This window comes from Oryctolagus cuniculus (genome assembly GCF_964237555.1).
Source record: "Oryctolagus cuniculus chromosome 16 unlocalized genomic scaffold, mOryCun1.1 SUPER_16_unloc_1, whole genome shotgun sequence".
Lineage (NCBI taxonomy): Eukaryota > Metazoa > Chordata > Mammalia > Lagomorpha > Leporidae > Oryctolagus > Oryctolagus cuniculus.
In genome coordinates this window covers 6,876,100-7,011,049 of record NW_027208201.1, presented here as the reverse complement: position 1 = coordinate 7,011,049, position 134,950 = coordinate 6,876,100, and the positions used below count along the sequence as shown (strand labels likewise).

At 40.9% G+C, this 134,950-nt stretch overlaps 2 protein-coding genes and 1 pseudogene across 2 annotated transcripts; all 3 read left to right on the top strand.

Annotated features, from left to right (window-relative positions):
• Positions 1 to 47,651: 47,651 nt before the first annotated feature.
• LOC100352743 (methyl-CpG-binding domain protein 3-like 2B) lies at positions 47,652 to 53,295 on the top strand. The gene is made up of 2 exons (XM_051841567.2): positions 47,652 to 48,200; positions 53,131 to 53,295. The coding sequence occupies exons 1-2, from the start codon at positions 47,652 to 47,654 to the stop codon at positions 53,293 to 53,295; spliced, it is 714 nt and encodes a 237-aa protein (XP_051697527.2).
• Positions 53,296 to 53,633: 338 nt separating this feature from the next.
• Positions 53,634 to 110,624, top strand: LOC138847813 (vomeronasal type-2 receptor 116-like). Its single transcript, XM_070067627.1, has 7 exons — positions 53,634 to 54,096; positions 63,307 to 63,388; positions 78,348 to 78,422; positions 99,321 to 99,612; positions 100,835 to 101,641; positions 106,607 to 106,730; positions 109,711 to 110,624. Exons 1-7 carry the CDS (start codon positions 53,634 to 53,636, stop codon positions 110,622 to 110,624), a joined length of 2,757 nt encoding a protein of 918 aa, XP_069923728.1.
• A 6,154-nt stretch (positions 110,625 to 116,778) lies between these two features.
• Positions 116,779 to 117,372, top strand: LOC138847761 (protein LSM12 pseudogene; annotated as a pseudogene).
• Positions 117,373 to 134,950: the final 17,578 nt, after the last annotated feature.

Genomic DNA, 134,950 nt, shown 5'->3' with positions numbered 1-134,950 from the left:
GCCAGGGCAAACAGAACGTGAAGCATGTTAATTAGATGTCTTAGCAAATAAGAACACTTACATTGTCTGCACATTGATAAATAGAAATTAATTCAGTCTCCAGAATTTTAGGAATAGCAATTTAATATAAAATAACATTGCTGTTATAGCCTTGATGCACATCCGAGGTTTGATTTACACCATGATTTACTTTACTCAATTTAAAGTTTTTCCCTAAACTCCATTACTAACTCTGAGAGGGAGAGAAAAAGAAGTTTAGTGATAGAGACAAAGAGAAATCCTATTCAATGCCTCACACCTCCTCAACCCCAGTGCTTGTTCCTGGGTCGAGGCTACAACCAACAACAGGGAGTCAGACCCAAGAATTTTACATGGATGGCCAGGACAAAGTTACATGAAGATTCACCACTTTATCCAGGGCCCTAGGAATCAGTAGCCCAGGTCAGGAGCAAAAACCAGAGCCAGAAACTGATGCCATTCTCTCAGATCACTAGGCTAAACACCCAACCCACCAGTTATATTTAAAGGAAAAATCAATTTCATTTCCTTCATATAGCTTAAATGCCACTTCAGTCTGGATTATCGGTCCTAAACTCTGAATATGTGACAGCTAAACAAGTGGAAATCTTTAGAATCCCTTAGAACTTGCTCTTTAAGTCTTTCAAAGAATTCTTTTCAGGCCTTATGAGAATAATGTAGCACTTGGGGAGGAAGATGCAGCCCAGGAGCCCTGCACTGGAGGCCAAGATGGAGAAGACCTCCACGGCCACCATGACCTTCCCCTTGGTGCTGTGGTAGACAGGCAGGAAGGTCACCCAGACACTGCAGAACACCAGCATGCTGAACGTCAGGAACTTGGCTTCATTGAATGTGTCTGGTAGGTTCCTGGCTAGGAAAGCCAAGGTGAAGCTTGCCAGGGCCAAGGAACCCAGGTAGCCTGGGACACAGTAGAAGGCAGTGGCCGAGCCCTTGTTGCACACCAGGATGATGTGGCCATGCTCAGAGTGTGTATCTAACTCAGTGAAGGGAGGAGAGATTCCCAACCAGATGCTACAGAGAGCCAGTTGGATCAGGAAGCAGATGGGAATGAGGGAGTTAGAAACTCCTGATACCAGCAATCGCCTGATAGTTCTTCCAGGTTTTGTAAGCTTGAAGGCCAGAAGCACAGTGATGGTTTGGCCAGCACAGTAGAAACAGCCACTGTGAACACAAGGCCAATGCTATTTGCTGGAGGAGGCAGGTGGCTGTGTTGGGACGGCCAAGGAAGAGTAAGGAGCAGAGGAAGCACAGGAGGAGGGCGATGAGCAGGATGTAGCTGAGGGTCCTGTTATTGGCCTTGATGATGGGAGTGTCTCGGTGCTTCACAAAGACCCAGAGGACTGCAGCTGTGAGGACAGAGAAGCACAGAGCCATGCAGGCCAGAGCCATCCCCAGGGATTCCTCAAAGGCTAAGAAGATCACCAGCTTGGGGAGGCAGTGGTTTCTCTCCATGTTTGGGTACTCGTGATCTGCACATGGGATGCACTGCTCTGCATCTGAGGAAAAAGAGAGACTCAGGATTGATACTTAATTGCTGCCTTTTTCTGTCCAGGAAAGGCGTCACTTTTTCACTGCCACTTTGAGAACAGACTGCCTCTATCATATACCAAGATGCACTAGGGTAACTCTGCATTCCCAATCCAGGGAGAATGCTCTCTTCCTAGAATCAGTGGGTGCTCCTAGCTTTTGTCTCAGAGACAATCTGGACACACACAAGCACCTATGTGATGAGCTACGAATTCCCATATGATGGTAATTTTTTTTTGTTTCTTGTTTCATATACTTAGCGGGTGTTGCACATCACTCTGATAAATTATTTGTTATAATCTTTACACCTGATAAATGTATTCTTTCTCTGAAGTGTGAAAAATTAAGTGCTTTCTACTGCTGCATTAATGGTCATTGAATTATTATTTTTGAGCAATAAAAACTATTTTTGGGCCGGTGATGTGGCTCAGCAAGTTAATGCCCTGGCCAGCACTCCATACAGGTGCCGGTTCCATTCCCAGCTGCCCCTTGATCCAGTTCTCTGCTATGGTCTGGGGTAGCAGTAGAAGATGACCCAAGTCCTTGGGCCCCTGCACCTGCCATGGGAGATCTGGTAGAAACTCCTGGCCCCTGGCTTCTGGTCAGTGCAGCTCTGGCCATTGCAGCCATCTGGGGAGTGAACCAGCAGATGTAAGACTTCTTTCTCTGTCTCTACTTGACCCTGTAACTCTGTCTTTCAAATAAATAAAATAAATCTTTTAAAAAGTATTATCTGCTCGGTATTTTGAATAATGGAAGCATTTTCTAATTAGTGTATGTCTACTTTACATAATTTGATATATTTGGCTTTCATAGGTAATTCCTTAAATGTTTATCTTGTGCAAAGACCCTTTTTAATGATGCCAATCTGCATCCTTTATGATTATATATTGTCTTCATATTTCACACTGCATAATGCTAAATATGGTACAAGAATAATAAAACATTTCTGTATCAACTTGCACCGTCCCTGTACATTGCATTTATGCATGAAAATACATGGATTTGCTCATCTAAGGAAGCATAACTAAGCTTGGTGGCGATGCTTTTTACATGTATTGCCTAGATTTAAGCACAGCCCATTGGAAGAGCTCAGATTAGGACTGCCTCTCTCAGAATTGGAGGGTAAAATAAGATGTCTTGTCAAATCAATAGCACAATTAAGCCCAAAAGGATGAGCGCCACCAGAAACCAGTCTACACATAATGTGGTAGACATAGCGATCATAAAATGGATGTATGGAGATAACAAGTGAATGTTTGTATTCATAGCAATGGTTCACTACAATCTCATTACAAAAATTCTTGGTTTTTTTCATTTTTGTTTTTTTTTTGTTTTTTTTTTAACTTTTAATTAATAAATATAAATTTCCAAAGTACAACTTTTGGATTACAGTGGCTTTTCCCCCCTATAACCTCCCTCTCACCTGCAACCCTCCCATCCCCCACCTCCCACTCTATCTCCCATCACATTCCCAATCACAATTCACTTTGGGTTATTTATTCTTATTTTAAATTTTTATCAATGTAAAGAGAACAGATTTCATATATTTTATAGAAACAACTCTAAGATGGTAGCCATACTTCCCTCCTCCCTTCCCTCCCAGAATACTCCTCCTTCCTTCCTTCCTTCCTTTCTTGTTTTAACTTTTACAATAATACAAATTCAATTGCTTTATAACCACAGACTTAATGCACCATTAGCCATAATATTCAAGAAGTAAAATGTAGAAACAGCACACTGTTCCACAGGGGTATAGAAAAGAGCTAAAAACATAATGAAATCCTAAGATGTCAGTTTCATTCTTAAGCAATGCTTTTTTGTAGTCTATATTAACTACTAAATATCAGAGAAAACATATGATGATATTTATCTTTTGGGGACTGGATTATTTCACTGAGCATAATGGCTTCCAGTTGCATCACTGTTGTTGCAAATGGCAGGATTTCATTCCTTTTTTTGGCTGAGTAGTATAATTATGACAGTGGAGATATCAGTAGAAATGGATACGGTTTCTACCTGTCTGATTTGAAATGTCTCTGTCTGTGCAAAAAGTGCAAGTATAGCAGCAGACAGGTCTTCCTTCCTGTGGCACTTTCCTGAATCCTGGGCCACAGCTCTGGCTACACACAGATTGAGGAGTCTGAAAGGAAAAAGTAGAAACATTCATCTTGATTATTGGCCACATTGATAGAATTTCAATGCTTAACCCCTCACAACAGAAAATGTGACCTTCAGTTTAAGGTCATCTCTGTGTCTCCTCCGACCCCTGCCATGTCATCATTAGCTAAGTGGCTAACTTGGAGCTTCTGTGGTCATCAGTGTACTTTGTCAACATGTACCAAATATTACAAATGTACTTAATCACTTTTATTTCACACATCACCAACTAACATCCCCTGCCATTTATCTCTTATTGAACCACTATGTGGCAATGATTCTGAAAACTAGAATGTCTGAGAAAAAATTGACCATGAACTCATACTTAGTTGATTAGAATATTTTATATCACAGATAAAAGAAACAAAAGACATGATATGGAGGCACACCACTGAGAGTAACTATGAAAAATTCAGGTCAACATAGAAATGTTTAGAATGTGTTACGAAACAATAATTGTGTTTAGTACATTTCTGATATTTTCCATTCAGGCAGGCCATTAATTTTAGAGATAAACACATCACTTGGGTGCAATGCATTGTTGTTATATTTGGTCATGCAGAAAATATCATATTTTGGAAACATGACAAATTATTGTCAATATCAAGATGTGATGTAGAATAAATTGTGGAAGACTGAGTAGCATGTGAAATGAAAAAAGGAAATGCTATCTACAAAGAGGTGAATGATAAGTCAACCCATAATCCACTGTGTTCATCATGCATCACAACATAAAGACCCTCACCATATGTGATTAAGGTCTTCAGAATATATAGATATATTTAGTATTTATGTGTCTATACACTAATCTCTCTATTTCTTTTCATTTATAGCCTTCATTCTATTCACTAAACATCTACAAAATATATGTGTTCAAATTAAAAAAATAAATCAGGGGCTGGTGCTGTGGCACATTAGGTTAATCCTCCACCTTTGGCACCGGCATCCCCTATGGTCACTAGTTCTAGTCCTGGCTGTTCTTCTTCCAATACAGCTCTCTGATGTGGCCTGGGAAAGCAGTAGAAGATGGCCCAAGTCCTTGGACCCCTTTACCCATATGGGAGACTAGATGGAAGCACCTGGCTCCTGGCTTCAGATCAGCACAGCACGGCCATTGCAGCCATTTGGGGAGTGAACCACTGGATGGAGGACATTTCTCTCTGTCTCTCCCTCTCACTGCTATAACTCTACCTCTCAAATAAATAAAATTAAAAAAAAATTAAAAATAAATCAGTAGATTATTCCAAGTTGCACATTCATTCAACATGCATTACCTAAGACTATATAAGGATTACCTCTCTCTATATATAAGAATACATAATATATATTACCTATATACAGGATAACCTACATATATTTTATATATATATATATATATATATATATAGGATTACCTATATATATATATATATATAGTATGTAAGGATTATATATATATTATAAGGATTGTAATATATATATTATAAGGATTATAATATATATATAATAAGGATTTTATATATATATATATATATAAGAATATGTAAGGATTAGCTACATATATAAGTATTACCATGTATTTGGAAACCATGATGTGAACTGAGACTCTGATGCTTACATAAAGGCTTCGTAATTAATCTACTCCCAAGATTCTACTCAGACCTCTATGTAGGCCTGTGGTATTGAAAGGGATCCATACCTCTTTGAATGCAATAGGCCATTCTATCATCTCTTCATTGATGACCAAGGCTTGATCATGTGAACTCTTAGAGAAAAACTTTCCAATGTTGACCATCAACCCAAGGCCCACAGGAAAATTCACAATATTCTGGATATCATATTGTACCACATCGTGCCTTGTTTCATGGAAAGATATGTCACTTCCAGCACTGTTCCTAAACTGGATTTTCTTCAGGAGTGGGTGAAGCTAGAGGACAAACATAATTGTAAGATGTACAGCATTCAAGTTTAGGTGCTAGAGATGGGATTAAAATGGTGGAGAAAGGAGGGTGATGGCTGCTGTAGTCTAGGAGAACATAGTTTAAGAAAAAGTAGAAGGACTGCAGGCTCAGGGAAGTGTTAGGAAGAAAACAGCAGAGGAAATTCTACACAAATTGGAGGGACACAGTGGACCTATGTGGAGGGTAAGGACATGCACAACTCAGGACCCCAGCAACTGAGAGCCTCTGCACCAGTGTTGGAGAGTGAGGTGAGACCAATCCGCAGGAGCCAAGCAACTGGCAAAAAGCTGCAGGAAGAGCTTAGAGGGAATCCAGCTTGGAGTCCCATGGGGGATAGTGTACCTGCCAAACTACAGGAAAATAAACAAAGTAGGGGGCATGTTTTCTCTCTCTCCAATTACTCTGCAACTGTGTCCTGTAACAAGCTGATAGAGAACAGGCATAACCTTGGACATACATAACAGCTGCACCAGCAAACAGCCAAGCAGAGATTCCTGAGTCTGGTGAGGAGGACTGGGGGCCGAGTGCTTGTGACTGTGGGAGGCTTGTGTGCAGGATTGTGTTGTGTTCTTACCTGAGCTTCTTCTAGAGTTCAACAAAGTAATCTTAAAAGTCACATTATTAATGCTTTTAAAATTTGACATAAGCCTATTTTTTAGATACACATTTTTCTAAAACTGAAGATTTCCAGCAGTCCCTGTTGATCCAAAACAAGACAAACATATAAGAGGACTCAGCCTGTGGCTGACACTTTGGGCACTCACTGCTGGAGGTGCCATATGATCAGGGCTCCCTGGTGAGCTGGCCAGGGACATTGTTGGAGAATCTGAGCTTACACCGAGGACTGCACAGATCCTCTGTGTGGTCCTTATGGCAGAGCAAACAAATAATATACACACTGGAGCTAGCACCCAGTAACTGGTCTCCTTTGAGTAGAGGAGCTCAGCTGAGTCTACACCAACAGACAAAAACAAACCTATCTGATCAAAAAAAAAAAAGAGAAAGAGATAGAGATAGAGATTTACTATGCCAAACCTGGGTGTGTCACCTCAGATACAAACCTCACCCTGGAGCACTGAAAAGAGCTTCCTGGACATATCTACCACAAAGCTCTAGGGATTCCCTGGAAGCAGACATTCCATTAATCCACACATAGTCCAAAGATGAAAGCCACCACAGTGATAAAACACAGAAACCAACTAGTATCTCCACAAATGACGATCAACAAATGCACCAGTTCAAGAAACAGAATAAGGAAGACACTATGATGGCCACAAAAGTACACAACACTTCAATACTAGATTGTGAAGACAATGAGATTGAAGAAATCCCAGAAATGGAATTCAAGTTACAGGTTATTGAGTGGTGTACATGCACTAAGCAGTCACTTCCCAGGCTCATAATCCTCAGGGATTCTTCTTAGGAGAGACTTAGTTGGGTTTGGGTGGTCACCATGTCATGGGTTCATGTGAGGGGAAATATTCTATCATTGCCTGAAGAAATGATGGGAAGTGATTTAATACAAATAGTAAATTATATTAGCTGGCTTAGGCATGCACTCTGCTGTATCCATGACCAGGAAGGAGGTTTAGTTGGGGCTTTAGGGAAGGCAAGCTTTGCACTTAAACATGGGTCTGTCATGGATGGGTGTGCTAAAGGATAATTTTAATGATGGTAACCAGTTGTGTTCTTACCTGAGCTTCTTCTAGGGTTCAACAAAGTAAACTTAAAAGTCAGAATATTAATGCTTTTAAAATTTGACATAAGTCTAGTTTTTAAAAGATATGCATTTCTCTAAAATTGAAGATGTCTAGCAGTCCTTGTAGATCCAAAATAAGACAAACACATGAGTTATATGTGTTAAATTATCTATACTTAGAATTTTATATCTCACTAATGCTTAAAATTGATACCGTGTGGGTTTCTCTCTGCTCTCCTATAGAAACTTAGTTGAGAATTTGATTAACTTTTTAAACCTTATCTGGCAGTATATGACAAAAACCATGGAGTTCTACTTCAGTAAAAAAAAAAAAGTGCAAGCCGGCGCCGCGGCTCACTAGGCTAATCCTCCGCCTAGCGGCGCCGGCACACCGGGTTCTAGTCCCGGTCAGGGCGCCGGATTCTGTCCCGGTTGCCCCTCTTCCAGGCCAGCCCTCTGCTGTGGCCAGGGAGTGCAGTGGAGGATGGCCCAGGTGCTTGGGCCCTGCACCCCATGGGAGACCAGGAAAAGCACCTGGCTCCTGGCTCCTGCCATCGGATCAGCGCGGTGCGCCAGCTGCAGCGCGCTGGCCGCGGCGGCCATTGGAGGGTGAACCAACGGCAAAGGAAGACCTTTCTCTCTGTCTCTCTCTCTCACTGTCCACTCTGCCTGTCAAAAAAAAAAAAAGTGCAAATATATTAGGGCTTCATGCCTGTCCTGTTCTGGAGGAGGTTTACCTGCCAAGGGAGAAGCTTAGGTTGAGCTGCATCTCCTGGAGATCCCATTTCTACTTTCTCTAGAAACATCTTATGGAGGGCATGGGCCACTGCATACACAGCATTGTAGATGAAATAGCTAGAGTCAGATAGAGTTATTATGTCGATGTCTCCTGGGGAAAACTCTAAGGAAGTGTTTGGTGGGCAGTCTCCTATTTCTCCACATAGCGACCCAGAAGGTAGGCAGGTGAAAATGTGAAACCATAGTTTAGTGAAGTAAAAGTCTTCTGGGTAGTGGGAAGGGTCCACTGTCTTGAGAAAATGTTTGAGGCCTGGGATTTCCCCCTTGTGTGGTGAAAATGAGAAGCCTCCATGGAAAGAGTGCAGTGCGTGGTATGTCTCATGCACAACAATGTTCCACTTTGCTACCATGATCCACACCTTGCCCACGGTTAAAAAGTATCCTCCTGCAAAGTCCACATTGATGAGGCTCCTTACTTCACCATAGAGTATGTGCACATTTGCAGAAGAAAGGCTGATCCCAGTCATGAAAGTGATATCAGTGGAGGCATACAGTCTCTTAGTGGCAGGGAGTTTTTGTGTGAAGGCCACACAGAGACCTTTCTTTACCATCTCTGTCTCGAAGTTCCGAAGGAACTGCTCTCCTTTCATATCATCAGATACAAAGAGCGCCACCCAAGTCCAGCCAAAATGCAGCAACAAGGAGATCATTCCATGGACCACAGAGCTGTCACTTGTGGCCATCTGATAGAGTGAGGGAAACTGGTCTCTATCATTTAGCAGAGGATCGAAAGGGCCATGGGTGATCTGAAAGCCAAAGTAGTCATGACTGTGAATTATCTTTGTTGGGGTAAGGCTGAGATATTCTCTCCAAGGGAGGCCTTTGAGGAGAATGTTACTGGGTAAAAAGAAAGATTGCTCTAGAGATAGCTGAATTCTGTTATTCTGCAAACAGAGAACACCATGCTTCTCATGCCCTTAGCCTTTGGAAGAAAGGTGATAGCATGAAAATGTGTCATATCCCTATTTTCTCTTCACATCCTGCAGTGCAAACTGGGAAGGCATCCATTCTGAATGCAATACCACCAAGATAATATCCTGCTCTCTCTCACCCAAATGTGGGATAGAACCCATGTGGCATGTAAACCATGACAAAGTCTGTATGGATCTCCTGATACACTGGATTTCATTTCTTTTCACAACATCACATAACTTGTCATGAAAATCACAATTACTCACTCTGATTTTTGGTGAAATATTTTTTCCAGCTTAGAATCCTCTTATGCGACTGAAGTCTTTTTTTTGGCAGTAATGGGCCTATATTGCTGATGGTGTGTACTGGGTCTTACATAAATCACTGATTTGCTAATGCAGATCCTGGGAGGCAGCTGTAATGTCTTGATTAATTGAAATAGTTAACCCTCATGGAAGACCTGAACAGAATTCCTATACCCAGGGCCTACAATTGCCAGACTCCCAGCACATTAGTGAGTGTACCAATGAATGGAAGACCTCTGTTATGTCTCTTTCTGCCTCTCAAACCAAAATGTTAGGAAAAACAATCTGTGATGTCAGGAATTGTAAATAGAACACTCAGTGAGATTCTTCTGAAGGAATCTTTCAGTGAAGGTGAGTGAGGGAGGTTTGGATGATGGAGTCCAGGAACACCCATTTCACTGGAACTGAGCCTCGAACACTCTTAGCAAACTTAGGGAAGGCATGGTCCTCTGTGATGTCCAAAAGGAAAAGCAAATGTCCAGGTTTTTAAATCCCCACATCTACATTATCACCTGTGGATGCCACCTTGGACAGTACACTTCTTGGTGCTGTGGAAATTTCCTTTGAGATACTGAGCTGTGAATACAATGAAGTCAATAAATCCAATGGTAGGGATGGATATATTGGCCCTAGGTAGGAATCTGAGTGGAGACCCTCAGCATTCACTGCCCCTTCCCTTTCTTCCTACCTCCTTCCTTCTGTTAATAATTTCACAGGCCAGGGTTTTCCCACTTAAAATCATGGTGGGATATATAGTCTTGGTTTCTTTTTTTTTAGTATTGGATTTCTTTTTTTAAATTTTATTTAATGAATATAAATTTCCAAAGTACAGCTTATGGATTACAATGGCTTCCCCCCATAACGTCCCTCCCACCTGCAACCCTCCCCTTTCCCACTCCCTCTCCCCTTTCATTCACATCAAGATTCATTTTCGATTCTCTTTATATACAGAAAATCAGTTTAGCATACATTAAGTAAAGATTTCAACAGTTTGCTCCCACACAGAAACATAAAGTGAAAAATACTGTTTGAGTACTAGTTATAGCATTAGATCTCAATGTACAGCACACTAAGGACAAAGATCCTACATGAGGAGTAAGTGCACAGTGACTCCTGTTGTTGACTTAACAAATTGACACTCTTGTTTATGGCATCAGTAATCACCCTAGGCTCTTGTCATGAATTGCCAAGGCTATGGAAGCCTTTTGAGTTCACCGACTCTGATCATATTTAGACAAGGCCATGGTCAAAGTGGAAGTTCTCTCCTCCCTTCAGAGAAAGGTACCTCCTTCTGTCATGACCTGTTCTTTCCACTGGGATCTCACTCGCAGAGATCTTTCATTTAAGTTTTTTTTTTTTTTCCCCCAGAGTGTCTTGGCTTTCCATGCCTGAAATACTCTCATGGGCTTTTCAGCTGGATCCGCATGCCTTAAGGGCTGATTCTGAGGCCAGAGTGCTGTTTAGGACATCTGCCATTCTATGGGTCTGCTGTGTATCTCACTTCCCATGTTGGATCATTCTCTCCCTTTTTTATTCTATCAGCTAGTATTTGCAGACACTATTCTTGTTTATGTGATCCCTTTGGTTCTTAGTCCTATCATTATGATCAATTGTGAACAGAAATTGATCACTGGGACTAGTGAGATGGCATTAGTACATGCCACCTTGATGGGATTGAATTGGAATCCCCTGGTATGTTTCTAACTCTACCATTTGAGGTAAGTCCCGAATTGCACATCTCTTCCCTCTCTGTTTCTAATTCTACCATTTGAGGTAAGTCAGCTTGAGCATGTCCCAAATTGCACATCTCTTCCCTCTCTTATTCTTGGTTTCTACATTGCCTTTTCAACACAGATGAGAGAATGGTGTTAGGAAAAACTTAAACATTCTTCTCTGAAATTCAGAACACACATACCTGTGGGGTTTTGTAGAGCTCCAAAAGGGTTCCAATTTCAGCAGAAAATGTTGCTGTGGTTCCTGCAATGATGGCGACTGATTTGTCTTGTTTTTTGCAGTTGTAGTTAGGGACAAATATACCCTGTCCTGAGAGCCAGTGCAGAGTGCTCCACAAGGTGAGCTGATCACTGGGAAAACCATTGTAGAATTGGTAACCCAGGGACATGTTTGGTAATAAGTAGGGATTCTTATTGATCTCCTGGATGGCAAAGTGAAAGGCCAGGGAATGTTGGTAGTTCTTCCACAACCACCTATGAAGAGGGTCAGATTCATGGAAAGGAATGAGTTCTTCAGTGCAGATGTGGGAAAGAAGCAAACTGCCTATGCACACACTTCTCTTCATGAACTTTTTAGACAAGCCTTGATGTACCTCAATATGGAATCTGAATCTTACTCAGAGACAGAAATCAAGATGTAATTTTTGTTTTCTGTTAGTTCTGAAAGAGTTTAAATGGCAACTGATTTGCCAATTGTTTAAATATTATCCCCTCTAAATGCATTCACCTGAATTAATTTTTCATGTTCCATTTCTGCAATTTTCTGCTCTGATGTATCAAATCTTGTAAAAGAAGCCTAATTAAATTATATTTACTTTGAAGCCGGCACCGCGGCTCACTAGGCTAATCCTCCCCCTTGCGGCACCGGCACACCGGGTTCTAGTCCCGGTCGGGGCGCCAGATTCTGTCCCGGTTGCCCCTCTTCCAGGCCAGCTCTCAGCTGTGACCAGGGACTGCAGTGGAGGATGGCCCAAGTACTTGGGCCCTGCACCCCATGGGAGACCAGGATAAGTACCTGGTTCCTGCCATCAGATCAGTGCGGTGCGCCAGCCGCAGTGCACAGGCTGCGGTGGCCATTGGAGGGTGAACCAATGGCAAAGGAAGACCTTTCTCTCTGTCTCTCGCTCTCACTGTCCACTCTGTCTGTCAAAAAAATTAAAATAAATAAAAATAAAAAATAAAAAATTATATTTACTTTGGAGGCCGGCACTGTGGTGTAGTGAGTGGAGCCGCTGCCTCTAGTGCTGACATTCCATATGGGTGCCAGTTCAAGTCCCAGCTGCTCCTCTTCCAACTCAGCTCTCTGCTATGGCCTGCGAAGGCAGTGGAGGATGACCCAAGTCTTGGGCCCTGGCACCCATGTGGGAGACCCAGAGGAATCTCCTGTTTCCTGAATTCAGCTGAGCACAGCTCTGGCCTTTGCAGCCAGTTGAGGAGTGAACCAGCAGTTGGAAGACCTCTCTCACTCTCTCTCTGCCTCTCCTTTTCTCTCTGTGTAACTCTGGTTTTCAAATAAATAAATTAATATTTAATTTTTAACAACAAACTTTCAATTCACTTTATAATCACTAAATATAGTGATTATTTATATTTAAAATTCAACAAGTAAAAATAATAGATTTAGGGCTTCTAAATAATATGAACTCAAATTATATCACTTTGTTGTCCTCTCTCCTCTTCACTGAACTTTCTTAACATTTCACATTGAACATTCTTTTCCTTTTTTGTGAAAAAATATGAATTCCTGAAAATTGCTCTGAACTTTCTCTAATTTATACATTTCATCCATAATTTGATTCATATGAAAAATCTCACTTCTTAATAAGGTATATGTGACTGGAGGTTTGCATTGATTCTTATGTTTCAATGTGGGGATTAATACTAATATATAATTTCACTTTATTTTAAATATTTTTGAAGCATTTTTATACAGTTCCCCAAAGGCATAGTTTTACATTTAGGAAAAATGAGTTTACGTGTTGTGTCACAAAATATTGTGTGCATTATTCTTATATATGAAACTCAGGGTTTTCTTCTATTGTCTAAACAAAAGTTCCCTTTATGGAAACATTTAATCAAACACATTTTAGCTCATATACATAACTTATTTGTTATACCTGAAGTAGATCCAACACAAAAATTAGGCTTTGAAGATCTGCCCAATGCTTACATTATTTTAAACGATAAATTAAGAGCATTAATGAAACTTTTTTTTTTTTTTACTTTTCATCATTTTACCTTATTGCTATGATTTTCCTTTTTGAAGTGAATTTTTATTCACCCTGGAGCTATTTGTAGTACTTGCTATCAGGGGAAATATGATTAGCTGAATTCTTTGTTTCCTGATGTAAACATGGGGAGTATTAAGTTCCAGATACTGCTATAACCTGGTAGAAAACCTTCAGAGATCATAAGCATCAAAGCTACATGTATTGGGGCCAGCGCTTTGGCATAGTGGGTAAAGTGCTGCCTGAAGTGCCGGCCTCCCATATGGGTGCCAGTTTGAGTCCCAGCTGCTCCACTTCTGATCCAGCTCTCTGCTATGGCCTGTGAAAGCAGTGGAGGATGGTGCAAGTCCTTGGGGCCCTGCACTCATGTGGGAGACATAGAATAAGCTCCTGGCTCATGGCTTTGGGTTGGTGCAGCTCTGGCCATTGCAGCCATCTGGGGAGTGAACCTGCAGATGGAAGGCTTTCTCTCTCTCTCTCTCTCTCTCTCTCTCTCTCTCCCTCTCCTCTCTGCCTCTGCCTCTCTGTAACTCTGCCTTTCAAAAAAATAAATAAATATTTAAATAAAAAAAGAAAGAAATCATGTTTTAAAAAAAAGTGATGGGGGCTATGCTGTGGTGCAGCAGGTTAATGCCCTGGCCTGAAGCTCCTGCATCCCATATGGGAGCCAGTTTCAGACCCAGCTCTCCACTTCCAATTCCACTCTCTGCTATGGTTTAGGAAAGCAGTAGAGTATATCCCAGGTCCTTGGGTCCCTGCACCTGCATGGGAGACCTGGAGGAAGCTCTTGTCTCCTGGCTTTGGATCCCTGCAGCTCTGGCCATTGTGGCCAATTGGGGAGTGAACCATCGGATGGAAGTCCTCTCCTCCCTCCCTCCTTTTCTCTTTCTCTCCCTTTACTCTCTCTGTGTAATTCTGACTTTCAAATAAATGAATACATCTTCAAAAAAAAAGTGACATGTGTAGATATAATTTCCTACATGGCACCAAGGCCCATAAAGTGGTTGCTTCACCAGGACTAATCTTTCCAATACTAGATAATAAAGTGAAGAATTCTCTAATTAATAACCCTGGCATATACGCAGAGGTATTCAGAATATAAGAAATAATGTTCAAGATGGCTAGAGAGGGCCAACATTTGCTCCATGACAGGAAAAAAAAAAAAACAAAAACAGAACAACAAAGGGAGGACCACATTTCCAAGAGATTGAGTGAAAACTCAGGGCATCAGGCCTGGAGTTATGCTCCCTCACATACAATCTCAGGAAATTCTCTTTTGCTTTTGTGTATTGGAGCCAACTGGCAGTAGCCAATACAGAATCCCAGAAAACCAGAATTTAGGAAGTCCCCTTCTGCAGCTCTTACCACTTGGTGCTTGATGGCCAAGCCACAAGATCCGGGTCTCAGTTGCACCTAATAGCACCAGAACTGTAACTATTCTCTCTAAGTCCTGGGAGTACCTTGCTTTCCCTGTGGGACCTGGGAAATGCTCTATTTCCATTGCACTGATGGAAGTCCTTGGCTGACAATGTGTAAGCCTCACCACAACCTACACTTTTACTCCAGAACCTATGAAAGATATCCTTCCTGCTCAGCAGCTCTAGTACTGAGACTACTGGCACTATAGTTCTTAGATCACCTCTAAACAGCCTGCAGGACCAGGCTAAATTCTGCCTGCATTTAACTGCATGGTTCCCTTCAAATTTCCCAGTGCTAGAAGTGGAGCTTTTGGTGCTATAAGCCCCACTATTACCCACACACTGCCAGAAAATATAGGAAAGGTCTACTCACATCACCCAGTTACAGGGACAAAGCTACTGGTGCCAAGTTCCAGCATGCCTGGGACAAAGGAGAGACATATGTGTCTCTCCCAATCTAAAAATGTACCTACTGACATCACAAACCCTACTGCAGTTCACAACTAGCTCTGGGGCCTGAAGGCAGACACATTTGGAAGCTCACACCCACCACAAAGTCTTACCAGTATCCCCATGAACTGCTGCAGACTGGACAACTATGGGATTCATAGACACTGCTGACATTGGTCATAGCTGAAGAGACCACTTAGAGATTACAATCCTGGGCTCATGAAGAACCAAAGTCAGAGTAACCACACAGGTGACATTCCACATTCCATCTAAACAAAAAAGCCTTTTGCAATGAAAGTTACTCCACAAAGAAGAAGGAATGGTTCTATCACATGCACAGATGTTAATGTGGGGACCCAATGGAAATGAAGAAGTAAAGAAGCATGATAGCTCCAAAAGAATATAATAGTTCTACAGAAATAGGTACTGCCTTGAAGGAAACCTATGAAGGCCTCAAAAAGAATTCAAAGTAATGATCCTAACCAAACTCAATGAGATACTAGGGAACACAGATGATCAGTTCAGCACAGAAATCAATGAATGGTATGAATGAGAACTCCAACAGAGAGAGAGAGAAATCATTAAAAATAATTAATCAAAATCTTTGGAGCTGAAAAAATTAAACCAATGAATTAAATACAGTTTATATCTTCAACAACAGATAAACCAAGACAGAGGGGAAAAAACTGCTGTTCTTGAGAGTAGATATTTGAAATAATACAGTCTGGTAAAAATAATGAAAAGGCCAGTGTGATATGTAGGATATCAATAAGTAAACAAACACATGTTGTTACAGGAATAACTGAAGGAAAAGGCCATGGAGAACTTCCTGAATGACAAAATAACTGGAAGATCCCTAGGTCTTGAAAGAGATATAAACATCCAGATAAAGGACGTTCAACCTTGAACAAACTCAACTAACAAAGATGTTCCACAAGGAATGTTGCAATCAAATTGTCAAAAGCTAATATTAGGGGGCCGGTGCTGTGGCCCAGTGGGTTAAATCCCTGACCTGATGCACTGGAATTCCAAATAGGTGCTGGTTCTAGTCTTAGCTGCTCCTCTTCTGATCCATCTCTCTGCAATGGCTTGGGAAAGAAGTGGAAGATGGCCCAAGTGCTTGGGCCCCTGCACCCACGTGGGAGACCCCGAAGAAGCTCCTGGCTCCTGGCTTCAGATAGGCCCAGCTCTGGCCATTGCAGCGATCTGGAGAGTGAACCAGTGGATGGAAGACCTCTCTCTCTGTCTCTACCTCTCTATGTAACTCTGTCTTTCAAAAAAATTAAATAAATCTTTTTTAAAAGTTAGTAATAGATGATTCATCATTTAAAAAATCATCTATCATTTTTCACTTTATGTTTCTTTGTGGGAGCAAACTGTTGAAATCCTTACTTAATGTATACTAAGCTGATCTTCTGTATAGTAAGATAATCTAAAATGAATCTTGATGTGAATGGAAGGGGAGAGGGAGTGGGAAAGGGGAGGTTTGTGGGTAGGAGGGACGGTATGGGGGGGAAGCCATTGTAATCCATAATTCGTACTTTGGAAATTTATATTCATTAAATAAAAGTTAAAAAAAATGTCCTACATGAAGGACCTCAGTGGTTGAGACCCCAGTGGAAAGAAGTGGTCATCAAACAGGGATGTACTTTTCTCTGAAGGGAGGTGAAAACTCCCACTTTGCTTATGGCCTTGTCTAAATACTGATGGAGTTTGTGGATTCAAAAGGCTTCTGTAGCTTAGGCAGCTTATGTCAAGAGCCTAGGGTGATCACTGACATCACACCTAAGAGTGTTAAATGTTAAAATAACAATAAGAATCACTGTACGCTAACTTCCCACGCAGGACCTCTGTCCTCAAAGAGTTATATTATAATTATATCTTAAGTGCTCACAAAAGATGTATCATTATTGGGTGCGTCTTTAAAGTTAATTAAGTTTCTAAAAAAAAAGTGAAATTAACTTCAAGATGCAATGACTTTGAATAGCCCTTTTCTTGATTGTTGAGGAACAATTTTTTTGTTTTATTTTTTGTTTGTTTTTTTAATGCAAATTGTTGAACATTACTTGGTATAGCATTGATCTTCAGTGTATAAAGTTAATTGAAAATAGATCTTAGTGGAGAATGGCACTGGGAATGGGAGATAGAGGAGGAGGAAGGGTGGGAGAGTGGATGGGAAGGCGGGTATGGTGAGAAGAATCACTATATTCCTAAAGTTGTACTTATGAAATGCATGAAGTTTGTATTCCTTAGATAAAAGGTTTCTTTGAGGAGAAAATAAACAAATGTATATGATTGTGTCACAATAAAATTTTATTTATAAAAAAAAGTTAGTAATAATGAGAGGATCCAAAAGAGTGAAACAAAAGCATTAAGGTTCACTTAGGTTATTAGCAAACTTCTCAGCAAAAACTCCAGAAGAGAATGGGATGCTATATTCAAGGTCTGGGGAAACAAAATTTCACCCAAAAATACTATATCCAGTGAGCTACCCCTTCAAAGTGAATCAGAAATAAAATCTTTCCCAGACAAGTGAAACTGAGACAACTCATCATCACTACATAAGCATCACAAGTAATTCTGAAGGGAGTCCTGTATTAGAACTAACGGATCATAATAATCATCATGAAAACACATTATAATGCAAAATTCAGTAATATAGCAAATTCATAAGAGAAAGAGCAAATCCAAACTTATCATGACAGAAAGCTACCAAAACACAAAGCTAAATAATGAGAGGCACAAACAGAGATTTTATAAAACAGGAAGTAAGACATCAACCAAACCACATCAGTTAGTTCTCACCTTTCAATATTAACTTTGAATGTAAGCGGATTTATTCTCCAGTCAAAAAATACAGACTAACTGAATGGATAAGAAACTACACTCAGGGCTGGCACTGTGGTGCAATAAGTTAATCCTCCACCTGTGGTTCCGGCATCCCCTACAGGTGCCGGTTCTAGTCCCAGCTGCTCCTCTGCCAATCCACCTCTCTGCTATGGCCTGGGAAAGCCATACAAGATGGCCCAAGTCCTTGGGCCTCCACACCCACAGGAAAAAGCTCGTGGCTTTGGATCAATGCAGCTATGGCTGTTATGGCCATTTAGGAAGTGAAACAATGGAAGGAAGACCTTTCTCTCTGTCTCTTTTTCTGTCTGTAACTCTACCTTCCAAATAAATAAATAAAATATTTAAAAAAGAAACTATACTCAACCCTACATTACTCATTAGAAACTCATTTCACATTTAAAGATACACATTCACTGAGAGTAAAGGATTGAAAAACATAATGGATACAAATAGAAAGAAAAAAGGATCATGAGTACATGTACTCATATCAGGTAAAAACAGATTTCAATCCAGAAATTAAAAAAGAGATAAAGAAGATTATATATTAATAACAGGATTCATTCATCTAGAAGACATAACAATACATATATATGCATATATACAATAAAAACCCAAATATGTAAGGCAAATATTATTATAAATAAATGGATAATTGCAATACAATAATAGTGATGCACTTCAATATCTCACTGTCATCAATGGACACATCATTTAGCCAGAAACTCCGCAAAGGTATTTAAGAGAGGCAGACCATGGAGCAAATGAACAACACAGGCATTGACAGAACATTTTAATTAAATACCACAAGAATACACATTCTCCTCATTAGCACACCAAACACTATCCAGGATAAACCACACATTGGGTGACAATCGGTTCTCAGAGTTTACATATACAACACTTTCTTCATCTACTCTTCGTTACTATTATGGATTGAGCTTCAATAAACATTAGAATTCATGTATCACTTTCATAGGCCGACTAAGCCAGACACAGAAAGACAAATAACACATTTTCTCTCATATGTGAAAGTTAAGATATGCAGAGTATAAAAAATGTATGTATGTCATATTGTTTGGAGTATAAAATTATAAATATTGACTTCTCTGAATTACACCATCTATATCATATAGCCTTATTTCTACAGTTTATGATCATTGTAATGAGTCCCACATTATGTCATATTAATATACTGGCTTTAATAAATATAGTATGTGTGTATATGTAATATATATATATATATATATATATATACATAAAATAAATTTGGCAAACTCTAAAAACTATTAAATCTAAAAAATGAACTGTAGTTTTTAAAAATATCTTGAAGCAAAAAATGAAAACACAGCTTGTCAAATATATTTATTCTACCAAAAGCAGAATTAAGAAATTTCAGAAATAAATGCATACATTAAAATATAGAAAGATTTCAGATAAAACAATATAACAATGTATTTTCAAGGACTTAAAAAGCAAGAACAAACCAAACTCCAAATTAGAAGGAGGTGAAAAATCTGAACAAAAATAAGTAAAATTGAAACAACAAAATGCAAAAGATCAAGAAAACAAAAAACTGGTACTATGTACAGATAAACGAAACAGACAAAACTTTACTCAGGACAACAAAGGAAAAAGAGGAAAAACTCAAATAAAATTAGGGATGAAAGGGGAAACATCATAACTGATACCACAGAAACACAGAGAACCATGAGAAACTATTACAAACCACTCTATGTAAGCAAAATAGAAACCTTTATGGAAATGGAGAGGATCCTCGGTACATACAACTTGTCAAAATTACATCAAGAAGATATATAGGGGGCTGGCACTGTGGTGTAGCGGGTAAGGCCATCACCTGCAGTGCCAGCATCCCATATGAGCAGTGAATTGAGTCCTGGCTGCTCCACTTCCAATCAAGCTCTCTGTTATGGCCTGGGAAAGCAGTGGAAGATGGCCCAAGTGCTTGGGCCCCTGCACCGGAATAGAAGACCTGGAAGAAGCTCCTGGTCCCTGGCTTCAGATTGGCACAGCTCCAGCCATTGCGGCCATCTGTGGAGTGAGCCAAGAGATGGAAGACCTCTCTGTCTCTCTCTGCCCCTCTGTAACTCTGCCTTTCAAACAAATGAATAAATAAATGGTTTTTTTTGAAAAGAAGATATATAAAACCTAAGATTGTTAAGCAAGTAATAACAATAAAGCAGTAATGAAAAATCCTATCAAAGAAAAACCCAGGGCTCAATGTCTTCAAAACTGAATTCTATAGGACAGTTAAAGAAGAAATAACTCTGATTCTTCTCAACTGTTCCAAAATATTGAAAAGGATGGAACTCTACCGGCATCACTCTGATACCAAAATGAAACACAGATATAACAGAAGAAAAAAAAAAAAACACTACTGATCAATATACTTAAAAAACACAAGTGCAAAAATTTCCAACAAAATGTTAGCAAGCTGAATCCAACACTACAACAAAATACCATAAATTGTGATCAAGTGAGATTTAACCCAAGAATGCCAACTGGATTTAACATTCACAAATCACATATTGTTGTAAATCACATCAACAGAATGAAAAAAATCTCAATGATCATTTAAATAGATGCAGAAAAATATCTGATAATATTCAACATTCATTCACAGTTTTTTTTTAACAAACTAGATACAGGAAGAACATACATCAAAATTGCAATGGCTCTACATTTAAAAAATAGCTAATATCATATTGAATGGGGAAAATCTGAAATCATTTTCCCTCAAACCTGGAAGAAGAAAATGACATTCAGTTTCAGCACTCTTAATCAATACAGTATCAGAAACAGCAGCAAGAGAATAGCAGAATGAAAAAGAAATAAAGAACATCAGAATTGGAAAGAAAAAAGTCAGATGTCCATGTTAGCAGATATCACGAGAAAAAAAAAAAAAAAACTACTCCACCAATAATCTATTAGAATTGATAAATCAATTCAGTACATTCACAAGGCACAGAATCAACAAACAAAAACCAGCATTTCAATATACTAATAATTATCTTGCTAAATGGAAATCAAGAAATAAATCTCTTCTGTGTATAAAGTTAATTGAAAATGGATCTTAGTGGAGAATGTAACTGGGAATGGGAAAGTGAAGAAGAGGAGGGGTGGGAGTATGGGTGGGAGGGCGTGTATGGTGGGCAGAATCACTACATTCCTAAAGTTGAAATTTATAAAATGCATAAAGTTTGTAATCCATAAATAAAAAGTTTCTTTGAAAAAAAATAAAATAATGGTTCTCACTTAGGGAAAAAAAAAAAAAAAACACTACTTGGGCTTCCTGCAACCTATAGCAGAGTGCCAGTGTTTGAGCTATGGTCTGCTTCTGATTCCAGCTACCTGCTAATGCACACGCTGGGACACAGCAGTGATAGCTCAAACACTTGGGTCTCTGCCATCCTGGATTGAATTCTGAGCTGCTTCTGTGGCCTGGCCCAGCCCGGCTATTGCTGGCATTTGAGAAGTAAACCAGTAGATGGAAGAGATCACTTTCCTGTCTCTGTTTCTCTGCCTTTCAAAGAAAATGAAAATAAATAAAAATAATAAATAATAATTTTAAAAAGAAAGTAATCTCACTCACAGTAGCTTCAAAAATTAAATATTTAGGAATAAATTAACCTGAAAAGGTAAAGTTATCTAGATGCAAATAATAGTGAAATTTATTAAACATTTATGAGAGGCATCATTACAGACACACAAAAAAATGGAAGGATGTCTCTTGTTCATGGATTAGAACAATTAGCTGTGTTAAAATGCTATCTAAAGATTCATCGAAATCCCCATTAAAATTCTAGTGACTGAAAAAAGTAAAAGAGGAACAATAAAGAAAGGAAGAAAAAAAAGAAACAAAGAGAAAGAATTCTAGTGACATTATTTATAGATTTAGAAAAACAGGGGCTGGCACTGAGGCTCTGGCATCCCATATGGGCGCCGGTTCTAGTCCTGAACGCTTCTCTCCCAATCCAGCTCTCTGTTGTGGTCTGGGAAAGCAGTGCAAGATGGCCCAGGTCCTTGGGCTCCTGCACCCATGTGGGAGACCTGGAGGAAGCTCCTGCCTCCTGGCTTTGGATTGGCACAGCTCCTGCCATTGTGGCCATCTGAGGAGTGAACCATCGGATGGAAGACCTCTCTCTCTCTCTCTCTCTCTCTCTCTCTCTCTCTCTGCCTCTCCTCTTTCTGTATAACTCTGACTTTCAAATAAAGAAAAAAAAGAAAAGAAAAACAGTCTTAAAGTTCATATGAAAGCACAAAAGACTGAGAATAGAACAGGAATTTTAAGAAGAAAAATGGCTTCCATTTGTGTACGGAGTCAACAGCTCTGAGACTGGGCAGAGACAGAAAGACCTTCCCACCTGCTGGCTCACTGCCCAGGGGCCTGCAGCAGCTGTGACTAGGCTAGGCTAGAGCCAGCACCCAAAAGCTGTATTTGCATCTACACAGATAGTCATGGGAGTCAGTACTTGGATCATCATCTCTCAGGATGAACATCAGCAGGAAGATGGACCAGGTGGAATAACCAGGCTCTAACAAGGTGTCCTGAAGAAAGGGCCTCTGCTGTGGCCAGGGATTGCAGTGGAGGATGGCCCAAGTGCTTGGGCCCTGCACCCCATGGGAGACCAGGATAAGTACCTGGCTCCTGCCATCGGATCAGCGCGGTGCACCGGCTGCAGCACGCTGGCCGCAGCAGACATTGGAGGGTGAACCAATGGCAAAGGAAGACCTTTCTCTCTGTCTCTCTCTCTCTATCACTGTCCACTCTGCTGAAAAGCTCATGACAGTATTTCAGGCATGGAAAGCCAAGACACTCTGGCAAAAGATCTCTGCGAGTGAGATGCCAGTGGAAAGAACAGGTCATCAAAGAAGGAGGTACCTTTCTCTGAAGGGAGGAGAGAACCTCCACTTTGACTATGACCTTGTCTAAACAAGATAAGAGTCGGAGAACTCAGAGGGCTTCCATAGCCTTAGAAACTCATGACTGGAGCATAGGGAGATTACTGATGCCATAGACAGGAGTGTCAATTGGTAAAGTCAACAACAGGAGTCACTGTGCACTTACTCCTCATGTAGGATCTCTATCCTTAATGTGCTGTACATTGAGATTTAATGCTATAACGAGTACTCAAACAATATATTTCACTTTGTGTTTCTATGGGGGTGCAAACTGTTGAAATCCTTACTTAATGCATACTAAACTGATCCTCTGTAAAAAAAAAAAAAAAAAGAAAAAAAAAGAAATTATCAATTCCCAACTTGACTCTCACTGGGATTAAACATGACAATAGGTCTGCTCTGATTTCATCATCATTTAAAAAAATCATCTATTATTTTTCACTTTATGTTTCTGTGTGGGAGCAAACTGTTGAAATCCATACTTAATGTATACTAAGCTGATCTTCTGTATATTAAGATAATCGAAAATGAATCTGGATGTGAATGGAAGGGGAGAGGGAGTGGGAAAGGGGAGGGTTGTGGGTGGGAGGGACGGTATGGGGGGGAAGCCATTGTAATCCATAAGTCGTACTTTGGAAATTTATATGCATTAAATAAAAGTTTAAAAAAAATAAATAAATAAATAAAAAGAAAGAAAGGGGACGTGCTCCCGAGATTTTGCACGAGGAAGCTCTCCTGGATCGAGTGGCTGTGAATCGAAGGACCTACTGGGAGAACAAGGTCGCCCACCGTGTGGAAGCCGAGCCGCGGGAGCTGCGGTAGCCGCAGGGTCTGCACACCAGTGCAGGAAGGGGAGTGCTTGTCACACAGATGCCAGCGGGGAGAGTTGGGACATCCAGGGCTCCCAGTCCACACATCGGCGCTGGAAGGGGAGGTGAGCTCAATAACCCGAGACATTGGTGGGGAAACGGGGGTCAGAATCTACAGGGGAGCCGGAAAGTGCAGCAGACTCACTACCAGAAAGAAGGAAAAAAAAAAAAAAAAGGTGGGGGGTTTCTCTCTCTGCCAACCTTGCAAAGGTTGAAAGGCTGCAAGGCTTGAGTTTGCAAGAGACAAAGAACAGGCCCCCTCTCTGGATTTACATAACAACAGGGGAGAGCTAAGGAACTGAGTCACTACAATTCAGTAGCCTAGGCAACCCAGTGGGAGTCCAGAGGAGAAATGGAGCCTACACAGACTCTTTGGGTAGAAGCCAGAGACTGGAAGCTAAATACCACCAATTCTGCACAGCCGTGCTGTGCGGTATTACTTACCCCTGAATAAATAAAATAAATAAATAAATAAATAAATAAATAGAGATTTACCACGCATAACCTGAGGGTGTCACCTTTGCAAACCCGTAACCCAGAAGAACCAAGCAGAGCTCTCAGGCCACACCCATCTCAAGCCTCCAAGGCTCCTCCAACAGCAGGCAGTACACTTAACACAGACATAGTATAAAATAAAAAAAAATTAAAAAAAACGCACAGTGACGAAAGAAGAATTAACTATGCCAAGGAACAAACACAGAAATCGAGGGAACAAGATCAACGATGGCACTATGATGCCTCCAAATAAACAAAACACCCCAAGCCAAGATTATGAAGACGATGAGATAGAAGAAATGCAAGATACAGATTTCAAAAAATTTATGATAAGATCATTTAGAAGTTTTCAAAAGCAAATCCTTGAACTACAGAAATCCTTATTGGACAGGATTGAAAATCTCTCATGAAAATGAAATTTTAAGGAAGAATCAAAATGAAACTCAGAAACTAGTAGAACAGGAAAGTGTGATAGTGAAGAGAAATCAAAATGAAATGAAGAGCTCAATAGATCAAATGACAAACACACTAGAAAGCCTTAAAAACAGAATGGGTGAGGCAGAAGAGAGAATATCGGACTTAGAAGATAGAGCACAGGAAAACATACAGTCAAACCAAAGAAAAGAAGAGGAAATTAGAAATTTAAAAAATATTGTTGGGAATCTACAGGATACTATTAAAAAAAACCAACATTCGAGTTCTAGGAGTTCCTGAAGGCATGGAGAGAGAGAAAGGATTAGAAGGCCTTTTTAGTGAGATACTAGCAGAAAACTTTCCAGGTTTGGAGAAGGACAGAGACATCCTAGTACAGGAAGCTCACAGAACCCCCAATAAACATGACCAAAAGAGATCCTCACCACGACACGTTGTAATTAAACCCACCACAGTGAAACATAAAGAAAAGATCCTAAAATGTGCAAGAGAGAAACGTCAGATTACTCTCAGAGGATCTCCAATCAGACTCACAGCAGACTTCTCATCAGAAACGCTACAGGCTAGGAGGGAATGGCGAGACATAGCACAGGTGCTAAGAGAGAAAAATTGCCAGCCCAGAATATTATATCCTGCCAAGCTCTCATTTGTGAATGAAGGTAAAATAAAGACCTTTCATAGCAAACAGAAATTGAAAGACATTGTGGCCACTCGTCCGGCCCTGCAAAAGATACTTAAAGATGTGCTACACTCAGAAACACAGAAACACGGCCATCAATATGAAAGAAGGGAAAGGAAGAACACCTACCAGTAAAAGAGCATAGGAAGCTCAAAGCATATACTAGAAAATACCTCCGGGAAAATGGCAGGGCAAAGTCACTATGTATCAATAGACACATTAAACATTAATGTCTGAATTCTTCAGTTAAAAGACACCAATTGGCTGATTGACTCAAAGAACACAACCCATCTATTTGTTGCCTACAAGAAACACATCTCTCTAACAAAGATGCATGCAGACTGAAAGTGAAAGCTTGGAAAAAGATATTCCATGCCAACAGCAACCCAAAAAAAAGCAGGTGTAGCCATATTAATATCAGACAAAATAAACTTTAATACAAAAACTGTTAAGAGACACAAAGAGGAACACTATATAATGATTAAGGGTTCAATTCAACAGGAAGATGGAACTATTATAAATGTATATGCACCTAATTACAGGGCACCGGTTTATTTAAAAGATATGTTAAGGGACTTAAAGGGAGACTTAGACTCCAATACAATAGTACTGGGGGACTTCAATACTCCACTCTCAGAAATAGATCATCCGGACAGAAGATCAACAAGGAAACAGCAGATTTAATCGACACTATAGCCCAAATGGATCTAACAGATATCTACAGAACTTTCAATCCTACATTTAAAGACTTCACATTCTTCTCAGCAGTGCATGGAACGTTCTCTAGGATTGATCACATACTAGGCCGTAAAGCAAGTCTCAGCAAATTTAAAAGAATTAGAATCATACCATGCAGCTTCTCAGACCACAGCGGAATGAAGCTGGAAATTAGCAACTCAGGAAACCCTAGAAAGTAAGCAAACACATGGAGACTGAACAACATGCTCCTGAATGAACACTGGGTCATTCAAGAAATCAAAAATAAATCAAAAACTTTCTGGAAGTAAAAGAGGATAACAACACAACATATCAAAATTCATGGGATACAGCAAAAGCAGTATTGAAAGCAAGTTTATAGCAATAGGTGCCTATATCAAGAAATTAGAAGGCACCAAATAAATGAGCTTTCAGCACATCTCAAGGACCTAGAAAAACCGCAGCAAACCAGACCCAAATCTAGTAGGAGAAGAGAAATATTAAAATCAGAGAAGAAATTAACAGGATTGAATAAAAAAAAAAACTACAAAAAATCAGCCAAGCAAGAAGCTGGTTTTTTGAAAAAAATAAGGAAAACTGAAAACCCATTGGCCCAACTAACTAAAAAAAGAAGAGAAAAGACCCAAATCAATAAAATCAGAGATGAAAAAGGAAACGTAACAACAGACACCACAGAAATAAAAAGAATCATCAGAAATTACTACAAGGACCTGTATGCCAGCAAACAGGAAAACCTATCAGCAATGGATAGATTCCTGGACACATGCAATTTACCAAAATTGAACCATGAAGACATAGAAAACCTAAATAGACCCATAACTGAAAAAGTAATTAAAATAGTAATAAAGGCCCTCCCAACAAAGAAAAGCCCAGGACAAGATGGATTCACTGCTGAATTCTACCAGACATTTAAAGAACTCACTCCAATTCTTCTCAAACTATTCAGAACAATCGAAAAAGAGGGAATCCTCCCAAATTCTTTCTATGAAGCCAGCATCACCTTAATCCCTAAGCCAGAGAAAGATGTAGCACTGAAAGAAAATTATAGACCAATATCCCTGATGAACATAGAAGCAAAAATCCTCAATAAAATTCTCACCAATAGAATACAACAACACATCAGGAAAATCATCCACCCAGACCAAGTGGGATTCATCCCTGGTATGCAGGGATGGTTCAATATTCGCAAATCAATCAATGTGATTCACCACATTAACAGACTGCAAAAGAAAAACTTTATGATTATCTCAATTGATGCAGAGAAAGCATTCGATAAAATTCAACACCCTTTTATGATGAAAATTCTAAGCAAATTGGGTATAGAAGGAACATTCCTCAATATAATCAAAGCAATTTATAAAAAACCCACGGCCAGCATCCTATTGAATGGGGAAAAGTTGGAAACATTTCCACTAAATCTGGCACCAGACAGGGATGCCCACTCTCACCATTGCTATTTAACATAGTTCTGGAAGTTTTAGCCAGAGCCATCAGACAAGAAAAAGAAATTAAAGGAATACAAATTGAAAAGGAAGAAGTCAAACTATCCCTCTTTGCAGATGATATGATTCTTTACTTAGAGGATCCAAAGAACTCTACTAAGAGACTATTGGAACTCATAGAGGAGTTTGGCAAAGTGGCAGGATATAAAATCAATGCACAAAAATCAACAGCCTTTGTATATACAGGCAATGCCACGGCTGAGAAAGAACTGCTAAGATCAATGCCATTCACAATAGCTACAAAAACAATCAAATACCTTCCAATAAATTTAACCAAGGACATTAAAGATCTCTACGATGAAAATTACAAAACCTTAAAGAAAGACATAGAAGAGGATACCAAAAAATGGAAAAATATTCCATGCTCATGGATTGGAAGAATCAACATCATCAAAATGTCCATTCTCCCAAAAGGAATTTATACATTCAATGCAATTCCAATCAGCATACCAAAGACATTCTTCTCAGATCTAGAAAAAATGATGCTGAAATTCATATGGAGGCACAAGAGACCTCGAATAGCTAAAGCAATCTTGTACAACAAAAACAAAACCGGAGGCATCTCAATACCAGGTTTCAGGACATACTACAGGGCAGTTGTAATCAAAACAGCATGGTACTGGTACAGAAACAGATGGATAGACCAATGGAACAGAATTGAAACACCAAATCAACCCAAACATCTACAGCCAACTTATATTTGATCAAGGATCTAAAACCAATTCCTGGAGCAAGGACAGTCTATTCAATAAATGGTGCTGGGAAAACTGGATTTCCACGTACAGAAGCATGAAACAAGACCCCTACCTTACACCTTACACAAAAATCCACTCAACGTGGATTAAATACCTAAATCTACGACCTGACACCATCAAGTTATTAGAGAACATTGGAGAAACCCTTCAAGATATTGGCACAGGCAAAGAATTTCTGGAAAAGACCCGGGAGGCACAGGCAGTCAAAGCCAAAATCAACTATAGGGATTGCATCAAATTGAGAAGTTTCTGTACTGCAAAAGAAACAGGAGAGTGAAGAGACAACCGGCAGAATGGGAAAAATATTTGCAAACTATGCAACAGATAAAGGGTTAATAACCAGAATCTACAAAGACATCAAGAAACTCCACAAAAACAAAACCAACAACCCACTTAAGAGATGGGCCAAGGACCTCAATAGACATTTTTCAAAAGAGAAAATCCAAAGGGCCAACAGGCACATGAAAAAATGTTCAAGATCACTAGCAATCAGGGAAATGCAAATCAAAACCACAATGAGGTTTCACCTCACCCCGGTTAGAATGGCTCACATACACAAATCTACCAACAACAGATGCTGGTGAGGATGTGGGGAAAAAGGGACACTAACCCACTGTTGGTGGGAATGCAAACTGGTCAAGCCACTATGGAAGTCAGTCTGGAGATTCCTCAGAAACCTGAATATAACCCTACCATTCAACCCAGCCATCCCACTCCTTGGAATTTATCCAAAGGAATTTAAATTGGCAAACAAAAAAGCTGTCTGCACCCTAATGTTTATCGCAGCACAATTCACAATAGCCAAGACCTGGAACCAACCTAAATGCCCATCAACGGTAAACTCAATAAAGAAATTATGGGATATGTATTCTTTAGAATACTATACTGCTGTAAGAAACAACAAAATCCAGTCATTTGCAACAAAATGGAGGAATCTGGAACACATCATGCTGAGTGAAATAAGCCAGTCCCAAAGGGACAAATACCATATGTTCTCCGTGATCGGTGACAACTGACTGAACACTAAAAAGGAAACCTCCTGAAGTGAAATGGACACTATGAGAAATGGTGACTTGATCAGCATAGCCCTGACTGTTAATGAACAACTTAATACATTATCCCTCTTAGTAGTTTTTTTTTTTTGCCTGTTCTACTTAATATGACTGGCTTAATTCTGTAATTATCACACAGTTATTCTTAAGTGTTGAAAATTAACTGAAATGTGAACCCTGTTAAACATAAGAGTGGGAATAAGAGAGGGAAGAGATGTATAATTTGGGACATGCTCAAGCTGACTTGCCCCAAATGGTAGAGTTAGAAACATACCAGGGGATTCCAATTCAATCCCATCAAGGTGGCATGTACCAATGCCATCTCACTAGTCCAAGTGATCAATTTCAGTTCACAATTGATCATAATGAAAGGACTAAGAGTCAAAGGGAGCACATAAACAAGTCTAGTACCTGCTAACACTAACCGACAGAATAAATAAAGGGGAGAGTGATCCAACATGGGAAGTGAGATACTCAGCAGACTTATAGAATGGCAGATGTCCTAAATAGCACTCTGGCCTCAGAATGAGCCCTAAAGGCATTCGGATCTGGCTGAAAAGCCCATGAGAGTATTTCAGGCATGGAAAGCCAAGACACTGGCAAAAGATCTCTGTGAGTGAGATCCCAGTGGAAAGAACAGGTCTTCAAAAAGGAGGTAACTTTCTCTGAAGGGAAGAGAGAACCTCCACTTTGACTATGACCTTGTCTAAACAAGATGAGTCGGAGAACTCAGAGGGCTTCCATAGCCTTGGAAACTCATGACTGGAGCATAGGGAGAATACTGATGCCATAGACAGGAGTGTCAATTTGTAAAGTCAACAACAGGAGTCACTGTGCACTTACTCCTCATGTAGGATCTCTGTCCTTAGTGTGCTGTTCATTGAGATTTAATGCTATAACGAGTACTCAAACAGTATATTTCACTTTGTGTTTCTATGGGGGTGCAAACTGTTGAAATCTTTACTTAAAGCATACTAAACTGATCTTCTGTAAAAAAAAAAAAAAGATTGTAAATTCCCAACTTGACTCTCACTGGGATTAAACATGACAAAAGTCTGATCTGATTTCATCATCATTTAAAAAATCATCTATCATTTTTCACTTTATGTTTCTATTTGGGAGCAAACTGTTGAAATCTTTACTTAATGTATACTAAGCTGATCTTCTGTATATTAAGATAATCGAAAATGAATCTGGATGTGAATGGAAGGGGAGAGGGAGTGGGAAAGGGGAGGGTTGTGGTTGGGAGGGACATTATGTGGGGGAAGCCATTGTAATCCATAAGTCGTACTTTGGGAATTTATATTCATTAAATGAAAGTTAAAAAAAAAAACTCAAATTGGAGGCATTACTATTCTTAAAGGAATTATTTTCTTCTGATTCCACTTACAAATCTTGATGCAACCATTTCACATAATAACGAATGCAATATAGTATAGTGTCAGTTTATGATATATACATGTTTTAGAATATTCATTTGGTGCAACTAAAGTGAATAACAGTTCATGTTTATCAAACATTTTAGAAACAAAGGACAACTTTTAAAAACCAATGATAAAGTAAGATTGAATCTGGAAACTAATTTCTGGAGGCAAAAGAATATTTATTGTTGCTCCACTTGGGAATTTTTTTCTGATTGTTTAAATTATAGAAAATGCCAATGGTACAAATAATACCCAGAACATTGAGGAACAAATAATACTCCTTGCCTGCTATGAGCCACCAGAAAGATATTCATTTCAAAAGCAGACTTAGATATTAAGATATTATGATGATAACAGTATACTATGCACTGCTATAAGCTCTTCCATGGATAAAATGTGAAAATAATATGCAGCCAAAAACCCAGTCAAAAAGATCACAAAGACATGAATCAGTTTACAGAAAATGTCCAGAATAGACAGCTCCACAGAGACCAAGGATGGATTAGTGTTATCCAGAGCAGGAGGGAAGGTCAGAGGGATGGGGATGCACTGAAAACAGGTATTTAGATTTTGAAGGGGAGATGAACGTCTCCTAGTTAACAAGCAAGTATTTGGCAATAAGCACTGAAAGTTTTATGAAACGGCATACCTCGTGTCCTATTAATTAGCCCAATTATCTGAGTAAGAAAAATATGCAAGCTTTATTAACTAAAAATGATCATTATATATTACTCAAAATCACACACAATTAATGATTTCCTAAATATGCACATTGAGTAAACAGGTGTGTATTATTAACATAAAATAAAACTTGGTTGGCATGGAAACAGTAACACTATCCATCAGTTATAGGGAAATACATTCATGATATATTGTTAGGTATGGAAGTGTAATTGAGGAGAAACTGAGTCTGTCTGCCTATAACAGGGCTTACCTTGGTTGAGGCCTAGAACATTCTAGGACACAACAAGCACATGATGGTTGACACTCTTCAGCACACAGGGAGGGTGGCCAGACATGTTTTGGGCTGGAGGACATAAGGCAGAGTACAGAGTTTGGCCTCTAAACTTGTGGCATAAACAGAACTCTCCTCTGGGACTCATGAACAAGGCAGGTCCTCACTATCCCTACACAGAGCCCCACCACTGGCAGAATGCAAACAGAAATCAGCTGCCACCTAAGCAGAGAATCCACAAGCATGAAACATTTTCCATCACATGTGCCATTTCACATTGGGACTAGCAATGAAGAAAATACAAAGAGGTAAGGAAACTCAAAGTGAAACAGTGAAAAAGAACGGAAGTATTTAACAGTACACGTTAGAAGTAATTACAAGGCGTGATTCTGACCCAAAGATCAGCACCCCCACTTTCTCACTAGCACAACACTACCTGCAGAGGTAGTAGGTGCTATACACGAGAAAGAACTGACAAGGACAGACTCACATCATTTAAACAAATTGCACACTGCAAAACTCTCCTATCACATGAGCATGTGGATCTCTGGGGCAATTGAGAAGCAAACTCCTCTGCTGGCACCAACAAGGTGTGTAGACACAGGCCTTTTATTAAACCCCTCCTTAAGCACCAATGCAGTGACTGAGTTACCAGACACACCACTAATGCAAAGCTCAGAATTCGTACAGTTTCTGCATTGTTTCTGGAGAAGAAAATATCAGATTTTGAGAAGAAGCCATTAACTATGTATGGGAAATTATTTCCCTTGCTTCTGATGTTCAGGATCATGGTTCAAATGCCTCCAGTGTAGTAGGACTTAATTATTGATCTGTGAGGGTACCGGGTCTGCCTCATGGCTTCAAGTCACAAGCAAAATGAGTATTGTCCTTGTCGGCAGTGGCTACCTAGACTAACGCCCTCCCAACATTGACCTCAGGACATAGTCTTAGGACTCCTGTGTGCTTTCTTCACAGGTGCTAGCAATAGGGGACCTGAGGTCCCAACCATCTCACTGACTCCAAGAACAGAACCCTAGGGCTTAATTACAGAGACCTGGCCAATGGAGTAGGCACAAAAATCGTGATGCCTCTCCTATGTCTCTGAAGGAGTCAGAAAGCAAATGGAAATGAAAGGTAGTGAAATGCTAAAGAAAGGAGAGGACCTTAGCTTTCATGGAACTGTGTTTCTGCCATTCTTAGAAGAATTATCAGAACTCGCAAGAGGTGTTGAACACACGCAGACATGAACATATACTCAAATGCAGGCATAACAACACTTAACAGCTAGAGAATATCTAAAATATAGTGGATAAGATTGAAATTGACATTTTGAAATTTGATGGCTATTTACAGCCCTTGGATTACTGTTGAGGAACAGTGTTTTTTCCCTCATCTTATTTGCTTACTGTAGGGTTAATCTTATAAGGGAAAAGTAAATTGAAAATAGATTTGTAAAATTAGGAGTAGGAATAGGAAAGGAAGAAGGGTGAGGGCAGAGGAGGGAGGGAAGGATTATTATTCCTGATTCTGTATATATGAAAGCAATGAAATATGTGTACCTTAAATAAAACTTAAAAAACACATATACACACACCTTGAACTTACCAAGATGCCACCATGTTATACTCAGGCTTGAGTAAAAAGGATAACCGGATCATGTCTCTTTCTGGTTCCATGTAGTACAGGGGAAAAAACACTCCCAGCACTAGGTCTCCATCTCTGAAGACACTTGGCTTCAGATACTCATGGCAGTTCTCAACAATTCTGTCCTGTGAATTAGATAAAGCCTGCAGGAGTAGGTAGAGAAAAATCAGAGGCAATGACATGTCACTGTCTCCCCAAACTATAGTGAGAGCCTTAAGTCTCAGCTGAGAGGAGGAGACACAGAGCTGGATCAGGTCTGAGGGCTCATCAATCAGCAGTGACAGTGGAGCTCTGTGTAGAGCACAGCTGACTCCAGGTATTGATGTGTGCCCTCTGCCTGTAGGAACCTGTGTGCCAGTCTGGTGAGCTAGACCAGAGCACAGCTAGAAGCAGAATGCAGAGTTCAAAGCAAGACACAGTGCTGAGACCTGGCTCTGAGTGTCCTGTAATCAGAGCTGCTCTGGGTTCCCTGTATTTTCAATGCTTCCCATTTGTCTCATCCAGAAACTCAGGGGATCCACCTGCCTGAGGCTCTGCACCTGTTGTCCTCCATTATGGGGGAAAACCCTTTGGAAAAACATGTTTTGCACTTGTCTACCTCCTTTGCCTTTAGGGTTACATCATAGTCCAACAAGGCTATGGCAATCATAGCATCTTGGTACAGAAGCTCTGTTAAATAGTATGCACAGTGGCCAAGGGTTTTGTGAATAGACAGCTTTGAGGAATTTGGCAGGGTTAGAAAAAGTTGGTGTTGGAATAACCAAAACACCCAGCTGCATCTTCCCACATGATGCTGTAGACATTAAGTGAAGGGCTGACATCAGTCACAGATGACTTCGGACACCACAGGAATGTTCATCATTATCGTGCCTAATGTCACTCCCAGGGCCACGGTATCCTGCTGCCAAAAAAATGGGCTTCCTTATTAATAAGTGAATAAGCCCTGTGCTCGTGGCTCACTAGGCTAATCCTCCACCTTGTGGCGCTGGCACACAGGGTTCTAGTCCCAGTCAGGATGCTGGATTCTGTCCCGGTTGCCCCTCTTCCAGGCCAGCTCTCTGCTGTGGCCAGGGAATGCAGTGGAGGATGGCCCAAGTGCTTGGGCCCTGCACCCCATGGGAGACCAGGATAAGTACCTGGCTCCTGCCATCGGATCAGCGTGGTGCACTGGCCACAGCACGCTGGCTGCGGCGGCCATTGGAGGGTGAACCAACGGCAAAGGAAGACCTTTCTCTCTGTCTCTCTCTCTCACTGTCCACTCTGCCTGTCAAAAAAAAAAATTAAAAATTAATAAGTTAATAAGCCATATTCTAGAGAGAGGAAGTACTCTGTCCTCCACACCTACTCCTCCCCCACAGCTGAGCTCCCCACCCATCATCCTGATGCCCTCCACATAGAGAATGCTTGAATCACTAAGCTCTCAGCATCAGTGATTTCAATATGACAACAGAAAGAAACTGTGTTGGTTCTCAATCACTTATTTTCTGTTGTCATATTTATTTTCTCCCACTTTTCAGAGACAATAGAATGTCCTACATGTGTATTTTCATTTTTAAATTCATAACTTTAAATTATGTAGATGTATGTCTACCAGAGAATGATTTGATACCTGTACACAATGTTGAGTGGTATAATACAACTGTTTTGTGTTTCAGCTTTACTTCATTGCCTTATTTTTTCTTGTGTTGACCACACTTAAAAGTCTACTATGTCAACACTTTCTTAAGTATACAACATGTTGTTCACTGAGTTATCTCATGATTTGTGACAGTTCACTTGAACTCCTTGGTCTTGCCTAATTTTGACTGCTGTGATTAACAGGTTCTGAGTTTCCCACTTCCTAGTGTTTTAATCACAAAGCTCTATTTATTTTTTTCAAAAAATATTTATTTATATTAAAGTCAGAGTTACACAGAGAGAGAAAGAAAGGCAGACAGAGAGAGAGGTCTTCCATCAGCTTTTTCACTCCCCATATGTCCACAACGGTTAGAGCTGTTCCGATCAGAAGCCAGGAGCCAGAAGCCAGGAGATTCTTCTGGATCTCCCAGGTGGGTGCAGGGGCCCAAGGACTTGGGACATCTTCTACTGCTTTCTCAGGCCATAGCAGAGAGCTTGATTGGAAGTGGCGAGCCAGGACTCTAACCGGCATCCATATGGGATGCTGGCACTACAGGCAGCAGCTTTACCAGCTATGCCACAGCAACAGCCCCAAAAGCTCTCTTTCTGAAGTTGACTTTGGACACCAGACCTAGGGGTGAGGAGGGGATATATTTATTTTTTGTGTGTGTTTGATGTATTTCATGCATCCAAATATCCTCAAGACTCATCCATGTTGTCAAGTAATAAGATTTTCCTTATTGTTAGGATTGGATAATATTGCATTGTATGTACAGACCACATTGTCCTTATACATTTATCTGTTGATGGACACTTAGGTTGATTCCACACTTGGAACTTTTGCATACTGTTGCAATGAACATGGGAGTGCAGATGTCTCTTTCACATGCAAATTCCAAATCCTTTAGATATATAATTACAGGTAGCACTGGGACTGCTGGGTAATATGAAGGTTCTATTTCTCATCATACAATTTTCATTATATTTATACTAATTTACCTTTCTACCTTCATCCTTGTTAACATTTATTTCTTCTATGTTTTTTAACTTTTTATTTTATTTATTTGAAAGTCAAATTTATACTGGGGAGGAGGAACAAACAGAAAGAAACAGAGAGGAGAGAGGAGGGGGAGAGAGAGAGAGAGAGAGAGAGAGAGAGAGAGAGATTAAGAGAGAGAGATCTTCCATCCACTGGTTCACTCCTCCTAATGGCCACAACGGCAAGGGCTGGACCAAGCCAAAGCCAAGAGCCAGGAGCTTCTTTCAATTCTCCCATGTGTGTTCAGGGGCTCAAGCACTTGGAACATCTTCTGTGGTTTCCCAGGTCATTAGCAGGCAGGTGTATTAGCAGTGGAGCAGTCAGATCTGAAACTATCACCTATATGGAATACCAGTGTCACAGGCAGTAGCTTTACCTGCTATGCTACATTGCCAGCCCCCTTTTTATGTTTTTTTCTAATAACTCTTCTAACGTGTGTGTGGTGATATCTCTTTATAGCATCAGTTTGCAACTCTCTGATGATTAGTGATGATGAGCATTTATTCATATACCTGTTCACCGTGAAACTTCTTTTCAGAAATATTTATTCAAGTCTTTTGGAAGCATTTAGTTCTGTTTTTTTTTTTTCTACTTTAAGTCCATGGGTGCAGCAGCCATTCCATCTCTCTTGATTACAGCAAGAAATCAGTGTCTGCCTGTTACAGAAAAAGAAAAAAAAATCATGATTTCTTTTCCTGTGTTCCCACAGCTGCAGAAGCTGCACTGGTATGGCTGTGCCAAGGCAGGATGAAGTGGTGTCCTAAGGAATCCCGAAGGTAAGTTTTGGGGTCCCACACAACTGCTTGGGCTCCAGGACCCAGGGAATGTCCATTGGTTAGCTTCCTAAGGGTTTCATGAGAGTGACATTTCTGGATGGACATGCAGAGCTAGATGAGGAAGCTGGGGTTGAAGGTAGGGCTGTCCCCTGCCGTGTGCCCTGATTGCTGTTCCCCAACAAGCCCTAACTGCTGGCTTTTACCCCCAGCTCCTGCAGAGGGCCAGCACCCAGATGATCGTGGTGGTCTTGGAAGCGGGAACAGAGCTGCAGCTTCGCCTGGGAGCTGAGGGCCTGGTGCTGGCCTCACAGACAGCCCTGCAGCTCACACTGGGCCATGTGGTGGTCGTGGTGGTCCCTGAGAACGTCCTGACAGCAGCAGAGGGGCTCTGGTTCCCTGCCCAGGTCCGCTGGCTCCTGCTCACAGGTGCTGACCCCACCTGGGAGATCAGCATGGAAGACGGATCTGCCGTTCCCCAGGGAGCAGTCGCTGTGTGTGTCCCACAGGCACACAGGGAGGCTGTTGCTCCCCACGGCTCCCAGCCACCGTTGGCATGCCCAGGCAATGCAATGCCAGGAGCTGCTCCTCTCATTGCCCCAGCCCCCTCTTCCTCACCCCTCGCTACAGAGCTGCTGCCACTCTGGGCTACTCCCATATGCCCAAGCCTCACCCAGAGAGGCATCCTCTGCCAGCTGAGTTCCAGTTGAGTCTCCATGGCCTGGAACCCCTGGCCTGCTCTCTCCTCAGACCTCTGCCTCCCTCTCCCAGCACAGGGCCCAGAGCTTGCATCAAGGCCAGCCCCAGGCCAGGCTGCAAGGCACACAGACGTCTCTTCCAACACTGATGCACCAGGAGCCCTCAGGCTCCACACAAACTGCAGAGATGCTTACATCAAGGCCATGGACACCTGCCCCTTCTGGATTCACCCATCCCTGACATCACCCCCGAGTATGCACGGGGGACACTGCAGATGTGTGGTGCTCTCAGATCTGCCACAGGTGCTGGAGAGATAAATAGTGGTAGTGATGAATTTGGGGTGTCAGTGATTTCCAGTGTCCTCACTGTCAATGGGATGAGAATTTTGGGTGACACCATTGTAAATACCTAAAATCCAATTGTAAATAATAGAACACTGTGAAAAAAATCAAAATAGCAGCACTGTGAGTCCTTACACATCTTGCAATTATTGAAGGTGAATTTGGACAGTTTGGGATTGTCAGGTTTATCTGGGGCCTCTAACTCTTGTGAAACCTGTGTACATACCTGGTGTGTATGATGAACTAAAGTTTCTTATGCAGTCCTTCTGTATTTGTGAAACACACTCTGGATTTAGACTTTGAATGGTGAGATGGCATTGGTATATGCCACCTTGATGGGATTGAATTGGAATCCCCTGGCGTGTTTCTAACTCTATCATTCAACCAATGGTATTAAGTAGAACAAAAAAAATACTAAAAGGAATGAAATAGCAAATTTTTGCTTGACAGTCAGGACAAGGGCTGATCAAGTCATTGTTTTTCATAGTGTCCATTTCACTTCAACAGGTTTCCTTTTAGGAGCTCAGTTAGTTGTCACCAATCCGGGAGAACATATGATATTTGTCCCTTTGGGACTGGCTTATTTCATTCAGCATGGTGTTTTCCAGATTCCTCCATTTTGTTGCAAATGACTGGATTTCATTTTTTTTATTGCTGAATAGTATTTTATAGAGTACATATACTATAATTTCTTTATTCAGTCTCATGTTGATGGGCATTTTGGTTGACTCCATGTCTTAGCTATTGTGAATTGGCTACTCCTCTTCTTATCCAACTCTCTGCTATGGCCTGGGAAAGCAGTGGAGGATGGCCCAAGTCCTTGGGCCACAGACCCATGTGGGAGACCTGGAAGAAACTTGTGGCCCCTGGCTTCAGATGAGCCCAGCACCTGCCATTGCAGCCATTTGGGAAGTGGACCAATGGAGGGAATTCCTCTCTCTCTCTGCTTCTCTGTTACTCTGCCTCAAAATAAAATAAATAAATCTTAAAAAAAAGAAAATCAGCCATTTTGAATGTCTGTATCCAATATAGAAGGCTTGGGGTCTAGTCCTAGCTCTTCTCCCATTTCCAGCTTCTTGCTGATGTGACCTTGGGAGATGAAAGTTGTAGCTGAATGTTTAGGTCCATGCCACAGCTGTCTGCAGGGCATTGGGTTCTGAGCTGGTCCAGACCCTGGTCTGCCTATTGTAGCCATGTCTCTCCCTGTCTCCCCAATTCTCCCTCTCACCATTTCTCTTTCAAATAAATTTTCAAAAAATAATGAGTAGCGGGGCCAGCGCTGTGGCACAGCATGTTAACGTCCTGGCTTAAAGTGCCAGCATCCTATATTGGCTCCAGTTCGAGTCCTGGCTGCTCCACTTCAAATCCAGTTCTCTTGTATGGCCTGGGAAAGTGGTAGAAGATGATCCAAGTCCTTGGGTCCCTAAACCCACATAGGAGACCAGAAGGAAGCTCTTGGCACCTGGTTTTGGATCAGCACAGTTCTGACCATTGCAGCCATCTAGGGAGTGAACCTAGGGAAGATTCTCTCTCTCTCTCTCTCTCTCTCTCTCTCTCTCTCTCTCTGCCTCTTCTCTATGTGTAACTCTGACTTTCAAATAAATAAAAATCTTTTGAAAAATTAGTAATACATCTTCAGAAAATAAAAATAAAGTATAAACCCTCCACATCTACATTTTTGCAATTAAAATTTCATCATGGTTATAAAAACATAATATCCACAAAGTTAATCCTTCCTTCCTGAATGAATTTGTTAAGTCTCAAGAAAAGGAAACATCATATTATTCAACCCCTATAAGATGGGTGGGTGGGGGTTTGAGGAAGTTACAGATATGATGTCTTTAAAATCCTTACTTAATGCATACTAAACTGATCCTCTGTAAAAAAAAAAAGAAAAAGAAATTATCAATTCCCAACTTGACTCTCACTGGGATTAAACATGACAATAGGTCTGCTCTGATTTCATCATCATTTAAAAAAAATCATCTATTATTTTTCACTTTATGTTTCTGTGTGGGAGCAAACTGTTGAAATCCATAATTAATGTATACTAAGCTGATCTTCTGTATATTAAGATAATCGAAAATGAATCTTGATGTGAATGGAAGGGGAGAGGGAGTGGGAAAGGGGAGGGTTGTGGGTGGGAGGGACGTTATGAGGGGGGAAGCCATTGTAATCCATAAGTCGTACTTTGGAAATTTATATTCATTAAATAAAAGTTTAAAAAAAGAGAAGTAAAAAAAAAAGATTTATTTATTTACTTATTAATTGAAATTCTGATTTACAGGGAGAGACAGAGAGAGCAAGCAAAATTTTCCATCTGCTGGTTCACTCCTCCAATTGCCTCAATGGCCAGGCCTGGGCCAGGCTGATGTCGGAAGCCTGAATCTCCATCCTGATCTCCCACAGAGAAGGCACAGGCTCAGGTAATTGGGCCATTACCCGCTGCTTTCCCAGGGTCATTAGCAGAAAGCTAGATGGAAAGTAGAGTAACTGGGACTTGAACCAGCTACTGGGACTTGAGCCAGCCATAGAAAGTGGCAGTCTGTCACAGTGGCAGCTTAGTGCACAGGGCCACATTGCTGACTTTGTCTTTTCATTCTAAATAAAAGGAATCCTACTCTATTTCTTTTAAGATTTATGTATCTGAGAGGTAGAATTGCAGAGAGAGAGAGAGAGATTTAAAGGACTTTTATCTGCTGGTTCATTCCCCAAATGGCCACAACAGCCAGAGCTGAACCAATCCGAAGAAGAAGATTCTTCCAGGCCTCCCAATCAGGTGCAGGAGCCCAAGCACTAGGACCATCTTCCACTGCTTTCCCAGGCCATCAGCAGAAACCTGAATTGGAAGTGGAGCAGCCAGGACACAAACTGGCATCAATGTGGGATGCTGGCACCACAGGTGGAGGCTTAGCCCACTATGCCACAGTGCTGGCCCCAGGAATACTTCTCTTGACCCAGTGTCTGTGTATGTGATGCCACATTTCCATCATCAATTTCTCTGATATGTGGCTGTTCTCAGTATCTCTTAGTATACGAGCCTGATGCTTAGGAGGAAGAAGGAACCAACAATGCCTGCACACTTATGGAAAAGTGCACCCCCATCATATTTGGTCATGGCCCATGCTGGTTTCCAGTTTCACGTGACTATACATTTTTGGACCCAGACTTCATTTTTATGCAGCTTCATTCTCAGTACATCTAGGTTCTGCTTTGTTCCCACATTTTGTGGAAAGCAGGAGTCATGTTTAAATCACATGTGGTAGTTTCTCTTGATGATTTTCTTATTTGCAGGACTGGATGTCCTAGCTGGTGATTCTTGTGAGTGAATTGATAATACAGAAAGAGGGACACTTTTTTCTTGGTTTCCTTAAAAATATTTTTTTTATTTCTTTGAAAGTTAGAGTTAAAGAGAGAAGAAAAGGAGGAGGATGGAGGGAGGGAGAGAGAGAGACAGAGAGACACAGAGAGAGAGACAGAGACACAGAGAGAGAGATACAGAGAGAGATAAAGAGATACAGAGAGAGAGGTCTTCAAATCATTGGTTTACTCCCGAAATGGCCACTACAGCTGGGGCTGGGCCAGGCTGAAGCCAGGAGCTAAGAGCTTCACCTGGGTTTCCCACATGGGTGAGGGGCCCAAGCACTGAGGCTGTCTTCTGCTGCCTTCCCAGGTGCATTAGCAGGGAACTGGGGAAGAAGGTGAGCAGCCGATTCTTGAATCAGTGCCCATATGCGATGCCGGCATCTCAGGCAGAGGCTTAAACTGCTACGCCCTAACACCAGCTCTAGAAAGAATATGCTGACCACTTGATCCACTAATCTCACTGCTTCCTGGTGAGTTGGAAGAGATTTGCTCTTTTATCCAGAAAATATTTCATAGTAGTGATATTCACATTTTGCTATACTATATCATTCATTCCCTGAAATAATTGTTTATGAATGTTTACACTGTTAAATTTGATTTTTGAAAAGAATATTACAAAGAATGTTACTCACAATTTGTATGAACTCCTCAGAGAAGTAGAGATAAATTCATCACCTTATGTGAGTTTCTGATTAGAACTCCACCTAATTGTCCAAACAGACCACCTTGGGATGTCCTTAAAGGAAAGAGTGTTTGGGGTGAAAAAGATTTACTTTATTTATTTGAGAGAGAGCAAGATCCCAATTGCTGTTTCATCCCCAAATGCATGCAATCATGGGGTAGGGATAGGCCAGACCAAGTATTGGGAATTCAATCCCAGTAACCTCGTAGGTGGCCAGGACCCACCTACTTGAGCTATCACCTGTTGCTTCCCAAGGTACAAAGACATGGAGTAGAGCCTGAACTTGAACTCAGTTACTCCAGTATTGGAGTGTGCATATCAAGCATGCTCCACAACTCCCAGCCCAGAAAAGACTGGAAAAGACTCATGGCATTGAGAAATACTGAGGGATATGAAGATCACCTTAATTGAACTTATGTAGGAGTTGTGGACATGCTTTTGAGATTATGTTTCTGAGTGTGTATGCAAGAGTGTGGTAGGGAGGGTGTGAGCTTTTCTCTCTCTCTCTCTCTCTCTCTCTCTCTCTCTCTTTCAAGATTTATGTCTTGGGGCTGGCACTGTGGGGTAGTGGGTTAAGCCTCCACCTGCAAGGTCGGCATCCCATATGGGGGCCGGTTCGAGTCCAGCTGCTCCTCTTAGGATCCAGCTCTTTGCTATGGTCTGGAAAAGTGGCTGAAGTTGGCCCAAGTAATTCAGCCCCTGCACCCATGTAGGAGACCAGAAAGAAGCTGCTGGCTCTTGGTATCAGATCAGCCCAGCTCCATCTGTTGTGGCCATTTGAAAAGTGAGCCAGTGGGTTGAAAATTCTCTCTGTCTGCCACACTCTCTGTATGCAACCTCTCAAATAAATACATAAATCTAATATTTGTATATTTATTTGACATCAGAATTACAGAGAGAAATAGAGAGATGGAGAAAAAGAGATCTCTCATCTGCTGTTTCCCTCCCCAAATGGCTGAAATGGATAGGGATGGCCCAGGCTGAAGCCAAGAGACAGGAAATCCATCTAGGTCTCCTTCATGGGTGCAGTGGCCCAAGGATTTGGGCCATCCTTTGCTGTTTTCCGAGGCACATTAGCAGGGACCTGGATTAGAAATGGAGCAGCCGGGACTCAAACCAGTGCTTATATTGAATGCCTGTGCTACAGCCATGGACTTAACCTCTTGCACCACAACTCTGGTTCTGAGCTTCTGATTCTTGGAAGTGGACATCACTGTCTTGAGAACGACCCTCCCTGTCTGTTCACTGTGGCCTTGAACAAAGGTGGCATCTTCCAGCCTATAATGTGCCTTTTGAAATGTGTGCTTGTGAAAGAAAATAAATACAACAAACACAGAACTCATTTTTGTATTTTGTTCAACCAAAAGAAGCCAAGTAGCATCATTACAAACATAGGATATCAAATTGTAAAGATTTGACTAAACTTCTTCTTCTGAATTCAAATCTAGGATGTATATCATGAACCCAGTGCATCTCCATATAAAATTTGAATACCTAAGTTTATTTATAGAATTCAGGAGAGTTACAAACACCATCTTCCACAGCACAGCTCTAGGGACACTGGCAAAATCCCCTTCCTCCAAGTACACCAAATACAGAGCTCCACTTCTCTCCCAAGCATCTCCAGCTGGTGACAGTCTGGAGAGAGCACATGGCATTTCTGCACAGCACCAAACACCCACAGTGTCCCCCTCACAGAGAAGGGGTTGAGGTCAGGAATGGGGGAATCCCAGAAGGGGCAGGTGTCCATGGTCTTGCTGTCAGCTTGTCTGCAGTTTGTGTGGGGCCTGAGGGCCCCCAGTGCATCAGTGCTGGAAGAGACATCTGTGCACCTTGCAGCCTGGCCTAGGGTGGGCCTTGATGCAAGTTCTGGGCCCTGAGCTGGGAGAGGGAGACAGAGGCAGAGGTCTGAGGGCAGAGCAGGCCAGGGGTTCCAGGTCATGGAGACTCAACTGGAACTCAGCTGCAGAGGATGCCTCTCCAGTTGAGGCTTGGACATGTGGGAGTAGCCCAGAGTTGCGGCAGCTCTTTAGCGAGGTGTGAGGAAGAGGGGGCTGGGACAGTGAGAGGAGCAGCTCCTGGCATTGCATTGGCTGGGCATGCTGATGGTGGCTGGGGGCCTTGGAGAATACCAGCCACCCTGTCTGTCTGTGGCACACACATCAGCTGCTCCCAGGTAAGCCACAGACCCATCTTCAAGGTTGATCTTCCAGGTGGGGTCAGCACTTTGAGCGGGATGCAAGGGCCTGGGCAGGGAACCAGAGCCCTCTACTGCCTCAGGATGTGCTCAGGGACCACTACCACCACCACATGGCCCAACGTGAGCTGCAGGGCTCTCTGTAAAGCCCAGCACCAGGCTCTCAGCTCCCAGGTGGAATTGCAGCTCTGTTCCACTTCAAAGACTACCAAGATCATCTGGGTGCTGGCACTCTTCAGCCCTAGATGGGGCAGAAGCCAGGAGTTAGGGCTTGTCAGAAAGCAGCTGACAGGGTACAGGTGGCTGTGTCCTTACCTGAAACTCAGCCCCCAAATCCAGCTCTCCGTGGACACCCAAAAATGTCACTTTCCTGAAACCCTCAAAAAGATCACCAAGGGACGTTCCCTGGGCCCTGGAGCACAATCAGTCATGTGGACCCCAGGACATACACTCAGGGCTGCATGGAGTACTGCTTCATCATGGCATGGACAACGGCTGCCCTTCCTGGGCAGCTTCTGCACCTAGGGGAACACGGAGTTCATCGAGGGGAGGCGGCTGTCCCACGGGAGTCCCAGTGGAGGGGCATAGTTGCTCCCTCCATGGAGGTGGCTGCAGCCCTGGGCATCCTAGAGAAAGTCCCTCCCCCATTCCAGTCAGGCTTGGAAGGGGGAGCCTTTCCTAGTGGGGGCAGTCAGGTGAGAGCATAGAAAATGCCTTACCTGGCCTGGGACCCTGCTGCAGTCTCTGTCGTTTGGGGAGGTTGCCTTGTGTCCCGTGTGGTCTGCAGGAGAATGGGACTCAGTCAGCTGAGACCAGCGAGACCTGTTACACAAAGCCCCTAACTCATTGCAGCCCTGCAGCCCTGAGCCCATCCCAGTCCCCCAGATTCAATGCCCAACACTGGGGCTGCCTGAATCCCTCTTCTCCCCTGAGGGTGGGGATTTCTGATCTGCCAAGGCCCATGTGGATATTACAACATCAATTGGGGGCCATACCAACCACTCAGCTTAAAAAGGAGTCTGCTCTGCTGTTCTGCATTCTGGGTCCCACCTGCAGATCCTTTAGCACAGGCTGAACAAAAGAGCATCACTGGACCCAGGGGGCTGATGTTCCCATCCCTGAAACTGTGCTCACTTCAGCACACACTGACATGGGACAGGAACCTACGAGGCATCTCTCTCTCTCTCTATCTCTCACTCTCTCTCTCTCCCTCTCTCTCTCTCTCACACACACACACTCAATCTGTCACCTAGACACTCTCCTCCAACATACCTGCTGTCTCCAACAGGGCCGCTGGTCCCTTCTGGGCAGGAGTCACTGGGGCTGCTTGAGCGCCAGCAGCCACTCATGGTACAGATTCTCTGGTCTGTCTGTGCCAACCCCAGGTGATGTCTGCTTCCTGCAGATCTCCCATTGGCTCCTGCTCTTTCTCTTCACCTGAGGCAGAGGGATCAGCCCCCCAGCTGGTACCCCAGGCAACTTGAGTGCTAGAGAGATGTTCCTGCGGCCTCACACAGGCAGAGTGAGCTTGGACAGAGGGAGCTCCTGGGAACGCCTCCAGGTGTGGGAGGCAGGGTTAGAGCCAGGGAGGAATGGTAGCCTTGGCTTCCTCCTCATATTCTCAGCCTGATGAGCTTATGGGGGGAAGGGTTTGCTAGGCAGAACTCAATCAATCAGAATAATGATCCGCTGGCAGTCTATCAATGAAAGTCAATCCAATAGAACCTCCCCTGATTAAAATCCCATCCAGTAAGAACTGCCTATGTTATGCAATTCTGTTAAACAATTCTCTTGCTCCTTATGTGATTGTTTTTCCAATAACCCTTGTGCAATTTTACAGGATTTGATTTTTATAGAGTAGTTTATTTATTTGAAAGTCAGAGTTTACAGAGGGAGATGGAGAGGCAGAGAGAGAGAAAAAAAATTCTTCATCCACTTGTTCACACCCCAGTTGTTTACATAGCCTTAGCTGTGCAGATCCGAAGCCAGTAGCCAAGAACTTCGACTGGGTCTCCCACATGGGTACAAGGGCCCAAGGACTTGGGCCATCCTCTATTGCCTTCGCAGGCCATAGCAAAGTGCTGGGTCAAAAGTGGAGCAGCCAGGACTAAAACCAGTGACCCTATGGGATTCTGATACTGCAAGTAGTGGTTTTACCTGCTATGCCACAGCCCCAGCCACAGGATTTGATTTTTGAAATCATCCTTTTTTCCTATTTACTACTGGTTTCCTTCCTTCCTTATTTATTTAGAAAGGCAAAGTGGCAGTGGGATAGGGAGACCCAAAGAGCCATCTTGCATCCGCTGGTGCTTTCTACTCCTTTTCCATACTCATCAGGGAGCAGGATTGGAAGCACTGGAGCCAGGACTCCAACCTGTGCCTCTAAGGTATGTGGCTGATTCCAGGCTGGCTTATTCCCCTGGGCCACAACAGCAGCACAATTTCTCCTGTAGCCTATTAAAACCAATGGCATATGCAAATTTCTGTGTATGGAAACTTTCTAGATTTTTACATATAAATATGTTTTCCATATATATTTTTCCTTGGTCTGTGGCTTATCCACTGATGGGATTGTGACTGGGGGAATTAATTGCATTTTTCCCGGTAGCTGTGGATTTCCCACTGTTTTGCTTATCTATTGTCTTCCTCTATAAGGACCAGCCAGAAGGCAAAGATCCAGCATTTTCCAAGAATCCACTGGCTGTATGCATCCTACTCTGAGGGCAGCCAGGCAAAACTTGTGACCATGGGAGAACCTGCGTCATTCTCATCTCCAAGCCAGCCCTCCCTGGTGAGTTGAGAATTATTGTGACCACCCAGTGTCCACTGGTGTACTTATTTCTTTACTTAAATTTCTCTCAGTAACTGACAGGATTTTTCTAAAGATTTAGTTATTTATTTGGAAGGCTGGGTTACAGGCAGAGATTGGGAGAGAAAGAGAGGGGGAGAAGCCCTCCACGTGCTGGTTCACTCCAACCATGGCCACAACTTCAAACATGGGGCTTCACTCCCTGGTTTTGAGTGACAATCAATGTCATCTACCCTTAATTATGTGAACTTTCTTGGGATCATAGACCAGATTGTTCTGAAATATTTCTTAATTTATTTCAAAGGAAGAGTTACATAGAACAATAGTAAGAGCTAGTGAAAGATGATCTTCCATCCTCCCCCTCTCTCCTTCTCTCTCTGGCACTCTGCTATCAAATAAAAACAAACCCTAAAACACACAGCTTTTTGTTCTCATCCCCTCAAACCGCCTGTGGTTCCAATGCACTTGGCCTCAAACCTTTTGGATGACAATGGTGCACAGTGCGAGGCAGCTTCCACCAGGAGAAGGGGAGGTGGAGGCACCTGGGACCCCTTCCATAGCTGGAAGTCTGTGTCTTCCACTCTGCTCAAGTTTGATTTTGTTTTCCAAGGGGAGACTGAGAAGAATGATTATTCCTGAGACCTTGCAAAGGAAGCAAGTAGCGCGTGTGTTGAAGGCCAAGCCGAGACCCAGAGAAGGCTTTGCACAGCCAGTCAGACTGACCAGCTGCATCTTCAAGAGTCTGATCACTCGAGTCTCTGCCCACCTGGGCAATGTGGTTCAACACTTGCTGACAGAGGGGTACCTGGAGAAGCCCCAGCAGGTCTGTGCACTCAGGCAACTGCAGGGGCTCTGCGCCAGCAGCAACGAGGGAGAGCCTTTACCCACTTTGGAATTTGCAAACTCCTGGAAGATGACAGCACCAGCAATCCCAAGCAGATCCCCAGGTCCGGTTGGTGCTGGGGGTCTGCAGTCCAGGCCCAAGCCTACCCCTGAGCCATCCTCCAAGGTGGTAGTGGTGATTCCACCAGCAGATCTGGGTGTCTCCTGGCCTCTCTCCAGCTGGCAGGTAACTCCTGAGGACATCAAAAGGCAGACAAGGAAAGTGAAGGAGCTGAGGAGGAGACTGGCTGAGGCCCTGCAGGCAGACAAGATCATCAGAGAGGAAGAGAAGGTGGGGAGGGGAGACTGAACATGGGGAAGCTGGAGAGAAGGGGCAGCCACATGGTGGTACAGGCTCTGTGGGGGTGGGGGAGCCCCCAAGAAAGAGCTTTCCATGTTGGTCTTTGTGTGTAATGCCAGTTCGGCCCTCTTTATGGATCCAGTAATCCCCAACTGTACTTTATTAAACTCTGATAGAAAGGAAGTGTGGACTGTGCCTCTTTTTGTGGGGGACATGATAAGTTTCCCTTGAGAAAGTGTTTAAGTTTCTCTTTACAGTTTTTTTTTCATTTTTACATCACCATCTTCATCGGTAATCTATTGAGGGATTATTGCCTTACTCATTTTTCTTCTTCCATTACTTAACATTAAAGGAAATGATGGCCCCTGCTCCAAAGACATTCTCTTCCTCTGATGTCCATGTGAATGATTTTCACTTTTAAAATTTTTTATTCATTTTTTGAGAGGTGGAGTTACAGAGAGTGAGAGGGAGAGACAGAGAGACAGGTCTTGTATCCACTGGTTCTTTCCCCAAATGGTCGCAGTGGCTGGAGCTATGCCAATCTGAATCAGGAGCCAGGAGCTTCTTCTGGGTCTCCCACATTGGTGTAGGGGCCCAAGTGCTTGAGCCATCTTTTACTACTTTCCCAGGCTTCTCAGATAGCTGGATTGGAAGAGGAGCAACTGGGACACCAACCAGTGCCCATATTGGATGCTGGTGCACTACAGGTAGAGAATTAACCTACTGTGCCACAGGGTCAGCCTCTGAAGTATTTTCAGGTAAACAAATCAGTAGCATTTGGTACATTTGAAATTTTGGACAAGTTTCACCTCTGTTATTTTGATTGATACCATTGTTTACAATTCTTCTATATCAATCTACTGAAGAACAAAATCTTTTTAACGAATATGTAGTTGGCTAATTCCAACATCAGGGTCATGAGCTTCAAAATGTCACAGTTTTGAACATTCTGTTTAAAAATTTCATCACAGGACCAGCTTGGTGGCCAAGCAGGTAAAGCTGCTACCTCAGACACTGGTTTCCCATATGGGAGTCAGTTCGAGTCCCAACTGCTTCATTTCTAACCCAGCTCCCTGCTGATAAACCTGGGAAGAAAAGTGATAGCTGACTCAAGTGCTTGGGCCACTGCCACCCACATAGGGGACCCAGAAGAAACTCCTGACTCCTTGAATCAGTCTGGCCCAGCTGCTTATTGTAGAGACCATTAGGGGAGTGAACCCATGGATGCAAGATCTCTCTCTCTCTCAATCTCTCTCTCTCTCTATATATATATATGTCTTGAGCTCTGACTTTCAAATCAATAAATAAATCTTTTTTAAAAAGTTCTCATGTTTGATCACACCTTGTTCCCTGAAATGTCAGAAGACAGAAACATTCACACACAAGAGACCAAATTTTTAAGCATGAGGGGAAAATGGCTTTTTCAAGCTTTCCTGATGTATAGTAATGCAAATTTAGTACGTTTCATGTATGTATGTTGACAACTTTGGACATCGCATACATCATAGTATCATCATCACCATCAAAGAAGTAGACATTCATGGGCACCAAATCCCCTTAGGTTGGGTGGTAAAAAAAAAAATCTTAAGTATGAAAATAATCATATGGATAGGATTAAGTGTTAAAGTGCTCATAGAAATAGGATTAAGTGTCTAGTAATGATAATAATAATCATAATAATAGATTTAAAAGGAGAGACTGTTCCAACATGGGAAGCAGTCCACACAGCAGACTCATAGAATGATAATCACTTTAAGTAGCACTCTTAATTCAGAAACAACCCTCAAGGCATTCTGTTCTGGCTACAATGCCCACATGTGCATTTCAGGCATGGAAAGTGAAGACACTACTGCAAAAATGTGTCCTACATGAAGGACATCGGTGGGTGAAACCCCAGTGGAAAGAAGGTGTCTTCAAGAAAGGAGGTACTATTCTCTGAAGGGAGGAGAGAACTTCTACTTTGTTTATTGTCTTGTCTAAATCCTGATGATGTCTGTGGATTCAAAAGTCTTCCGTAAGGGCCGACTCTGTGGTGTAGTACGTAAAGCCACTGCCAGCAGTGTTGGCCTCACATATGGGTGCAATTTCAAGTCCCTGCTTCTCCATTTCCTATACAGCTCTCTGCATGACCTGGGAAAGCAGTGGGAGTTGGCCCAAGTCTTTGAGCCCCTGCACTTGCATTTGAGACCTGGAAGAAGATCCTGACTCCTGGCTTTGGATGGGCACATCTCTGGCCATTGCAGCCATCTGGGGTGTGAACCAGTGGATGGAAGACCTATTTCTCTCTGCCTCTCCTCTTTGTAACTCTGCCTTTCAAATAAAATAAATAAAAAAACATTTTAAAAAAGTTCCATAGCTTAGGCAGCTCTTGTCAGGAGCCTCAGTTAATGACTGGCGTCATACACAAGAGTGTTAATTGTTGAGTTAACCACAAGAGTCACTGTGCACTAACTTCTCATGCAGGGCATCTGTACTCAATGAGTTGTCCTCAATGAGATTTAACTGCGAAACCTGTTCTCAAAGTTTTATTTCATTTTAGTGAATTAAGTAGAAGATTTGAACATCCCTTGTCTCGACTGTTGAGGAACAGTTTTTTTTTTCATGCAAATTGTTGAACTCTTTACTTACTACAGAGTTGGTCTTCTGTGTTAAAGTTAATTGGAAGTGAATATTAGTGGAGAATGGGACTGGGAGTGGGAAAAGGAGGAGGGAGTCTGGGCGTGTGGGTGGGAGAGCAGGTATGGTGAGAAGAATCACTATATTCCTAAAGTTGTACTTATGAAATTCATGAAGTTTGTATTCCTGAAATAAATGGCTTCTTTAAAAACAATAAAGTAGGAATTTGCATCCACATGCCTTTCTGAAGTATGAGAATTCACATCAAAAAATACCCAAGGACATTCCAGAAACCCGCTCAAAAATATTACAGAATCCTGATGATTGAATCAACAGCTCCCCCATCATTTCCATGGGTGAGGAAAATTTCTCCCACTTGAGTCCAGGAGGCCATGACCACTCAAGCTAAACTGAGCCTCTCCCAACAGAGAACTTGAGATTTGGAAATAAAAATGGGATTGCTTAGGACACTTGGTCTGGGATAGAAGCAAAAGATGGCCCATTTATTATATGTAGAATATATTTAGTAACTCAAGGGATATATAGGTTAAATTAGTCGAAGAGATTAAAGTCTAGGAAAAAGACAAATAGCTATATATAAAAAAATAGCCAAGAGTTTATTTCACATCTAATTATTTTTTTCTTGTAGTTACATTACTTGAAATAGTCTGTGCTTTTATTTACAGTCCATCATTTGGAGTAATTTACAATGAATTTGTCTAAGGGTCCCAAAGATGTATACCTAATATACCCTATATTAGGCATCATAAGCCCTGAAGATAAGGATTAGCTCACACTATGAATAGTTGTAATATCATGCGGAGATTTGGAAGTTTTGTTTTTGGTCATGCAGTAATCCTTATGATATCAAAAGAAAATGACATCCTCCTATATTAGAGATGTAACATAACATAAGTAGTATGTATACATAGGTTTAAATTTATAGAATGTACACATTTTTTTAAGTTTGGGCCTACAAGATAACACAAGGTGTCTTTAAACAGAAATTGTGCATTCTGAAAAATCTATGGATCGATTTGTATTTGCTGAACCAAAATTGAGCTTGAATTATTGAATGTAAATAGAATTTTAAAATAAACCTACCACTCTATGTGTGACCTACCCAAAAATCATAGTGACTTATATATCCATGATTTGCTTATGTTACTGAAAAAATAGGTTTAGCTTCCATAAAGATGCAACGAAATCTTTAGGATGTTTGCAAATAGCCCATACCCTAGCCAACTTTGAACTACATCATACACCTATCTTGATTGTGTTAAGTCAATTCTCAACTTGTTGGAAGGGTTCATGGACAAACATTTCTCACCATCTGAACCTATTACATGGTGGCCACCAAAAAACAAACAAACAATAACTAATTTCTACCAAAAAGAAACATTGAGGATAGGGAGGTCAAGGAAAAATAATAAGGACAGATGAGTACACATGCACTTCCTGCCTCTCATTTGAGTGCTCTCACTCTCTTTCCAAATATCCCTGTCCTACAGCTTCAGCATCTTCTAAGGAAAAGCCCATTTACAAACAGTGCTGGGCTCTGGCCTCAGAATCAGCCCTAAAGGCATTCGGATTCGGCTGAAAAGCCCATGAGAGTATTTCAGGCATGGAAAGCCCAAACACTCTGGCAAAAAAAAGGACCTAAATGAAAGATCTCTGTGAGTGAGATCCCAGTGGAACGAACAGGTCTCCAAAGAAGGAGGTACCTTTCTCTGAAGAGAGGAGAGAACTTCCACTTTGACTATGACCTTGTCTAAATAAGATAAGAGTCGATGAACTCAAAAGGCTTCCATAGCCTTGGAAACTCATGACTGGAGCATTAGAGACATCACTGATGCCATAAACAGGAGTGTCAATTTGTAAAGTCAACAACAGGAGTCACTGTGCACTTACTCCTCATGTAGGATCTCTGTCCTTAATGTGCTGTATATTGAGATTTAGTGCTATAACGAGTACTCAAACAGTATTTTTCACTTTGTGTTTCTATGTGGGTGCAAACTGTTGAAATCTTTACTTAATGTATACTAAACTGATCTTCTGTATATAAAGAAAATTGAAAATGAATCTAGATAAGAATGGAAGGGGAGAGACAGTGGGAAAGGGGAGGGTTGTGGGTAGGAGGGAAGTCATTGGTGGGGGGAGCCAATGTAATCCATAAGCTGTACTTTGGAAATCTATATTCATTAAATAAAGGTTAAAAAAACAGTGCTGGGGAAGGAGATTCCTCTTATGATCAAGGCACCGTATTGCACACCACAATGTCCATAGTGTGTGGATTTTCCTCTAGGTCTTGAGTTGTTGGATAAAATTGGAGAGTTTCCCTGCCAAGCGTGCACATTACCAAGGCTTGGTTATCAATGCAAAGATGATAAAATGGCCTACTGAATTCAAGGAGGTATGGTTCCATGAGAAGAATTTGAAACAGAAGGAGGTGAGAAGAGATGATGTGTGAAATTTTAAATATGCGTTCAATTCTCATTTCACATGCATGCATAAAATATTATGTTCCTCACACAAGTCATCATCCAGTGTCTATCAAATGTGCAGGTTTCTATCAGCAGTTAGAGAATGGTAGTAACAAAGCTAATACAAGGAGGAAAGAAGCAAATTTAGTAGAAAGAAGCAAACTAATTCACAGAGATTCTACATATATTCCAACTGAAATAAATGAGTTTCCAGGCTGCTTGCCTCAAGCCTGCTTTCACCCGACTCCCAGGGTCTGTGTGGTGACTCCTCACCTCTTGCCCCCACCACGCTCCTCCTCTCAGAAATCAACTGCAACAGTGGATCATGGCTGCTAAGTGGGATATTGTTGTGCATGAGACACAACACATATTGACTTCTTTCCATGGAGGCTTCTCATTTTCACACCAAAAGAGAGAAATCCCTGGCCTCAAACATGTTGTCAAGACAGTGGACCCTTCCCACTACCCAGAAGATTTCTTCCTCAGTCAACTATGGCTTCATGCTTTTCACTGCTTACCTCCTGGGTCACTTTGTGGAACAACTGGAGTCTGCCCACCAATTGCTTCTTTTGATTTTTTCCCAGGACGCATTGACATGCTGATCATATCTGACTCCAGCTATTTCATCTACAATGCTGTGTATGCAGTGGCCCATGCCCTCCATAAGATGCTTTCAGAGCAAATAGAAAAGGGATCTCCAGGAGATGCAGCTCACCCTAGGATTCTTCCATGGCAGGTAAACATCTCCCAGAACAGGACACTCACTGAACACCTGTTAGCATCCTCAGGTATTTTTATTGCAGTAACACGTGACCATGTTTTCATGCTGAGACTGGCATGATCAGGTATGATGGAAAGTGGGCTCTTTCATTCTTCACTGGGCATATATACATCTATAATAGTTATCTGAGTGTGGAGGATTTGTTATCTGCTATTGAACATTTTAAAAAACAATTTATGCTATGGAACATGTTGAAAGTATTTAAAAACAGTATACATACTAAGAGATTCACATAAGTCTACAGATAAATGAGTTTTCATCATTGCATCACACTCAAAATCAACACCCAAATTCAGAACATAGTATTACTAGTATCCCAAAGATGCTCTGTATCCCCAACTCAATTTCTTTAAAAGCTTTAAAGAACCAGAGCAGTTCTGGAGATCCTAAATTATTATTCTCAGGCATTTCTTCATATTATAACTTTGTAAACAAAATCCAAAGTGAAGCACCCTTTCAACATTGTGAAGTAAGCAAATTATAAACCATTGTTGGTTAGTCATTTATATAGTAATTATTATGACCCTGTCCCACATGACAATAATTGGGTTTGAAATTTGGCTGATTCCTGACCCCAGATTCTCAAGAAAAGAAATGCACCGAATGAGTGGTAATGACTCAGAGCTATTGGGTCCCTGTCAGTTACTTTTTTCTTACCTCCTGGCTCTTGCCTCAATCCAGGCTCAGCCACTATGTGCACTGAGAGGTGAAACAGCAAAAGGTTGGTCTCTCAACTATCTCTCTTTCCATGCTTCTCTCTCTTCCTCTCAAAAACCACAAAGCAGTCTAGAAATGTTTTCATATAAAGTAAAAGAAATCGCTGTTTAAGCTGAAACACAGCAGACCATCAACTTATAAATGACAATGTCATTTTATATAATAGGCCTATGGAGAGGGATAAAGCAATAAAAGGACACAGAGGTCTGACCTGCTGTGATCACAGCGACACAAAGGCAAGGTCTCAGCACTGTGACTGACTTAGAAATTTCTCCCTTTGGCTTCTAGCTGTGTCCTTATCTGGATCACCAGACTCTCATGGGCATTCTGTAGGCTGAAAAAAACAGCAATCCTGGGATTGGCTGTGCCCTACACAGAGACCAGTTCTCCCTGACGAGGGCTGACCCTGAAGATAGCATCTACTCCACGTTCTCCCCATTTCAGTTGAGACTCTGGTCTCTGACTTTATGCTGGGGAGATCTTGACATGTCATCATGTCTGCTTTTTCTCTGCTTGAAACTCCACCCCCTGCACACTTCCCTTGATATGTTGGTCAGCAGCTACCAAACTTATCTGAGGATAAATGTCTACACCGAAAGTCTACAGATAGAGACACAACCAGACTCTTATGTTCAAGCCAGAAAACACAGTGTCAGCATCTTGGGAAGTTCAAGGTTGTGTGTATGTGTTAAATATCATTGTGACTGCATGTGACTGCATGTTTGTGCCTGTGTGTTTTGTCCCTATTGGCAATTCTGAAAAATGTGTGGCAGAAAGGCAGATGAATGAAAGCAGAGGTCCTCACCCTTGTTCTGCCTTCCATGGAATTTTCCGTTTGCTCCCCAGCCTTTCAGAGGCAGAGGATAGGCATCAAGATTTTTGTGCCCACCCTATAAGCACATCCCCTGATCCAACTTTGGGGGTCTTGGCAAAGATAAGACTGTTGGGACCCAGGACCACTACTGCCAATGTCCAGATCTGTCTGGAGAGGAGCCTAGCTATTGTGATGCATGCACTACTTCATTCAATGTTGCTGCCTTGCTTATCACTGTTCCATCTTATGTCTGACATTTCTTATCAGAAGACAAGAACCTCTAATTCACTTTGTCACCCTTTGGGATGAGCTTCTTTCAGTGCCCAATATTTTCATATCTTACCCACGTTGTACCTTCTATCAGTGAGAAGTATACTTTTCTCAGAACATTTACATGGTTAAGGTACTCAATATTCAGCTGATTGTCAGAGCTATAAGTAAACCAGGGGTGAACAAATATACCCTTCATAGTGTAAAAGTTTATCACTAAGGAAAAATGATTTTAAAAATTTAATTCAACATTCTTATCATTAAAATACATAAAATTTCTCAATGGATCCACAGCACAATTTTTGCACCAGATCTATTTAGTGTCCCACAAGTGAGTCCTCCTGGGATCAGAAATCCAATTTTGGTTCAGGTGTTTATGGGAAAGCAACACTTGTTTAGACCACAGGAGAAAATTTTAAATTCATGTGTAAAGATAATACATACAACACAGTGTGTCAAAATAGAAAAGTACCTTTACACTAAAAATGAAACACTGCCATCTTGAAACTATGAATATATTATAAGAAGTAACAAAATAGAAATGGCACTTTATTAATTCAACATTGCAAACTAAAAATCAGTGTATATGAACTGAAGAAATGATTGGATAAATATATTTCTTCCCTTATAACTACAATGTGACAATTTTCTTGACATTCAAATTATGGGTGAAATGTAGGAAATAAGATAAAGACCAGAATTCCAAGGAAAGTGGGGCAAAGAAAATCATAGTGAAAAAATAGAACAACTGTTTTATTATTCACAATAACATAAATCCATCTTAAATTACAAGAACTCATATTTTCAGGCAGGAAATGTGGGAAAATACAGATTGCTAAATTGTAAAATGCGAAAAGACAAGATAAATTCAATACACAGGAAATTAATAAATGAAGACAAAGTGAACCTTCTGAAATCTCTAATATAAGAAGTCCTGAATTGGATGCCTTTGTTTCAATGAAAATCTAACTTAATAAACCTGCTTTGACAAGAGTTGATATATAAAAGTAGAAACTTATCAAAAAGTCTCGGGAAATCACACTGGTGAATATGGTCACAGATGATAATATTCTCACATATTTGAACAAGTGGCAAACAAAGTTCTATTCAAACTATTCCAGAACCTACAGAAAACATAGATGCAGATTGGTTTCTCTTCTTAAGCAGAAATGAGCTCCCACATTGGAATTTACCAAAGCTTTCCCAAAGGGCACATGAAGATGAGGTTGTGCATGGACACAGTTTGCTTCCAAGAATGTAAAAAAAGGACATTCCACAATCCTCCAGCGACCCTGGAGCATCACTGAGTGGCACCCTGAATCCAGCCTTGGCTTCCTTTGGATTTAGCTGTGAAACTACACTGAAAAATAGGATCTCACCCTTCTCTCTAAATCTGCTGCTTCATTTAGGTGATCAGGGAAGAACCACCCGTATATGTTGGCCTCTTACTTTGCCATCCAGGTGATCAATAAGGACCCACAATAACTCCTCAACCTATCCATGAAATTCCAAAGCTGCAATGCCTTTGTCATGGACCATTGACCCTTAGGAATGTTTTGCATTTTCTCTTCAAAAAGCATTTACTCCCTCTAACTATAATTGCCATACACAATACAAAGCACTTGTTATTGCTGGAACCATGTCTGCATTTTCTGCATAGATGGTACTTGTTGGACCTCTAAAACCCCACAGGTAAATGGAATCCTAATTCTGGAGAGCAATGTGTGAGTCTCCACCAATACCATTCTCTCACATCTGATGAAAGGCAAATGTGGAAGCCAAGTATGGGTATCCTACCATGGTGTACAATGTGTCCCAGGGAGTCGGCTGGATTCTGAGAATATTAAAAAGTGGAAGAACTAATGAAGGTGTGAAGCAGTGCAACCTGAGGGAGCCCACTCTGATTGCTGTCTGAGGATAATATATCCATTTGCCATCTTCTGTGAATATTGACTTTTGACTAATCACAGCTCTTTGACACATAAGATATTTATAGCATGCAGAAATATTCTGTCCTAAGACAAGGCTCTCTTAGAAGGCATCCAGGGACCAAAGGTGGTTAGATGTGTAGATGTGAATACCTGGACATCTGGTTTCCACTTCAGATGAAGCTGAGGGCCATGCTAGTCCTGAAGATTCCCCAAGGAATGTTTAAGGCTCAGTTACAATTACACTGGAATTCACACACTCACCTGCCCAAGCCCAAGCCTGCCACAATCTCTTCCACAAAAGCAGATTTTGTCAAAGCGCACCCAGAAAACATTCTCACAACCTCTGACTGTTCTGTTTGAGAGGCAGAGAAACAGGGACAGAAAGAGAGAGAGCTCCTATTTGCTGTTTTCTCACTAAAAGCACACCTCAATAGCAGAAGCCCACCTGGTCCTGGGAAGAAACCAAGAGCCAGGAACTCAATAGAAGTCTCCAATCTAGGTGTTAGAAATCCAATTACATGAGCCATTTCTGATGCTTCCCATGGTCTGCATTAGCATCTCAGATATTCTCAATGAAGGGACGATTTCAAACAAGCAACAGCCAGGACATATCACTGCAAAACACAGAACACAGTAGCTTTGGAAGATTCTGGGCTGGATTTATTGCATTTCTAAGGTAACTCAGGTTATACTGTGGTGACACATGAACCCCAAAGTTGTAAGAGATCAATGCAGTAAAGATTGTCATTAGTCTCAGTGTGAACACATAACAGTGGTTGCTGAGAGAGGGGGTTGTGCTCCCCCAGTGGCATGGGGAGAAGATGAGGGAAATCCACTGTCTACTTTCTTCCTGATGCTACATCCAAAGTTCATGCCTTCTCAGTTGGAAATGCAAAGCATCCACAGCCTGTAGTGGTGCATTTTTTTCTTTCATACTGTGAATGGGGAATCACTGTCCTTAAAGTACTGGGCATGTAAAATGTGATCTTATCTGTGCTCAGAATGACATAGATCAGTGTAGGGACAGCCTCATCCACAAAAATGCCCCACGTTTCTGCCATGATCCACACCTTTCCCATGTGAAGAAGCATTTTTTTTTTGCAATGTGAACAATGACTAGATTCTTCATATCACCATGTAGTAGGTGCACATTTGTAGATGACATGCTCATGCTCACCTTGAAAGTAATATTATTACAATTCTGGTTGCCTTTTTTACCCTGGCTTATAGATGGATTTGTATGAAATTTATCACTTTATAGAATGGACCATCAAAGAAAGAGGTATTTTTCTCTGAAGGGAGTAGAGAACTTCCATTTTGATTATGGCCTTGTCTAAATAAAGTAGGAGTTTGTGAACTCAAGAGGCTTCCATATCCTTGGAAGCTCATGACAAGAGCCTTGGGTGATTACTGACCTTGGGTGATTACTGTCATAAAAAAGAGTGTCAATTGTTAAATCTCCATATTTTGGAATACTCTTCTATTTCTTTCTTTAAGATTTTGTAATTCTCATCATAGAGATCATTGACATCCTTGGTTAAATTTATTCCAAGGTATTTGATGGTTATTGTAGCTATTGTGAATGGGATTGATCTTAGCAGTTCTTTCTCAGCCATGGCATTGCTTGTGTATACAAAGGCTGTTGATTTTTCTGCATTGATTTTATATCCTGCTACTTTGCCAAACTCTTCTATGAGTTACAATAGTCTCTTAGTAGAGTTCTTTGGATCCCCTAAATAAAGAATCATATCATCTGCAAAGAGGGATAATTTGACTTCTTCCTTCCCAATTTGTATCCCTTTCATTTTTTTTCTTGCCTAATAGCTCTAGCTAGAACTTCCAGAACTATATTGAATAGCAGTGGTGAGAGTGGGCATCCCTGTCTGGTACCAGATCTTAGTGGAAATGCTTTCAAATTCCTTCCATACCCAATTTGCTTAGAGTTTTCATCATGAAAGGGTGTTGTATTTTATCAAATGCTTTCTTGGCGTCTATTTAGATAATCATATGGTTTTTCTTCTGCAGTCTGTTAATGTGGTGTATCACATTGATTGTTTTGCGCACATTAAACCATCCCTGCATACCAGGGATAAATCCCACTTGGTCTGGGTGGATGATTTTTCTGATGTGTTGTTGTATTCTATTGGCCAGTATTTTATTGAGGATTTTTGCTTCTATGTTCATCAGGTATATTGGTCTGTAATTCTCTTTCAATGCTGCATATTTTTCTGGCTTAGGGATTAAGGTGATGCTGGTTTCATAGAAAGAATTTGGGAGGATTCCCTCTTTTTGATTGTTCTGAATAGTTTGAAAAGAATTGGAGTTAGTTCTTCTTTAAATGTCTGGTAGAATTCAGCAGTGAATCCATCAGGTCCTGGGCTTTTCTTTGTTGGGAGGGCCTTTATTACTGTATCAATTTCTGTCTCAGTTATGGGTCTGTTTAGGTTTTCTATGTCTTCCTGGTTCATTTTAGGTAGGTTGCATGTGTCCAGGAATCTATCCATTTCTGATAGGTTTCCCTGTTTGTTGGCATACAGGTGTTTATAGAAAATTCTGATGATTCTTTTTATTTCTGTGGTGTCAGTTGTTACATTTCCTTTATCTCTGATTTTATTGATTTGGGTCTTTTCTCTTCTTTTTTTAGTTAGTTGGGCCAATGGGGTGTGAATTTTGTTCATTTTTTCAAAAAACCAGCTCCTCCTTTGACTGATTTTTTGTAATGTTTTTCTTGATTCAATCCTGTTGATTTGTTCTCTGATTTTAATTATTTCTCTTCTCCTACTAGATTTGGGTCTGGTTTGCTGCAGATTTTCTAGATCCTTGAGATACAGTGAAAGTCATCTATTTGGTGCCTTTCCAATTTCTTGATGTAGGCACCTATTGATATAAACATTTCTCTTAACACTGCTTTTGCTGTATCCTATAAGTTTTGGTACTTTGTGCTGTTATCCTCATTTACTTCCAGATAATTTTTGATTTCTCTTTTAATATCTTCTATGACCCATTGTTTATTCAGGAGCATGTTGTTCAATCTCCATGTGTTTGCATATGCTCTAGGGATTCCTGAGTTGCTAATTTCCAACGTCATTCCTTTATAGTGTGAGAAGCTGCATGGTATGATTCTAATTCTTTTGAATTTGCTGAGACTTGCTTTATGGCCTAGTATGTGGTCAATCCTAGAGAAGGTTCCACGTACTGCTGAGAAGAATGTAAATGCTTTCTGTGTAGGATGAAAAGTTCTGTAGATATCTGTTAGATCCATTTGGGCAATAGTGTCAATTAAATGTGCTGTTTCCTTGTTGATCTTCTGTCCTGTTGATCTGTCTATTTCTGAGAGTGGAGTACTGAAATCCCCCAGTACTATTGTATTGGGGTCTAAGTCTCCCTTTAAGTCCCTTAACAAATCTTTTAAATAAAGCGGTGCCATGTAATTAGGTGCATATACATTGATGATGGTTATATCTTCCTGTTGAATTGATCCCTTGATCATTATATACTGCCCCTCTTTGTCTCTCCTAACAGTTTTTGTGGTAAAGTTTATGTTGTCCGATATTAAGATGGCTATGCCCACTCTTTTTTCATTTCTGTTGGCATGGTATATCTTTTTCCAGCCTTTCACTTTCACTCTGTATGCATCTTTATTGGAAAGATGTGTTTCTTGTAAGCAGCAAATAGATGGGTTTTGTTCCTTTACCCAATCAGCCAATCGGTGTCTTTTAACTAGACAGTTCAGGCCTTTAATGTTCAATATGACTACTGATAAGTAGTAACTTTGCTCTGCCATTTGCCAAAGATATTTTCTGATATATGTTTTGAACTTCCTGTGATCTTTAGGCGTGAGGTTTCCTTCATTTACTTTCTTTCATATTGATGTTTCTGTGTTTCTGTGTGTAACACATCTTTAAGCATCTTTTGAAGGGCTGGACGAGTGGTGGCAAATTCTTTCAATTTCTGTTTGCTCTGAAAGGTCTTTATTTCACCTTCATTCACAAATGAGAGCTTTGCAGGATATAATATTCTGGGCTGGCAATTTTTCTCTCTTAGTACCTGGGCTATATCTCACCATTCCCTCCTAGCTTGTAGGGTTTCTGATGAGAAGTCAGCTGTGAGTCTGATTGGAGATCCTCTGAGAGTAATCTGACATTTCTCTCTTGCACATTTTAGGATCTTTTTTTTTTTATGTTTCACTGCAGCGAGCTTAATTACAACGTGTCGTGGTGAGGATCTCTTTTGGTCATGTTTATTAGGGGTTCTATGAGCTTCCTGTACTAGGTTTGTCTCTGTCCTTCTCCAAACCTGGGAAATTTTCTGCTAGTATCTCACTAAAAAGGCCTTCTAATCCTTTCTCCCTCTCCATGCCTTCAGGAACTCCTAGAACCCGAATGTTGTTTTTTTTAATAGTATCCTGAAGATTCCTGACAATATTTTTTAGATTTCTAATTTCCTCTTCTTTTCTTTGGTCTGACTGTATCTTTTCCTGTGCTCTGTCTTCTAAGTCCGATACTCTCTTCTGTTTCACCCATTCTGTTTTTAAGGCGCTCTAATGTGTTTATCATTTGATCTATTGAATTCTTCATTTCATTATGATTTCTCATCACTATCATAGTTTCATGTTCTGCTAGTTGTTTCATTTCATTTTATTTCCTCCTTAATATTTCATTTTCATGAGAGAGATTTTCTATCTTGTCCATTAAGGATTTCTGTAGCTTGAGAATTTGTTTTTGAGAACTTCTTAATGTTCTTATCAATTTTTTGAGATCTGCTTCTTGCATTTCTTCTATCTCATCATCTTCATAATCTTGAATTGGGGTGTCTCTTTCATTTGGGGGCATCATAGTGTCTTCCTTGTTCTTGTTACCTCGGTTTTTGCGTTTGTTGTTTGGCATATTGGAGATATTCTTTGTTTTTTTTTTTTCTCATTATACTGTGACTCTAGATTAAGAAGACGGTCTGCTTTTGATGGATCCTTAGAGGCTGTGATGGGTGTGGCCAGAGAGTTCTGGTTCTACAGGGTTAAGGGTGTGCCAAAGGTGATTCACTCTGATTGTTCTCTTTCTTGCTCTCACTCTCTCCTTTTTTTTTTTTTTTGACTCAGTTGGGAAGTAATTCCACAGAGCTGAATGGAATTGAGAGTAGTTGATGTATGAAATCTGGCCCCTGTGGGTATTTGTTTGCTTACCAGAGTCAGGTTTTTCTGCTTGGCTAATGAGGGGCACCCGCTTTACATATGCAAAATGGTACGCACCACTTTACTTATGTAAAATGGCGCCTGCCCTTTGTCTTGCTTGGCTTTGTAAGGTGAGTGGAGAGAGAGGCTAAATGTCCGTGCAGGTTCCCCTTATTTATTCATTTTTTTCTCTCCTCCAGCCAGCCTGGTGAACTTTCCCCAATGGGGTTTCAGGCCTCATTCTCTGTAGGCTTTTTCTGCCTTTCCCCACCAATGTCTCGGGTTACCGAGAGGTTTTTGTCTCACCTCCCCTTCCAGTGCTGGCGTGCAGACTCTGCGGCTCCGGAGGTTCCGGTGGGTTAGGCGGCCCTGGCAGTTCCCGCGACTCAGCTTCCACGAGGTGGGTGACCTTGCTCTCCCCTTAGGTTCTCCAAGTCACAGCCACTAGATCCGGAAGAGTTTTTTCCTGATCCTTTTCCTGAGGCTACCGTAACTCCACTTTTATTATACTATCTTTTCTCGGATGTCGGTGCGCCCTCACTATTCCGCCATCTTATTTGGCAAAGTATTAAGCCTTTTTACAGTAATGTAAATATGTTATCTCAGAAACTAAAGAAAGAGAGAGGGAGAAAGAAGGTGGGTAAGAGAGAGGAGGAGAAATTAAGGGAAGAAGAAAGGGAATATCAGTTTGTTTTTAGAATTGTATCTACAAAGCACATTGAATCTGTTAAAAACTTATTAATGGGGGGCCAGAGCTGTGGCATAGCAGGTAAAGCTGCTGCCTGCAGTGCCTTCATCCCATATGGATGCCGGTTTGATTCCCCCTGCTCCACTTTTGATCCAGCTCTCTGCTATGGCCTGGGCAAGCAGTGGAAGTTGGCTCAACTCCCTTAGCCTCTGTACACACGTGGGAGACCTGGAAGAATATCCTTGCTTCAGATCAGCTCAGCTCTAGCATTTGCAGTCATTTGGGGAGTGAACCAGCAGATGGAAGACCTCTCTCTCTCTCTCTTTCTCTCTCTGGATCTATATCTCTCTGTAACTCTGTCTTTCAAATAAATAAATCTTTTAAAAAAACTAATTAATGAACATCAACCAAGTGTCTCCTATAAGCTGCAAGCTATTTTTCCTACAACAAGAAGTCATAACATGTTTCCTTGACTCAGGTGATACATTTAGAAAACAAATCATGATTTTTTTTCTTTTGATGTAACAGGCAGACATTGATTTCTTGCTGAAATAAAGAGAGATGGAATGACTGTTGCTCCCATGGATTTAAAGTGATCATGCCCTAAAAAGTTGTTGTGATGAGGTTTCTTTAGCAAGTCCTTGTCTAAAATATCATTTATTTGATGAGTGAAGTTTTTTAACTTGCATTGCTCTGTGGAATTTTAAAAAGGGATGTTTTGCTGGCTGCAACAATAAATTCCACTGTGCTGTTTTAAAAAGTAATAATAATTAAAATTTTCCAAAATTTAAATATAAAAAAAGAAAGTGTAAATCAGATAAAAGATTATAGTTAAAACATAAAGGGCACTCAAAAAGTAAATAGTAAGAAAAAAATAACCCAACTGAATGTTTGCAAAGGACTTGAATAGAGATTTCTCAAAAAGAAGACCCACAATGAACAGGTAAATTAATAAATGATCTGGAAAGCCAAAACAGTGACAAAAAATATCATACATGGAGGATCTCCGTGATACCTCAGAGGAAAGAAAGGGTCATCAAAGAAGGATACACTCTTCTCTGAAGGGAGGAGAGAACATCCACTTTGCTTATGACTGTGCCCAAATACTGATGGGGTCTATGGTCACGAAAGGTTTCCATAGCCTTGGCAGCCCATGGCAAGAGCCTCAGATGATCAATCACTGATGTCAAAAAAAGAGCGTTACTTTTTAAAGGAAAAATAGTAGTCACTGTGGACTTGCTCCCCACGAAGGACCTCTGTCCCTAATGAATTTTAATATGAGAACCAACTGCACATTTTCTCCCCAAACAGTACTCTATATGTTGTGTATGTGCATGGGTGCAAATTGTTGAAGTCTATGCTTAGCATGGAGTTGGTCCTCTGTATATAAAGTCATGCTAAAAATACACCATAATAAAGACAGAGATGGGAGAGGGAGAGGGAGGTGAGGTGGGATTTGCGAGGGGGGTAAGGGGGAAAGAACTACTATATTCCTAAAGTAGTATCTAGGAAAAATGCATTCATTAAATAAAAAATGAATAAATGCTCATCACCACTAATTACCAGAGAGTTACAAACTGATGCTATAAAGAGATATCACCACACACCTGTTAGAAGAGTTATTAAAAAAAAAAAAACATAAAAGGGGGCAGGCAATTTAGCATATCAGGTAAAGCCACTGCCTGTGATGCTGGCATCCCATACAGGTGATAGTTTCAGACCTGACTACTCCACTGCTAATACACCTGCCTGCTAATGACCTGGGAAACCATAGAAGATGTTCCAAGTTCTCGAGCCCCTGAACACACATGGGAGAACTGGAAGAAGCTCCTGGCTCTTGGCTTTAACTTGGTCCAGCACTAGCTGTTGTAGCCATTAGGAGGAGTGAACCAGTGGATGGAAGATCTCTCTCTCTCTCTCTCTCTCTCTGTCTGTCTCCTTGTTCTTTCTCCTTCCTCTCTTTCTGTAACTTTGACTTTCAAATAAATAAAATAAATCTTTAAAAAACATAGAAGAAATAAATGTTAACAAGGATGAAGATAGAAAGGTAAATTAGTATTAATATAATGAAAATTGTATGATGAAAAATAGCACCTTCATATTACCCAGCAGTCCCAGTGCTACCTGTAATTATATATCTGAAGGATGTGGAATTTGCATGTGAAAGAGACATCTGCACTCCCATGTTCATTGCAACAGTATGCAAAAGTTCCAAGTGTGGAATCAACGTAAGTGTCCATCAATAGATAAATGTATAAAGACGATGTGGTCTGTATATAAAATGCAATATTATTCAGTCTTAACAATAAGGAAAATCTTATTTGACAACGTGGATGAGTGTCGAGGTCATTCGGATGCATGGCATACATCATGTGCAAAAAAAGAATGTATCCTTTCCTCATTCCTAGGACTGGTGTCCAAAGTCAACTTCAGAAAGAGAGCTTTTGGGGCTGTCACTGTGGAATAGCTCATAAAGCTCCCAACTGCAGTGCCAGCATCCCATATGGTCATGGGTTCAACTCCTGGCTTCTCCACTTCCAATCAAGCTCTCTGCTGTGGTATGGGAAAGCAGTAGAAGATGGCCAAGTCCTTGGACTTCTGCAGCCATGTTGGGGATCCAGAAGAAATCTGGAAGAAGCTCCTGGTGCTTGGCATCAGATCAGCACAGCTCCAGATGTTGTGGCCATCTGGGGAGCAAACCAGCAAATAAACAAATCTTTTTTGAAATTGTGACAGGCTCAATTGGACTTGCCCCAAATGGTGGAGTTAGAAATGTGCCAGGGGATTCCAATACAACACCATCAAGGTTTCATGTACCAATGCCATCTCACTAGTCAAAATGATCAATTCCAGGTCACAATTGATCATACTGATAGGTCTAAGAGTCAAAGGGATCACATAAACAAGACTAGTGTCTGTGAATACTAACTGATAGAATAAAAAAGGGAGAGAATTATCCAACATGCGAAGTGGGATACACAGCAGACTCATAGAATGGCAGATGTCCTAAACACCACTCTGGCCTCAGAATCAGCCCTTAAGGCATTTGGAGCTGGCTGAAGAGCCCATGAGAGTATTTTAGGCATGGAAAGCCAAGACACTCTGGAAAAAAAAGAGGACCTAAATGAAAGATCTCTGTGAGTGAGATCCCAGTGGAAAGAACAGGTCATCAAAGAAGGAGGTACCTTTCTCTGAAGGGAGGAGAGAACTTCCACTTTGACTATGACCCTGTTGGAATAAGATCGAAGTCAGAGAACTCAAGAGGCTTCCATAGCCTTGGAAACTCATGACTAGAGCCTAGGAAAATTTCTGACGCCATAAACAAGTGTGTCAAATTGTTAAGTCAACAAGAATCACCGTGTACTTACTCCTCATATGGGATTTCTGTCCTTAATGTATTGTGCAATGTGAATTAATGCTATAACTAGTACTGAAACAGTATTTTACACTTTATGTTCTGTGTGGGTGCAAACTGATGAAATCTTTACTTAATATATGCTAAATTGATCTTCTATATAAAAAGATAATTGAAAATGAATCTTGTTGTGAATGGAATGGGAGAGGGAGCAGGAGATGGGAGGGTTGCAGGTGGGAGGGAAGTTATGGGGGGAAAAGCCATTGTAATCCATAAACTGTACTTTGGAAATTTATATTTACTAAATAAAAGTTCAAAAAATTAAATAGAGCTTTGTGATTGAAACACTAGGAGGTGGGAAACTATGAACACGTTGATCACAGCAGTCAAAATTAGGCAAGACCAAGCATTTCAAGTGAACTGTCACATATCATGAGATAACACAGTGAACAACATGTTGTATACTTGAAAGTGTTGACACAATAGACCTTTAAGTGTGGTCAGCACAAGAAAAAATAAGGCAATGAAATAAAGCTGAGACACAAAACAGTTGTATTATACCACTCAACATTGTGTACAGGTATCAAATCATTCTCTGGTAGACATACATCTACATAATTTAAAATTATGAATTTCAAAATGAAAATACACATGTAAAATTTTCTCTGAAAAGGGGGGGGAAATAAATATGGAACACAGAAAATAAGTGGTTGAAAACCAACACAGTTTCTCTCAGTTGTCACATTGAAACAACATGTTGAGAGCTTGGTGATTCTAGTGTTCTCTTTGTGGAGGGAATCAGGCTGATGGGTAGGAGCTCAGCTGTGGGAGAGGAGTAAGATTGGGAGATGAACTACTTCCTCTCTCTGGAATGTGGCTTATTCATTTATTAATAAGTAAGCCCTTTTTTGGCAGCAGGATACCGTGGCCCTGGGAGTGACATTAGGCACGATAATGATGAGCATTCCTGTGGTGTCAGAAGTCATCTGTGACTGATGTCAGCCCTTCACCTAATGTCTACAGCATCATGTGGGAAGATGCAGCTGGGTGTTTTGGTTATTCCAACACCAACTTTTTCTAACCCTGCCAAATTCCTCACAGATGTCTATTCACAAAACCCTTGGCCACTGTGCATACTATTGAACAGAGCTGCTGTACCAGGATGCTATGATTGCCAAAGCCTTGTTGGACTATGATGCAACCCTAGAGGCAAAGGAGGTAGACAAGTGCAAAACATGTTTTTCCAAATGGTTTTCCCCCATAATGCAGGACAACAGGTGCAGAGCCTCCAGCAGGTGGATCCCCTGAGTTTCTGGATGAGACAAATGGGAAGCATTGAAAATACAGGGAACCCAGAGCAGCTCTGATTACAGGACACTCAGAGCCAGGTCTCAGCACTGTGACTTGCTTTGAACTCTGCATTCTGCTTTTAGCTGTGCTCTGGTCTAGCTCACCAGACTGGCACACAGGTTCCTACAGGCAGAGGGCACACGTCAATACCTGGAGTCAGCTGTGCTCTACACAGAGCTCCACTGTCACTGCTGATTGATGAGCCCTCAGACCTGATCCAGCCCTGTGTCTCCTCCTCTCAGCTGAGACTCAGGGCTCTCACTATAGTTTGGGGAGACAGTGACATGGCTTTATCTAATTCACAGGACAGGATTGTTGAGAACTGCCATGAGTATCTGAAGCCAAGTGTCCAGAAATGGAGACCTAGTGCTGGGAATGTTTTTTCCCTGTACATGGAACCAGAAAGAGACATGATCCGGTTATCCTTTTTACTCAAGCCTGGGTATAATGTGGTGGCATCTTGGTAAGCTTAAGGCTGTGTGTAAGTCTTATGTGTTGTTATGACTACATGTGAGTGTATGCTTGTGCCTCCCTGTGTCCAATCACTAATGAGATTTCTGAGAATTCTGCACAGAATGGTTGTTTTTTCTTCCACTATCTTTCTGCTTCTACTTGCTTCCCTACTCCTTCAGAGACCTAGGAGAGACACCAACATTTTTGTGCCTGCTTGATGGACAAGGTCTCTCTGATTAAGCCCTGGTGGTCTTTGAAAGAGTGAAACATTGTATCTTTCGCATCCCTTTACTTTCAGTTTATGTGTATCTTTACTTGTGAGGTGAATTTATTATGGGCAATGTAGAGTTCAGTATAGTTTCTTATTCATTCAGTTAGGCTATATCTTTTGACTGGGTAATATATTCCATTTACCTTCAAGGCTAATGTGAGAGATGAGAACTCACTACTGCAATTTTGTTGATGGCTTACTTCTTCTCTTACATAATCTATGTTTCATTATGCCTTTCTTTTCATTCATCTTTGTGTTTTGGTAGCTTTCTGTCATAATGGTGGATTTTCTTATCTTTCTCTTTTATGAATTTGCAATGTTACTGAATTTTGTATTGTCATTGTGTTTTCATGATGATTGTTATGATTAGATTCTTGAGTCTTTTTTAAAGATTTATTTTACTTATTTGAAACACAGAGTTACAGAGAGAAGCAGAGACATAGAGAGAGGTCCTCCATCTGCTGGTTCACTCCCCAATGGCTGCAATGTCTGGAGCTGCACCTATCCAAAGCCAGAAGCCAGGAGATTCCTCCAGGTCTCCCACATGGGTGCATAGGCCCAAGGACTTCGGCCATTCTCCATTGCTATTCCAGGCCATAGCAGAGAGCTGGATCAGAAGAGCAGCAGCCTACTCCAGAACCAGTGCCCATATGGCATGCCGGCTCTTCAACCCAAGGCAATAACCCACTGGGCCACAGCATTGGCCCTGATCCTTTAATTCTAATGTAGGTCTCCCTTCAGGATTCTTTGTCTGGTAATGATGAATGTTCTCAGTTTAGCTTGTCTGGGAATGATTTTATTTCTGATTCACTTTTAAAAGGTAGGTCACTGGATAAAGCATTTTTGGTTGAAATTTTGTTTCTCAAGACCTGAACATATCATCCTATTCTCTTCTGGTCAAGAGGTTTTTGCTGAGAAGTCTGCTACTAATCTAAGTGAAACTTGATGTCTGTGTTTCACTGTCTTTGGGATTTTGTCATTTAACTTTTTTTTTTTCGACAGGCAGAGTGGACAGTGAAAGAAAGAGACAGAGAGAAAGGTCTTCCTTTGCCGTTGGTTCACCCTCCAATGGCCACCGTGGCCGGCGCACTGCGGCCAGCGCACCACACTGATCCAAAGGCAGGAGCCAGGTGCTTCTCCTGGTCTCCCATGCGGGTGCAGGGCCCAAGCACTTGGGCCATCCTCCACTGCCCTCCCAGGCCATAGCAGAGAGCTTGCCTGGAAGAGGGGCAACCGGGACAGAATCTGGCACCCTGACTGGGACTTGAACCTGGTGTGCCGGCCCTGCTATGTGGAGGATTAGCCTGTTGAGCCGTGGTGCCGGCCTCTGTCATTTAACTTTTGACAATTTGGCTACAACATTCCTTGTAGAAAGTCTTCATTCGTTGAAACTTGTTGAGGTCCTTTGAACTTCCTGTATGTGGTTGCTCATATAAAATACAAGACTGGGGAAATTTTCAATAATTATTTCTTATATATATATATATGTGTGTGTGTGTGTGTGTATATTTCAAATAATATCTCAATTATTTCATTTAAGAAGTTCTCAATGGCTATTCCTATGATTATTCCTGTAACACAAACATTTGTTTACTTAATGATATCCCATACATTCCCTAGGCTATCTTTTTTTTTTTTTTAACTTCTCTCTCTTTATTTTTGCCTGATGGGATGATGGCAAAATCTTGATCTCAAGGTCAGCAATTTTTTTTCCTACTTGTCCAATTTTATTTTTGTTCATTGTATTTTTATTTCATTGGTGTAATTTCTCAACTCCAAAATTTCTGTTTAATTCTTTCTAATGATTTCTTCTGTTTGCTTATGACATGTTTAATATCATATATTGTTTCCTTAATTGTTTTGAATTGACCATCTGTGTTCCCTGATATCTCATTGAGATTCCTAAGGATCATTATTTTGGATTTATTTTTATTTGTTCATTTATCTCCTTCAATTCAGTATCTATTAATGGAGAACTGTTTCATCCTTTTGGAGCTGTCATGCTTCTAGGCATCTTTACTGTGTTCCTACACTGACATCTGTAAATGTGGTGGAACAGTTCCTCTTTCTTTGTGGAGTAACTTCAGTTCGAAAACTTTTTTGTTTAGATGCAATGTAGGAGGTCAGTTGTGTGGTTACTTGGGTTTTGCTTCTCAGTGATCCCAGAATTGAAACCTCTAAGTGATCTCTTCAGCTATAACCAATGTCATCAGTATCTATGGGTCTAGAGTGGTCTAGTCTGTGGTAATTCATGGGAGCTGGCCCTGACCAGCTTCACTGTGGCTTTCCTAGCCAGGAATCTGCCAGACACGTTCAATGAAGCCAAGTTCCTGAAATTCAGCATGCTGGTGTTCTGCAGTGTCTGGGTGACTTTCCTGCCTGTCTACCACAGCACCAAGGGGAAGGTCATGGTGGCCGTGGAGGTCTTCTCCATCTTGACATCCAGTGCAGGGCTCCTAGGCTGCATATTTGTCCCCAAATGCTATGTTATTCTTTTAAGACCTGAGAACAATTTGAAAGACTTAAAGAAAAAAAGCAAGTTGTAAAGGATTCTAAAATTTTCCACTTGTTTTGCTATCAAATATTTGGAGTTTAGACCCAACAATCTACTCTGAAATATCATTCCTGAAATATGAAGGGCTAAAATTGCTATTTCCTTTAAAATCTACTTGTGGATTGGACATTTAGCCTAGCAATCTGAATGCATGCATGGCATCTATTTTTGGCTCTGGCTTTGGCTCTTGACCTGGACTTCTGACTCCTGGGACCCTGGAAGGAAGTGGTGAATCTTCACATTAACTTGATCCTGGCCACCCTTGTGAAAATTTAGGGTTTGACTCCCTGTTATTGGTTGTAGCCTCAGCCCAGGCACAGGCATTGGGGGTGTAGAGGTGTGAGGCATTGAATGGGAGGTCTCTATCTGTCACTAACCTTCTGTTTCTCTCCATCTCAGAGTTTGTTATGGAAGTTAGAGAAAAATTTTATACTGAGTGAAAATAAATTATGGTGTAAATGCCCATCAGGGCTCCAACAACAATGCTACTTTATTTTAAAAGGCTAGCCCTGAAATGGTTAAGACTGAATTACTTTCTATTTATTTATCAATATACAGACAATGTAAGCATTCATATTTGCTAAGACATCTAATTATACATGCTTTACATTCTGTTTTCTCTGGCTATTGAGTGCTCATCATTTCTTTGTTGACATTGTCATTTAAATGAGATTTATTTTCCAGACACAGGAGGCACTTGGTCATACAGTGTTCTTCTGTAGAGATATTGTGCCTCGCCCCCATGGCCCCAGTATGGCCCCCATCCCCACTCTCTGCCACTGCGGGCTGCTCACCCTCCTGGGGGTCCCCTTTAAAAGTTCCGCTGCCATGTTCCCACAAGGGTTTTGTGGGGTTGGGGTCTGCCCATAACCAGTGGCGGTGGCAGCACTGAGGTTTTCCCCGTGTGAGGACACGTGTTTTGTGGCTGTGGTTGAGATATTGTGTTGCCCAAAAATATCTTAATAAATGCTCATTGCTGAGATTTTTGAAATGGTGCTTTTATCACACATATATGGGATATTCATTTACACATGGCACTGACTTAGTAACTGTACGTTCTTCTGTCAATGTATTGGCTTTTGTTTTGTCTTTGTTTTAAGTTTTCTTTTTCCAGTTGCACATGGGACACAAGGCTGGATTAATGTGAAATTCTCATAGCAAAGATAAACCAATTTTAAACTGGACAAGTCAAAAGCATTTAAGTGCATGCACATTCATATTGAACATGCAGATTGTGCACAGTATGTTCACACATTCGTGCAATAGTCTTCTCTATGTGGAGTGAAGTGATTTTCATCACCGTAAAAATTGTATTATGCAGTAAGAAATCACTTTCAAACTCATATCATGGAAGCAATCATCTCCTTCAGTTTCTAAGAGTTTACCTTTTTGAATAATTCTGACAAGTGGCAGCAGTCAATATGTGGCATAAGAGTCTGGCTTCAAACCCATCCACATTGCAGCAGGCTTTATTAATTCCTTTTTCAAACTCCATCTTACTGATGATTTTTATCATTTTGTTTTACAATTTTATTCTCTTTCATTGTTTTTGTTCAACCTAATATTTTATTGTTATTTTTTAGATAACATAGTTTTAGTTTGCATTTGACTCAAAGGCTTAATGCTCCACTAAATAAAGGGCTCAACAAGCACCAAGCAAAAAGACCATAGTACTGTAGGAAAATAGGCAGGGGCTATAAACAATAATCCAATGAAAAGATGTTCAACTTCCCTCATATACTGAAAATTTTAAAATTGCCATAGAATATTAATGCTAGAGTACTGTATAGTTCTTAATAATTCGTTCAACAAAGATTTAAAACAAAGTATTGCAAAAACACTGTATTTGCAGCCCAAATGGTACACACAGACATATTTCTCTCCTAAAATTTCTATTTTTTTCACAGCCAAAATGAATTTTTCTTTTATTTCCCCAGAACCTTTTTAATTAAGGTGTCAAAACTTCATGCATTGCAGAAATATAACGTTAGGAACATTGTGATTTTTCCCACCCTACCTGCCCTTCCACCCACACTCCTACACTTCTTCCTCCCTCCTACCCAATTCCCATTCTTATTTTTACTAAGATATATTTTCAATTAACTTTATACACATAAGGTTAATTCTATACTAAGTAAGAGTTCAACAAGTAGTATGAAAAAACAAACCGTTCCTCAACAATTGAGAAAAGGGCTGTTCAATGGCATCACATCTCCAAGTGCTTTATTAAATTTTCATATTGTGATTATTTTAAAATTAGCTCCCACATTTAAGGGAGAATTTGTGGTATTTGTCTTTCTGTCTACCATATTCATTTTATCTAATAGTCCACAGCAGGACATTCATTTTTTTCCACATTGTTACTGATATAAACTGGTGCTCCACACTCTCTTATATAGCAGCCTTACCAGCTCCCATTCCCACAAACAGTGGATCAGGGTACCTTTTTCCACACATCTCACCAGCATCTGTTTTTTGTTGATTTCTGTATGAAAGCCATCCTAACTGGGGTGAGATGAACCCTCACTGTGGTTTTGGTTTTCATTTCCCTGATGGCTAGTGATCCTGAGCATTTTTTTTCATGTGTCAGTTGGCCATTTGATTTCATCTTTTGAAAAATGCCTCGGGTCCTTTGCCACTTCTAAACTGGGTTGTTTGTTTTGTTGTTGTTAAATTTCTTGAGCTCTTTATGCATTCTGGTTATTAATCCTTTATCAGTTGCATAGTTTGCAAATAATTTCTCCCATTCTGTCAGTTGTCTTTTCATTTTGCTGATTGCTTCTTTCACAGTGCAGAAGTTTCTCGATCTGATGTAATCCCATTTGTCGATTTTGGCTTTTATTGCCTATGCCTCTAGGTCTTTTACAAGAAATCTTTGTCTATGACAATGGCTGACATCATTTTTAAGACTTATTTATTTATTTGAAAGTCTGAGTCAGAGAGAAAGAGAGAGAGAGAGAGAGAGAGAGAGAGAGAGAGAGAGAGAGAGAGGTCTTCCATCGAATGGCTCACTCCCCAGATAGCTGCAATGGACGGAGCTGTGATGATCTGAAGCCAGAAACCAGGGGCTTCTTCTGGGTCTCCCAAATGGGTGCAGGGGCCCAAGGATTTAGGCCATCTTCTACTTATTTCCCAAACCATGGCAGAGAGCTGGATCAGAAGTGGAGCAGCTGGGTCTCAAACTGGCACCCATATGGGATGCCAGTGCTTCAGGCCAGGGCATTAAACCACTGTGCCACAGAGGCACCCCCTGACATCATTTTAAAATCAGTACTTGATGACTGTATGGTGAAGAAGAGGAATAGATTAGATCAAGGTACATATCCTTCCTTATCTCTGGGAGAGAGCAATGGATTCACTTGTTCTGGCTATAGCCATGCTCACTGTGACTGTGCTTACATCTTTAGTGATATCCCACACAGAAGTTTCTGCTGTCGCATGATCTCTCAGAGCTACTCATCTCAGAACTCTGGTTCTATAAGTAGCAAATGCTATGGAAACCTAGCACCCCAACTGATTTCTCTGTTTTATAACAAAATGGATAGCAGGCATTTTAGCCTAGTGATTATGACCATGTCCTCAATGGAGTTTCTGAGTTCAGTCCCTGGCTCCAGCTCCTGACCCCAACTTCTCAGATTCAGACACTGGGAGGCAGTGGTGACAGATCAAGCATTGGTTTCCTGTCATCTATGTGCAAGACTTGGATTTATTTCTTGGCACCTGGTTCTGTCCCAAGCCCAGCCCCAACTAAGTGGGAGATTTTTCTCTCACTTTTTTTTAATAGGTGATTTCTTTTTTATTTTATTTATTTATTTTATTTGACTGGTAGAGTCACAGACAGTGAGAGAAAGAGAGACTGAAAGATCTTCCTTCTGTTGGCTCACTCCCCTAAATGGTCGCTACGGCCAGCACTGCGCCAAACTGATGCCAGGAGCCAGGTGCTTCTTCCTGATCTCCCATGACGGTGGAGGATCCCAAACTCTTGGGCCATCCTCCACTGCCCTCCTGGGCCACAACAGAGAGCTAGACTGGAAGAGGAGCAACTGGGACTAGAACCCGGCATCCATATGTGATGCCGGTGTCACAGGCGGGGGATTAACCAAGTGAGCCATGATGCTGGCTCTGAGATTTTTCTCTCTCTTCATAGACTTATTAGGAAATAAACATGACTAGGGAATGTTGGAAATAAAAGAAAAAGAGTAATTGTGTGAAGCTATCTTCAGCTGCCTAGCAAGGATACAAGCAATAATGTCATTTTATATTGAGCAACTATCCCTGAATTTTTGAATATTGAATTATTATCTATTTTCTTAATCAATTTACCTACACTACAATCACTCATACTTGATATGATATCTAAACTACATATGCTTTGTGTTCAGTTTTCTCTGGGTCATTTGAGTTTGCTATTTCATAATTTAAGTGGGGTTTCCTTCCCAGTACCAGAGTCAATTTATGAAGCTATTATCCTGAAATGGATACTGTATTGTACACAATCTCTTGAATAATAATCATTTTCCAATTATGCATGATGGTACTTCAAAGACTTCTTGGTGCTTGTTCTTATCAACAGCACAGTAGATGACTGTGGGTTACTATTTTCTACTCTAACACCCAGCCCCTACCCCAAATTCCTACATACTGTAACAGAGAATATGCTTATGTCAAGAATCTGTTTTAATCATAATTTACAATGCTTTCTTCCTGAAGGTCACCTTCCTAGGATTTCCTGAACCCACAAAGCTGCTAACACAATCTTCAGGTGAAATAGCTGTAGAATCAGTATTTAACTAACAAACTTATCTATAATCATCCCCAAAAAATAAAAATAAGATGGTATCATTATCACTCTTATATGTAGTTTTCATGAATACATACAAATGATTCTGTAATTAAATACATAGGGCTAAATCTATCCATTGACTGCTGTTTATTTTTGACCTTGCTTAGAGTTTTTTCTATAATTCCACTTGGAGAGAATGCTGTTTCTATTGACATATAATTCGCATAGCCAATGTGAATCACTTTAAACTGAAAATCTCAGTGGAACTGAAGCACATCCATACTCATACTGTACACTCACATTGTATACAGTGTGTTTACAGATTTGTGAAAACAACATTGCTATGTAGATCCAAAACCACTTCCCTATCCCATAGTCAGTCTCTTCACTAAGCAGTCAACAGCAAGTCCCCAGACCACAGGGCAGGCAACCATCATATCCTTCAGTTTCCTTTTTAAAATTTTTTAAATTTGTATTTATTTATTTGAAAGGCAGCCTGACAGAGAGGCAGAGGCAGAGAAAGAGATAGAGGTCTTCCCTCTGTTGGTTCACTCCCCAAAAGGCTGCCATGGCTGAAACTGGCCGATCCCAAGCCAGGAGCCAGGAGCTTCTTCCAGGTCTTCCACGTGGGTGCAGGGGCCCAAGCACTTGGTACATCTTCTACTGCTTTCTCAGGCCATAGCAGAGAGCTGGATCAGAAGTGGAGCAGATAGGATGCTGACCAGCCCCCATGTGGAATGCCAGCACTGCAAGTGTTGGCTTTACCCTGTACACCACAGGGCCGGCCCCTTTCCTTCACTTTCTATAGGTTTACATATATTTGACATACCATAGGAAACATTCTGAGACCATATTATCTATCGCAAAGTGCTTGGACACCACCCTTTAAGCGTGGTCACACATAAAAATGAAAAGGATGTGAGGTAATGGACAAGATAAATAGTTGGATGGAGCCAATCCTCAATGTATGCAGTTGCAAGTCATTCTCATGGAACCATAAATTGTTACATTTTAAATAATCATATAAAAGTATTTAAGGGGGCCGGCGCCGTGGCTCACGTGGCTACTCCTCCGCCTGCAGCACCAGCATCCCATATGGGCACCAGGTTCTAGTCCTGGTTGCTCCTCTTCCAGTCTAGCTCTCTGCTGTGGCCCGGGAGGGCAGTGGAGGATGGCCCAAGTGCTTGGGCCCCTACACCCACATGGGAGATCACGAAGAAGCACCTGGCTTCTGGCTTTGGATTGGTGCAGTGCCATCCATGGTGGCCATTTGGGGAGTGAACCAACAGAAGGAGGACCTTTCTGTCTCTCTCTCTGAGGGTCTGTAACTCTACCTGTCTAATAAATTAAAAAAAAACAATTAAAAGTATTTAAGAAAATTCTACTGAGATGTTTTATATGAAATGTGAGGAAACATAGATATGATCAGGAAATCAATGTTTAATAAAGAATACAGTTCCTGTCACTTGTCACAGGATATGTCACTTATCACAGTTCCTGTGACTTGCCATTTGCCATGGGATGTTGATTCAAGGTTGCTGGTGCAGAATACTGAATTTGAGAAGTATGTTGGGGAAGTGGATTAATTGTTTGGAGTGGTAGATGCGGGGAGATGAGCTCCTACAGTTCTCTGGATGTACCTATTTATTTAGCAATTAGAAACTCATGTTCCTAGCAGAGTTCTGTAGGTCTGAGAGTGATATTAAGATGCAGTAATGAAGACAATGGCTGGGGTGTACACAGAGCCATCAATGAATGACACCAGCCCTTCACTTCTTTCTAGAGAAACACATGTAATGATGCAACTTGTTGTTTTGTTTATCTGAACACCAACTCTTTCTAAAGATGCCAAATTCTCCCAAGCAAACTATCGAAATAACCACTCTTGGTCCCTTGTACACACAGGTTTACAGGTCTGCTGTGTAAACCTGGGGTGGTCCCCAAAGCCCTGATCGACCATGATGAAATCATAGAGGACAGGTTGGAGGGACAAAGACGTCTTTTCTTTTTTTTAAACTTTTATTTAATAAATACAAATTTCCAAAGTGCAACTTTTGAATTATAGCTGCTTCCCCCCCATAACCTTCCTGCTGCCTGCAGCCCTCCCATCTCCCACACCCTCTCCCATCCCATTTTTCATCATGATTCATTTTTAATTATCTTTATATACAGAAGATTAACTTAGTATATACTAAGTGAAGATTTCAACAGACTGCACTCACAAAGACACACAAAGTATAGAGTACAGTTTGGGTAGTAGTTTTACCATTAATTCACATAGTACAACACGTTAAGGACAGAGGTCCTACATGGGGAGCAGGTGCACAGTGACCCCCATTGTTGATTTAACAATTGACACTCTTATTTATGATATCAGTAATCACCCAAAGTTCTTGTTATGAACTGCCAAGGCTATGGAAGCCTCTTGAGTTCACCAACTCCGATCTTGTTTAGACAAGGCCATAATCAAAGTAGAAGTTCTCTCCTCCCTTCAGAAAAAGGTACTGCATTCTGTGATGACCTGTTCTTTCCACTGGGATCTCACTCACAGAGATCTTTCATTTAGGTCATTTTTTGACAGAGTGTCTTGGCTTTCCATGCCTCAAATACTCTCATGGGCTTTTTAGTCAGATCTGAATGCCCTAAGGGCCGATTCTGAGGCCAGAGTGCTGTTTAAAGACATCTGCCATTCTAAGAGTTTGCTCTGTTTCCCACTTCCCATGTTGCATTGTTCCCTCCTTTTTAATTCTATCAATTTATTATTTGCAGACACTGGCCTTATTTATTTGGCCCCTTTGACACTTAATCCCATCTTTTTGATCAATTATGAACTTAAACTGATCACTTGAACAAGTAAGATGGCATTGGTACTTGCCACCTTAATGGGATTGAATTGGAATCCCCTGGCACGTTTCTAGCTCTACTATGAGGTGTAAGTCCAAATGAGCATGTGCAGAACTATACATCTTCACACTCCCTTATTCCCATTCTTATATTTAACAGGGATCACTTTTAAGTTACATTTAAATGACTAAGAATAATCGTGTTGTTTTCCAAAGTGATTTTTCCACGGAATGGAGGGTGATAGGTGCAGAGCTTCCTTGCAGAATGCTTCCTTGTGTTTCCAGAATGGACACAGATAAAAGAATAAAAAGACTCAGAGGTCTGATCTGCTCTGACCACAGTGACACAAAATCTAGGTCTCTGTACTATGACTGACTTAGAAATATCTCCCTTTGGCTTCTAGCCGTGTCCTTGTCTGGATCATCACACTGTCATGCACATTATATAGGCTGAGGACACAGCAATCCCAAGACTTGGCTGTGCCCTACATAGAGACAAGTTCTGCCTGCAGAGGGCTGACCCTGCAGGCAGTATCTGCCCATGTTCTTCCCATTTCAGCTGAGACTCTGGTCTCTGACTCTATGCTGGGGAGATACTGGATGTCACCATTTCTGATTTTTCTCTTCCTACTCCCACACCCTTTACACACTTCATTGAACATGTCGGTCAGCAGCTGCCAAGTTTATCTGAAGATAGATGTCCACAGAGATGAAGATTTGGAGCTGGGTGGGTTCCTCCCACTTTACTACATGGAATTAGAATGTGAGATGATCCAATTATCTTTTACAGTCAAGCCACGGCATATAGTGTCAGCATCTCAGTAAGTTCAAGGTTGTGACTGAGTGTGAATACATGCTTGTGCCCGTGTGTGTCCTATCCTTATTGGCAATTTTGAGAAGTATACAGAGAAGTGTCAGAAATGCAGTCCAGTGAAAGTTGAGTTCTCTTCAATTCTTTTCCCTTCCACAGCAGTCATTTCATTTTTTCTGTTTGCCCCCCTGGTCCCTCAGAACAGAAGAGAGGTGTCAACATATTTAAACCTACCAATTTGGACACGTCCCTCTGATCCAACCTTTGGGGTATTGGAATGGTTAAGATTGTTGGGACCCACAGATGAGTCCTGCTGGAGTCCATGGAGATGGTTCAAGTTGTCCTGATACACTGATAACCAGGCATAAGGTCATGGTTAGTTCCCAAGAGGCTCAAGCTGGATATCACAGTCAACAAGGGCATAGTTGAGATGTGCCTGAACTAGAAACCATGAAACCCTGAGAACCACCACTCTAAATGGACTCTGTCCCACCATCAATCAATAACTCAGTTCTACCAGAGAGGAAGCGTTGGTGTTCCTGATCATCAAAATAAAAAGGGAAATAAATCATGTTTCCTAACGAGTCAATGTTTTTTTCACTAGGATGCTGATGGTTCTTTTCCAGGAACAATACAGAAACTGCATGAATTCTGGGATTTGCACACCTCATTTGTGCATGCTTCTAGTAACTGGGTTGCTACTTTGCTGCTTAACAAGGGGGTTTAACACCTTGTTTGTCGCTCCCCCTCTTCGTGGAGGAACAACACCAAGCCCTGCCTAGGCTTCATATCCGAGTCACGGCACCATTATGTCGCTCCCCCTCTTCATGGAGGAACGACACAGGACCCTGCGCTGTTCTTTCGTCTGCTCGGCCCTCCCCGGGTTTGCTGCTGGTCCTTCCCGGGTTGGCTGCTGGTCCTTCCTGGGTGGGCTACTGTCCCTTCCACCTCCGTGGAAGGGCAGTTCCCCCTAGCCACATTCCCCACTTCCGCAGGGGAGCGGCACACGGCCGGCCGGCTCTCTGGGGGCTGCACGGGTTCCCTTAGATGTTCCCCATAGATGTTCCTGGTGCATGCCGTCTCTCTCCTCCTTTATAGTCCTCCTCCGCCAATCCTAACTCGGCTGCCCACACGCCGAGTACGCTGCTCTCCTCCAATCAGGAGCGAGTCCTACAGTTTATTAGTTGAACTGGAGGCAGCTGTGCGGAAGCTGTTTACTTCTCTCCCAGCGCCATATTGTGGGGGAGCAGATGCATAGAATAAGTCTTAATTCCAGTAACTCAGTCTAGTCCGGATTGCTCCCCACAGATCCCCCTTTCTTTTTATTTTTGGCGTTGATACGCGCCTGTCTTCGGTGTCCCGCGGCACACACTCTGCTCTACTTGCTAGAGTTGCCACAGGCTCTTACAAGTCCTATCAATCAGGCAAACCGAATCCGGGTCCTCTCTTCGCCATGTTGTGAGGAGGTTTTTAGGCACTGATGCATGCCTGTGTTCGGTGCCCTGCAGCGCATGCTCTACTCTGCTAGAACTGCCTGCAGGTGCTTACAAAACCTATCAGGCAAACCGAATCCAAGCCTTCTCATTGCCGTATTGTGGGGGAGACTTATTAGTGTTGGTTCGTGCCTATCTTCGGTGACCTGCAGCTCATACTCTGGTCGAGCTGCTTGCTGGCGCTTACCGCCTTAAATCAGGCAGACCGAATCCAAGCCTCCTAATTGTTACATTGTGGGGAAGCCTTACTGATGTTAATTCGTGCCTGTCTTCGGTGACCTGCGGCGCATAAGCTGCTAGCCGCCCAGGTGCTCATCGCCTCACTTAATCAGGCAGACCGAATCCAAGCTCTCACAGTGCAGTGTTGTAGGGAGGCCTCTCTATTTCTCTATTTCTCTATCTCCGGGCATTCCTATTTCTCCCATTTTACTTCTATCTTCCAGCATTCCTATTTTTCTCACTTTACTTCTAAACTTCTGTTTCTCTTATCCCCGCAGCTTCCCGGCGCCTCGCCCTGCCGGCGGGTTCCCGGCTCTGCGCGCACGCTCCGCGGTCTCCACGCACTTCGCGCCCGCACCACGGCCTTGCGCCAGCGTTCCCTATCTATTCACGCCCCATGCTCTCTCTGCACGCGGCGGCTTCCGCGAATGTTTCCGCCACCACCGGCATTCAGTCCAAGTTCCCCGGACTAACCTGGCGAATCCTGGCGGCCAGCGTCTCTGCCTCTGGTTCCAGATCTTCGCCTCTTGCTCCCCGGGGTGACTTGAAGAATTCCAAGGTGGCTTATATCTCCGCCTCGGCCTGCACTCGCGGCTTCATCCTCCCTAACATTTTTCTCTACCCGGTATGTTTCCTTAAGTTTTCTTCCAACAATATTCCTCTCATTTCTCCTGGCTACTCCCCACAGTCCGTATCCGAGTCCAAGCCTGCTCCAGGTTTCACTTTCGCTTTCAGTCTCCTAGCTTCCCCGCCATAGTCCGCATCCGAGTCTATGAAAGCTTTCACTTTCGCTTTCAATCCTAACTTCTTTCCCACAGTCCATATCCGAGTCTATGCCTAGGCTTTCAATAGCTTCTTCCGGCACCTAGGCTTTTTGCTAGTCTCTCCGGTATTTTCCTGCTTCTTCCCGTTTCTTCCCTCCTAAGTTTCCTATCCGTCCTAGGTTTCCTATCCGAGTCACGGCACCATTATGTCGCTCCCCCTCTTCGTGGAGGAACGACACCAAGCCCTGCCTAGGCTTCATATCCGAGTCACGGCACCATTATGTCGCTCCCCCTCTTCATGGAGGAACGACACAGGACCCTGCGCTGTTCTTTCGTCTGCTCGGCCCTCCCCGGGTTTGCTGCTGGTCCTTCCCGGGTTGGCTGCTGGTCCTTCCTGGGTGGGCTACTGTCCCTTCCACCTCCGTGGAAGGGCAGTTCCCCCTAGCCACATTCCCCACTTCCGCAGGGGAGCGGCACACGGCCGGCCGGCTCTCTGGGGGCTGCACGGGTTCCCTTAGATGTTCCCCATAGATGTTCCTGGTGCATGCCGTCTCTCTCCTCCTTTATAGTCCTCCTCCGCCAATCCTAACTCGGCTGCCCACACGCCGAGTACGCTGCTCTCCAATCAGGAGCAAGTCCTACAGTTTATTGGTTGAACTGGAGGCAGCTGTGCGGAAGCTGTTTACTTCTCTCCCAGCGCCATATTGTGGGGGAGCAGATGCATAGAATAAGTCTTAATTCCAGTAACTCAGTCTAGTCCGGATTGCTCCCCACATTGTTGGTCACAACAGTGGTGCAAGCTTCTCAGACATTTAAGAGATCCACATGCTCATGTGTTCAGAACAGGGTGAGGAACACAAGTTGTTTAATTGGAGTCAGTCTGTCCTTGTGAGTTTCTTTTGGAATTTAACACCTGTCCCCACAGCAGGTCACCTTGCATAAGAGGGAGCTCATGGTGGGTCTCCTCACTTTGGGGGCAGAATTGCAGCCTTGCAATTTGCCTAACCTGTGCCTTCACATAACCTATCCCTCTCACTGTTTCATTTTGGTGTCCTAATCTCTTTTAGTGACTCCATTTCTAGCCAAAACTTGAATGAGACATTTTTGTGGGAGGTCGTTCATGTGTGTGAATTTCTTGGTTAAGTGACAGTTATGACTGTGCATTGAGTGACAGATGTGGAGGTGGAATGTGATCTGAAGATGAAGGAATCCCTACCTTCAGAGTGAGAGCCTTTATTCCAGGTACCAAAGCTGGAGGTGCACTCTGCCTTCTGTCCTGCAGCTAGGGAAGTATCTCTCCACCCTCATTCTGTGCATAAGGGGCCAGCCATCATGTGCTTGTCACATCCTAGAATCTTCGATGCCTAGACCTGGGTAATCTAAAATGGGCAGCAGTTTTCAGTTCTGTCTTGATATCTCATTAAGAATATTTCAAAATTATTTAAAGATTTAACACAAAATAAAATTTTATGTAATTAATTAGAACAAAAGAATCACGGGAAAAAACTAAGTGATTTAATGCACTAAGATTGTTATTTATTAACAAGGAAGCATTTTTATGTTCAAATTATGGAGGAAACTTGAGTAGTCAGAAAAGAAGAGAATAATGCCAATGGAAGAAGAAAAAAAATGAGAAAATGACACTAATTCCCATATAGAAATGATATGTGGGAGTTATTTTATTTTTTTGGACAGGCAGAGTTAGACAGTGAGAGAGAGAGAGACAGAGAGAAAGGTCTTCCTTTGGGTTCAACCCCCAAATGGCCGCTATGGCAGCCGTACTGTGCTGATCTGAAGCCAAGAGCCAGGTGCTTTCTTCCGGTCTCCCATGCAGGTTCAGGGCCCAAGCACTTGGGCCATCCTCCACTGCCTTCCTGGGCCACAACAGAGAGCTAGACTGGAAGAGGAGCAACTGGGACAGAATCTGGCGCCCCAACCGGGACTAGAACCCAATGTGCCAGCACCACAGGCAGAGGATTAGCGTAGTGAGCCACGGTGCTGCCAGTGGGAGTTATTTTTAAATTCCAAGAACTAATTTAGATGGCTAAGCTACTTATAAACAGCAGAAAATATTCAGGTGCAAAATGTAAATGAAGAGAGGATAATTCATTACCAACACTGAAAATAAAGACACTTGAGGGGCTAGCTTGGATTCTATCACAATAAGACATAAGTCCTGAAGTGAATGCTCATCTTTCAAAGAAAATATATTTTAACAAAGCTGCTTTCATAAGGGTTGACATATTAGAGTGGAAAATATACAAAGGGCCCAAAAATTTCCTCAGGTGAATATGGATAAAGAGACAAATGCATCCCAAAGCTGGAAAAACTGGCAGGTCGGGTGGTTATTTAAAATATTCAAAACCTCATGGGAAACAGAAATGCCGGCAAGTTTGTGTCTGCCTCTGAGCAGAAACTGGATTGCATACTGGATGCACCAAGTCCTTTCCAGAAAAGTCCATGAGGCTATGTGTGTGCACAACTTTTTCACACCACTAGAGGGCAACATCTTGCTGTCTGGTCCATACATAGAGATGCACCCTACTATTTGTAGGACCTTCAAATATCTGTCCGGGAAACAGGGGTATTCTACTTCACCCCAGTTACAAAGCCTGAACATCCCTCACAGTGGTTTGGAAACACTTTGCTTCACAGGAGTCAAAGAGACATCCCCAGATCTTCCATGTCCCTGTTAATGTTACCTACCCTGGTTCCCTGTGCCAGGGCTGGCACATCACTAAGTGGCAGCCTGAGTCTGACTGAGGAGTTGTTCTGAATTCCATGGTCTGACCCTTCTCCCTGATGCTGCCCCTCTCTTTAGGTGGCTGTGGAAGAACTACCAATATGTGCTGGCCTTCCATTTTGCCATGCAGGAGATCAAAAAGGAATCTCAGCTACTCCCCAATCTGTCCTTGGGTTTCTATCTCTACAATTCCTTTGACAGTGATCAGTCTACCCTGTGGAGCACTCTACACTGGCTGACCAGAGAGCATCATTTCATCCCTTACTACACCTGCCAGACACAGAACAATTCAGTTGCCATAATTGCAGGGACCAAGTCTGCATTTTTCAATGAGAGCAAAGAACCCTTTTGGAGCTCTACAAGATCCCCTAGATGAATAGGCCATGAATTCTGGAAAGAAATGTTGGAGCCTTTCCCACTTCTGGTGCTAGTGGAATGTGAATATTGACCTCACAGTCGCACAGTGATACAGAACAGATCCCAGGGGTTTTCCCGTGTTGTGAGACTATTAACGGGGGAAGGAGAAGGAAGAAAGGGAAGGAGAAGTGGAAGCTTAGAGCCTCCACCAGATTCCTGTGTAGATCTAGGCAGCCATCTTGCCACCGACTGGGAGTAGTGACAGCTGCCTACTCACAGCCTTGTGCCTTACTGGAAATACCCACAGCACAGAAAACTTTCCCTTTCCACTCTCTTAGGAGGTATCCAGAGGCCAATGGTTGTCAGATGGATGCAGTTATCAATCTGCTGAGCATTGAGTTCCATCTGAGACAAAACTGAGGGCCAGTTCTGAAGACCTCCAAGGAGCAATAAGTCTAAGTCACAGTTGTGTTGTGGTTCACCTGTGCTCTATGCCTTATTCTCAACAACCATAGTGGATCGTATCACAGATCTCCCAGTGAATGTTCATGCTTACAACTCTGTGTCTCCTAGATTAAAAATTAAAATATAATATTTGTATGGGATAAGAAGGAGAGGGAGGGACAGAAGGAGGGAAAGGGGGATGGAGAGAGCATCTCTTCAAATTTGAATCAGCCCAAAAGATGGGAGCCAGGAACTCAATTCAGATAAAAATGGGTGGCAGGTACCTAACTACTGGAGCCATCACCTGCTGTCTCCCAGGTGTGCATTAGCAGGAAGGTAGAATCAGGAACCAGAGCCCAGAACCAGACCTAGAAACCTCCCTGTGGGACATTAGCATATGATCTAGTATCCTAAATGTTGGCTTCTCATCTCAAGGATTATTATTCACAGAGGGCTGCCCTTCACACTAGCAGCAATGATGTCATTACTGTCAAGTACATTAGCTGATATGAATTTTGTGCTTGAAAATTCATTTTGAAGAAAATCAGAGATGGTAAAGGATTGTCTTCTTTAAAACAACCTAAGTTATGCCCGGGTAATAAATAAGTTCCAAATTATCAAGAGATCCATGCAGTAAAGATTGATTTCTCTCTCAAATATTAAATTTCATGGAGGGTGGGATTTACTGGAGGTTGGAACTCTGCTCCAGAAATCACACAGGTCTCACTGCTACTAAGAGTATGTATGTGGCCGGCGCCGTGGCTCACTAGGCTAATCCTCCGCCTTGCGGCGCCTGCACACCCGGTTCTAGTTCCGGTCGGGACACCGGATTCTGTCCCGGTTGCCCCTCTTCCAGGCCAGCTCTCTGCTGTGGCCCAGGAGTGCAGTGGAGGATGGCCCAAGTACTTGGGCCCTGCACCCCATGGGAGACCAGGATAAGTACCTGGCTTCTGCCATTGGATCAGCGTGGTGAGCCAGCTGCAGCATGCCGGCCGTGATGGCCATTGGAGGGTGAACCAATGGCAAAGGAAAACCTTTCTCTCTGTCTCTCTCTCTCACTGTCCACTCTGCCTGTCAAAAAAGAAAGTATGTATGTACCACTGATATAATATTATGACTAGGATTACCATTTCATCTGCAAAGATACACATGCTCTATGGTGATGTCAAGAATCTCATGACTGTGGACATAATGAGAGATTTCTTTCTAACCCTGGGGAAGGTGTGGATTATGGTAGCAAAGACAGATATTGTTGTGTATGAGACGAACCACATGCTGCACTCTTTCCATAGAGACTTCTAATTTTCACACCACAGAAGGGAAATCCCTGGCCTCAAACACTTTCTCAAGACAGTGACCCCCTCCAGGTACCAAGAAGACTTTTACTTCAATAAACTGTGGTTTCACATTTTTGGCTGTTTACCTGTTGGGTCCTTTTGTGGAAAAATTGGAGTCTGCCCTCTCAATACTTTCGTAGAGTTTCTGCCAGGAAATGTTGATATGATGACCATATCTGACACCAGCTACCTCATCTACAATGCTGTGCATTCATTAGCACATGCCCTCCATGAAATCCTTCTGGAGAAAATGAAAAAGACATCTTTACAGGCTGCCAACCAGACCCTGCTCCTTCCTAGGCAGGTAAGTCTCTTCAAAAAGCATGGCTTTGAACACCTGATGATATACATAGGTGCTTTATTACGGTCAACATATGATGCTGTTTTCTTTACTTGATCAGTAAGATCTGTCAGAATGGAAGATGAGCTCCTTGACATGGGCTATTGGAAAGCCTGTAATTGCCTTCTTGTTGGGGATAATTCTGTTGAAAATCTCAAATTTGTTCCCTTAAATTAGGTATTATTTTGGAAAAGATAAATCATAATGTAGCATGAAAACTATGATATATTCTAACTCAAATCATGAGAAAACATGGTAATATTTTAAAAATCACATCTATATCTGTTTTTGGAATTTTCTCAAAAACAGAATATATGGACAGAATGACTACATCTGACAGCTGCTATTTAATCTAGAATGTTGTAGAGCAATCCTCCTTGAGACAGTTTTGGTGAAAAGTGAAATGGGTTCTAAGTTATATTTTAAAATGACTCTGATAAATGAACTTGCATTAGCATAACCACTATTACAAAATCTGCAACTATCAGGCAGCAGGAACTGTGGGTCCATTGTTGAATATGAGACCACTCCCAATACACCTAAGCATAAGATATGCCTCCTGAGGTACAGATAGATTTTTTCATCCTAGCTTCTCTGGAGCCATTCCCTGTATACAGAATATGTTTATTAGCCCTTGTTTGAATGTACCAGGCATAAATGAATTAATCAAATTTGTTGAATAAATTAAATAAACCTAATATCTAGGAAAGCTAAATATGTATATTTAGAAGTTAATAATTATAGCTTTCCTCCAGCTTCATCCAATCTGGAAGAAAATCGAGTTTATCAATAGTGCTGGGGATGATGTATCTCCATGAATCAAGACACCATATGGCACACTATGATATCCACAACATTGTGAATTTTCCTGTGGTTCTTGGGTTGATGATTAAAATTGCAGAGTTTTCCTCCAAGAGTGCACATGTTTATGTGCCCTTGTTTGAATGTTCCTTGGATAAATAAATTAATCTAATTTGTTGAATAAATTAAATAAACCTAATATCTAGGAAAAGGTAAATATGCAGATATAGAAAATAATAATTAACTTTCCTCCAGCTTCATAAATTCCTGAAGAACATCCAGGTTGTTTTAAAGATTTATTTGTTTATTTGAAAGTCAGAGTTACACAGAGAGAGGAGAGGCAGAGAGAGAGAGAGAGAGAGAGATATGTCTTCCATTTGATAATTCACTCCCCAATTGGCCACAACAGCCAGAGCTATGCCAATCCAAATCAAAGATCCAGGAGCTTCTTTTGGGTCTCCTGTGTGGGTGCAGGGGCCCAAGGAATTGGGCCATCTTCCACTGCTTTCTCAAGCCAAAGCAGAGAGCTGGATAGTAAGTGGAGCAGCCAGGTCTCAAACTGGCAGCCATATGGAATGCCGGTACTTCAGGCCAAGGTGTTAACCTGCTGTGCCACAGCACCAGCCCAGAAAATACAGTTTACCAATAGTTCTGCACATGATATATCCTTCCATGAATCAAGACACCATACGGTGCACTATGATATCCATAACATTGTGAATTTTCCTGTGGGTCTTGGGTTGATGGTTAAAATTGCAGAGTTTTCCTAGAAGAGTGCACTGACCAATGCTTGGTCCTCAATGAAGAAATGATATAATGGCCTACCGACTTCAAGGAGGTGTGCTTACATTTCAATAGGGTTACACACAGATGGACCTGATATCCTTCTGAGATGAAATTGTGAACCTCTGAAATAAATATCAAACTTTAATTTCACTTCTTGACTATACATAATGTAGTCTTACTTACACATATTCTACGTTGATGTCTATAGAAAATGAAAGTTTGTAGAAGTCATCATACTCTTAGATTGAGCATATTTGCTCCTGTAGCAGTTGAGTGAATAAAATAAATGCAGCTAATGGATATGTTTTTCTTTTTATAGTGAAATGTACACAGCGTTGACATTACCTGTAGCTACCTGACTGTGCCATAGAACTCCAGAACATCTAACTCCCATTGAGTGAGAGAGGGAGAGAGGAAGGGAAGAGAGAGAGAGAGAGAGAGAGAGAGAGAGAGAATTTTCTAAACACCAATGTCCTTTCTCCAGAGATTGATTTTTAGCTTGTTTGTCAAAGATTAGTTCATTGTGTTTATACAGATTAATTTCTGGGGTTTCCGTTCTGTTCCATTGATCTACATACATATTAATATGACAATATTAGGCTGTTTTGATTTTAGTTTCTCTGTAGTATATCTTGAAATGTGGTATTGTGGGGTCTTCAGCTTAATTTCTATTGTTCAGTATTTCTTTAGCTATTTGAGTCTCTTGTGTTTCCCTCTAAATTTTAAGATTTCTTTATTTGAAAGGCAGAGTTACAGAGAGAGATGGAGAGACAGAGAGAGGAGGAGAAAGAATCCATCTGCTGTTTCACACCCCAGATGGCCACAATTTTGCTCAACAGGGAAATATGAAGAATTTCAAACAAAGAAACATGGAGTCTTTTGCCCCTTCAGATGCAGAACAGTGCATCCATGTGCAGATCACGAGTACTCAAACCAGGCGAGAAGTCACTGCCTCCCCAGGCTGGTGATCTTCTTAGCCTTTGAGGAATACCTGGGGATGTCTCTGGCCTGCATGGCTCTGTGCTTCTCAAAACAGTGACCATTTCCACCATGCTGGCCAACACCATCTCTGTGATTCTGGTCTTCTGAAAACCTGGAAGAACAATGAGGTGATTGCTGGTATCAGCTTTTAACTTCATCATTCCCATCTGCTCCTTGATCCAACTGGCTCTATGTGGCATCTGGTTGCGAACCTCTCCTCCATTTATTGAGTTAGATGCACACTCTGAGCAGGGTGTCTGGCTATTTGAAAGAATTATTAAGGGATTCAAAGGGAGATATAGACTCAAATACAATAATAACAGGGGACTTCAATACCCCACTTTTAGCAATGGACAGATCAACCAGACAGAAAACCAACAAGAAAACAACAGAGATAATTGACACTATACACCAAATAGACCTAGTAGATATCTACAGAGCCTTCTAACCCACAGATACAGAGTGTGCATATTTCTGCCTGGTGCACAGAACTCTCTCTATGATAGACCATCTGCTAAGTCATAAAGGTAGCCTCAGCATATTCAAAAAAGTGAAATTATACCATGCATCTTCTCAGACCACAATGCAATGAAGCTCAAAATCAACAACTCAAGAACCTCTGTATTATATGCAAACATGGAGAATGAACAACATGATTCTGAATGACCAGTGTGCCATAGAAGAAATCAAAAAATCTCTAAAAACAAATGAAAATGACAATACAACCTATCAAAATTTATGGGATACAGCAAAAGGGGTATTACGAGGAAAGCTTTTCAGAAAACTCTAAGATGGTGGAATAGGGAGGAAGCACACTGATAGTCCCGGAAAAGATAGTTTAATAAAAGTGGAGATACTATAGTCTCAGGGAAAAAACTGAGAGAAAACTCAGTTAGGGAAAAAAACTGAGAGAAAACTCTTCCAGAACTAGTGGGACACGATGGACCTACATGGAGGGCACAGGCGCCCAGGGCTTGGGACCCCAGCCACCTCATCTATGCACCAGCACTGGAAAGGGAGGTGAGGGGAAACCACAGTAGCCTGAGACACTGGCAGAAAAGCAGCAGGAAGTGCCTAGAGGGGAGGAGGCTTGAAGCCCCATGGGGGAAAGTTCACCAGCCTAACTAGAGGAGAGAAAATAAGTAAATAAAAGGGACAAGTACAGACACGATTCTCTCCACCTACCTTAAAAAGGCAGGGAAAAATACAGCTGGCACCATTTTGGACATACATAAAAGCTGTGCCAGCTCAGGGCTGTGCCCACCCTCAGCCAAGCAGAAAAACCTGACTCTGGTGGGGAGAAATGACAGGAGACTAAGATCCAGTGACTATGTGGAGCTTATGAACTGGGACTGTGAAAAAAAAAAAAAAAACTGAGGGTGTGTGGGAGAATTCACAGTGTGCCTGAGATGTGAGTACTCTCAGTGGGAGAAGCCAAAAACTCAGTAACCTTGGCAACCCGGTGGGAGACATTGCAGGGGAATCTGATTACACAGAGGACTGCACAGATCCTTTGTGAGGTTTTTGGGACAGAGCAGATGAATATTATACCCGCTGGAGCTAGTGCTCAAGTATTGATTGTCATCAAGGAGAAGAGCTAAGCTGAGCAGAATTATTTCCCTTCTGAAAATAAAGAAAGAGAGAGAGAGAGAGAGAGAGAGACAGAGAGAGAGGTTTTACCAAGCCAAACATGGGTGTGTCACATTTGGCACACCTTTAACCCTGAAGAACTGAACAGAGCTCTCTGGCCACACCTACCACAAGCCTCTAGAGATTCACCAAAAGCAGACAGTCCACTTAATCTAGAGTCATAGTATAACCAGAAAAGCCACCACGGCGAGGGAAAAAAAAGAAGAAACCAAAGAATATTTATACAATGCCAAAAAACAAATGCAGAAACAGAGGAAACAAGAACAAGAAAGACATTATGATGCTCCCAAATGGACATGAAACTCCAATACAAGATTATGAAGGCGATGAGATAGAAGAAATGCAAGATACGAATTTCAAAAAATTTATGATAAGAACATATAGAAGTTATCAAAAACAAATGCATGAACTACCGAAATCCATACTGGAAGTACAGAAAAATCTCTCTCCTGAAAATGAAATCTTAAGGAGGAATCAAAATGAAATGAGGAATTTAATAGAACATGAAATTGAGATATTGAAGAGACATCAAAATGAAATGAAGAATTCAATAGAACAAATGACAAACACATTGGAGAGCATTAAAAACAGAATCAGTGAGATAGAAGAGAGAATATCAGACTTAGAAGACAGAGCACAGGAAAGTATACAGCCAAACCAAAGACAAGAAGAGTAATTAGAAATTTAAAAAATATTGTTGGGAATCTACAGGATACTATTAAAAAACCCAACATTCGGATTCTAGGAGTTCCTGAAGCATGGAGAGAGAAACTATTAGAAGGCCATTTTAGTGAAATACTGTACTTACAGTATGGACTTCTGTAGTTCATGCATTTGTTTTTGATAACTTCAAGATGTTCTATTATAAATTTTTTAAAATTCATATCTTGCATTTCTTCTATCTCATCGTCTTCATAATCTTGTTCATTTAGGAATGTCATGATGTTTTCCTTGTTCTTGTTTCCTTGATTTCAGAATTTGTTTTTTGGCATTGTGGAGATATCTTTGGTTTCTTCTTTTTTTCCTCACTCTTGTGGCTTTTGTGGTTATACAATGACTCGATTAAGTGTACTGTCTGTTTTTGGTGAGTCTCTAGAGGCTTGTGTTGGGTGTGACCAGAGAGCTCTGTTCAGTTCTGCAGGGTTAAGGGTGTGCCAAAAGTGACACACCCAGGTTTGGCATGGTAAATCTTCTCTCCCTTTTTTTTATTCAAAAAGGAAATAATTCCACTCAGCTGAGTTCTTCTCCTTGATGGCAATCAGTGCCTGGGCGCTAGCCCCAGTGGGTATAATATTTGTCTGCTCTCTCCCAAGGACCACACACAGGATCTGTGCAGTCCTCAGTGTAAGCTCAAATTCTCCTACAATGTCTCTCACCACATAGCCAAAGCTGCCCAAGTTTGTGGCATCTCCCAATGAGACTACTCAAGTCTCAGCCACACCATGATTTCTCCCACAAACACTCAGTTTATTTCTTTCACAGTTGCAGTTAATAAGCTCCATATAGTCACTAGGTCTTAGTCTCCTGTTATTACTCCCAACCAGAGTCAAGTTTTTCTATTTGGCTGAGAGGCGCGTGGCCCTGAGCTGGCACAGCTGTTACATATGTCTAAAATGGCACCTGCTCTATTCTCTCACATGCCTCTGTAAGGTGAGTGGAGAGAAAGAATAGTGTCTATACCAGTCCCTTTTATTTTTTTTTCTCTCCTCTAGTTAGGCAGTGCACGTTCTTCCATGGGGCTTCAAGCCTCAGTCCCTCTAGGCTCTCCCTGCCACTTTTCCACCAGTGTCTCAGGCTACTGTGGTTTCACCTCACCTCCCTTTCCAGCACTGGTGAATAGACTCTGTAGCTGGTGTCCCAAGCCCTGGGCACCTGTGCCCTCCATGTAGGTCCAGCGGGTCCCACTAATTCCAGAAGAGTTTCCTCTCAGTTTTTTTCCCTAACTCTTCCCTGAGACTACAGTATCTCCACTTTGATTAAACTATCTTTTCCCAAACTGCGAGCTCCTTCCCTATTCCACTATTTGGAGCCTTCCATCTGCAATGAATCATCTACTATTCAAATATACAAAATACTTAGATATAAATATGTTCAGTGTTGAAATTCTAGGCAAATATAACTTATAAGGTAAAGCCAGTATAGTAGTATTTCACATGATATGACTTCATGATGACATTTCTTAATGGTTTGCTTTTTAATAAATATTTTCTTAAATATCCATTTCATAATTCATTTATTTTATATTAATTTTTAAAAAAGAAATATTTTTTTAAAATAGGTAATTATGTTCTTTAATAATACTGAATGATGATAAAATACTCAAGCGATCCAAGGGCTTTGCTAATGAGTACACCCATCCCAGATTCTTTCACACATATCACTGCCAAACATAGAACACAGTAGCTTTGGAGGATTCTGGGCTGGAAATTGATTGTATTTCCTAGGTAACTCAGGTTGTGCTGTGGTAAAATATGAACCCCAAAATTGTGAGAGATCAAAGCAGTAAAGATTTACATTAGTTTCAGAGTGAACATATAACATTGGTTTCTTAAGAGAGGGGGTTGTGTCCAGCGCCATGGCTCAATAGGCTAATCCTTTGCCTGTGGCACTGGCACACCGGGTTCTAGTCCTGATTGGAGTGCCGGCTTCTGTCCTGGTTGCCCCTCTTCCAGGCCAGCTCTCTGCTGTGGCCAGGGAGTGCAGTGGAGGATGGCCCAAGTCCTTGGGCCCTGCACCTGCATGGGAGACCAGGAGAAGCACCTGGCTCCTGGCTTCAGATCAGCACGATGCGCTGGCTGCGGCGGCCTTTGGAGGGTGAACCAACGGCAAAGGAAGACCTTTCTCTCTGTCTCTCTCTCTCCCTTACTGTCCACTCTTCCTGTCAAAAAAAAAAGAGAGAGAGGGGGTTGTGCTCCCCGAGACATGGAGAAAAGATGAGGGAAAGACCACTGTCCTGATGATGCTATGTGCAAAGTTCATGCCTTCTCAGTTGGAATTGCAAAACTTATACAGCCTGTGGGAATCTTGCATGTTTTCTTCCATGCTCTTAGCAAGGAGTAACTCTCCTTTAAGCAAGGGGCATGTGAAATGAGATCTTATCTGTACTCAGAACAATGGAATGCAGCATGGGGATGGCCTCATCCACAACAATGTTCCATGTTGTTGCCATGATCCACACCGTACCCCTGTGAAGAAGCATTTTTCCACAACCTGTACATTGACAAGACTCTACATCATCATGTAATAAGCGCACATTTGCAGAGGAAACTGATGCTCCTCTTGAAAACAATAACACTAGTTACTGGGGAAGCCTTTTCTTCACACATTATAGATGCATTTGTCTGGATTTTATCCCTTTATTATCTGAATACATCACTAACATGTACAATATATTTAGGACTCGTATATGCATGTACATAGCACAAACTCATTAATTAAGCTAGTTGGAAAAATTAAAGTCTAGGAAAAAGGCAAATAACCATATGTAAAAATTAACCTCAGAAATTTATTTCACCCTCTAATTTTTTTCTATTTTTATTTATAGTAATAGGACTTGAAAATATCTGTGTCCCTACTTATAGACAGTCCTTAGAAAACAAGTGAATTTTTCAAAGGATTCCAAAGATATATTCCTCATATATCCTAAATTAGAAATCATATGACCCAGAAGGCAAGAGTTAGATCAAACTATAAATAATTTAAATATAGTCAGAAGATTTGAAAGTTTTATTTTTGGTCATACCCAGATTCTCATAATATCAAAGAAAATCACACTCTCATTAAGTAGTCCAAGGGTAGAGATGTAAAATAATATAAGTAAATATACATACAATTGCATTTATAAACTGTATACATTTTTGTAAGTTTTGACCTACCAGATAACACAAGGTGTCTTTAAACAGAAATTGTGAACTCTGATAATCTGTGGATCGACTTGTATTTGTTGAATCAAAAATTAACCTTGAATTTCATTTATTCAACTTAAAAACAATTTTTAAAAAACCTACACAAAAATCACAGTAACCTATCCATCCATGTTTTGCTTATGTTATTGAAGAACTACGATTAGCTTCCATAAAGATGCATCCAACCATTGCCACTCTTGCAACTACATTTATTGATCGAGATAAATCAATCACCAATTTGTTGTAAGGGTGCATGGACAAATGTTTTTCATCATTTGAGCTCATGTCACAGTGGCTACCATACTACAAACACAAAAACTCAGCTTCTACCAAAAAGAAACCTTGATGACAGGGAGATTGAGGGAAAATAAGGACTGCTGAGTACACTTGCATCCCCCACATCTCATTGAGTTCTCTCTCTCTTTCCAGTTATGACTGTCCTACAGCTTCAGCACTTCCAAGGAAAATCCAATTTACAAATAGTGTTTGGGATGATATATCCTTCCATGATCAAGACACCTTGTGGCAAACCATGATATCCAGAGTGTGTGGATTTTCCTCTGGGTCTTGGGTAGTTGGCTAAAACTGGAGTTTCTCTGCAAGAGTGCACATGACCAAAGCTTGTTCATCAGTGCAGAGATGATAGAATGGCCTACTGCATTTAAGGAGGTGTCATTCCGTAATTAGAACCAGAAACAGAGGGGGGTGAGAAGAGATGAAGTATGAACCTTTACTGTATTTTGATGCACTATGAACACAATTAGTTTACCCAAGATGATGTATAATGGTAAGTTCAGGGATGACCTACTGCCCTTCTCTGGGTGTGTTGACTTATTAGCAATTCATGAAGCCCGTTTCTCTGTTAAAGTACTATGGGCTGAGAGATATTAGGCAGAGCCATGAAGAGACTTTTGGGGTGCACATATGGTCATCAGTGGCAAATGTGACCTTTCACCTTCTTGATGAATGGTCATGTGGAATGATGAAACTGAGTGTGTTTTTTTTTAATTCCAATGTTAATTCTTTCTACAGTTGTCAAATGCCTCAAAACAGTTGACTGGCCTAACAACTCTTGGCCCCTGTGCACACAGGTTTACAGAGCTCTGTCCCAGCAATGCCCTAGGGAGCAATGAGAGTCCAAAGCATGTTTTCAAAAGCTGTTTTTCCCCATAATGGAGAGTGGCAGGTGCATAGCCTCAGGGCAGGGTGATGCCATGAGTTCCTGAATGGGACAGAAATGAAGCAATAAAATATATAAAAGCCAGAGCTCTTCTGATCTCAGGGACATTATGGCAAGGCCTCAGCCCTGAGATTCTTGAAATTTCTTCCTTGTGATTCTGGTTGTGTCCCTGTGTGACTCAGTAGTTAGCACATATTGTCTACAGCTTGAGGGCATACAGAAATACTAGCATCAGTTGTGCCCTATATAAAAATCTAGTCTCCCTACAGGGGTTGAGGCAACAGACATAATCAAAACAATTTTCTCTTAATATCAGCAAAGACTTCAGCCTTTAACTTTATGTTGGGTTCACTTGACATGTTGTTTTCTGTGATTTTTCTCAACATACTCCTGAATTCCTCATACAGTTCACAGGACATACCTCCCAGGAACTGTTATAATTCCATGAGACCAAGTGTCTACAGAGATGGAGTCCTGGTTCTGGGTGGGTTTTTCCCCCTTTACTTTCTGAAACCAGAATCAAACATGATCCGGTTATCTTTTTTATCCAGGCCAGTGGATAAAATGGAGACATACAGGTAAGTCCAACATTGAGTTATGTGTCAACTGTGGTTCAGACTGTGAGAGAGTGTTTCCTTCTATCTGTGAGTGGTTAATTGCACTTAAGAATTTTGAAAAAAAAAATCATATACAGAAGCGGCAGGAATGCAAATCAATGAATCAATGAAGGCTGAGTTCCTTCCCTTCTTTTGCTTTTTACAACCTTCCCTTTCCATTTTCTGCTTGCTCTCCACTACTGCAGAGAGTGAGAAATGGACATGTTGTATTCACTCTATTGATCTCACCTCCTGATCAGCCTCCAAGAGTCTTGAAATTAATGTGCAGGGACTTAACTTAAGACCCGGCAGCCTTCTATATGGGGAAAGAAGAAGTAAACTCATCAGCTTGCAGCTGACAGCAAGTGCTATGAGTGAATAAAAATCACCTTATAGGGGAATTAATTGCAATTAAGCAAAATGATAAAAATAAGAAACACTTCAAAATGTTTCAAAATGTAATGCTCTTATTTTTCATTCAGATAAGTTAAACTAAGTATGGAACAGTTTTCAGTAGCATATTTTTTGATGGTTCTACTTAGTGTATTATAAGTAAACACTGTTTCTGATATAAAAAACTTTTTGAATCAATCATTTACTGAATGGAACAAAATTTGACTATTTTTAGGTAAAAAAGCAAAGTTTCAAATTCTGTAAGAATAATACAAAATTGTGTGAAACTTGAGAAAAATGCACTTGCCCTAAAATCAACACTGCCATTTGCAAAATAGGTAGACATAGTGCATGAATGCAACACATCTTGAAATGACAATCTAATAACTTCAACATTCAAACACATGATTCAATGCACCTAAACAGCAGATAATTGCATAAATTTATTTAATCCCACATAATCTATTGACAAATATCAAATTACATTTGAAATATAGAAGTAATGAAACATTTCAAAGAAGAGTCAAAAAGCTATCCACTGTGTGAAAACAAAACATCTACACTCTTGGACAGGTAACATTTGAGAGCCATTACAAATACCAACAAATTATAATTCTGCTTAAGTCATGCAGAAAATGTTAAAGAATAAAAAATGAAATGATAAAATAGAATTCAGTGATGTGGAGAACAGTGTATAAAACTAAGGTGAACATTGTAAATATTCTGAAATTTCACATTCTGAAAAAAATGCTCTTTTTCAAGGCAAATATATTTGAACAAAATTGCTTCTGTGAATGCTGGTATAGGAAAATTACAGAAAGGGCTCATGAAAATGGCTTTGGTGAATAGATTAGAGATGTTCCCAAATGATAAAATGACTGATAAGTCAGATGGTATTCAACTATTTCAGAAGGTACTGAAAAGAGAGATGCTTGCCTCTTGGGTTCCACCCCTAAGTAGAAGTGAAATCCCATGTTGGGACACATCAAGGCTTTCCTGAAGGGCTCAAGAAGGTGAGTGTGATCATTGCAAAATTTGCTTCAGAGGAGTCCAAAGGGGAATCCCACAATGTTCTAGAGCCCTTGGAACCTCACTCACATCTCCTCCAGTTGCCAGAGCTGAGACACCACTCAGTAGCAGTCTGAGTCTGACCATTGCTGCTTCATGGCATGGCTGTGGTGTTGCTCTGAATTCCTTGGTCTCACCCTTCTCCCTGATGCTGCCCCTTTCTTTAGGTGGCTGTGGAAGAATTACCAATACATACTGGCCTTCCACTTTGCCATCCAGGAGATCCATAAGGACCCCCAGCTCCTCCCCAACCTGACCCTGGGTTTCCAGCTCTACAATTCTGTTACCAGTGGCCAGTTCACCCTGAGGAGCACTCTGCACTGGCTGACTGGAAAGCATCATCTCATCCCTAACTACACCTGCCAGACACAAGGCAAGACAGTTGCCATCATTGCTGGAACCACACCAGCATTTTCAGCTGAAATTGGGACAATGTTGGAGCTGTACAAAACCCCACAGGTAAATATGCAGTGAATTCTGGATTGAAATGCTTCCATTTCCCACCAGACCTGTGACATCTAAGGCAAGGTCCTGTGGAAGCCAAGTGACATAATCCAGTATTGGTTGAAACAGACTTTGGGGAATTCCTTGGATTGTGAGAAAGGGAAGGAGCAGTGGAAGCTGAGAGCCTCAGCCCAGATCCATATCTAGGGCCAATGTATCCATCCCCACCTGCTGGGAATGTTGATTGTTGACTTTCAGAGAAAATACACACAGCAAAGACATATCCTAGGATGACTGCATGTTAGATATGCATATATAAAGACCTGGGACAGTACTATCCATTTGGAACCCACTTAGGACAATGGCAGTACCAAAGATCATCAAAGAGTGTTTGGGGCTGAGCTAGATTTAGGTATTTCACTCTCTCCCTATGCCCAGTCCTTACTTCCTCACATTCAGCAGATTCCTTCACAGGGCCTCCAGTTCACTTTCCAAGTTCTATTCAGGGATTTCAATCTTAGTGTGTGTTTCATGGACAGAGAAACAAAGACGTAGGTAGACAGTGTACACCCGTTCACTAGTTTAATCACCAAATACTGACTATGGTGCTGGTGCTGATTGTCCTTTGAAAACAGAGGGGCCTGGAACTCAATTCAAATCTCCCAAGTAGGTGTCAGGAACCCAATTACATAAGCCAATTAATCATCTGCCAAGGGTCTGCATTCACATTCCCAGGACTTTTAAAGGAGACCCACTTCAAACAAGTAGCAATCTACACACATCACCAGCAAGCTCAGACAGGAACGGTATAGAAAAATTCTTTGTGAAAAGCAATTTTAACAAAACTCTGAGATCATAGGTGAGTGTATTCTTCAAGGCAATTTAGGTTATGCTAGCAAAATCAATGAAATTCAAACTATCAAGAAATCAACACAGTAAAAATTGTCTCAGAGGTAACATATAACACCAGTTTCAGGGGGAAATTTTCCACATACGACATGGGGTGAGAAGTGCGAAGGACCAATGTCCTGGTCCAAAATCCATGCACTCTTCTTCCCTCAAATGAATATGAAGATTTACACGTATCTTACACATTTTTGCATGCTGTGAATGAGGATATCCATTCTCATCCTGAAAGCAATAAGCATTGAAACATGGATTTCTCTGAACCCAGATGATAGAATGTGGTCTTCTCTACCCACAAACCTCAGATCATCATGGTTTTCTTTCCATTCAGATCACATATGGTCCTTTTGATCCCATGCTAAGTGAGAGAGACAAGTTTCCATCACTCTATCAGATGGCCACTAGTGACAGCTCTCTGGCCTGTGGAATGCTCTCCTTGCTACTACATTTTGGCTGGATTTGGGTGGCGATCTTTGTATCTAATGACATGAAAGGAGAGAAGTTCCTACAGGATATTGAAGCTGAGATGGTAAAGAAAGGTGTCTGCTTGGCCTATTCAGTAAAGCTCCCTGACGCTAAGTCAAGGTATGAAGAAACTGAAATCTCTTTCCTAGAAGGGATTCGAATTTCATCAGCAAATGTGCATATTCTATATGGTGATGTAAGGAGTCTGTATATCATGGAATTTCTAAGCAAATACTATTTAACCCTGGGGAAGGTGTGGATCATGGCTACAAAGTGGGAGATAGTTGTGCATGAGAAAGAACACATGCTGCACTCTTTTCATGGAGGCTTCTCATTTTCACACCACAAGGATGAAATCCCTGGCCTCAACCATTTTGTCAAGACAGTGGACCCTTCCCACTACCCAGAAGATTTCTTCCTCAGTCAACTATGGCTTCATGCTTTTCACTGCTTACCTTCTGGGCCACTTTGTGGGACAATTGGAGTCTGCCCACCAAATGCTTCCTTTGAGTTTTTCCCAGGACACATTGACATGCTGACCATATCTGACTCCAGCTATTTCATCTACAATGCTGTGTATGCAGTGGCCCATGCCCTCCATAAGATGCTTTCAGAGCAAATAGAAAAGAGTTCTCCAGGAGATGCATCTCAACCTAGGATTCTTCCATGGCAGGTAAACATCTCTCAAAACAGGATATGCATTGCACTTCTGATGGCATTCTCGGGTATTTTTATTGTAGTACCACATGACCATGTTTTCATGCTGAGATTGGCATGATCAGGCAGGATGATTAGTGGGCTCTTTCACACCACACCAGGCATAGATACACCTTTAATTGTTATGTGTGTGGAGGATTTTTTATCTGCTATCAAACACTAAAAAACATTTCCTGCTATGGAACTTGTTGAAAATATTTAAAAACAGTATACATACTTAGAAATGCACTTAAGTCTACAGATAAATAGTTTTGGTCATCTGATCACACTGATAACCAACACCCAAATATACAACATAGTATTTCTAGTACCCAAATGAGCTCTGTATCCCCCTCCTCAATTTCTTTTTTCACATGTGAAAGAGGAGCATATTGTCATTAACAAGATATGATCCAGTGAAGCAATATTAAAATTACATAGCCAATGATCTGACACCACAGAATTTTATACTCTATATATTAGCTAGCACAAATAAGACAAACATGATATTTTTGTTGTTCAGGCTTATATAATTTACTGTAATGACCTCCAGTTTTAAATGTCAAGATTTCATTCTTAATCATGTCTGAGTAATATTCAAATATATATCACAATTCCTTCACCCAGTCATCAGTTGATGGACATCTAGATGGTTGCACTTCTAAGGTATTGCACATTAAGCTGCTATAGAATTCTGAGTGCAGGCGACTCTTTCATGTGTTGATGTCATTTCCTTTGAATACATTCTCAGGTGTGAGACTACTGGGCCATGTGGTAGAACTAGTATTGGTTTTCTGAAAAATTCCTCTCCTGTCTTCCATTATGGTTGTACCAGCTTACAATCATTCCCATAAAATGTATTGGGGTATTTTTTTCCAGACCCTCAGCAGAATTTATTTTTCAAATTTTGGATAATATTCATTCAAATTTGGGGCAATTGAAATCTCACTTTAGTTTTTATTGGCACTTCCCTGATGGTTACTGGTCCTGAGCATCTTTTCATGTTTCTCTTGACCATTTTTATTTCATCCTTTGAAAAATGCTTGTTCATATCTTTAGTTCACTTCTTAACTAGATTGTTGGGTATGTTGCTGTTAAGTTTTTTGAACTCCTTATACAATCTGGAGATTAATACTTTATTGGATCCATGTTTTGCAAATATTTTCCCCCATTCTGTAAGTAGTGTCTTCACTTGGATGAGTGTGTCTTTTGCTGAGCAGAAGTTACTTAGCTTAATGTATATTGTTGCCTTTATTGCCTTTATTTCTTGGATCTTATCCAAGAAATTGTTGCCTAGGTAAATATCTTGCAGTGTTTCCCCAATGTTTTCCTCTTGTAATTTGATGGTTTTGGTTTAAAGCTTAAATCCTTGATAAATTTTAAATTGATATTTGTATAGGGTGTAAGGTAGCAGTCTGATTTCATATCTCTAGATGTGGAAATCCAAATTCCCCAACACTACTTGTTGAAGAACTGTCTTTTTCTTGGGAATCAATTTAGCTCCATGTAACATTTTCAATTCAGACTCAATAACGACAGATCATAGAAGAATAATGTTATTTACTGTAGGATGAAATGCTATAAAATACCTTAATAAAGGTCATTACAAAGACTTGGAAGAAGGAAATGATTAAAACTACTCTTTTGTTTGGAAGGATTGCAAAGCTAGGAAATATGGACTATCGTGTATCCCACAGCAGCTAAAAATCTATTTGGTTATAAATATTCCCTATAATCTCAAAAGGTAGCTGTATTCTCAACAAAAAATAGTCAAAGTGCAAAGAGAGAAATAAAAGCCATGGGACAATAAACTCTACTGAGGTAAAAAATGTTATACAAATAAACTACACATACACAGCATACACATTTTTGTAAGTTAAGAACTACCAGCGGCAGCCAGAGATGTACAAGCAGATTTGGTAAAATGTTTATTTAGAAAAATTATGCTTGGATTTCTAATTCATTGAATTTGATTCAACTGATATTATTTTCAGTTTTCTTAAACTTTTAAAAAATTATTTCAAAATCAGAATTACTATGAGAAAGAGAGAGACAGAGAAAAGAGGAGACAGATCTAGCATCTCCTGATTCACTCCACAATGGCTGCATGTACCAGGATTAGGCCAGGTCAAGCCAGGATGCAGGAGCATCAATTGCTCTCCTACATGAGTGCAGGGGCCCAAGCACTTGGAACCTCAAGTGCTGCTTTCCCAGGCTCATTAGCAGAAAGCTGAATCAGGAGTAGAGCAGTTGGGGTTTCCATCGGCACTCACAGGGGTGCTGGGAATTGTGGAAAGTGGCTTGACCTGCTGCACCACAAGATCAGCCCAAATGCTGTTAAATTAAAACAAAATTTACTGATATAAAAGAACAGATTTCATGTTATTTCATTGATAAAATTTTAAGAAGATAACCATCCTTTCTTCCTTTCCCTTCTCAGTCCCCCCTTCTTCCATTCCTTTTTTCCTTTTAATTTTTGCAACAACGTAATTTCAATTTACTTTAAATCACAGAGTTAATGCCTCACTAATCATAATGTTCCTCAAATGAAAAGTAGAAAGATAACTGCTCCAAGGAATTTACACAAGGGCGATAAACACAAATCAAAGCCTGAGATGTCAGTTTCATTTTATTATATTTTGTTTTTTTTTCTTCTATTCTATATTATATAGTACCCATCACCAAAACATTTATATATTCTATTTAAGGAACTGGTATATTTCACTATGCGTAATGTGAATGTGAATCTATTTTTTTTTTTTTTTTGCTAAAGAGAGAATTTCACTTTTTGGTGGGGAGACAGGGTCAAAATTTTAAAAGTGCACACAAGTACACTCACAATAATCAAGATATTTTGCATATAAAGTCATGCTATAAAAAAAAGTCATGCTATTCTCATGTGGAAGAACTAAGATGAGCTTTCCTAAACCAATAACCAATGTTTCATGGTCAGCAATCCTGTGGGACTCATCCTGTGATTTCTCTGTTTAGAATCAGATACTCCCCATCACTTTAATAGGGGGAAGCAGAATTCTCCACACTTGAACCCATGATTTTTTAATGTATTTCACAGGTAGAGTTATAGACAGTGAGAGAGACAGACAGAGAGAAAGCTCTTCCTTCCATTGGTTCACTCCCCAAAATGCCACTAAACTGGCACTGCACAGATCCAAAGCCAGGAGCCAGGTGATTCTTCCTGGTCTCCCATGAGGATGCAGAAGCCCAAGCACTCGGGCCTCCTCCACTGCCTTCCCGGGCCACAGCTTCCCGAGCTGGACTGGAAGAGGAGCAACTGGCACTAGAACCTGGTGCCCATATTGGATGCTGACACTGCAGGCGGAGGATTAATCAAGTGGGCCATGGCACCAGCCCCAAACCCATGATATTTTGATCAGTCAGAAAAAACAGCCTCCACCCAATAGAAACCCTGAGGATACACAGGAGGCAAAAGAAGGATTTCTAAGTTGTGTGCACCTCCACCTCTAATCTGAATGTTCTCCCTCTTTCCAATTGTGCCTCCCCTCCAGCTTCATCCACTTCTGAGGAAAATCCAATTTACCAACAGTGCTGGGGAGGATGTTTCCTTCCATGAAACGAGACACCATATGCCACACTACGATATCCACAACATTGTGAATTTTCCTGCTGGATTTCGTTTTCTGATTAAAATCGGGGAGTTTTCCCCTGAGTGTGCACGTGGAGAAGACTTGGTCCTCAATGAAGAGATGATAGAATGGCCAGTTGCATTCAAGGAGGTGTGGATCCATGGGAATATTGGATACATACAGAGGGTTTGATGAAAGTATGGGAGGATATTATGTGTGAGAATTTACATAAGCATTCAATTCTCAATTCACATATTGGCTTCAAAAGATATGGTGTTCCTTACACATATATGAGCCAGTGTGTATTAGAAGTGCACATTTGGATTAGATATTATTGTTTTTCTCTGGGCATGTTAATGCATTCCTAGGTTGAGTGACTAGAAAGAATGTTAAGAAATAGAGATAGAGATCAATACTTAGACATAAAATTACTAAATGTATGTCACTACAAATTCTAAAATTTTATTTCAACTTTGTATTTATATAATGTGAAAAACTTCATGTATTACATGTATATTTATAAAGATAGTGATATTTTCATCATTTGGTGAGTCATTATTATGTTTTGATGCAGTATGAACACAAATAAATTATGAATTGAGCATTTGTAGAAAAATTTCCAATTTTCCTTTGTCATTGTGGTTGCTAATCAGTTCAGTTTTTTTTTCTGAATACCACCTTACAGCTGTGATCCAAAAGTTTATCATCATTGTGCTGTTGAAATACCCCAGACAGTTTTGCGGGTAATTTTTATAACTATTGTGTGTTATATAACAAATGCATTGGCAGTATCAGGAATTGATGCCCTCCCTGGGTATAGAAGTCCAGAAGTAGATAGATGCACAATCAATGGGTTATTACATTTGTTCTCCTTTTCTTTGCAGGCTTGTCTTTTTCTTAGTAGTTACTATCAGAAGTGTATCTAGTCATCAGGCTTTTTGAATATTTTTCTGGCATGTAAAATCTTCTACTCAATCAAAGAAAGAGGCATGTAAAATAGTCTCAGACATACACATTCTAGAAGAATTACCACATAAAAAGCTAAACTGAAAAGATTTCAGAGGAAGCAATTCAATAAAGAAACAAATGCCCAGAAGCATAGATCCAATGATGAGCAAAATTAAACCCATCAGGTGGCCTCATAATATTTGGTAGGCAGTTGACAAACCTGGAATGAGCATCTTAGAAACTCCAATTGGATGTCTAAATAAAATCAATAAGATACAGCCTGAGGAAGAGATAGTTATGACCTTGGGGTGAAAAGGCAATTAGAGACATCCTATCACATTGCCTAATGTCATGCAAAGCAATGACCATCACTTCTCTTTCCCCATCAGACTCCTCAGTCTTTGTGTAGCCAGAGGTGTGGTCCAGGATTCAGGAAAATACCACAGGAAGGAAAACATGTCTGCTGCTATACTTGCGTTGTTTGTCCAGAGAGAGACATTTCCAATCATACAGGTAGAATACATATAACTTACCTTGAGAACTCTACCATCTTAACTATTTCTTGATAAAAAAGGAAACCAAGAATATTTGCGATGAAATAAGAGTCTTCACTCACTATTTCCATACCCTTGTTGTATGCTCAGTATTGCCATCTCATTATGTGTAAGCTGTTTTCTGGATGTGCTAATCGTCTCAAGCTCAACTGTGACACTGATTCGATCTGGTATCCTTTTTTTCGATCCAGCACTGAATGAGATTCTCTCAATCTGAGATCTAAACAAGAAATATAATATTTGTATTTGTATTTGTTAAGGCTCTGTATGGTTATCTAGAAGTCTTGAATTCAAAACTTTTTCATAGACAACTGAAAAACAGGGAGCTAATCCACATGAATTGTGATGGGAATATTGTATTTCTTTCTGTGCTACATCTTTGACATGGTGCATGCTGTTCAGTACACAGAATGAATGACACCACTTGTCCTTTATGGATATACAAGAAGATGAGAAAAATAAGCTGAAATATAGACACAAATATCAAATTATATATCAAAGCCAAATGTTTGAGAAATGTAAAAATGTAATAAGACTCATTGGTAAATAGTTCCACTGTTCAATGTATAATAAATATGTTTATAATAATTTGAATTCTTCCAAAATGATGTTTCAATTCACATCATCTTAGCTCTAGAAATATTTTGATTTCAGTATCTTCAAACATTCTATACAGAATTTCCAGTATGAAGAAAACAGAAAAATGACTTCAAGTGTCAGTGAAAATATTCAACATGCAGTAATTTAGTGAAAGAAAGAAAACTAAAGTATCATGCACTGACCCATTGTACAATATACACTTGCCTATATATTCCTGGTGTATCTCCATGATAGGTGCCAGATGTACCTACAGATTCTATGAAAAGTAAAGGGAACACATTGAAAAGAATTGGAGGAGAAAATTCCTCTAAATTTTTGCAAATGTTTATATTCTATTTTTTTACAAAATTATTTATTTGTTTGAAGGTCAGAGTTGAAGAGAGGGGGAGAGCATAATAGAGAGGGAGAGAGGATGCAGTGAGGATCTTCCATCAGGTAGATTCACTCCCCAGATAGCTCCAATGGCCTAGACTGGGCCAGGCCAAAGTCAGAAACCAGGAGCTTCTTCCAGGTCTTGCAGAGGCCCAAGCATTTGGGCCTTCCTCTGCTGGTTTCCTAGGCACATTGGCATGGAGATCATTTAGAAGTGCAGCAGTCAAGACATGAACAGGCACCTGTTCAGATGCCATCATTGCAGGCAGTGGCTTTAACCACTACATCACAACTCCACTCCCTGAAGCTTGTACTCTTGCATGAGTACCAAGGATAAAAACAGGGTAGGACTCTTACTGCAAGTGTAGCCCAACTAATACCATTTTCTTCCTTCCTTCCTTCCTTCCTTCCTTCCTTCCTTCCTTCCTTCCTTCCTTCCTTCCTTTCTTTCTTTCTTTCTCTTTCTTTCTTTCTTTCTTTTCAGGCAAAGTGGACAGTGAGAGAGAGACAGAGAGAAAGGTCTTCCTTTTGCCATTGGTTCACCCTCCAATGGCCGCCGCAGCTGGCACGCTGTGGCCGGCACACCGCGCTGATCCAAAGGTAGGAGCCAGGTGCTTCTCCTGGTCTCCCATGCGGGTGCAGGGCCCAAGGACCTGGGCCATCCTCCACTGCACTCCCGGGCCATAGCAGAGAGCTGGCCTGGAAGAGGGGCAACCAGGACAGAATCCGGCGCCCCGACTGGGACTAGAACCCGGTGTGCCAGCGCCGTTAGGTGGAGGGTTAGCCTAGTGAGCCACGGCGCCGGCCCACCATTTTCTTTCTTTTTAAAAAAGATTTATTTTATTTGAAAATCAGAGAATCAGTGAATGAGAGAGAGAGAGAGAGAGAGAGAGAGAGAGAGAGAGAATCTAATTGTTCACTCCTCAGATGGAACAATGGCATGGGATGGGCCAGCAGGTACTGGGAGCCAGGAGCTTCCTTTTGGGTCTCCCACATGGGTGTTGGGGTCACTAGTGCTTGTGGAATTTTCTGCTGCTCTTTCTAGGTGATTAGCAGGGAGCTGGATTGGAAATTCATCAACTTAAACACAAAACAATGTCCATAAGGGATCTGGCATTGCAGTTGGTGGCTTTACCTACCGTGCCACAACACCAACCCTATTTTGGTTTGTACAATTGAAATTTGATTGAAAGAGATACATATTTTCCAACTGACCTGTTCTTAATGACTTTTTTCATGCTGTAGCCATAGAAGTGCATTATTTCAAGTGAGACAATGTGGTGTCCAATATGCTGTTCACATGAGCTATAATGGTGAACAAGCCATAATTTCAAGTTAACAAGAATGCCTAGTTGTCTTTGAGTAACATGATGAAAATACCACTTATTTCCATAGAACCACAGAATGACAATCAGCTACAATTCCCATCTATTCAACCTCAGTATCACAACATTTATATGGAAACATGGACAAGATGAATCCATGTAGGAAATTAGGAATGGAGGTCCCAGGAATGAAAGACCGTTTATATAGGTCATTTCCATTTGAGGATAAGGAAGAAAATCCTTAAACCTGATGATCCCAGATAAATATTCTAACCCACGTGAATAAATGATTTCTCCAGAAACGTCACTGAGGACTGTAGAGAGGAGGGCTGGGAAGAATCCAAGCCCATACGAAATATAGAAAATTCCTCATTGTTTAGAAATTAAACACTGAAAAAAATCTCTGACAGATAGGATGAGAACACAGAGCCCCATGTGCTAAGGAGCTAGTTTGAATGAGTTTCCTCCACCTGCAGATGAGCATTCTGCCTTGATTAGGTGCGCAGAAATACTTTAGTGTTTCTTGGTATACATCACCCCAGGCTGGACTCACCATGAAATTGCGAAGGTGAGCTTTTTCCTTAACAGGGAAAAAGGAGCAAATTGTGAAATGGAAACACAGAGTCTTCCTTTTCCCCACAGATGCAGAGCAGTGCATCCCATGTGCAGATCACGAGTACCCAAACATGGAGAGAAACCGCTACCTCCCCAAGCTGGTGACCTTCTTAGCCTTTGAGGAATTCCTGGGGATGGCCCTGGCCTGCATGGCTCTGTGTTTCTCTGTCCTAACAGCTGCAGTCCTCTGGGTCTTTGTGAAGCACCGAGACACTCCCATCGTCAAGGCCAATAACAGGACCCTCAGCTACATCCTGCTCATCGCCCTCCTCCTGTGCTTCCTCTGCTCCTTACTCTTCCTTGGCCATCCCAACACAGCCACCTGCCTCCTCCAGCAAATAGCATTTGGCCTTGTGTTCACAATAGCTGTTTCCGCTGTGCTGGCCAAGACCATCACTGTGATTCTGGCCTTCAAAGCTCTGAAACCTGGAAGAACGATAAGGCGGTTATTGGTATCAGGCACTTCTAACTTCATCATTCCCATCTGCTCCATGATCCAACTGGTTCTCTGTGGCATCTGGTTGGGAACCTCTCCTCCCTTTATTGAGGTAGATAAACATTCTGAGCATGACTACATCATCCTGGTGTGCAATAAGGGCTCAGTCACTGCCTTCTACTGTGTCCTGGGCTACCTGGGTTCCTTGGCCCTGGCCAGCTTCATTGTGGCTTTCCTAGCCAGGAATCTGCCTGACACATTCAATGAAGCCAAGTTTCTGACCTTCAGCATGCTGGTGTTCTGCAGTGTCTGGGTGACCTTCCTGCCTGTCTACCACAGCACCAAGGGGAAGGTCATGGTGGCCGTGGAAGTCTTCTCCATTTTGGCCTCCAGTGCAGGGCTCCTGGGCTGCATCTTTGCCCCCAAGTGCTACGTTATTCTCATAAAACCTGATAAAAATTCTTTGAAAGCTTTAAGGAATCAATGCAGTTGTAGGAGACCCTAAAATATTTTTCTCAATAGTTTCTCTAGATTTTCAAATTTTGTAAACAAAAACCAAATTGGTAGTAGATTTCCAACATTGTAAAATAAGCAAAACTAAAAAAACATTTTTGTTTAGGTATTTGACCTAGCAATTAATTAATCTTGTCCCACATGACAGTAGCTAGGTTTGTGATTTGGTTCTGACCCCTGATATCAGATTGCTAGGATATTAAACACTTTGTGTCCGGGTCAATTTTTTTCCTGCCTCCTGGCTTCTGGACTCAATCCAAGATAAACCACTATGGGAAATGAGACGTGAAGTAGTGAAAGGTTGGACTCTCAACCATCTCTCTCTTTCTCTCTGCTTCTCTCTCTCCCTCTCAAAAATGCAATGCAGGCTAGAAATATTTTCATATAAACTAAAAGGAATCACTGTTGAAAACTGAAACAAAGCTGAGCATCAACGTATAAATAGCAATTACATTTCATATGATAGGGCTATCCCTGAAAATATGCAGAGTAATTAATTTCATCTTTGTTTATTGCTTTAGATACCATATATGTTCTTATTTGTTGTTTTAACTTTTCTTTAATTAATAGAAATTTCCAAAGTACAGCTTTTGGATTACAGTGGCTTTTCCCCCCATAACTTCCCTCACATCCGCAACCCTCCAATCCCCAGCACCTCTCCCATTCCATTCACATCAAGATGCATTTTCAGTTATCTTTATATACAGAAGATCAATTTAGTATATAATAAGTAAAGATTGCAACAGTTTGCACCCACACAGAAACACAAAGTATAAAGTACTGTTTGAGTACTAGTTATAACATTAATTCACAGTGTACAACACATTAAGGACAGAGATTCTACATGAGGAGTAAGTGCACAGTGACTTATTGTTGTCTTAACAATTCACACTCTTATTTATGGAGTCAGTATTCACCCTAGGCACTTGTCATGAGCTGCCAAGGCTATGGAAGCCTTTTGAGTTCACCAATTCAATCTTATTTAGACAAGATCATAGTCAAAGTGGAAGTTCTCTCCTCCATTCAGAGAAAGGTACCTCCTTCTTTGATGGCCCATTCTTTCCACTGGGATCTCATTCACAGAGATCTTTCATTTTGGTCTTTTTTTTTTGCCAGAGTGTCTTGGCTTTCATGCCTAAAATACTCTCATGGTCTCTTCAGCCAGAACCAAATGTCTTAAGGGCTGATTCTGAGGCCAGAGTGCTGTTTAGGACATCTGCCATTCTATGAGTCTGCTGTGTATCCTGGTTCCCATGTTGGATCGTTCTCTCACTTTTTGATGATATTAGTTAGTATTTGCAGACACTAGTCTTGTTTATGTGATCCCTTTGACTCTTAATCCTTTCAATTTGATCCATTGTGAACGGAAACTGACCACTTGGACTAGTGAGATGGCATTGGTACATGCCACCTTGATGGGATTGAATTGGAATTCCCTGGCACGTTTCTAACTCTACCATTTGGGGCAAGTCAGCTTGAGCATGTCCCAGTTGTACATCTCCTGCCTCTCTTATTCCCACTCTTATATTTAACAGGGATCACTTTTCAGTTAAATTTAAACACCTAAGAATAATTTTGTGTTAATTAAAGAGTTCAACTTATAGCATTAAGTTGAACAAAAAACACTAAAAGGGATAAAGTATTAAGTTTTTTATGTTCATACTTGAAAACATGTCTCAGTTATAACTGCTTTATGTTGTTTCTCTAAATGTCATGGAGAATTTGTCATTTTGTGGTTATAAAGTGGAATTTGTTTCCAAATACAAGAGTCAACTTGTCCATGAGCATTCTTCTCTTTGAACACTGTATTGTTCACAAACATCTTAATTACTAAGTATTTTCTAGCTATTTGGACATGGCATTTTTATTTTTACCACATCTGGAGGTGTTTTTCATGATTACATAGGAGTGATTCTATAACTGTCTCATCTACCATTGGACTGCTATCATTTTGGCCTTTGCTTAGAGTTCTTATTCCAGGAGACAATGATGCTATTATTGAGGTGAAATTCACATACCCAGTAAGAACCACTATAGTATTTGACAAGGATGTGGTATTACAGTACTTTCACATTCAAATTCTACATTGATTTTCTATAAAGTATGTTCAAAAGTTTGAGCAATAATCATGTCTGTAGATTGAGCCTTTTGCATCACCCTGTAATCAAAGCCTTTCTGCATTAAGCAGTCACTTGCAAGTTTCCATGAATGTTGTTTATGCAACCATTCATCTCCTTTAGTTGCTATGTGTTTACCTACTCTGAACAGTTGCTGGCAATGGAGTGAGATAATATGAGACCTCTTAGATCTAGCTTCTTTCCCATGGCATTACATTTTTGATTCACCCAATTATAGCAGGTACCCTTCATTATTTTTATAGCTGTATAAGATTCAATCTTATGGCTTTTCCACATTCAACGTATTCAATCATTCAAAGATGATGATTTGGGTTGTCTGCAAACTTTCATGTTATGAACAGATTGTTCTGAGCATTCTTGTAAAAATATATATTTGGTACACACCTTCAGCTCTTCTGAGTGCACAAGATATTTCCAATGGTTTTGACAAAAATGCAGTGAATATATATGTTTATTTCAGTAAAAACTTTTAGTTTTTATTTATTCATGTTTTAGACAAGTATCTAAAGCTGAAAGCAATTAAAAACACACACCCCAAAATAATTGACTTACAAGTGAAAAGTTTTAGAAAGTAATGAAGATACTGAAGAAACAAAACTTTCTATTATCCAAATATATGAAATACTTAGATATAAATATGTTGAGTGTTAAAATTTTAGACTAATATAACTTATAAAAGTATAGTCAGTATATGACTTCTTCATGACATTTCTTAATGGCTTGCTTTTTAATGAATATTTCTTAAATATCCATTTCATAATTCATTTATTTATTTTATATTAATTTTTTAAAAAGGAAATATTTTCTAAAACTAGCTAATTATGTTCTTTTTTGTAGGCTCTTTGAAGATTTTATACTCGAATATATCAACTCTTGTCAAATTAGGATTCTTAAGTTAGATTTTCTTTTTTTTTTTAAGATCTATATATTAATTTGAAAGAGTTACACAGAGAATGAAGGACAGAAAGGGAGAGAGAGAGAGAGAGAGAGAGAGAGAGAGAGGTCTTCAATCCACTGGTCCACTCCTCTATTAGCCACAACAGCCAGAGCTACACCTATCAGAAGCCAGTAGTCAGGAGCTTCTTCCAGATCTCCCATGCAGGTGCAGGGGCCCAAGGACTTGGACCTTCTTCCACTGCTTTGCCAGGCCATAGCAGAGAGCTGGATCAGAAGTGGAGCAACTGGGACTTGAACCAGCAATCTTTTGGGATGCCAGCACTGGCTTTACCCGCTATGCCACAGTGCCAGCCCCAAATTTAGATTTTCAGTGAAATAAATGCATCCAATTCAGGGCTTCAAGCAGTCAGATAATTCACAATGTTCACTTCATCTTCATTTATTGATTTCCTGGGTACTGAATTCATCTATGTCTTTTCACATTTTACAATGGAACCTTCACTATAGATTGCCATATTTCTTAGGCAAAAATATGAACTTTTGCAATTTAAAATGTGTTTATGTTATTGTGAAGAAGAGAACAAATGTTCTGTTTTCTCTCTATGAATTTCTTTGTTCCCCTTTCCTTGGAAATCTGGACTTTTCTAATTTCCTACATTTCATCCATAATTTGAATGTCAAGTAAACTGTTACTTGTTCACTATGCGGGGAGAAATACATTTATCCAATCACTTTTCAGTTGGAGTACATTGATTCTTAGTTTTCAGTGTTGAATTAAATAATAAAGTGCCATAGCACTTTTGCTCCATCATATGAAAATTTTTACAGTATCAAGATGACAGTGTTTCCTTTTTAGCATAAAGATACTTTCCTATTTTGTCATATTATGTTGCACATAGTATCATTACATATCTATTAAAATTTTTTTTCTGTGTTCTAAACAAATATTGCTTTCCCATACACACCTGAACCAAAATTGGTGTTCTGTTCACAAGGAGCAATTACTTGTTGGACACTAAATAAATGTGGTACCAAAATTATGCTATGGGCTGGTACCACGGCTCACTAGGCTAATCCTCTGCCTGCAGTGCCAGCACCCCAGGTTCTAGTCCCGGTTGGGGCGCCAGATTCTGTCCCGGTTGCTCTTCTTCCAGTCCAGCTCTCTGCTGTGGCCCAGGAGTGCAGTGGGGGATGGACCATGTCCTTGGGCTCTGCAACCACATGGGAGACCAGGGTGAAGCACCTGGCTCCTGGTTTCGGATTGGTGTAGCATACTGGCCACAACGTGCTGACCATTGCGGCCGCTTGGGGGATGAACCAATGGAAAAAGGAAGACCTTTCTCTCTGTCTCTCTCTCTCTCACAGTCTAACTCTGCCTGTCAAAAAAAATAATTATGCAACGGAGTCTTCCAATGTGTCATTATATTTATTTTAATGATAGGAGTGATGAATTAAATTTTTCTTTAATCATTTTACCTTAGTGATACACTTTTTTATTATGGAGAATATATTTGTTCACCCCAGGGTTACTTTTAGCTCTTGCTATCAGCTGAATATTGAATAACTTAATCTGCTTTCCCCAAATGGGAAGTTGTCAGCTATTCTATACCATGCATAAAGTTAGTAGAAAACCTGAAGACTGAAGAATATACACTCATTAAATTCCTGTCTTATTAAGAGCAAACAGAAATATACTAATACAAAAAGTAGGCCTAAGTGTTATGAGAAAAACATAAACACAATGATACAAGCTACAACCTGGTAAACAGGGAAATATTGGGCAGTGAAAGAAGCTCATTCCAAAGTGTAACAAAGTGAAATAGAGATTCTAGATTGTCAGGCATTAGATGGAACAATGATGAGAAAGGCAACAACATTTAATGAGGTAGTGCATATATCAGAATAGATAGGCACCTCTCCAGGCAGATCTGGACAGTGGCAGTAGTGGTTCTGGGTCCCAACAGTCTCACCAATGCCAAGACCCCAAGAGTTGGATCAAAGGGATGTGCTCATGGGATGGACACAAAAATCTTGATACCTGCCCTCTGCTTCTAAAAGGCTGGAGAGCAAATGGGAAATTTTATGGAAGCACAACAAGGGTGAGGACCTCTGATTTCATTGGTATGCCTTCCTCCAATACATTTTTTCAGAATTACCAATAGGGACAGAACACACAGGCACAAAAATACACTCACATGCAGTCACAATGATACCTAACACATACACACGATCTTCAATTTGCCAAAATGCTGACACTGTATTTTCTGGCTTGAATATAAGCATCGAGTTGTGCCTCTTTCTACAGACCATCTTTGTAGACATTTATCTTCAGAGAATTTTGGCAGCTGCTGACCTTCAGATCCACTGAAGTGTGCAAGTGGTAAAGCTGTAGGTAGAGAAAAATCAGAGATTATGACATGTCAAGATATCTCCAGCATTGAGTCAGAGACCAGAGTGTCAGCTGAAATAGGGAGAATATGGGGTAGATACTGTCTGCAGGGTCAGCCCTCTGCAGGGAGAACTGGTCTCTGTGTAGGGAACAACCAAGTCCCAGAATAGCTGTGTCCTCAGCCTATTTAATGTGTGTGACAGTCTAGTGATTCAAAGACACAGCTAGTAGCCAAATTGAGACATTTCTAAGTCAGTCACTTTGCCAAGAACTCGCCTTTGTGTCTCTGTTGTCAGGAAAGGTCAGACCTCTGGTCGTTTTATTGCTTTATCCCTCTCCATCCCAGGAAATCAGGAAAGCACCCTGCCCTGATGCTCTGTGCCTGTGACTGGGAAATAGATTATAAAGGATGCGTGGAGATGGACATCTGTGAATTATCTCTCCTGATGCCAGGATTTGAATCGTCCTTGTGCATGATTCTGAGTTTCTTCCCCAGGATGTGTGAGGACCTGACTGCATCCCAGGTCCAAGGGCATTCTTTCTCTCCAATTAAACTTACCTGAGTATTGCAGTCCCTCTTTCTATAAATTGACATTTAAAATTTATTTAGATAAGCAGGTTTTCTTAATAGATTTTAAACAAATCCAAAGTTTCTATGATTCAACAGGGGAAATACATTTCCTTAATGTTTAGAATGCTTACTTCAGGCTGGCTGCGGCTGCTCTCCCAAGATGGCAGCTCCTTGGGGCGAGTACTTCAGCGATGGGAGCCAGGTGTCGTGCCAGACATGCCAGGAGCAGCGGTTGCAGGGCGAGGTGGTAGCCTTCGACTACCAGTCCAAAATGCTGGCTTTAAAATGTCCCTCTTCCAGCAGAAAGCCCAACCACACAGACATCTTGCTCATAAACTTACAGTATGTTTCAGAAGTGGAAATTATGAACGACCGCACAGAAACCCCTCCTCCCTTAGCTTCACTCAATATCAGTAAGCTTGCCAGCAAAGCGCGGACGAAGAAGGACAAGAAGCTGAGCCAGGCCTATGCCATCAGTGCTGGTGTCTGCCTAGAGGGCCAGCAGCTCTTCCAGACCATCCACAAGACCAATAAAGACTGTAAGTGGCAAGAAAAAAACATTGTAGTTATGGAAGAAGTTGTTATTACAGCCCCATATCAAGTGGAAAACTGTAAAGGCAAAGAGGGGAGTGCACTGAGCCATGTACGCAAAATAGTTGAAAAGCATTTTAGAGATGTGGAAAGCCAAAAGATCCTGCAGTGTTCACAAGCCCAGCAACCACAGAAGGAGGCTGCCCTGTCCTGAGTCCACACACACCCAGGACTCTTCCAGCATCCAGCCCCGAAGGGCGGTGGCTTCGGCGGAGGCAGGCTGGGAGGGAAGGGATCCTGTATTTCCTGTTGGCTCTTGTTAACAGAGGGTCTGTTAGAGTTTAAAAAAAATGTCTGCCACCCCCAAGAATGACTCCAAGAGACTCTCTCATGCAATCAGCAAAGGGTTAAGGGTTTATTGATCCAGTATGCTGGGGCTCTCTGAACGTGCAAGAACAGAGGAGCCCCGAGGAACTAAAGCACAGGGTTTATAAAGGCAAAAACCACAGAATCGGGAGGGGGGATACACGGTTGCCAAAATCAAAAGAGAGTACATAGTTACTGGGGTCAACATAAAAAAAGTCCTAAGTGAAATTAATATCCATTATAATCTTGACAATACCAGTTACAATCGTACAATTATCAATTATGATCTTGACATTAATCCAAATTATAGGTAAGACATAGACAAATCACATATTTATCATTAACCCAGGTGCAACCTTTCTACTTTCAAGCTTGAGCAATCATGCTAGGGGGTTTTTGTGCTCTGCCAAGGGTGACGTAGTGTACTGCTATTGTCCGAATATTTGAGATCATAGTTTCAGACCAGAGTCTCACAGTGGGGGGAGGGGTGCTTTCCCAGAATGGAGTCTCAAGTGCTACAAAATGGAGTGCCTACTGTCAAGGTGCTACTACAGGTCACTTGAGAGATGGGCCAAGGACCTCAATAGACATTTTTCAACAGAGGAAATCCAAATGGCTAACAGGCACATGGAAAAATGTTCAGGATCACTAGCAAACAGGGAAAAGCAAAGCAAAACCACAATGAGGTTTCACAACACTCTGGTGAGATTGGATCACATACAGAAATCTTCCAACAACACATGCAGGCGAGGATGTGGGGAAAAAGGAACACTAACCCACTGTTGGTGGGAATGCAAACTGGTAAAGTCACTATGCAAGTCAGACAGGGGATTCCTCAGAAACATGAGTAAAACCCTAGCATACAACCCAGCTTTCCAAACCTTGAAATTTAACCAAAGGAAATTAAATTGGCAAACAAAAAAGCCGTCTGCACCTTAATGTTTATTGCAGCTCAATTCACAATAGCTAAGACCTGGAATCAGCCTAAATGCCCATCAACAGTAAAATGGATAAAGAAATAATGGGACACGTACTCCATAGAATACTACACAGCAATCAAAAACAATGAAATCCGATCATTTGCAACAAAATGAAGGAATATGGAAAACATTATGCTCAATGAATTAAGCCAGAAGCAGAGGGACAAATATCATATGTTCTCCCTGATCGGTGACAACTAACTGAGCACCAAACAGGAAACATGTTGAAGTGAAATGGACTCTATGAGAAATGGTGACTTGATCAGCCATATTCCCGACTGTTGATGTACAATGTAATACATTATCCATTTTAGTATTTTTTGGTTCAAGTACTATTGGTGAACTCTGTAATTAACACACAATTATTCTTCGGTGTTATAATTTTAACTGAAAAGTGATCCCTGTTAGGAATTTGTAAAACATTATGCTGAGTGAAATAAGCCAGTCCCAAAGGGACAAATACCATATGTTCTCCCTGATTGGTGACAACTAACTGAGCACGAAAAAGGAAACCTGTTAAAGTGAAATGAACGCTATGAGAAACGGTGACTTGATCAGTCTTTGCCCTGACTGTTAATGAACAACGTAATACGTTATCCCTCTTAGTATATTTTTGGTTTGTTCTACTTACTACTTTTGGTTGAATAATGTAATCAATACACAGTTAATCTTAAGTGTTTAAACTTAATGAAAAGTGATCACTGTTAAATATAAGAGCAGGAATATGAGAGGGAAGAGATGTGCAATTTGGGACATGCTCAAGCTGACTTGCCCCAACCGGTAGAGTTAGAAACATACCAGGGGATTCCAATTCAATCCCATCAAGGTGGCATGTACCAATGCCACCTCACTAGACCCAGAGATGAATTTCTGTTCACAATTGACCATAATGATAGGACTAAGAGCCAAAGGGATCACATAAACAAGACTAGTGTCTGCGAATACTAACTGATAGAATAAAAAAGGGAGAGGACGATCCAACATGGGAAGCGAGATACACAGCAGACTCATAGAATGGCAGAAGTAGAAACAGCACTCAGGCCTCAGAATCAGCCCTTAAGGCATGCGGATCCTGCTGAAAAGATTATGAGAGTATTTCAGGCATGTAAAGCCAAGATACTATGGCAAAAAAAAAAATGACCTAAATGAAAGAACTCCGCGAGTGAGATCCCAGTGGAAAGAACAGGTTGGCCAGTGATGAGGCTCAACAGGCTAATCCTCAACCTAGCAGCACCAGCATCCAGGTGCTAGTCCCAGTTGGGATGCCGGATTCTGTCCCCGTTGCCCCTTTTCCAGGCCAGCTCTCTGCTATGGCCCGGGAGTGCAGTGGAGGATGGCCCAAGTGCTTGGGCCCTGCACCCCTTGGGAGACCAGAAGAAGCACCTGGCTCCTGCCTTCGGATTAGCATGGTGCACCGGCCACAGCACGCCAGCCGCGGCGGCCATTGGAGGGTGAACCAACGGCAAAGGAAGACCTTTCTTTCTGTCTCTCTCCCTGTCCACTCTGTCAAAAAAAAAAAAAAAGGACAGGTCATCAAAGAAGGAGGTACCTTTCTCTGAAAGGAGGAGAGAACTTCCATTTTGACTATGACCTTGTCTAAATATGATAAGAGTCGGTGACTCAAAAGGCTTCCATAGCCTTGGCACCTCATGACAAGAGCCTAGGGTGATTACTGATGCCATAAACAAGAGTGTCAACTTGTTTAGTCAACAACAGGAGTCACTGTGCACTTACTCCTCATGTAGGATCTCTGTCCTTAATGTGCTGTAATTGCAATTCAATGCTATAACTAGTACTCAAAGAGTATTTTTCACTTTGTGTTTCTACATGGGTACAAACTGTTGAAGTCTTTACTTAATATATGCTAAACTGATCTTCTGTATATAAAGAGAATTGAAAATGAATCTTGATATGAATGGAAGAGGAGAGGGAGCGGGAAAGGGAAGGGTTGTAGGTGGGAGGGGAGTTATGGGGGAGAAGCCATTGTAATCCATAAGCTGTACTTTGAAATTTATATTCATTAAATAAAAGTTAAAAAAATTAAGTAGAATTTCTTTCCCAAATAGAAGAGTCAACTTGTCCTTGAGCAGTCTTCTCTTTGGACACTGTATTGTTCATAAACCTCTTATTAAATAATTACATCCTAACTATTTTGAAACGGTATCTTTATCACATATGTAGGTAGTTTTCATGGTCACATAGGAATGATTCTATAATTGTATCCCCTATCGTTTGACTACTTTCTCTTTGACCATTGTTTAGAGTTCTTATTCCAGTTTCACACAGGAAAGAATGATGTTTCTATCTATAGATTCAATGCAATCCCAATCAAGATACTAAAGACATTCTTCTCAGATCTAGAAAAAATGATGCTGAAATTCATATGGAGGCACTAGAGACCTCGAATATCTAAAGCAATCTTGTACAACTAAAAGGAAGCCGGAGGCATCACAATACCAGATTTCAGGACATACTACAGGGCAGTTGTAATCAAAACAGCATGGTACTGGTACAGAAACAGATGGATAGACCAATGGAACAGAATTGAAACACCAGAAATCAACCCAAACATCTACAACCAACTCATATTTGATCAAGGATCTAAAACCAATTCCTGGAGCAAGGACAGTCTATTCAATAAATGGTGCTGGGAAAACTGGATTTCCATATGCAGAAGCATGAAGCAAGACTCCTACCTTACACCTCACACAAAAAGCCACTCAACATGGATTAAGACCTAAATCTATGACCTGACACCATCAAGTTATTAGAGAACATTGGAGAAACCCTTCAAGATATTGGCACAGGCAAAGAGTTTCTGGAAAAGACCGGGGAGGCACAGGCAGTCAAAGCCAAAATCAACTATTGGGATTGCATCAAATTGAGAAGTTTCTGTACTGCAAAAGAAACAGTCAGGAGAGTGAAGAGACAACTGACAGAATGGGAAAAGCTATTTGCAAATTATGCAACAGATAAAGGGTTAATAACCAGAATCTACAAAGAAATCAAGAAACTCCACAACATCAAAACAAACAACCCACTTAAGAGATGGGCCAAGGACCTCAATAGACATTTTTCAAAAGAGGAAATCCAAATGGCCAACAGGCACATGAAAAAATGTTCAAGATCACTAGCAATCAGGGAAATGCAAATCAAAACCACAATGAGGTTTCACCTCACCCCGGTGAGAATGGCTCACATACAGAAATCTACCAACAACAGATACTGGCGAGGATGTGGGGAAAAAGGGACACTAACCCACTGTTCGTGGGAATGCAAACTGGTAAAGCCACTATGCAAGTCAGACAGGGGATTCCTCAAAAACCTGAATATAACGCTACCATTCAACCCAGCCATTCCACTCCTTGGAATTTACCCAAAGGAATTTAAATTGACAAACAAAAAAGCGGTCTGCACCCTAATGTTCATTGCAGCTCAATTCACAATAGCCAAGACCTGGAATCAACCTAAATGCCCATCAACGGTAGACTGGATAAAGAAATTATGGGATAGGTCCTCTTTAGAATACTATTCCGCAGTAAAAAAAAAAAAAAAAAAAACAATGAAATCCAGTCATTTGCAACAAAATGGAGGAATCTGGAACACATCATGCTGAGTGAAATAAGCCAGTCCCAAAGGGACAAATATCATATGTTCTCCCTGATCGGTGACAACTGATTGAACACCAAAAAGGAAACCTGTTGAAGTGAAATGGACACTATGAGAAACGGTGACTTAATCAGCATAGCCCTGACTGTTAATGAACAACTGAATAAGTTATCCCTCTTAGTATTTTTTTTTTCTGTTCTACTTAATATGACAGGTTTAATTCTGCAATTAATACAGTTATTCTTAAGTGTTGAAATTTAACTGAAATGTGATCCCTGTGAAATATAAGAGTGGGAATAAGAGAGGAAAGAGATAGATGTACAATTTGGGACATGCTCAAGCTGAATTACCTCAAACGGTAGAGTTAGAAACATACCAGGGGACTCCAATCCAATCCCATCAAGGTGGCATGTACCAATGCCATCTCACTAGTCCAAGTGATCAATTTCAGTTCACAATTGATCATAATGAAAGGACTAAGAGTCAAAGGGATCACATAAACAAGTCTGGTGCCTGCTAATACAAACTGATAGAATAAAAAAGGGAGAGAACAATCCAACATGGGAAGCGAGTTACACAGCAGACTCATAGAATGGCAGATGTCCTAAACAGCACTCTGGCCTCAGAATCTGCCCTAAAGGCGTGCAGATCCAGCTGAAAGGCCCATGAGAGTATTTCAGGCATGGGAAGCCAAGACACTGGAAAAAATGGACCTAAATGAAAGATCTCTGTGAGTGAGATCCCAGTGGAAAGAACAGGTCATCAAAGAAGGAGGTACCTTTCTCTGAAGGGAGGAGAGAACTTCCACTTTGACCATGGCATTGTCTAAATGTGATCAGAGTAAGTGAACTCAGGGGGCTTCCATAGCCTTGGCAGGTCATGACAAGAGGCTAGGGTGATTACTGAGGCCATAAACAAGAGTGTCAATTTGTGAAGTCAACAACAGGAGTCACTGTGCACTTACTCCTCATGTAGGATCTCTGTCCTTAATGTGCTGTACATTGAGATTTAATGCTATAACGAGTACTCAAACAGTATTTTTCATTTTATGTTTCTGTGTGGGTGCAAACTGTTGAAATCTTTACTTTATGTATACTGAAGTCATCTGCTGTATATATAGAAAATTGAAAATGAATTTTGATATGAATGGAAGGGGAGAGAGAGCAGGAAAGGGGAGGATTGCGGGTGGGAGGGAAGTCATTGGCGGGGGAAGCCAATGTAATCCATAAGCTGTACTTTGGAAATCTATATGCATTGAGTAAAAGTTAAAAAAAAAAGCCCAATAATCACCAAAAAAATGAAAAAGAAAATGATACTTGGTTAGAACTGAGGAAATATCAATAAAGTATGAAGTTTATTAACAAAAAAGAATGATGTTTCTATTTTGCTGAAATTCATATACCCAATATGAATCAATGAAGTATTGTACAAGAAAGTGGTATTATAATACTTCCACAATCACATTGTACAATGATTTTGCATAAAATATTTTCACAAGTTTTTGCAATTTTCATGTCTGTGTAGATTGAAGCCCTTTACATCACCCATTTTCAAAGCATTTCTCCACCAAGCAGCTGCTTGCAAGCTTCCATGAATGTGGTTCATGCAACCATTCATCTCTTTTAGTTGCTATGGGTTTACCTATTCTGGACAGTTCCTAGCAATGGAATGAGATAACATATGACCTCTTAGATCTAAATTCTTTTAGATGGCATTGCATTTTCAATTCATCCAATTTATAGCAGGTATCCTTCGTTATTTTTATAGCTGCATAATTTTCCCACACTCAATTTATTCATTCACAAATGTCTATTTCTGTTGTCTCCACACTTTCAGTGTTATGAACAGATTGTTCTGAGCATTCTTGTAAAAATATATGTTTGGGTAGGTACCTTCAGCTCTTCTGAGTGCAGAGTGGTTCTTAGGAAACTGTAGTGAATATATATGTTTATTTTAGTAAAAATTTTTAGCCTTTATTTACTCATGTTTAGTCAACTTTCTGAAACTTGGGGAAAAAAGACACTCCCCAAAATAAGTGACATGCAAAGGAAAAGTTTTTGAAAATAGTGGAGATACTGAAGAAGCAAGACCCTACTATACAAATAACAAAATACTTAAATATAAATGTGTGGAGTTAAATTTCTGGGCACATATAACTTACAAAGCTATAGCCAGTAAAGTATGTTTAACATATGACTTTTTCCTTATGTTGCTTTTTAATGACTATTTTCTTAAACATCTATTTCATATTCATTTAATTATTTATATCAATTTTTAAAAATACATGTTTTCTGAAACTTGGTTATGATGTTTAATAGTAGTAAATGGTGAAAAAATACTCTAGCAGTTTAAGTGCTTTGCCAATGAGTACACTCATCCCAAACTCTTCACATTTACACAGCTACTACAATAATCAGAAAAACTACAGCTATTCTTAAAAAGGACACTCAAGTGAGCATTCAAAACATTAAGGAGATGCATTTTCTCCCAGTTAAAACATTAGAAATTTCTAGTTTGCTTAAAATTTAAGATAACCTGCTAAATTTTGCAGTGAAGAATACTGACCATCAATAAAGAATCAGGATAATGAGTGAGTGGATTAATTCTGTGCAGGGGCAGGTGAGAAGGATGAAAGTGTACCTTTATCTGGAATGTGCTCTGCCATTTATAAATCCAGCAGGGTAGTGTAAACCTGGAAGTGATAGGAGACAATAGTGGATAGAGTTCCTGGGGTGCACCTTGATGTTCTCACTTCATCTTCTTGATAAGGCTTCATATGGAATGCTATAATTGGGTATTTGTTGATTACATTATCAATTCTTTCAAACTATGCAAATACCATGAACATTCTACTGAAACAACAGCCTTAGGAGCTCTGTGCACACAGTTTGCAGAGCTGCTTGCTTCTTTCTGAGGGTTCTGTGGTCCCTAAACACTTATTGAATCATGATGAAATTATAGAGGGCAGGGAGGAGAGCCAGTCAAAATATATATTTTTCTAAGTTTTTTCAACAAAATGTAGGTGATAGGTGCAGAGCATCAGGGCAGGGTGCTTCCATGAGTTCCTGGGACAGAGAGGGAGAAAGCAATAAAATGACCAAGAGGTCAGACCTGTTCTGACCACAGTGACAAAAAGGCAAGGTCTCAGTACTGTGACTTAGAAATGTCTCTCTTTGTCTTTTAGCTGTGTTTTTGGCTGGTTCACTAGACTGTCATGCATATTCTATAGGCTGAGGACACAGAAATCCTGGGATTTGGCTGTGCCCTACACAGAGATCAGTTCTCCCTGTAGAGGGTAGACTGCAGGTAGCATCTACCCCATGTTATCCCCATTTCAGCTGAGACTCTGGTCTCTGACTCTATGTTGGGGAGATTTTGACATGCCATCATCTCTGATTTTTCTCTGCCTACTTCTGCTTCTCTTGCACACTTCACTGGAAAATATGTCAGTAGCTGCCAAACTAAATGTCCACAGAGAAAGTCTACAGAAAGAGACACAACCAGACTCTTATGTTCAAGCCAGAAATCTTGTAAGCTCAAGGTTGTGTGTATGTGTTAGGTACGACTGTGACTGCATGTCAGTGTATGTTTGTGCCTGCGCATGTTCTGTCCCTATTGGCAATTCTGAAATGTATAGGAGGAAAGAAGATCATGAAATCTGAAGTCCTCACCCTTGTTTTGCTTTCCATAGACTTTTCCATTTGCTCCCAGGCCTTTCAAAGGCAGAGGACAAGCACCAAGATTTTTGTGCCTACCCCATAAGCACATCCCCTGATACAGTTCTGGGGGCCTTGGCCTGGAAGAGACTGTTGGAACACAGGACCATGACTTCCAGTGTCCAGATCTGTCTAGAGAGGTGCCTATCTATTCTGATGCGTGCACTACCTCATTCAATGTTGCTGCCTTGCTTATCACAGTTCCATCTTATGTCTGACATTCAGTTCTTATGGGAAGACAAGAATCTCTATTTCACTTTGTCACCCTTTGTGATGAGCTTCATTCCCTGCCCAATATTTTCATGTTTTACACAGGTTATACCCTGTATCAGTGTGAAATACACTTTTCTCATAACATTTACTCAGACTTTTTGCATTAGTATATTTCCAGTTGCTTATAATAAGATGGGAATTTTACAAGTATATATTCATCAGTCTTCAAGTTTTCTACTAACTTTGTCATAGTACAGAACTTAATAGATATGATCCAACATGGGAAACAGGATACACAGCAAACTCATAGAATGACAAATGCTCTAAACAGCACTCTGGCCTCAGAATCAGCCCTTAACTCATTCAGATCTGGCTAAAAAGCCCAGGAGAGTTTCTCAGGCATGGAAAGCCAAGACACCTTGGCAAAAAATGACCCAAATGAAAGATTTCTGTGAGTGAGATTCCAGTGAAAAGAATGAGCCATCAAAGAAGAAGGTACCTTTCTCTGAAGGGAGGAGAGAACTTCCACTTTGATTATGGCCTTGTCTAAATAAGGTCAGGGTTTTTGAACTCAAGAGGCTTCCATTGCCTTGGCAGCTCACGACAAGAGCCTTGGGTGATCACTCACGTCATAAATAAGAGTGCCAATTGCTAAATCAACAACAGGAGTCACTGTTCACTTGCTCCCCATGTAGAATTTCTGTCCTTAATGTGTTGTACTATGAGAATTAATGGTAAAACTAGTACTAAAATAGTACTTTGTATTTTGTGTGCCTGTGTGGGTGCAAACTGTTGAAATCTTTATGTAGTATATACTAAGCTGATCTTCTGTATATAACAATAATTTAAAATGAATCTGGGCCAGTGCTGTGACTCACTAGGCTAATCCTCCACCTGTGGTGCTGGCACCCCGGGGTCTAGTCCTGGTTGGGGCGGCGGTTCTGTCCCGATTCCTTCTTTCCCAGTCCAGCTCTCTGCTGTGGCCCACGAAGGCAGTGGAGGATGGCCCAAGTGCTTGGGCCTTGCACCCACATGGGAGACCAGCAGGAAGCACCTGGCTCCTGGCTTCAGATTGGCACAGCATGCCAGCCATTTGGGGGGTGAACCAACGGAAAATGAAGACCTCTCTCTCTCTCTCTCTCATTAACTCTCCCTGTCAATAAAATAAAATAAAATGAATCTTAATGAAGAATGTGATGGGAGAGGGAGTAGGAGATGGGATGGTTTGTGAGTGGGAGGGTGGTTATGGTGGAAAAACCACTATAATCCAAAAGTTGTACTTTGGAAATTTATATTTATTAAATAAAACTTGTCTAAAAAATACATAAAATGACTCAATAGAAGACATCCGCAAAGTAATTTTTGTACCAGATCTATTAGTGTCCCACAGGTGAGTACTCTCTGTGATCAGAAATCCAATTTTAGTCAGGGGTGTATGGGAAAGCAACACCTTTTAGACCACAGGAGAAAATTTTAAATTCATGTGTAAAGATAATACATACAACACAATGTGACAAAATAGAAAAGTACCTTTATACTAAAGATGAAACACTGCAAACTTGAAACTGAAAATACGTCATATGAAGGAACAAAACTGAAATGGCACTTTATTAGTTAATTCAATATTGAAAACTAAAAAATAATGTATTCCAACTGAAGAAATGATTGGATAAATATATTTCTTCCCATATAATTAACAAGTAACAATTTTCCTGACATTCAAATTGTGGATAAAATGTAGGAAATAAGGTAAAGTCCAGAATTCCAAGGAAAGCTGAGCAAAACAACTCATAGTGAGAAAACAGAACAACTGTTTTCTTATTCACAATAACATAAACCCATCTTAAATTCCAAGAACTCATATTTTCAGGCAGGGAATGTGGGAAAATACAGAGAACGTTCAATTGCCAAATGTGAAAAGACAAAAGTAAATTCAGTATCCAGGAAATCAATCAATAGAAGCAAAGTAAACACTGTAAATTCTCTGATACCAGAAGTCCTGAATTGGATGCATTTGTTTCACTGAAAATCTAACTTAATAAACCTATTTGACAAGAGTTGATATACAAGAGTAGAAAATTATCAAAAAGGCTGGGAAAATCACACTGGTGAATATGGTCAGAGATGATAATACTCTCACATATATGAACAAGTGGCAAACAAGGTTCTATTCAAACTATTCCAGAACTTACAGGAAACAGAGATGAACCTTGGTTTCTGTTCTTACGCAAAAATGACCTATCACATGGGAGTCTACCAAAGCTTTCCCAAAGGGCTCATGAAGATGAAGTGGTGCACGGACACAGTTTGCCTCCGAGAAGTCAGAGGAACATTCCACGATCCTCCAGGGACCCTGAAGCATCACTAACACCCTGAATCCAGACTTGGCTACCTCAGGGTTTGGCTGTGAAACTGCACTGAAAGACAGGCTATCACCCTTCTCTCTAAATCTGCTACTTCATTTAGGTGGTTAGGGAAGAACTGCCCAAACATGTTGGCCTTTTATTTTGCCATCCAGGAGATCAATAAGGAGTGCCAATACCGCCCCAATCTATCCATGTGATTCCAAATCTCAATACCTTTGTCATGGACCAATTCATCCTTAGGAATGTTTTGCATTTTCTTTACAAAGATCATTTACTCCCCCTAACTATAACTGCCATACACAATACAAAGCACTTGCTGTCGTTGCTGGAACCCTGTCAGCAGTTTCTGCCTAGACCAGAACATGTTGGAACTCTAAAAACCCCAACGGCAAATGGATTCCTAATTCTAAAGAGCCATATGTAAATCTCCACCCACACCATTCTCTTGCATCTGATGAAAGGGAAATGTAGAAGCCAAGGATGGGTATCCTACCATGGCATAAAACATATCCCAGAGAGTTGGCTAGATTCTGAGAATATTGACAAGTGGAAGAAGTAATACAGGTAGGAAGCAGTGCAACCTGAGAGACCCCATTCTTATTCCTGTCTGGGGATAATATACCTATTTGCACCTTCTGTGAATATTGGCTATTGACTAATCACAGAACTGTGATTCATAAGCAATATTTACAGCACACAAAAATGTCTTGTCCTAAGACAAGACTCTCTTAGAAGGCATCCAGGGACCAAGGGTGGTTAGATGTGTAGAGGTAAAGACCTGGACATCTGGTTTCCACTTCAGATGAAGCTGAGGGCCGTGCTAGTCCTGAAGATTCCCCAAAGAGAATTTGAGGCTCAGTTACAGTTACACTGGAATTCACACACTCATCTGTCCAAGCCCAAGCCTGCCACAATCTCTTCCACAAAAGCAGATTTCATCAAAGTACACCCAGTGAACATTCCCATTACAACCTCTTACTGTTTTGTTTGAGAGGCAGAGAAACAGGGAGAGAAAAACAGAGAGCTCCTATCTGCTGTTTTCTCACTAAAAGCACACATCAATGGCAGAAGCCCATCTGGCTCTCGTAAGAAACCAAGAGCCAGGCACTCAATAGAAGTCTCCAATGTAGGTGTTAGGAATCCAACTACATGGGCCATTTCTGCTGACTCCAATGGTCTGCATTAGCATCTCAGAGATTCTTAATGGAAGAACCATTTCAAACATGCCACAGTCAGGACATATAACTGCCAAACACAGAATACAGTAGCTTTGGAGGGTTCTGGGCTAGAAATTGATTGTTTTTCAAAAGGTAACTCAGGTTATGCTGTGGTGACACATGAACCCCAAAGTTGTAAGACATTAATGCAGTAAAGATTTACATTAGTCACGGAGTGAACATATAACAGTAGTTGCTGAGAGAGGGGGTTGTGCTCCCCAAAAACAAGAGGAGAAAATAAGGGAAAGACCACTGTCCTGATGATGCTACATCCCATGTTCATGTCTTCCTCAGTCGGAATTGTAAAGCATACACAGCCTCGGTGATGGTGCATTTTTTCTTTCATGCTATGAGTGGGGAGTCACTCTTCCTAAAGCACTGGGCATGTGAAATGTGATCTTATCTGTGCTCACAATGATGTAGAACAGCATGGGGACTGCCTCACCCACAACAATGCCCCACGGTGCTGCCACGATCTACATCTTCCCAATGTGCAGAAGCACTTTTCCACAATGTGTACAATGACAAGATTATTCACATCACCATGTAGTATGTGCATATTTGTAGAAGACATGCTCATGCTCATCTTGAAAGCAATATCACTACAATATCTGGATGCCATTTTTTCCAGGAGTTATAGATGGATTTTTATGAAATTTATACCTTTATTATTTGAATCCATCACTTATGTGTAGAATATATTTAAGAAATATATTTAATTTTATTTATATATAATTAATTTATTATTATATTTATATAATTATTTACATATTTATATAATAATATAATATATTATATAATTATTATATATTATATTAATATTACATTATATAATGCATTAATTAATACATTGATATTAATATAATATATAATAATTGTATAATAATATTTGAACATTTATATATAGTATAAATAATAAATAATAAATATATTTATATAATAATATCTTAAAGAAAATTCTATAGAAGCTCAATGCTTCTATAGATTATATATGCTTCTATTGAATTAATATAATATATTATATATATTATATAATTAATATAATATATATTATGTATACTATATAATATATATACATTATAATATAATATATAATATACATATTATTATATAATTAATTAAATGAATTAAAGTCTAGGGAAAATGCAAATACCCAGATGTAAAATTTAACCTCAGAAAGTTTATTTCACCATCTAATGTCTATTTGCACTTATAATAATATTATTTCAAATACTCTGTGTTCTTATTTAGTCCTTAGAAAAGAAGTGAATTTGTCAAAGGATTCCAATGATATATTCCTAATATATCCTACATCAGGCATCATGTGATCCAGAAGAAAAGGGTTAATTCACAGTATAGATAATTTCAATATAGTCAGAAGATTTGGAAGTTTTCTTTTTGGTCATACCCAGATTCCCATAATATCAAAGAAAATCACACTCAATAAATAGTCCAATGATAGAGACAGAAAATAATCTATATAATATGATATGTATACATAAAATTGCATTTTTACATTTTTGTAAGTTTGAGCCTACCAGGTAATACAAGGTGTCTATAAACAGGAATTGTGAAATCTGAAAAAAATCCCTGGATTTATTTGTAATTGTTGAACAAAAAACATCTTGAATTTCAATTCTGAACTAAAATGAAATTATTTTAAAAAACCTAATCCTGTATGCTCACACTTGTGTGAGCTACACAAATTAATATTAATATCTCCATCCATGTTTTGCTTATGTTATTGAAGTACTAAATTAGCTTCCATAAAGTTGCAACCAAAGCTTTGTGGAATGGACTCTACAACAACTCATACCCTAACCACCCTTGCAATTACTTCATACACTTTTTTCTTTGGACAGGAAGAGTAGACAGTGAGAGAGAAAGAGAGACAGAGAGAAAGGTCTTCCTTTTCCGTTGGTTCACCCCCCAATGGCTGCTGAGGCCTGCGCACTGCACTGATCCGAAGCCAGGAGCCAGGTGCTTTCCCTGGTCTCCCATGCAGGTGCAGGGCCCAAGGACCTGGGCCATCCTCCACTTCCCTCCCAGGCCACAACAGAGAGCTGGACTGGAAGAGGAGCAACCAGCACAGAATCCCACACCCTGACTGGGACTAGAACCCGGGGTGCTGACACCTCAGGCAGAGGATTAGCCTATTGAGTCGCAGCGCTGGCCCATACACTTTTCTTGATTGAGTTAAAACAATTCCCAGTTTGTTGCAAGGGTGCATGAACAATCAATTTCTCACAATTTAAACTCATGAAATGGTGGCCTCAAATATACAAAAAACAAACAAACAAACAAACAAACAAACAAAAAAACTACACTTCAACCAAAAAGAAACCTTGAGAATAGGGAGGTTGAGGAAAAATAAGGACTTTTGAGTACACATGCACCTCTCACCACTCCTTGCACTGCTCTCTCTTTCCAATTATGCCTGTCCTACAGCTTCAGTGACTTCCAATGGAAATCCAATTTGCAAACAGTGCTTGGGATGACATATCATTCCATGACCAAGGCACCATTTGGAACACGATGATATCCACAGTGTGTGGATTTTCCTCTGGGTCTTGGGTTGTTGGCTAAAATTGGAGAGTTTCCCTGAAAGAGTGCACATGACCAAGCCTTGGTCACCAGTGAAGAGATGATAGAACGGCCTACTGCATTCAAGAAAGTGTGGCTTCATGAGATGAATTAGAAACAGAGGGAGGTGAGAGGAGTTGATGTGTGAAACTTTGAAATATGCATTTAATTCTCACTTCACATGTATGCATAAAACATGAAGTTTCTCACACATGTCCTCAGCCAGTGTCTATTAGACATGGAAGTTGGTATCAGCAGTGGAGAGAATGATAGGAACATGAAGAAAAAAGCAAATTAAGCAGACAGAGGCACGCACACAAACACATAGATGCTGCATATTTTCCTGTACACATTCTGAAATGCTGAATCATATATGGTGAGAATCATTACTGTATTTTGATGCACTATGGACTCAGCAGATTACACAAGAAGATGTGTAAGTGGATTAACTTTGTGGAGGGGTCGGTTTGGGGATGAACTTCTGCCCTTCTCTGGATATGCATACTCATTGGCAAATCATGAAGCCCATTTCTCCATTTGAATACTGCAGGCCTGGGAGAGACATTAGGCACAGCCATGAAGAGACTTTCTATTATACACATAGGGTCATCAGTGGTGAATGTGACCTTTGGTCTTCTCTATGAAGAATCATGTGAAATAGTGAAACTGATTTTTTTTTTTTAATTCCAACACTAATTTTTCTACAATTACCAAATCCCAAAAACAGGCGACTGACCTAACAATGCTTGGCCCCTATGCACACAGGTTTACAGAGCTATATCCCACATTGCTCCAGGGACAAAATAGAGTCCAAAGCATGTTTTTCCAAAGCTGTTTTTCCCATAAAGGAGAGCGGCAGGTGCATAGCCTCAGGTGATGCCATGAGTTCTGGGATGGGACAGAAGTTTAGCAATGAAAATATATAGAAGTCAGAGCTCATCTGATCTTAGGAACATTAAGGCAAGGCCTCAGCCCTGTGACTCCCTTTGAAATGTCTTCCTTGTGATTCTAGCTGTGTCCCTGTGTGACTCAGTAGACTAGCACACACTGTTTATAGGTTGAGGGCATACAACAATACTGGGACCAGCTGTGCCTACATAGAGATCTATTCTCCCTGCAGGGGGCTGAGACAGAAGATAAAATCCAAAAGAATTTTTTCCTAATATCAACAGAGACTTTAACTTTATGTTGGGTTGAGTTGACATGTTCTTTACTGTGATTTTTCTCAACCTACTCCTGAATCCTTTATACAGTTCACAGGACATACCTCCCTGGAACTGTGATAATTCCATGAGGTCAAGTGTCTACAGAGATGGAGACCTGGTACTGGGTGGGTTTTTCCCCCTTTACTTCCTGGAACCAGAATCAGACATGGTCCGGTTATCTTTTTTATCCAGGCCAAAGGATAAAATGACAGTAAACTGGTAAGTCCAACATTGAGTTATGTGTTAACTGTGGTTCAGACTGCAAGTGAGTGTGTGCTTGTATTGGTTAATCTGCTTAAGAATTCTAAAAAATGTACACAGAAGTTTCAGGAATGCAGATCAATGAAGGCTGGTGTTCCTTCCCTTTCCATTTTACTTTTTTCTCTACTCCTTCATGGGAGGAGAGAGAGATGGATATATTTTGTATTCATCTGATATCCTGAACAGACTCCTAGAATCTTGAAATTAATGAGACAAATGGAACTCCAGCCCATATCCCCATCCCCACCCCTGCCTGCCCCATCCAAAACCCATGGAACAGAGAATGGCCTGAGGACAGTGTTATATCTAAGGCACTCACTCTAGGTGTCATTGCTAACAAATGTGCTTGGTAGAGAAGCTGTTTTTTTGTCTGAGATCCACCACCTGACATACACACTGCCTCCCATACATCAACACTTGCAATCTACTCAATGGAAGTCTTTTGGGAACCTGCCCCTGAAAATAAATCTTTACTCTTTAATCTATGGTATTCTGTATGGGAACTTTGAGAATCTCTTTTGCTTAGGAGGAGCCCATGCCACAGGCATAGATGCCTGTTGTGGAGACTGCATAGAAATTGATTTGTTATCATCCATTGACTGGCACCTTTCACTGCACAATGTTTCCATGTTTTATCCATTTTGTGGCTTTTATCAACCTGTAGCATACTTTTCTCATACTATTTTTTAAAGATTTATTTATTTATTTATTTGAAAGTCAGAGTTACACAGAGAGAGGAGAGGCAGAGAGAGGTCTTCCATCTATTGGTTCATTCCCCAGTTGGCTACAATGGCCAGAGCTGTGCCAATCTGAAGCCAGGAGCCAGCAGCCTCCTTGGAGTCTCCTACATTTGTGCAGAGGCCCAAGCACTTGGGCTATCTACTGCTTTCCCAGCCCATAACAGAGACCTGGATTGGAAGTGGAGCAGCCAGGACCTGAACTGGCAATCATATGGGATGCCAGCATTGCAGGCGGCAGCTTTACGGGGTATGCCACACTGCCGGACCCCTTCTCATAATATCGTAACAGCTAGCTCTACATTTGGTATCAAGATACTTGTGCTTACTTATTATTGATGTAAAATATTGATGTAAATTATTGATATAACTATTAAGAATACATGTTTTTCTTTATTATCAAAATTCTATTCAGTCTTTTTTATATAACTTATTTCATATGATTTATATCTCACAACTTGGAAAACCTAAACCTTATGAATGTTAGGATATACTGAACAAAATATTGGTTATTCATCAAATAATTTACCAAGTACCTC

Excerpts from the sequence above, each read along its gene's own strand:
- LOC100352743 (XM_051841567.2), top strand. The coding sequence starts at position 47,652 with ATGATTATTCCTGAGACCTTGCAAAGGAAGCAAGTAGCGCGTGTGTTG. Across the intron at positions 48,201-53,130 it reads TCATCAGAGAGGAAGAGAAG|GTCTTGAGTTGTTGGATAAA; the intron begins GTGGGGAGGGGA and ends ATTTTCCTCTAG.
- LOC138847813 (XM_070067627.1), top strand. The coding sequence starts at position 53,634 with ATGGCTGCTAAGTGGGATATTGTTGTGCATGAGACACAACACATATTG. Across the intron at positions 99,613-100,834 it reads AGCTGTACAAAACCCCACAG|ATCACATATGGTCCTTTTGA; the intron begins GTAAATATGCAG and ends CTTTCCATTCAG. Across the intron at positions 101,642-106,606 it reads CTAGGATTCTTCCATGGCAG|ACTCCTCAGTCTTTGTGTAG; the intron begins GTAAACATCTCT and ends TTTCCCCATCAG.